Raw genomic sequence first — 144,179 nt, 5'->3', positions numbered from 1 at the left:
TTTTTGATCATTGCAAGTATGAGTAGGCATACAAGTGTTCCTAATACAGTGTTCAGTGAGTGTATACAATTCATTCAGTGGAATTTGTCGATGGCAGACACACTCTACACCAGTGGTGTTTAGTGCTCCCTGTGTAGTCAGTGGATCCATCATAAAATGCAGTGAGAAAAGTGTGATAGTTATAATTTCATTTAATGTTTTATATTCAGTATCATTATACAATAATGACTAATCTGTGCTGCCAGCATGAGGATATTTCTTCCTCACATTAGCTGCAGAGCGTTGGAGAGCCCCTGCTCTGCTGAGACTGATTTATTTTTATGAATAAACAGAATATTTTTCCTTTGTGCATTTTGGACAAACGCTTTGTGTTTAGCCCATGTGATTATATAAACTTACGATATTAGGGTGTGTGCTGCCATCTTCTGGAGACATGAAGCCAATTACAAAATACATTTTTTAAGCAAAATACATTGTGTGTGGGCATGCAGTTTAAACCTGAGCTGATAGGATTTGTGATGAGATTCTTTGAGTCATTTCTCTGTGTTTGTGCAGGTTCTTTTGCCCTCCTCCATGTGTGTATCTGATGGGCTGCGGCTGGAAGAAAAAGAGGGAACAGATGGAGAGAGATGGCTGCTCTGAGCAGGAGTCTCAGCCATGCGCCTTCATCGGCATCGGAAACAGTGACCACGAGATGCAGCAACTCAACCTGGAGGGGAAGGTACAATACAGATACACACACAAATGAAGCAGCTGAGTATTATCCAGGAAGTGCTAAAGTCAGGGCCCGACTTGACAATGACAGAGACGTACTGTAAAAATTGGCCCGTTGCTGTAAAGAGTTTGGAATAAACCGAATGACGGATGAATGTACAGCAAGAAATAAACACAGAAATACTGAAATTTGTACAGACCTGTGCCCCTTTTGGCAATCCATTCCGAAGAAGAATTCATGACAGATTTCTACAGAAATACACATAAACATTTATTGACTTCCTCAATGCCTGACGTTTGACTGAGTGAAGTTCGAATCCCTGGGTTTTCTATTATTTTCTTGACCCAGATAACCCTGTCAAAGTTACTGTGTGTGGTAATCATACATACTCTACAGATTGGTAGAGATGCAGTGGAGTGGTTTCACACTGATGACAGTCTCTCAGCCAAAACATTTCTAATGGCCTGGGCAAGCAAGGATATTTTTTGGATGTTTAAATGAAAAACTGTATAGCTTAAGTGCTGTCACTAAGCAGATTTAATAGCAGACATTACATCTCCAGAGGTTTACTTGTCACAGAAGACTAAATGCAGCTTCATTGCAGTTGTAATATGACATTTTATCACACATCCTTAATGTGTTATATTTATTTCTATAATATATATTTAATGTTTAATATATCTCTAAGTCTGTGCATTCTCCCTTTCCCCATCTGCAGAATTACTGCACAGCCAAAACATTGTACATCTCGGACTCAGACAAGCGCAAGCACTTCATGTTGTCGGTGCGCATGCTGTACGGCAACAGCGCCAACATCGGCGTCTTCCTCAGCAAGCGCATCAAGGTCATCTCTAAGCCTTCCAAAAAGAAGCAGTCGCTCAAGAACGCTGACTGTGAGTGTAATAAAACAGCTACGTACACACACTGCTTGATCCTTGCTTTTTTAGTGCTAAGTGTGTCAGGATTTGAGGTGTGCTTTTGAAGTGTTTCATTCCTGTTTGTCTTTTGACACAAAGACAGAGAGAAAATGAAATCGCATGAAAAATAAAGCAGAGGGATACGGTGGAGCTTTGAGTAGCATTGCCACTTTACAGTCCCAGGACCCTGGGTTAGATCCTGAGCTCGGAGTACTGTTAATGTTCTCCCTGTGTCTGAGTGGGTTTCCACTGGGTTCCCACCAAAAACTTACCAGTAGTTGAATTAGCTACTCTAAATTGCCTCTAGGTGTGAATGTGCGGAAATGGTGCCCTGAGATGGACTGGCGTTCCATCTAGGGTGTCTGTCCGCCTCTCACCTAGTGTTCCCATGACCCACTGCAATTCTTTAAGATAAAGTGTTTTTTGAAGATGAATGAAAGAGAACTTCAAGCAGTGGTGGAAAAAAAATGCACAACTTCAACCTGTAGTTTGCTAGAGAGCTGTAGACTTGTTTAGACTAAAGATTAAGTCATCCTTCTCCACTAGGGGGAGCCAGAGCCAACATTTTTGCCCTACTCCTTCATAGATTAGAATGGCTGTGTGCTTAACATGATCCTAACATCAAACCCTGAGCAGTGTGTTGTTTGCTGTGGTGCTCCTTCCTCTACCAAATAGAACTCCATTTTATAGTTGGCTCTCTGGCTCTTAAACTCTGTAAATATTTGATGAAGTCTAAAAATGCCAAGCTAACCTTTTTATGACTTCCTTGCTTCTCTCTCTCTCTCATTTACTCTTTCTCTCTCTCTGTTTGTGTGTATAGTGTGTATAGCGTCTGGAACGAAAGTGGCACTGTTTAACAGACTGCGTTCTCAGACAGTCAGTACACGCTACCTCCATGTGGAGGGCGGGAACTTTCATGCCAGCTCACAACAGTGGGGAGCCTTCTATATTCACCTCTGTAAGTCTCTCTCTCACACACACACACACACACACACACACACACACACAGACATGCACACAATGTAATATGATCAGATTACTTTTCAACTACTTCTGACTGGTGTGTTTGGCGTCATATTCCTCTGTGTAGGATACGCTTACAGTGTTTTAATAAACGTACAGAGGACTAAATGTTGCATGACTTCTTTTATTATCAGAAAGGCAAACAAAATATACTTCATTATATACATTAGAATAAAAGAGCACATTTTGATATGTTGTCAGTTTAGAGTATTACATTAAAATTATTATTAGTATTACGTTGTCAAACAGACAAGCATACGCCGATTAAGCTGCTTGTCAGAACATTAGAAAAAGCAAACTCGTGTAGTTATGCATAGCTCCCTTTAAAGAAATGTTACACAGCTGATTGTCTTCTAAGTTAAGCGTCCTAAACCCAGCAATCTGGAGTAAGGTAATAATGCGATCTCGATTATAGTGATGAGTTCACACTGCTTAAGAGGCTTTAATTAAGAATAATTATGCACATTTTCACACTTCTCACTCTGATTACAAGTACTTGATTACATAATTTTGATTACATGTAGGCCATTACTATCCAGCACTGGACAAAATATGGCTGTTCTTTTGAGCAGCACTTTATGCCTTTAATTGCCAAGAGCAAAACACACATACATTTTTATTTATATGTATATATATATACACATATATACATTCATATATAAAAGATCAAGCAAAGGCATGGGCTCTTTATGCAGCCTTTTTCCAACGCATAAACAGAACTTCATCATACAGACAGACGCAGTCACACATGCATACAAATCTGCACAATCATAAACATCTTCATCATACAGCTGGCATGGTCAAAGAAACAAAAAAGAAGCAAACTGCTAAAGAATGCACAAACTGATTCCTTGCTCTGTCTGTGTGTGTGTGTGTGTGTGTGTGTGTGTGTGTGTGTGTGTGTGTGTGCAGTGGATGATGAGGAATCTGAGGGAGAGGAATTCACCGTGCGTGATGGTTACATTCACTACGGCCAAACTGTCAAACTTGTCTGCTCCGTCACAGGAATGGCCCTGCCACGACTGGTAATGTCTGTCTGTCTGTCTGTCTGTCAGAGTGTGTGTGTGTCTGTCTGTCTGTTTGTAATTTGTAATAATGGAAAACTTCTCTCTCGGCTGATAATGCAGAGATGCCAACACTTAAGGTTTAGTTGTAGTATTTAAGTTTTTTATTTATGAGAAAGCTACGCTTTTCTGCCTTTTCGGTTAAAACAGTGGCCAGACTGAACGTTAATAAAATTCACAGGGTGGAAATGACAGTTCACCGAAGGGGAAAGGACACAGGATGCAAAAAAAGCACATTTAGTTTCTGCCAGCAGTTACTTTCATTTCATGCCAACTTCAGCCAGGTGAGATTTTGAGCTCTGAATTCACAAGCCTCTGTCTTGTGAGCCAGTAGAAACCAAGAAGGCGTGACTATGGTGTCTTTGGTTGATAAACAAAATGGTGGAGCTGCATCTTATTAAATAGCAATCACACCAGACTTTTTTCTTGCTATTTTCTTATTGTTGCTTGACACACATCTGGGGAAAAAAATAGCCATCCAGTCCACCAAGATACATTACATTTTTTTTTTGTGCTAAAATTCTGTTTTTTTTTCCCCTCTAAAACTTACTAGGATTTTCTGATTAGCAATGTTGGCACTTTTGAATAATGGACATTCTGTTCTCAAGAAAGTTTGTACTATTCCAGAAATTTTAAACCATTTTCTGCTTGTCTGTCTTTCCAATAAGCCATTAAACCGCTCTCTGTCTTAATGAATACTCCAGTGTTTTTAAGCCTTTCACTTTCTAATACATCAGTAGTAGCACAAGCAATTTTGAGGTGTTTCTCTGTACCAAGCAAAAGAACATAAAAGCTTGTTTACTCAAAACCCACTCGTTAATGGACATTTAAGTTGTAGAGTGCTTTAATGAATCGTTCGAAGGTATTTGTGCATTAGGCTCCCTTTAGAGATGTGTCTGCTTTTTCAGAGGAGTGTATGTGGTGATGCTTTACTCAATATAATTAACATAGTTCAACGTAAACATGAACGTATGTACAACATATGTATGCGTGTTTTGGTGATGTGGCGTGCAGGTGCATCGTGGGCAATTTGAGAGTCGGTATCTGATTACAAACTGAATTAGTTACGCTTACTGTATGTACATTTCACTGTGGGGCAGAGCTGTCAAACAGCCTGATATTCACTGTGTGAGAAAGTCATACTTATTGAGGTGTTAGACATCTTAATGCAGACTAACCGCTGTGCAATGCAATAATAATTTCCAAAAAAATATTGTTATGGTGTCTTAAACTAGATGTGTGAAAATATATTATTATCAGACTCAGTTAAGCTAAATTTTTTTTGGACGTTGTGCAGAATTCAGTCACTGTAACATCCGACTAGATTTCCTGTTACGCATATTACTTTCACTCTGAGTGCACATTGATAATCCACAATCAATAGGGAAAGCTCAAGTAATCAGAACTAGTTGTAGTTCTAGGTTGTTTTTTTTTTTTTTTTGTAAATAAACGTTCTCTAGTGTGGAAACTCAGTCATTGCCTAATATAGTGCAGTGAGGTGGGTAGAGACGTAGTTAAAGAAACCCTGGATTATTCCTACTCCTACTTTTTCTAGTATTAATATCATTAATTATACTAGGAATAATAGGAGTGCAACAGTTTTGTGTGTGTGTGTATCATTTGTGAATGTATTTTCGCGCAGATCATCCGTAAGGTGGACAAGCAGACGGCCTTGTTGGACGCAGACGACCCCGTATCTCAGCTGCATAAGTGTGCCTTCTACCTAAAGGATACAGAGAGGATGTACCTGTGCCTTTCCCAAGAGAGGATCATCCAGTTTCAAGTAAGAGCAAATGTTATGTAGCAAATACAGTCAAATAAAATAAAAATTCCTGAGTCCTGATTAGTGGATAAAGAAATTTATTTTTGAAACTGAAAATGTTATAAAAAATGTACTTTTTTTTTGTTAGGATTGATTTTATTATATTTATACTTTATATTGTATTAAAAATGTATGCGATTTTTGGGTTGGGTTAGTTTAACTGTTAAAATTAACTGCTGATACTGATACTCAAGATTTCAGCATTGGTATTGGAGAAGAAAGTGGTATCGTGCCATGTCTTGTAATTATACACATCATTATTCAGTTGTGTGTAGCATAATGGCATTGTAATACTTAGTAGTGCACTATATATCCATATATATATATCCAACAGAACACCCATTAAGATTTAGCCACAGAAAAAAAATCAAAAGTCCGTCTGTCCACACGCACACATGCGTGCATCCAGTGAATTTTGCAGTTTGCATTATTCCGATGTAATGTGATGTTTTTCAGCTCATAATTTATTTTTTTTAAATTGGCTATCCTAGGTTGTCTTGTCTCTAAGCACAAGCCTATCTCATATACATAATTGTTTTATTAATAATGTATGGCACCCATTTGCTGCATTCTTTAGTGTGTGTGTGTGTGTGTGTGTGTGTGTGTGTGTGTGTGTGTGTGTTTCTCAGGCCACTCCATGCCCAAAAGAACCAAATAAAGAGATGATCAACGACGGTGCCTCTTGGACAATCATCAGCACAGATAAAGCAGAATACACCTTCTACGAGGGAATGGGTCCAGTCCACTCATCTGTCACCCCTGTGCCTGTGGTTGAAAGCTTACAGGTACACACACACACACACACACACACTTAAACATACACACCTTTGTCATCATCATTAAATCAATAGAAACATTGCTTAGTCGTTATTTATACTCACTGAGCCTTTTATTAGGAACACCTGTACACCTACTCATACTTGCAATTATCTAATCGGTGTAATGCATAAGATCATGCAGATATGGGCCAGAAGCTTCGGGTAATGTTCACATCAACCATCAGAAAGGCAAAATTGTGATCTCAGTGATTTTGACCGTGGCATGACTGTTGGTGCCAGATGGGCTGGTTTGAGTATTTCAGAAACTGCTGATCTCCTGGAATTTTCACACACAACAGTCTCTAGAGTTTACTCAGAATGGTGCAGTAAAGAAAAAACATTTAGTGAACTCCAGTTCTGTGGACGGAAACGCCTTGGTGATGAGAGAGGTCAATGGAGAATTGACCAGACTGGTTTGAGCTGACAGAAAAGCAACAGTAACTCAGATAACCACTCTGTACAATTGTGGTGAGCAGAAAAGCATCTCAGAATGCACAACACGTCAGACCTTGAGGTAGATGGCCTACAACAGCAGAACACCACGTTGGGTTCCACTTTTGTCAGCCATGAACAGAAAGCTGAGACTGCAGTGGACACAGGCTCAAGAAACTGGACAACTGAAGACAGGAAAAATATAGCATGTATAGAATGTAGCCTGGTCTGATGAATTTTGATTTCTGCTGAGGCACACAGATGGTAGGCACCAACAGCATGAATTTGGCACCAACAGCATGAATCCATTTACCCAACCTGCCTTGTGTCAACAGTCCAGGCTGGTGGAGGTGGTGTAATGGTGTGGGGAATGTTTCCTTGGCACACTTTTGGCACGTTAATACCAATCAATCATGGCTTGAATGCCACAGCCTGTTTGAGTATTGTTGCTGACCATGTGCATCCCTTCATGGCCACAAGTTACCCATCTTCTAATGACTTCTTCCGGCATGATAATGCACCATGTCACAAAGCAAAAGTTGTCTCAAACAGGTTTCATGAACATGACAATGAGTTCAGTGTTTTTCAGTGGCCTTCCTAGTCACTGGATCTGAATCCAATAGAACACCTTTGGGATGTGGTAGAATTGTAGATTCGTAGCATGAAAGTGCACCTGAAAAATCTGCAGGAATTGTGCGATGCAATCATGTCAAAATGGACCAGAATCTCAAAGGAATGTTTCCAACATCTTGTGGAATCCATGCCATAAATAATTGATACTGTTTTGAGAGCAAAGTGAAGCCCTACCCAGTATTAGTATAGTGTTCCTAATGAAGTGCTTGATGAGTGTATAATGTATTGAAAATCAAGAGCTCCATTGTATTATATTTAGAAGAGAATTTGGGGAAAAAAAACTTCTCTAAAGACAGATGCACTAATTTGTATTAAATTAAAATTTAGCTGAATTTATCCCGCCACACAGTGTACCAGATTTCACTTCTCCACAACCGCCATTAACTGTGCAGATCTGACAGAGCTCTCCGCTGAAATGAATTGGCTGCGGCAAGGAGCAATTGCAAGAAGCCACGCATCATTGGACACACATTCTTTTACATAAACTAATGGATTGTCTGCATGTGTGTCTGTGTGTGTCTGTGTGTGTGTGTGTGTGTGCGCGCGCGTGTGTGCACGTGCATTCAGCTGAACGGTGGAGGAGATGTAGCGATGCTGGAGCTAACAGGGCAGAACTTTGCTCCAAACCTGCGCGTGTGGTTCGGGGACGTGGAAGCCGAGACTATGTACAGGTAGGATTTTTATTGGTGGTGGTGAAAAGTTCATATATACAGTGTACATACACACACGCGCACACACAGACACACACTTATCTTAAATGCTGTCTTGACTGCTTAGAGAAGATGAAGCTTTTAAAATTTGTTTTGTGCAGGTGAGACTGAAATATCATGACAGGAAATATCATGCTGGTTACGTAAAGTGTTTTGACTTAACAAATGATGATGAGCCACCATGGTGTTTCACCTACATGATATATACACTCTCAAATGAGCGTGTGTACATTCAGCTCTGGAATTATTGGCACTGTCTGTAAAGATGAGTTTAAAAAAAGGTTATGAAAGGGCCCCTGCCTGCAACATTTCAAAACATTTCAGCAATTCAAGTCATCTGTGGCTGGGATCCACGAGAGCAAATTTGGAGGGATGGCGCACTCCGTATCTCATCGACACTAGCCAGTCGTGGGCGTCTCTTTTGTATTCGTATATTAAACTATTGTCACACATATATATATATTATACTAACCCATGAAGTCAAACCAAATGCTGTTCCACTCAGCGTGCAGCGTGTAATATATTAATCACGGTAAATCCTGTTTGTGTCGCAGGTGTGGAGAAAGCATGCTGTGTGTTGTACCGGACATTTCAGCGTTCCGTGAGGGTTGGCGGTGGGTGAGACAGCCTGTACAGGTTCCTGTAACACTGGTGAGGAACGACGGCATCATCTACTCCACCACTCTGACGTTCACATATACGCCGGAGCCGGGCCCGAGGCCTCACTGCAGCGCAGCCGGAGCCATCCTGCGCTCCGCTAATAACACCCCCAACACTGACACACCAAATTCAGTCACGGCAAACTCTTCCAACGCCACGGCCACTGTGGTCTCGTAACACACGTGGTAGCACTCAAGAACTTAGTGTATGGGTGAAAAAAAAAAAAAAACTACAGGTACATTTCAACAAAGTGCTGCATATAGATTTCAAAACTGAACAATTTATTTGGGCAATGTAAACACAAAATCGAGGAATACGGAGAGTAAAAATGAACAGAGGGGAAAGCAAAGTGGTATGGAGGCGATGAGCTATTTGGAGCTTGGTGATGGACATGGCTGACACGGCTGAGAACACCTGCACCTGTCGAGATACAGAAGACGAGAACATCTGACCATAGCAATGATGCATTTAATCAAGAGGTCTCTACTCCACCTTTTATTTGAATTCCCTCTTTTCCCCCACACTTTCCTGATTTGTGTTTGTGTGAAGGAGTAAAAAGGCTTATCACCTGTGGCTTGGTCTGGACTTACGAGACGAGGGTCACGTTAAATTTGTAAATGAAACGTAGTTTTTATGGACCAAGGTTATTGTATAAGCTTTAGTAAAGGTACATTTTCCTCCATACGTTTTTTTTTTTTTTTTTTTGTATCTAAACATATAGTACGCTTTTGTTACCAAATAGATTCTGTTCTTACTCTGAGTTTTTACACAGTTTTGGTTATCTTTTTTTTTTTTTTTCTTTTTTTTTTCATTAGGGATGTGGGCATAGCAGGGTGCGGTTGCCCTCTCTTGGCTTTTGTGTATAGCTTTTTTCATCTGTATACGTATAGATATCTGTATACGTATATCCTTTTCACATTTGCTCGGACTTCATTTTGATATTTCTCAATTTTTGATATGGAACTTGTATTTTCTTTCTTTTTTATTTGAAGTTGTTTTGCTTTGGGAAGAATCTCAGAGGGTCTATTTTTATTATTGATTTTTACAAATTCTCTGAAAAGAACAAAAAAGCTTTAAGCAACGCCTCTGCCTTGTCTGCAATATGACGTGTATATGCTTCCTTTAAGGATTTTATAATAGTGTGTGTTTAGGTGTCGCAGGAGGAGCAGCGACTTCTCTCTTCCTCCTGTTCAAAACAGTGAAACCAGAACGCACCAGTCGCAATACAGAGGCGTGGAATGAGTGTGTCCACGAAACCGTAGCCATTCAGTACTGATCGTTTCCAACGCACACAAAGCGCATGATCTGAAGCAGCGCTGTTGTGTTTGGATGCTGTTACCATCAGAGTGTCATAAGTCTGGACTGGACAGATTTTTTTTCGGTTTGTGCTCTGAAATCATGCTGTCTCCTAAAACGTTTTTGAAATTCCTTTGTCTTCCTAATTTTTAATTTTGCTAATATTATGTTGAAATTTTTTTGTTACAAAGTGACTGGATTATTTGAATAAGTAATAATCTTCCATTAGATGTGGCCTTACTGTAACAACACATTTAGTTCAAGTGCAGTTCACACCTTAAGACCGTGGCCTGTGACTGTAAACTCTTGAGCTCAGCCTTGTGTTGTTGTTGTTGTTGTTTTTTTTTCTAAATCTTTCTTTTTCTTGATTGTCATTAACAAGGCTGTTTCAAGTTCAGACTTGACACCCTTAACTTCTGCATGTCGTCAAAACTTTTAGATGCTCTCACATTAACATACCCAAAGATGTTGTGGCACGTAGTTGTTTCTGTGTGGAATTTTTGAAGAGTGTGTTGGCAGCCGTGGCCTCTCGTACACCAAAAGTAGAGCTTTACTTACGTCACTTATCGATTTGTTCCTCGTGGCCTTGCTAACACACTAATGTATATGAAAATTATTAATGCCAGCTAGGAGAAACTAACAAATCAGCCTGCTGTAGTAGTTTTGTACAGTAGATTAACTTATGAGGAGCATCACTATGCTTCCTTTTGCTAAAACTATTTGTATTTCATTGCGCCTGCGTCTACGGCTCATAGCCTAGCAACTGTGGTATCTGTTTTCTGAGCAATTTGGTGTGTGGTGACAAGAGACTAGAGAAGTGTCCAATAGAAGTTTAATGCCCTTTAGATGTATGTTTGTTGTTCAAAGATATATACATACAGCAATATTGTATAGGTTCTCTGTCTCTGTCTGTGGGAATACCCACTGATTTTCACCAGCCTGATCCACTGTTAGTGGTTATGATCAACAGCACACTCATCTTGAGTTCACTTTGCCCATTGCTTTACTTTAGACTAATATGCCGTCTGATTTAAGAACAATAAAACAACTTCCCTGCTCAGTTAGCGAAAGCTGAAGGACGGTCTTGAGCCGATGCATATCTAAAACCAATAGAAACATTTTCAGGACTACGTGTTTAGAACTACGAGTTTACTAGCAAAGAAAATGCTAGTCAGCTGTGCTGTTTGTCCATTCCTGACTGGAACTTTACGTTAAAAAAGTTTGCTAAAGGACAGCGTTCTTCCCTTTTTTCCGTTTCCTTTTTTACTAATATGAAAAGTAGCTTTAAAGTCTAATATTGTATTTTTTAAATTATTAATGAAATCGCCTTCTTGTTTAGTGTGGCGTCACCAATGAAGTGCTTTAAGGCCAGCTTGCTTCCAAGTGGAAAAAAAAATCCCCTTAATATTTGAATATACTTAAGAAATGAGAAATGGCCGTCGATCCTGTTTGTTTTCAGCTGTTTGAGGACGTTCTAAACAGTTCATTCTGTATAAAATGTTCTTCAGTAGCTCCATGTCTCAATTCACAGTGGTCACCTGAAGCAGTGGCATCAAGTTTCATTTGTATTGCTCTCCAAACAGGCATATATGACAATCCTAGCTGTTTTTTGCTGTTTACATTGACTTTGTTGTCTATTTTGTGTTTTGCTGTGGAGCTTTAGAATGAAGGAATTTTCTAGAAAAGATTAAAACTGAACTGGGTGTGCTTTACATTACTTACCAAGTTGAAGAATGAATAGTCTGACAAAGCATCTTTTACTCATATCCATTAAGTAACGTATCTCGGAGAGTTCAGACGTATAGCGATACACGCATACACGCTTTTAACAACGTTGTGTATCGTCGTCACAGCAGTGAAATGTTACAACCCATTTCATCCCACCTCAAGTTACATTTACACAGTACGAGCTGTGACCATGCTCAGAATAACCACCTATTTTATTATTTCTGTCTATTTGACAGCTTTTGTAGTCCACTGGTAACATTTTTCACATCATCTCACTTCATTTTCCATGTTTTACTTGGCTCTTCCAAATGCAGCTGTTTTTTATGAGCTCTGATGGATGTGTGTGCGTATGTCCTCTAATATGCCAAATGACTTTTTTTAAACTTTGATTTCATGCACTGCCCAAGAAAAATAGCACCAGAGGCAGCTTTGGGAAAGAAAGAAAAAAAAAAAACTTTCATTGTATTAGAAGATGTGTTGTAAAAGCAAGTTGAGCTTCTTTGTGGCACAAAGCGTTACAATTTTAAAATGCTAAACAACATGCAAGATATCTCTCTCTCTCTCTCTCTCTCTCTCTCTCTCTCTCGCTACTTTCAGTCAGAATAGACAGACTGCACTCCTCTTTTTCCTTCTTCATCTCTTTGTGGGTTTGCTCTGTGATACTTTTGCACTTATTCATTGTACCTACAAAGAATCTCATTTCTCTTATTCCTTCTTGCTGACTGTTGTGTGCCCAATTCTACAGTTGTGTCTGTGTGCGCGCGAAAGCATAGCTTATGTCTGCATAATATTCACCTTCTTACATGAGTACAAGCCCCATCTCTCTGACTGTATTGTTCTAGTGATAATAAGCCGAGGTGTTGGTATGGTAGTGGTATCAGTCCTGCCAGTAGGATCCTGTGCCGTCTGTGATATTTTAGCAATAACATGAATCATTGGGGCAGTTTTTTTATATGTAGAACATTAGTTTCAGTTGTCTGTTTGTTTGTTTGTTTGTTTTTTTTGTGTGCATATTGCACCTGCTCAGTTTCATATGTCATTAAAGGAATAAAACAACTTGCAATATTGGCATAAAAATCAAGAAATAAAAAAACTGAGAAATATTAATATTGTATTTTCTTTGCTTCATGAAAATGAGTCCATTTGTACCAGATTTGTACACTTCTGGGGGAAAAAAAAAAGTGTTCTTCTTCAACCAGATGGTACATCTGATAAATTTCCCACAGTGGCACACGGTGCAGCTTAATCCACATCTGTTTAGATAGTTTTCAGCTTGCTAGTCACTCAGGATACTAAGCACAAAAAAGCTATTATCCTCACCGGTGCACTGACTCATGGGTAATGTCACTGGTGCCTTGTCAGAGTGCCATCCTAATCCTTTACTCTTTACCTCCTCTCCACTAAGGCTGTTAAAAGCCATATTTTGCTCCTTTTGATTACTGTAGTGCAAAGGAAAGTATTCCACACGAGCGCGAGCAGCACTAAGCGTTCCACAGACACCCAGAGACGTTTCCATTTAACTGCCCAAACATTTTATTGGGTTGCTGTGTGTGTGTGTGTGTGTGTGTGTGAGCGTGTGCGTGCATGCATGTGTGTGTATACACGAGAGCATCCAATTCATAGCGCTTAAAAGCTTTATTTAATCCTTTGCCCTTCAGAAGGTAGCCATTTAACTTTCCAGCATCTACTGTTGATAGATAGGAGGAAAAATCAGACTGACAAATCGCAGGTTATACAGTCCCTTCCGAAAGTATTGGAACGGCAAGGGCAATTCTATTGATTTTTGCTATACACTGAAGACAGTTGGGTTTGAGATCAAAAGACGAATATGAGACGATAGATCAGAATTTCTGCTTTCATTTACTGATGTGTTAAACAACTTAGAACATGGGACCACCCAATTTTTAGGTGATCAAAAGTATTGGTACAGATATTCAAAGTAAATAATACTTGCACTCTTCTGTTGTGGTGTTTTTCCAGGATTGTACTGCAGCTTCATTCAGTTGTTGTTTGTTTTGGGGGAGTTTCTCCCTTCAGTCTCCTCTTCAGCAGGTGAAATGCATGCTCACTTGGGTTAAGGTCTGGTGACTTGGCCAGTCTAAAACCTTCCAATTTTTTTCCCCTGATGAAGTCTTTTATTGTGATGGCAATCGTTCTGCTGCTATCATCAATAAAGATTAGTGATCCCATTCCAGAAGCAGCCATGCAAGCCCAAGCCATGACACTACCACCACCATGCTTGACTCATCAACTCGTATGTTTTGGATCACGAGCAGATCCTTTCTTTCTCCACACTTTGGCCGCTTCCTTGGCCGACCTGTTCAATGTTCTGGTTGATAGTACACCAGCGGTTTCCTTATTTTTCAGGACATTCCAAATGGTTTGTTTTTCTCCCACAGATAGCTCTCGGGCCTTCATGTTGGTTTATCCTTTTTAATAACAAATGCAGTCTTCACAGGCAAAACCCAGGGCTCAAACCAAGAGTAAACATTCAGAGCTGTTAATTGTTTAAACAATCAGTCTAACAGGGCACATCTGGGCAACAAGAAACACCTGTCAGTCACATATTCCAGTATTCCTGATCACTTGAAAAATGGGTGTGTTCAAACAAAATGTGCCATGTTCTAAATTGTTTAACATAGCTAGATATAAATATCAGGAAATGAAAGCTGAAATTCTGATCTATCATCTCATCTTCATCTTTTGATCTCAAACCCAAATGTCTTCAGTTTATAGCAAAAACAAAAAAAATGGTCAGGCTGTGAATACTGTCCTAAATATAGATATTTTCTCTCACTGATTGTAAAGAAGTTCTGAATTTCCCAAAAGAAAATGTACAGTTGACCATTACACTACAATCAGGCTACTTTTAAAGGTGTGCACATGATAAAACTGTCCAGAGTCACACAGTCCGCCAATCTGCTATGTCTTTTTAGCTGAAATAAAAATAAGCAAATCTTTAGAAGTGCTTTAAAGTGCAGTGTTTGAGTTAGAACACTTGGGCTGGGTTAACATATCAGAGACAGGCTATATGTGTAATCAAGCTTTTATTATGTTCAGTGTTTAGTCACCACCAAGAAGCATACATGAGCAATTACACTGTCTTGTATGCATGAAGTAATGCAGTATATTTCAAACAGTCTACATACAGTTAGTGAACAATGAAAACAGAAATAAAACGTATTTAATCGAGAAAGGTAATTCATACAAAATGCTACATTTTCCTTCGGGAGGAAAAGGCCCAGGTGTGAGTGACAGGCCTTGGCTTGATGCTTTCCGTGTTGCTCACAGGTGAGAAAAGTCTCATGGGAAGATAAGAAAGGGCGGCAGATCAAATAAAAGGTACAATCTGTACAGGTTCAAAGAACACTCAGTATTTGGATAAAGAATCTACTGTGTACCTTTGGGAGGAAAAAAAAGGTTGATGCGGTGCTTGTGCTGATATACCCCATGAACATAGACGCTGTACAAAGAGCGTCAGCAATGAAATTTACCAACGCTGTATTTACACGTTTCTGCATATTTGTGTGGCAATGACAATAGATTGTAGCTACGGAGGTATGCAGGCTTGCCAGGATGTTTCATTATATTTACATATAACAGTGTTTGCATCTGTTTATATTTGTGTGGGTTTTTTTTTCAATCTGAAAAATGGCCCAAAGGAGTAAATTATATGTGGCTAATAGTATGTACACAGAACTTCAAACTGACTTCTGGGTATGTTTGTTTGGCATCATTCTGAAGGACTGCATGCGGTTCGGCTATGCTGGAGGTCTGTACAGTCTCTGAAAGCGTTAGCTGTGTGTTTTCTCAGAGCATCTGGACAACCTCAGTCCCTTTCAGCCAGTGTGCGCCACAAAACATAAAAACACAGCAAGTGGCGGAAAGTTTAATGGTGCAATACATATTCTTTACACCAAAGTCAGATGAAATCATCAGTATTGTTTTTTTCTCTGTGTAGTTTGAAAATGACTGAATGCAAATTATCCAATGAAGGGAAAGAAACAGCTAGTGTGGTATATAAAAAAGAACCGATTGGAGTTACTTTATCACTGAGTGTTAACTGTATTATTCATCCACTGGAACTAAGGAAAGTATTATGATTTTCCCCTCATAAGTCCAGCAAGATATAATGTTTTTCCATATCTTTTCATATTTGCTAGATGAGTGGTTCTAGACCTATCATACTACACAGAGGATAAAACTGTATTGATGAACAGATAAATTTTCAGCCCCTTAACGAACCTCCTCTCCTCTCTCTCTGTGCATGATTATAGATGGGCCAGGATCAATCCATCAATTCTTGTGTTTCATAAAAGGCTCATGCATGAGTCAGTGCCCTAATGCAGACTAGAGCGACTCTCAAGCCGTGCACAGTCATGCTCCATTTGATGTATCTGTTTACTCACCAGTGACATGAATTCAAATTTAAACACTGGACTCTAACATCAGTCTCTCAATGTTCTTGCTCACTAGTGCATACAGACTTAATGCCTCGTATATCAGTGAGCAGTTCAGTTCTCAGCTAATGCTCTGGTTTTTCAGGTCATAGGAAAAGTCCAAACTTTTCAGAAAACTGCCATTGAGCTGCCTGGATTGAAAGGAATACAAAGAAAAAGGCTCCTCTTCAGAAACAGATTAAAAATAAGTAGGCAACTGTTTTTCCTCACGTACCAATCTTTGAAATCTTTGAAGGAAACATCCCAGAGCAGATGATCATTAAAGGAATCCAGTGAGTTCTCAGATTAACTCTCTTTTTACTCTGTTATGCTTGTGCTGACCCGCGGATGCTGCTGTATGTCAGCCTGGTGAGAGTCCCGCTGGACTGTGTGTTCTCCTTCCCTCCCCCTCCAGCACATCCCAGAGTTCCAAGCGCTCCTCCTCCTCCTCCTCCTCCTCCTCCGGCACTGAGGCGCCCGCTGCCCCGGCCCTCTCTGTCTGCGTGCCCTGTGCAGCAGGTGAAGGTAGCTAGCATGCCTTGACGAAAGCGCTTGTTCATGAAGCAGTAGATGATGGGGTTGACGCATGCTGAGGTGTACGAGAGCAGGTGGATGAAGGAGATGGGAGCTCCGGAGAGCAGGCGGTCAGCCGAGCGCTTGTCAAATGCTCGCCAGGCATTCGCCGCAAACACGGGCGTCCAGCAGAGGAAGAAGAGCACCACGATGACCAACAGCATGCGGATCACGCGCTTCTTGGCCATCAGGTTGGCTGTGGGGCTGTTGCTGCACACACGGTTCAGCTTGGGTTTGCTGCTGGAAGCCAGAAGTGCCGATTGCTGATTGGCGGACGCATCTGAGCGCTTCTTCTTGGAGGGCTGAAGATAGCAGCCGTCACACTCGCTGGGCTTCAGGCTTCCTGTGCTGCTCTGCCTCTCTGAGAAACATATAGGAGATGTACAAAAAATGCTAATGTTGAACATTATACATAAACCTACACCTTTGGAAGCTGAAAAAGTAAAATGAAATAATTTGAAAAAGACTGGTTTTAGCTGATACTAGAAAAGAGATCAAAATCCCTGTTGTCCTTTTCTGGAAAATACGATAATCTTATTTATAGATATCTAAAATTAGAAACCCTGAGGTTTACACGTAAAGCAGTGTTTCTCAACCAGGGGTCCGTGGGTCCCTTGTGGTCTGTGGCATAATCACAGAGGGGTCCATGGGATTGGTTCTAAAAATATTTCAAACATCTATAAATGGAATTTTGGTTAAATATCTCAAAATATTCCTTAAATACAATTTTACAACATTTACATTGTGTCTCACACTGATGGATTAAATAAGCAAATGATAATTCATAATAATAATTAAGTCAAGTGTAATGTTAGCAAGAAAACGTGTGAACAATTTAAATGTTCACCCCCAGCTGCAAAAAACTTCAATTTCAAGTTTCACATTGTTAATGAAAAGAAAAGTCCCTGTTAAAGTTAAAGCAATGTGAATAGCACGCAGTATTTCAAATCTAATTAAGAATTGATTAAATTTGACACTTGCAGGTTTATGAAAATGTGTAATATAGATTACTTATATACAGGCTATTATATAATATATATTATATAATCATATAGACTACTATGTACAAGACTATTACACATTGCACTGTATACATTATAATGATATGTTAATATATGTATATAATGGGGTAATGCAGAAAATTCATATTCCATGAGAATCAGTCAGAACATGCTAGGGGTCCACGTCTGAAAACAGGTTGAGAACCACTACCTTAAAGAACCCTGCAACAGATTAGCATTTACATCTACAGCGTTTAACAGAAGCCCTTATCTCAAGCTACTTACACAAACGATGTTAAAAGCCTCGTTCTGTAAAACTCTTAAAATACTCAGGCTAGTGCAAATTGGTATTAAAAGTGCTATAATTTTTTATTAGTAGTTAGAAGTTAGAAAGACTTCCAAGTAGGACACTATCAGGAAACTAAAAACTCTTAATATTTAAAGACAGATTCCTTTTTTTAAAATCTGTTCAAACTGGCTTCAGTCAAAGTTCATTAAACATACCCTCTGTGAGTGTTATAAATCTACTCATGTGTTTTCATCAATACCTCCAGATTGTTTTAATTAATTGTGGAATATTTTATTAATGTTGTTATTTATGAATTGTTGTTCTAACATCTTTTAACCATTTATCTTTACCATGACTCCTCGGTTTGCCTTTATGTATGTGTGTATGTATTTATTTATTTACTGTCTAATCTTTTATCTGTAAACATATTGTTTATAGTTTAATTTTTAATCTGGTATGTAAAGCGTTAAGAATTTTAACTATAAGAAGTGTGAAAAAGGTTGTATAATAAATGCTTGTATAATAAGTGTGTATTAATTTACTATTAATTTACTATTAATTAGTTTACCTTGGCTTGCCTTTCTGTTAGCCATTTCAAACTTGATTCCTCTGTACAGCTCGACAGAGATTAGCCCATATGCTGTCATCATCACAATTCCTGGCACCAGGATGAGGATCAATAACAGGAAAACATACCTGAGAAAAAGGAAAGTTGCACAGCTCGGCGAATCAATACTTTCCAATACGCTTTCACTTTCTACAGTATAATGTTCCTTAATGTTATGTCTGAAACACTAACAGTATGCAAGCAGGACAGTCCCTCCATCAAGACTGCAGCTTCTGTAAATTCATATCATGAACAACCCACAAAAACCTGCTCTATCAGGGCTGAGGGTGTCAAGAAATGTTACCATGACTGCTGGATGATGTCGCTGGGCCAGATGTGGCGGCACATGTTGCCCGTGCTGTTGTTGTTGCGGCGGTAGGGCACGAGCGTGCTGGAGATTGGGTACGGCACCATGAGCAGGAAGGATAGCAGCCATGTGGCGCTGATCACCTTTGCGGCGTGGGATTTGGTCTGCCATGTGCGTGATGTTAGTGGATTGCAGATGGCACTGTAGCGCTCCAGAGAGATGGCCACCAGGTTGAAGGTGGACACGCTTACCGAGATACCTGAGTGTGTTACAAATTTACGAAATGGCACTGTCAGTGAGTGAGCATAGGAATACTGAGGCATATTAACCAGCATAGTTATCTCACTGCTAAATATATCACACAAATACAGAAAATGATATGCAGTGTAATGGCTGATATGCTGCTGGTGCACTCGGTGAACTTTACCACCGAGAGGAAGGGCAAGAATACAATCTGAGAGGCTGTTATACTGCTAGAGCTGGCTACTCTATACAAAACATTTATAAATCCAACAACATTGATCTGACTTTACAGTGGACATGTATAGACCAGAGCATTTTACTGCAGGTTCTAATAACTGTATGAGCTAATGTTAAAAGCATGCTGTACTCGGTATGTTAAGAGCCGCTGACGTCTGACGTTACTTATTTCAGGACTGGTCTAGCAGGACTTCAGGACTCTGATCTAACATACTGTTCTAATGAATGACCAACAAAACGATCTGTGAACTCTCAGCCATGACAGACTCACACTGTTATAATAACGCGGCTGGTAAAACCAGGCTGCTTTATCGGGAACTAGTGTCATATTTTAGAGAATTATAAACACGTAAAACATGAGGACAGCTGTTACGTGTACCTATAGGACGGCTGTAGAGCTCCAAAGAAGTGCGTTCTGGCAAAACTGGAACTGCGTTGCATTTACAGTTCACCAATATTCTCATGCTCTTAAATCAAATTCTTTATCAATAGCTTCAAATGAATGGAAGTGACCTCACAGGTCTCGCAAGTGCTGACTAAGAACACAATGCACTAAAGGACACTTAAGTATTTTGTTAATACTTAAGTATGTCCCCTGAGAATTACCTCTAACTCTGCTTGCTAAGCCAGCACACATAATGACAGAGATATTTCATCATCTGTGCAAAACCCTTCTCAAGAAACTTGTGTACAGCAGATTTCCCCCTTCCCCAAACTCTTCACGTACTGCAGATATTCCTTCGATTTATACATCCTGTCAAGCTACACTATTCCCAGAGCAACAGCTGTAATTCTACACTGCAGTTACTCCCAGAATACAGAATATTTGATTAGACCTGTGTGCAATATGTCTATAAGCGCTACTCACCCATGAAGTAGGTGGCCACTTTACAGATGCCGCTGCCGAAGACGAAGTTCTTCATCAGGTTGGGAATGAGGGTGAAAGGCATACAGAACACGCACAGCATCAGGTCGCTGACTGCCAGAGAGAGCAGGAAGAGGTTGGTGACGGTTCGCATGCGCCGGTTCCTCACCAGCACTGCGATGATCAGGCTGTTCCCCAGAACACTCAGCAGGAAGATCACACAGTAGAGAATGATCCGCACCGTCTGGTTTATATCTGCCATTCCAAACAGGGGACAGGACAAATATCAACTGTTGAAGAAATACATGTTTTCTCTATCTTTCTACAGTTTTAGGTGTTTATTATGATGCAGACGAAGATATGGTTTTCTTAACGTCATTCCTCCATGATTAAATATATTAAATATATACACACTTATTTATATACATATATATACATGCCTGTATGTGAAAAAAATTAAAAAGGTTAAATGAAGACTTGTAAAATCAGGTGGCCATATGCTAATGATACAATTGCCCATCACATATGTTTTGTTTTAAGGGATTATTATTTAAACATATTTTATCTGCACACCAAGAACAATATTTGCTCAAAGGTACTTTTTTTTTTATTTTAATTTTTTAATTTTTTTTTTTTTTTTTGCTTGCTAGAAGGGTTTTACTTGGAACCCTCTCTACCACTTGTACAATCTGCTGGCCATATGCTAATGACCAAATTACTCATCAAATGTGCTTTCTTTTAAGGGATTATTATTCAAACGCACAGTTTATCAGTTTTTTCTGCACACCAAGAAACAAATTTCCTGAAGGGTTCTTTCTCTAGGGTTCTTAGCTTATTAAAAGGGTTCTACTTGGACTGAGAAACCTTCAGAGAATCTGTAGAGAACTGTAAGACTTCCAGCAAGGAAGCAAACCACAGAATGCTTAAGGGTTCTACAATTCCTTGGTTAAGAGCGCAGGGTATTTATTAAATAAACAATGAATTCCATGCGTAGTATAAACACATAAATCATATTCAGATTTATGGCTTTTTGGAACAAATGTTAGATTTTTATTCAGCTATTCATTTTATGAATGGATTTATTTTTAATGCTTCTGTAGTATTGCGCCATCTGATTGACTTGTGCTTATATTTCTATAGTTTTATAGATAAATGTGTATTTTTTTTAAAGAAATGGCAGAAATGAGGAGGTTCTGAAGCTCAGCAGTGACCTGAGACTGTGCGCAATGGAGATTAGTGCGTAATTTTGGTGATCCGGCACATGGATGCGTAATTCTTATCCACAGCTGGGAATTAAGAAGATTACTTCCCAAACAAGATGAAATGAAGTGATAGCATGAGACTGGCTCGTGCACAGGAAAGAATGAGCTTTGTTTGTACCTTTAGGCTCCAGCGCTGGTGGTTGTGTGCCCAGGTCGCTGGGGTTCTCGCACTCGGACATGTTCCTGAAGGCGAACTCACACAGTATTTTATAAATGTCCGTGCTGTTAATGAGCATGTCATGTATAGTGAATGTCTCCATGTTGGCTTGGGTTCTTGTCTGTCCAGATCTCAAGGGGGGAAAAAAAAGACAGATTCCTTCTTCATCGACTGGAAAATGGAAAACAGGCTAGCAGCGACTGGTGACGTGCCATCATGTCTACATCTCCTCTGGGGCAGGTCATGATTTATTTCTTAGAAAAAGAATAAGACAAAAAATTCCTTACGACCAAAATAAAAAAAAGTGTTTTTTTTTAAATCAAGGATTAGCAAAGAAGGAATAAAGTGTGCACAGGAGAGAAATGTGCATGTGCTGAAAGGTGTAGGAGAAATGAAGTGAAAGTGGCACGCAGCGCACGCAGGACACCACAGACCCCGCCTTGCTGGAGAAATCCTCCCAGTCCTCTGGGCATGAAGCTCATCTACCTCTCCTTTCACTGCTTCCTGTACAGATACCAATGAATGTAAGGCTATAACCAAAACAGCCTTGGGCAAAAAAAAAAAAAAGAAAAAAGAAAAAAAAAGAAAAACAAAACAGCTTGACTTGAGCAGCTGCCAAACCCCAGAACTGGTTAAACTGATAGTCCTTCTTTACCAAGTGGCACATGCTGGTAGAAAGGAAACAGGTTCTGAATGAACATTACCAGCGTTACACAAATAACAGTAAGGCATTTAGGAAATCTCAAACATTTACTGTTCAATGTAGTTAAGTAATAAGGAAAGTGGAAAATAAGTGATTAAAGCTGATGGTCCACCAGCTTGAGCAGTTCACTCTGTGTTTCAGCAGCTGGTAGTGGATCTGACTAAGCTGGATTTCACAGCAGGGATACTAAATACACTCCAAAAAAAAAAAAGGTTAAATCTAAAACTTTGCAGTTTTTTTTTTTTTTTGGCTTGTCCATCTTTACTACAGTATTTCAACACACCCGCAGCAGCCACTTTATCAGACTGGCCTACACGTACTTTACATTTGTACGTCCAAACTTTGGGCATTTATCAGGTAAGCCTGCCATTTACTATTCAGAACAAAACCCCAAACAAGTCAAGGCTTATTTAGATAGTTTGAGTTCTCAGCTTAATACAAGAGGTTATAGGAAATAGCTCCATTACATGCTTCTGCATAATCTGCTTACCTTTTTCCTAAGAGTGTAAAGGCATAGGTAGGTTCATACTATGATAACTGACTAGTCTGCTTGCTGTCATGCACAAGTCAGACATCAGCCTCCCTCTATCTTGTTCCACGCAATATATTATTTGGGTTCTCAGCACAATATGACATGACGGTATGACTGCTGTTGGGGATTTTAAGCACTGTCATTGTCTTAAGAACGGTCCACCATTACCTCCAATGGTGGTACTATGGTGGTCTTTTTCCACTGAGGGATGGGGTAGAGCGAGGCTGACAACCTGTGCATAGAAACAGGGGCAGAAGCTGTATACTTACTTATATACAGTAAGTGTGTAACAGGTAAAATGACAGATGGGTGTAGATACAAGGTATGTGCCCTGCTTGCTCATCAGAGACGTCACACACACACACTTCACTTTACTTTTGTTTGTGTAAAGCTGCTTTGAGACAATGACCTTTGTAAAAAAGCGCTATACAAATAAAAATGAATTGAATTGAATTGAATAATAAACCTGCAACAGGGTGAAATTATCATCTATTCTGATATACACCACTTCCTGAAAAAAAAAGGTTTCTTAAGGGTTATTTAGGTGGTTTTACTTTTCTAAGAGGGTCCTATGTGGAACTTTTACTGAATGGGAAACCATTTTGTATGGGTGTTGTGTCATAACCCTTAAAGGTTCTCTCAGGCACTAGATGAAGCTACTTTTCTAAGAATGTATTTAATATGGCTGTAGATTAGATAGTTTTGGACATAGCCTTTTATTCTTTCCCAGCATACATCACATCATCACAAATGTGCCTCTCTAAAAGCCTGGAGTTTCCTCTATCCATTTCCTAGCTAGGTGGTAATGATTTGGGAAATCAGCCAGGTCAATTTTTTAATGCATGAGAATGAGTTGAAAATTAAATTTCATCCTGTGTTGCAAAATACTTAATCATAACAACTGTATACAGCCTTTAAGCTTGCAGTAATATTAGTAAGCAGCCGTTATGAGAGCCTAGGCAAAGGCAGCAGAATGAGAAGCAGATAATTGACAGGTGGAAAATGGAACGAAAATGCTTCCAGCTTGTAAGTGCAAAGCCAACATACATTACACAAATTATTCCGGGAAGAGCATTCTTAAAGAAGAAGACAATTAACATGACATATGAAAGTACAGATTTGTCCTTTACTCTTGACTCAATTACAGTATAACCTAATTATTGTGGTTAAATCATGTACCTTAATTATAAATATTTAGATTATACTTTTATCAGTTGTCAAGACTCTGCATACGAAGAATAAAAAATTATCATATAATTACATACTGTGTGTTTTCACACAATTTTGATTTTACGCAATAAACACATTTGTTAGTTCATTTTATGGCAACTATGTCAAAATTGTTATAAACCATAACACACTCAGATTAAAAGGCTGATCATTTTTTAAAAAAAATGCATGTAGTCTGTTACCCATTTCCTAACAGGCGGCTCTATTTATTTGAAATGAAATTGTGTGAAGTGGTTTGAAAATGAGCTTGAAATCCAGTTGGAGCCCTTGAGTGACAAATCATTTAATCAGACAGTTTCCACCCTTCACGCTTCCAGTAACATTGATAATTAGCTCATAGATAGCCTGTTAAACATGATCATTATAATGTGGCACTGAAAAATAATCAATAATCACTGTTTTTTTTTTTTTTTGGTATCAACTAAGAATATGACATTTATTATTATTATTTTCATAATGGCTTTTATCATGAATACTTAAATAAAAAAGCTTTTTCATTTTTTTAGGCTACAATAACCTGAATTCTGAATAATCACTTTAAAAAGACTAAAACAGAGGATCAGAATGTTTTTCCATCAATCTTGTTCGAGGATTTATAGGAGGCAGTTAGATAAGGTTCTGACAATGATTCAGACATCTGATATTAATTCAACTCACTACAATAAATAATATATACAAAAGAAGTTTGAAAAGATTAAGTCTAATATAGGTTAGTGTAAACAGCTTGAGACTGAACAGGTTGATCTGACTGAATAGAAACACAATTAGTGTCATAACTGAACTAAAGCAGAGACAGTGTTATTTTGGCATGCAAACAGATCTCATTATTCTGTTATATATACTAATAGTAATGAACTAGTGTCAGTGACAGAGAACGTCTTTAAAAACACAGGTCATTCATCTGATTCCAGCTAATAAGTGTCATGGTTTTCTTTCTGCCATCTAGCTCCTGCCTCAGCTCCACTGCACCCAGATCACTGTTAGCACCTGTGTCAATTTTCACACCTCTTTCTTGTTAGTCAGTGTTTTTTGTCATTTCTGAAGTCTTTGCATGTGCTATAGGCTACTGGATAGAGTTAGGGACTGTAGCTGATCTTTTACACATTCGTGTTAATTGTTCTCTAGTCTTTCATTAGATATTTTTGTGGACTGCTTCTCAACTCCTAAGTGACATGAGTATTTAAAAGTTCAGTATTACTGCTATATACTTCTTTAAATGATTCCTCATTTGTGGTTCCAGTTAGCCAGTTGTAACTCTTAAAAATTAAACTTTATTTTTTTTAAAATCATTTTTCAACACTGAATCTAAAAAAATATGTGAATATATGTTAATCCATCTCAGGCAACAATAATATTTTACAAGGTTTCTTTGCTGATTTGCTGCATTTTAGAAGAGATTTTTTTTTTTTTTGCATAGAATTACACATAACACACAAAATGTGTTTAGTTAAAAATCCATACTAATGGCATGAGGACAGTAAGGATATTCTAGTGATTCAGTTAAAAATATTTAATGTATAATTTAATTTAATCTATTATTTGGGTAACAGGGTTGTACTTTCAAAGTGACCCTATAAGTCAATATCATAATATCATTGAAAATAAAGAAAAAAGAACGAGAGACCAATTTTCTTCTTCCCATGATCTTCAGAGTTATTTTGTTGAGTTATTTTTCATAACCTATATCTATATATATATATATATATATATATATACCTATACCTGACTAATGGAAAAAAATGTTTCAATCATGAGATGTTAAATGGATTCACACACTAATACAAAAATAAAAAAAAACTTTTGAAATATTTTAATAATTTTTATACTATAGCCTATTTCAAGGTAAAGTGAAGTTACAGCAGGCTGGATCAGTCAAAAATATTGTTTTCTAAGGGTTTTTAGTTTTTTTTTATTAATGTTTATTAAAGTTATTTATCTGAAACATTTACACAGGTTGCTGTCTTTTACCTTTACTTTATATACTGTACATATTTGTAAATGCAATATTAGTGGAATCATGGAATCACCCTAGTACATTCACATCAGTGCCATACACTACAATATCACTAATATGTCAGTGCTAAGAATGATACAATAATATGTCAGTGCTGAGAATAATATTACATACACTCAAATAATATCTGCTCAGTGGTAATCAGATTGTGGTTATAAATCTGGTACAGGAGGGCGTAAGAACAGATGGGCTGCACTCTGTAATCGTAAAGTGTTATAAGAAAGTGATAAGAAAGACTTATCTGTAAAATGGCCAATGCGTGCAGCTACAAGGTGGATATAGTTAATAAAGTGCCCACAGAGTGTACATCCAGAAGAGGACGGGTTCCCTTCTGAGTCTATTTCCTGTCCAGGGTTCCTCCTCATGTTGCCTCAGGGAGTTTTTCCATGCCACTATCACCTCTGGCTTACTCATTACAGGTCCAAGTCTAAATCTACTTCCATCTTTCCGTAAAACTACTTCATGACAATGTCTATTGTTAAAAGTGCTATATAAATTAAACTGAATTGAATTATATTACTCTATATCATTTACAAACAATGGCATTGCGGCGTAAATCGTACAGCTGAAGTGGCACAGTATAACAGTAGAAAAGTGGAGAGGTGTGTGAAGTACAGGACAGAGGTAGAAATCATGACCTATGATCACAAACGTTATTATATTTATTACTGAGTTATAATAGTTGTTTTGATGGTCACTTGAATTGAATGGGTTTAATCCAAACCTCAGTAACTCAAAAACAAGTAGGCCTGTAAACATTGCCACCGTGTACCTGAAGTGCTCTGGTGGGGAAAGTTCAGGAATAGAAATCTCTCTGGCTCCAATAAACAGACTAAAAACATTATTACACACATTTAAATAACGTTCATAAAATAAACCTGTACTGACAGGGCTATTGCACAGGTTTGAGAACGCTGCTTAAGCTAATACAAACAAGCCTACAAAGTAATATTGATAATATTTCTAACAAACTGACAAATTAAAATTATTTATCATTTTTAAATTATATCACAGAAATGATGTATCAGAATGAACAGGCTTATTATTATCATTATGGTAATTAAAAGTGGTACATTCTGAAAAATATGAGTGTGTTTATGAAAAGCGCTGGTGGTAGGAACCGTGTTTCGGAGTCCTTGTTTCCTCTCGCGTGCGCTCGTCAGTTGCTAAGATACGGTGCTTCACATCCTTAGATGCTGCGCTACTAAATGACGCTACAGTAATCACTGAGGTTTCTGAAGAGTAACATTTATTAAGATGGATGAAGGAACAGAGATATCTGTAACCATCGCTCAGGTTGTCCAGCGGCTGAGGGGAACTCATTTACACTCCCAGCTGGAGAAACAAGCCAAAGTGAGTAGGCTAGCCTAGCCTGAGTGCAGTGTGCGCATCCTGCTCATACTAACATCACTCCACTTCCTGTCGTCAGTTAGCTGTCAGCAGTCGTACAGTAGACATAACTATTCCCTGCTGTGTGGCTACTTGTTTGTTTGTTTTTTATTACAGGAATGCTTACACAGGCCGGAGATAAAGCTCGAATCTTTAAAAGAAGACGTCCGGAATTTCCTAAGAGCGTCAGGTACGCAGGGTGTGCACCGGTTTCATCATCCGGGTGCTGCAGAGACAGTCTCTACTATAATGTTACAATAATGATGGAGAGACGCTGAGATTTCTCTTCTCCACTGCCTAGAGAATTACTGTAGGAAGCTAATCATTTTTTCACTCTCTGTGTTAGGTTGGGAGAGGAAGTTGCAAAATGCAGTGTACAGAGAATTGCACATGTAAGGTGACATCTATCTATCTATCTAACTAACTATATATATATACATATATATATATATATATATATATATATATATATACTGTCCTCATTTTCAGTCTATTTATCCTTATTATTTGCACCACACACACTGTCAGACTAAAGGAACCAAACTATATTTGTTGCTAGGGTGGAACCATCAAGGGTATATCTTTGATCATAGTATGTATCTTGTATCTAGGGAAGATGCATGTGGTGTATCTTTAATTAGCTTTTAGAGAAAGGTTTTAAATTATTTTTTAAAGTTAGACTGTATTCATGTTTCCAGGTGAAAGATACACATTTAAGGTACAAATGATGTACACTTGATGGTACCACCCCAGTGTCAAGGAAAACCCTGGTCCTGGTGCACTCCTTGTCCTGAACATTTTACTGTTTTCTTACACACACTTTAATGCGGGAAGAGCTGATTAGTTGACTGAGATACACTATATGGCCAAACGTTTGTGGACACCTGATCATCACACCTATATGTGGGCCTTCCTTAAACTGTTACCACAAATTTGGAAGCACACAGTTGTCTAGAATAACTTTGTATGCTGTAACATTAAGATTTTCCTTCACTGGAACTAAAGGGCTCAAACATGTTCCAGTATGACAATGGCCTAGTGCACAAAGCGGGGTCCATGAAGACATGGTTTGTCAAAGTTGGAGTAAAAGGAACTCGAGTGGCCTGCACAGAGCCCTGACCTCAACCCCCCGGGGTCTTTTTCAGCCGAAAAAATATACTGTAGCAGAGTGACAGTAGTTTTCTAAACATCAACCTTTTCAGCATCTGTAGCAGATCATCTGTTGCTGCTTAATCAATCAGATGCATTTATGTAAATGATTTAACTGAAGGCAGCTCATTGGACCAGAGACTAACTACAGGGCAAGAGGCATTCATTCAGAAAGGGAAGACTTTACAGACTTTAGAGTTTTCATTTTATTTAGTGTCTCTGGTCTGATTAGCAAACTGAATTGAAACTGAAACTGAACTGGTTTGATGATAAAAAATGAGAATGTTAAAAGACACTTGAGAAATATGCATATATTCTCTGCTTCAGTTTCAAAACTGATATGTCTAATCAGATGTCTTCTGTGCTGCTTCTCCGAGGTGGTAACCTAAAAACCACTCTGAATTGATATCTTATTTTTAGTGATAAAATAATCACTAATGCTAAACATTAAAAGGTGACTGCTGTCACCACTCAGTCATGTTAGTTGATAAGTAGACCTTTACAAATTTGAACTGTATACCCTTGAGCTGGAAGATCATCAACACACAGTGGAAAAATATTAACTAAAACCTTTAACTGTACACCTAAAAGATGTCCCAATAATAATAAGAAGCCTTTATTTGTCACATATACATTACAACAGAGTGAAATTCTTTTCTTTGCATATCTCAACTTTTTAGGAAGTTAGGGTCCGTAAGTAAGTCAGTCTAAAAGAGTAGCCACTAAACATACACAGTGTTTAACGTAAAACACAGCAACACTGGTCTGCTAGGGGATAGATACAGACTTTTGCACCTGATGGCAAGGGGGTTCCTAGCTGCAGTCCTGCATTTTCTCACCTTCTCTGATTCAGGAAATTGCCTTATTATCTCTTCATGAGCAGGATCAGGAGTAATTAAAAAGTAAGAAAACTTGTGCAGGGTAGTGACTTTCTGGAACTGGAGCCAAGATCCCCTACAACAGTTCATTTCCTCATGTCATTAACAGCCAGAGCCATGTCTTATCTAGCCGAAGTGTGTAGTGTTCATGATTTTATAAGATAGGACAGTTGTTCTTGGAAAAGTTGGATTATAACTAGAAACACACACAGTATAAAAATGTTGAGTGTTCTCTTTCTGTAGCTAATGTATGGCTGTTTATACTCCTGCGCTGTCAGTGAGTGTTTAAGAATGACGAGATGACAAGTGTTTTCTTTGGAACACACAGCAAAGGAGGTTTTTTTCTTTTTTTTTTTCTTTTTTCTTTTTTTTTTTTAACTGGGACACACATTTAACATATTTTTTCATCCATCTATAAAATACCTAAAACACAGTATCATTATTAAACTAAATGTAATTAGAGTTCCATTTAATTACATTACATTGCACTAGATGCTAACTAACAGAATAGGGATGATTATTAGAGGGCTGAGTTTTGAGTTTTTGATGGCGATCTTATGTTTGTACATGAAGAGCAGTGAGTACACTATATGGCCAAAAGTATGTGGACACCTGACCATCACACCCACATATAGTTCTTCCCCAAACTGTTACCACAAAGTTTGAAGCACATAATTGTCTAGAATGTCTTTGTATGCTGTAGCATTACAACTTCCCTTCACTGGAACTAAGGGGCCTAAACCTATTCCAGCAGGACAATGCCCCTGTGCACAAAGCGATCTCAGTGAAGACATGGATTGCCAGGGCTGGTGTGGAAGATCTCAAGCGTCCGGCACAGACCTCGCTAACACTCTTGTGGCTGGATGGGCAAATCCCCACAGCCATGTTCCAAAATCTAAGAAAGAGAGAAGAGTGGAGGTTATTATAACAGCAAAGGGGACAAAATCTGGACTGGGATGTTCAGTAAGCACATATGGCTATGATGGACAGGTGCTCACATATTTTTGGCCATATAGAGTGATTGGGCTAGTTCTGGATGTTATCTAGTCCAAACTGAACATTATTTCCTACTAGAATAATGTTTCATTGCTGTGGAATAAAACCTGCAAGCACTCTGGCTCTTTTTGAATAACATTGCCTCCCCGTTATAGAGTGATTTTTTCCCCCCATTATTATGGCACATGCTCTAGTCAATTTGTTCTGGTGCCATCCGTGGCCCACAGCCCAGTCCAAACCAGATGCAAATATTGTCAACAGTATGCATGATGGTATGAAGTCGAATCTTCAGTGGGTGGCAGTGAGCAGCGTGGCACTGTAAGTGGTGAGTAAGAAAAGCACACTTACGTATGTTTTTTACTATTGTGTACGTAAGTCGTACGAGGGTAGCTCTGAATCAGATTAACTGAGATGTAAAAGAAGCGGTGAGTGGTGATATCCTGCTTTGAGTCAGTGAGTCATTTGCGTGTCATCTTTAAGATGACGTGTTTATACAAACTCCAGTGTTTTACAGTGGTAATGGAGCTCGCAGGAGAAATGAAAATGGTCCTGGAGCTGCTGCTGTTCAGTCACTAAGTGAGATGGATGGAGGTAAAGTAACTGTGTCATGTTTCCTGCACATGTGAAGAAGTCTCAGGATAGTTTATAGTTCAGGTATCTCTGCTGAGGTTTGTGCAGTTGTTACATTTTATGTTACAGATTTTTTTTATAGCTAGTGATCTTATCTGATCTGGTTTGGGAGAATATAGTTAAAGGTTCACTAAAGAGTCTTAAAGCAGTTGGTTACTAGAAAGAATAAATTAAATTGTGTAACAAGTGGATGATTACTGTGATTATATTAATTTTCTTTTAAATTCCCCAACCTACTGTTATGGTCTATGCCTGGAATCATTAAATGGCAAGGTTTTCTCTGGCCCCAACCCTTCTTCAAAGCACTATTCATTCATTCATTCGTTATTTCGTTCATTCTTCATTCATCAGTAAGCGCTTTTTCCTGGTGTATCTGGAGCCAGGACAGAAATACACTCATTCACTCCTGGGAGCATTTTAGAATTTCATGAATCCCTACTGAAATGTTTAACTCCATATAGCTGATACTCACTATGAAGAAGATTTTCATCCAATACGAAAAGCAATCACACCAGTGGAATAACATGAAACCCAAATGGTATTGCTTTTCGTTTATGTCATGTGGACAACATGCCACACTGAAAAGCATTGATCTTAAAAATCTGAATTTAAAAATCTGAATTTGTGTCAGAGGTGAATGTAATTCCCCTTTGTATTGCATTTCACTTTCAGTGTTTTGTAGTAATGACACACTGGAATGCAGTCACTGTCCAATCACAGCCATAAGCTGTACTCAAGGGCATGCTGCCACTTATATAAAGGAATGCTCTTTATGATTTCTTATACCATGGTGCTATTGAATTCTCGAATCTGATTGTTAGGTAGGTGTTGATTAATTTTCTATAGCAGCACGGCTCTGACAGCGGTGTTGGCTGTAAGGCAAATCACTTTTATATTAATGTACTCATTCATTTACACTATATGGCCAAAAGTAGCTAGACACCTAGCCATCACACCCATATGTCACCTTCCCCAAACTGTTGTTACAAAGATAGGAGCATACAATTGTACAGAATGTCTTTGTACACTGTAGCATTACAGTATCCCTTCACTGGAACTTAGAGGCCCAAACCTGTTCCAGCATGACAATGCCCCGTGCACAATGCGAGGTCCATGAAGACGTGGTTTGGAAGGTGTCTCTTGTGTCGGTGCACAGATGTTGTTGAAAATTGGCCAGGATTACATTCATTCATTCATCTTCACCACAATCCCAGGGTTGTGGTGGATTCAGAGTGTATTCCAGGAACATGGGCACAAGTGGGAATATGCACGCCATGAACGCACGCAATTTCTTGTGGCTCTACAATGTTTGTCTCCACTATTTACTCCAGTGAAGCATGACAAGCTGAGAATCTGGCAGCCAGTTTGTTTATTCCTGACAGGTGGTAGTAGATTAGGCTAAATAAATCTAATAGGGTGACCACCCACAAGTCCCCCAAAATCACTGATTTATTTATTCTTTTTTCCCTACCACTCATCTGGAAATAAACAAACAGGCTTACAGATTTCAAGTATAGATAACAGGAGAAAATGGATGGGTCCTGTTTAACCCTGGTTCTACTAATGTGTGGAGGAACTTCATGGTGGTTTCCTTAGGACCTAGTGAAATGTTCTCCTTAGCTTGTTTTCTTGTTGAGTAGTAACAGCAGTCATCACCCCAAGACAGTGACCTCAGGTGGGTAGCCTATAAAAGGTTCCCACTATGTCAGATTTTAGAATTATACTCTGTATTGCAATCACCAAGCTTCTCCTCAAGAATCAACTCGATTTAAATATTTTATATAGTCATATGAATGTTTATATACACTGTATCAAGGTATGCATAGTCTGTCCATAAACAGTAGCACATGTTGAATACTGCAGTAGCAACATGTATTACAAAGTACAAAATCAATATTCAAGAGTTAGATAACATGAAAATGTTCAGTTTGATGTGTGTGTGTGTGTGTTGTGCAGTTTGCCTCCACCTGCTCACCCTGCAGCTACCCCTGAGCACACAAAGGAGCCGCTGGAATACATGCGCAAAGCCCAGGTACAATCTTTCTCCCTCAGTCTCCACATTCACTTCTCTTTTCTTCTCCAGATCCCTCTGTGCTCACCTCACATCTGCACCACTCTCTCTCTCTCTCTGTGTGTGTGTGTGTGTGTGTGTGTGTGTGGTTTGTCACAGGCAGGCTGGGAGAAGAGGATCCTGAAGAGTTTGAACAGCATGTGTACTGAGTTGGGAGTTCCACTGGCCCGCAAGGTACGGTCCACTCAAAAATACTCAGACCTCATGCTAGTCACATGCTAGAACCTCAGCTCCTACTCCTCATAGAACCATGTTTAACTTCTTATAGAACCTCAGCTCTAACTCCTCATAGAACCATGTTTAACTTCTTATAGAACTAAAGCTCTAACTTGTCATAGGACCAACACTTTAACTTTTCATGGAACCAAACCACTACCTTCCCATAGAGCCATGTTTAAGCTCTTATAGAACCAAAGCTTTAACTTTTCCTAGAGCCATGTTCAACTTCTCACAGACCCAAAGCTCTAGCTTCACATAGACCAATATGTTTCATTTCTCATGTGATAAAGTTCTAATTTCTCATCAAACCAAAGTTCTAATTTTTCATAAAATCAAAGTTCTAACTTGTCATAGAATTATATGTTTAACTTGTCATAGAACCAAAGCTTTAACTGCTTATAGAAACAAAGTTTTAACTAGGACTGAAAATGTAATTAATTATATAATCTTTAACTGCTCCTACAATCATTATATGTTTCTGCATAGAACCTGTAAGGGTTTCTAATAGGATAAACCAAAGAAAATGCTTAATGGAACATTTTTTGAAGAGTGTAACTGTTCATAATTCTTCTCTTGTGTGTTTATTAAATATGCCATTTATTCCACAGAGGCCTGTTGCAGAACAGAGACATTTAACAAACAAATGGAACGAGATGGGCACAGATGAACCAGGTAACACATGCGTATGATCTCATTTTAACTTGCCTTTATCAATGCACATCAATGCAATGCTTCAACAATCTTAAGCCCTACTGGAAACACGTGACAGCTCTATATTACTCGTTTTTTTTTTTTTTTTAATTGCTGTGATATTCAGAAGCGTCATCAAATACAAGACACAGGTGACAAAACCTATGGACACCAATCATACAGTCAACTTTCAACATTTTTCCGTGAATGACTCGAATGTCGTGTTCTGTTTCTTGTGTTTCACTGCAGGGTTCAGAAGTTTATAAAAGGTCTATAAAAGCCACATAGTGAAGTTCAAAGTGAACCAATGGTCAAAACATTTTTGAGATTCCCACCCCCTGTTATGCAAAAGTTTCGATTTTTCATATGATTTTTAAATCTTACAGTGTTATGTAATGTATTCTACCACTGTACATTGTGGCATGAGATTTGTGTTCTATCTTTTTGGTGGTGTGTGGAGAGTGGAGTGAGTCTTCCAGGCTCCGGTTGTAAAAGAGTTTGGAAACTTCATAGGGCTAATGCCTGAATAAATAAAGCATGAGCACAATTTTAGAGACAGAGCCTGCAGACATCCACACATATTCTCTGTCTTCCCTTGTAAAAAAAAAAAAAAAAAAAAAACTGTCTCTGAAGCTTCTTGTTTAGGGGACTTACAGTACTGTTTGCACTATTATCTGTTAATTTGCAGCTGCTATTTGATAATACTGTAAATAAATGAGCACACATGCTGGAAGTGTTTGCATATAAAGCAAAGCTTTTTCCTAAATCCATGCCATCTATATTTACAGATGTGGTCAGGGGTGGACAAAGTACTGAGAAATTATACTTAAGTATAGATAATGTGTCAAAAATGTACTCAAACGAAAGTCTAAAAATTGCTTTTAAATGTTCTCTAGTATTAAAAAGGAAAAGGTAAATGTTTTTAACTGATGAAATTAAGTAATGTCATGTTTTCATGTGTAAACTAGCTATCATAACTAAAACTGCTATAAGCAACTATGGCATTTTGCCTGAAAACATTATTCCATGTCTGTAAGTTTGCTGGTTATGTGCATAACTAATGCTCCACAGTTTGCTAATGAATTAATCAGAAGTAAAACATCCTGTAAATAACCAAGATTTGCCATTAGCTCGAATTTGAATTGCTGCCTAGCTACTGAACCCGATACTAGTCTAACCTGGCATGAGCAAAGAAACCAGGGCTTAGTTAAATATAGTCAGTTAATGTTAGTAAATTAGCTAAAATGACCTCATCATGCTTTTCCAAATTAGATGGAGTTCATGTCTGCTAGAGAGGTAAGGGTGACACCTGATTTTCTATGAGTTTTTGCTTACATCAGCGTATTGAAACATTTACTGAGGTAGGGCCAGGGCGCTCATCCTCAGGTCCCACACTGCAGTCCGATGGCTTATCCATATTCAGATGCACGCGTATAGCTACAGCGCTAACTACATTGTGTAGCATGAGGTCACCACATACGACTATGAATAGTCACTTGATAGTTTTTTCTACACAGAGGAACTTGATTGAATGCTTTAAACTGAAATGTAAATAAAATGTTGATGTGTAGCATATAGGCATTTGCTGTTTGAGAGAAGATGAGACCTTCAAGATTTGTAATGAGTACTCTGAAGGAGTAAGGAGTAAAAAATATATGTTTTTTCTTCTTGAAAATGTATTTAAGAGTACAAGTATTCAATTTCAACAATACTCAAGTAAAGTATAAACTCGCCAAAATAATACTTAAGTATAGCAACGAAGTACAATCACGCAATTCCACTTCTCGATGTGATTAACAGTCCGACAATATTAAGTGTTTGAGACAAATCGGATTTGATTCAAGCCTGATATAAGCTACTTAATGAATACCTTTGGAATCGTTTATCTTTGGAAAAGTTGCCTAAAATTGGTTTAAAAAAATGCTGAAAATTAATTTAAAGCCTAATTTAAAGCTAATTGTGTTGTCCATGTGTCTGTCAGTCCACAATGCAGACTTCAGTGCTACTGAAATAATAAAAGTTCAAATATATGAGCTGAGGACAGAGAGGACTTGACTCCAAAGATGTGAATGTTTTTCAAGAGCCCAGTATGTTTTAGGAGGTTTATGTTCACTACTTAGCAACAAATGTTCTGCTAAACCAGGTCAGGTTTTTTCATTTTATGGCAATGTGATTCTAGTATTCGGTTTATTAGACAGTGTTTAGAGAGTTACCCCCTCACAGGCATGTGGATCCTCTTGATGGTAGTGTGTGTGTCCACGGTGTGTGAGTGCAAATGAAAAATGATGGGATGTGACAGGAATTAAAACCCCTTTCTATTTCATATTGAGAAAAAGTGTTGCTTTTAGGTCATGATGATCTGAACATAATCTCTGACAAAAATGTAACTATGTAGTGAGTGTAGTGAGAGAGTGCATTCTGAAATTTTCAAGTAATGTAAGATAATTTTATGTTGGAAGAATTATTTTTATCTGTACTACACGTGTACACCAGAGGCAGTGTGTGTTCTTTGCTCTGGCACTGTGCTAAGTGTGCAGTAGTAGCATCAGACAGTCATTCTCTGCACACCCAGACACCCTGACAATCCTTTCACACATCAGCATTGCTACCTCCCCATGTGTGTATGACTGTATCCCCCTGTGTTTATTTTTCGCCCTTTGCTTGTTTACAGTTCTCTTGTGGAATATAACAGTTCCATAACAGTGTTATCACTACGCTGCGTGTACGATAACATTTGCAGCTGTCTGCTGGACCCTGGCATAAACAGCTTAGCTTGTGAAACCGGAGCATGTCCAGACTGTTGGAATGAGTCCCGATAAGCAGGGCCCAAAACCACTGCCTCTCTCTCTCTCTCTCTCTCTGTTCTTCTTTCATCTCGTCTTCAATATAAAATGTAGAACAAGACCACTAGAGAATAGATTCCTTAACTGAGTTAGGGTTATCATTACCATATCAATTATTTAATATTTATTGTATTAAGGTAGCATAAAATGCTAAATATATTGCTTAAACAACCTATTCTTATATAAACCTTTTTTTTTTTTTTTTTTAGAATGCATAAATTACTACTGTCTAAACATTACAGTTTTTTATTTGCAGATCTAAGCAGGTTCAGGCCTGTATACGCACCCAAAGATTTCCTAGAGGTGAGTTTCTTTTGATTGAGAACATCTGCTAGCGTTAAAGAGATTGGAGGGCTTGGGGTTGAAATAGCTGATTGGATTCCAGGGGGAAATGTTTCTCTAAATAACTCAGAAATGGCCTGAGAGATGCTGTCTGTGATTGACAGGCACAGATACATGCTTCCTGATGACAGGATGTTTTCTTCAAGCACACCCAGTTTCCTTATGATTACCTGTGATAAATGTGGCACATCTGCATACACACTGTTTCTATGGTCATAGCATAACGTTGATGTTGTGTAGGTAGGAATGAAGGAATGCTTTAATTTATGTGAGTGTAAACTAATAAACACCATAAATCATACGATTATATTACTGCGCATGCTAAATGTAATATGTGTAGCATCTTGTGAAATAAATTAACCTAGCTAGGTAATGGATAATGTATGACCATTCGGCTTCTTTGGAAGGTGTTGATTAGTCTGAAGAACCCCAATCATGACTGTAGCGAGGGACTCACAGCCAGAAGCCACTGGGGACTTATACAGATCTCCCTCAACATCCATGATATCCCACAGATGGTGAAGTTTTTATCTCCTCCTTTTTCTTTTTAATTGCCAACTTCCACATTTTACACACAGTGATCAGAGTAAATCTTCTTTAACAGTGATCAGAGTAAATCTTCTTTTTGTTCACATTTGCTAGTGTTGAAGGAGCACAAGCACAAAGCAGCAAACTCATGTCCTGCATCTCTTTTCAGAGAGAGGCTTATAAAGAACTGAGCCTGAATTGTGGCCAACTTGGAATAGACGATCACGCACACGTCCCCCCAGGTATTCCATTATTCTGTCCATCCATCTGTGAATGGCATGTCATCTAACAACTTCTGACCTGAATCCATCCAACTCTTTATCTCATACAGTGTAGTCATTTCAAGCAGATCCTTGAGAACACAGCACGCATTATTTTTAGTTTCTGTTTTTAAAAATTTTCCTCACAATAAAAACATGACTTGAATAATGTTGGTAAATGCGGTTCTCCATAGTTCTAGCCGTTCACTGAATCAGGAATAATAATTGAGAAATAATAATTGAGTAAAACATTCAAAAATGAACATAAACAAAACAAACATAATACAATTCTAGTGATTGCTCTTTATTTTTTTATGTCCCATGTTTCTTATAGGACACCTAAAGATATATTGAGTACTGCACTGGACTGTAGTTACTGCAGGACTTTAAATATTGATATTATGTAGACCAAAGATTGAACCTTAGTAAAAGGTCAGAGAATAAAAATTTCATGGAATTCTAGCTGGCTATGGACAATAGTAAAAATTTTATACTGATTCCTCATTTAGGTTTATCCAAGAATTTTAAGCACTGGACATGATCAAAAAGATCACATATATATATAGCAGTAGTTAGATGATAGTGTCTACAGTATTTCTAATCAGTCACATGCACTGCTTACTATCTTCTTTTTTTCTCGTCTTCACACAGATTTGTTTGAAAGTGAACACCTTCGTATTGGAAAGAAAGGTAAAAAATAACAAAGCACAAGGATTACATAAATCTTTTTGTGCAGTTCCCAAGTGGCTCTTTGTTTAATAGCTGTTGGATGTCACTATTTTGCTGAGAGTATTTGTGTAATGGCTGTCATGTCAGTTTTAACCGTACATGACACAGATGCTTACCTGCTATTTCGAAAAGAGAGCAAATGGATGTGCTTTTTTACAATCCTCTTTAGACATACAAATGTACATCACACTCATACACAACTGTCTCTGTCCCTCAATCTCTCTCTCTCTCTCTCTCTCTCTTCTCCATTATACTCATTCATTCATTTAAAGACAAAAGAAAAACATACACAAACCTTCAGATCTCTCATGCAGACATCTTATTAAACAGTACAGAGAAGGGAAAGGAACTTTAGTTCGTTTATGTTGGTTCATCCTGTTGTTCATATAGCCCATATGAAAGTGTTCATATGAAAGTGAAGTGTATAGATTAACTTTATAGCTCTCATGTACCTTTTTGAGAGTGTATACAGTGAGTGTCTTTCTGTGTGTTAGTGTTGAGTGAGCAGGACAGTGCAGCTGCTCAGCAGTACAGCAGACGGGGATGTCCCACTGGCCTCCGAGCTCAGTTATGGGCTCTGATCCTCAATGCCACTAATGAACCAGAGGTAACACACATTTCTTGCTACAGGTTTCCCTTTGCAGTTAAACTTATTGTTAATAATCTAAGCAAATGTAACAATTGACAAAAATACAGAGAGTGCATTTGATACAGGTATTATTGAAATATACAGGTACATACACTGCTATATATATCGTATCATTGTTGTTTAAATAACCTCATTTTAAATACTCTAAAATTTAAAAAAAGTCTAACCAAGGAATAGCTATAAGTCAATCAAGAAATGTTTATTACTAATTGTTTAGTGAAGAGAAATTTTAGAAATGGCTTTATATTATAGGAACAATCTTGAATCTAATATAATCAGAAAAGGGCAAAAATCCTTATCAATTTTTTTATGTTTTACTGTTAATTCTAGCACTATCTGAGTCTTTTATCTATAAGTTTATTGGGTTTACCAAGTGTACCTGCTTTTAATAAAGCACTCATTTAGAGTCGCATAAGGATTTGAGAACAACCAGTTAATTTCATATGGATTTAAGTCTAATTTAATTCCGTATTCCATATCATTTTATTTGGTCAGTGATAATAATTGTGGACAAAACTATAAGGAAAACGAAAGAAATTCCAGCAAACATGTGGAAAATGTTCTCTGATCTTTTGAGACCAAAACTGAACTTTTCCTAGGTTTAGCACAAAACACTATGTTTGGTGGAAGCTAGATACCAATACTGAAACCTTGAGTATCAACTGTTACTGAAAGCCCATCCGGTTTTCTTTAAAAACTACTAAGCTTTAAAAAGTCTTTTTTTTTTTTTAACTGAAGCAATTCACATAAAAAGCACTTACACTGTAAATATAATAAATAATATATAATAAAGTTTAAAGTATAAATATAATAAAATCAATCCTAACAAAAGAAAAAATATTTGAGTCTCTTTATAAGTGAACATTTCCTGTTCCAAAACTACATGTATTTTATAAATTCAATTCCAATCTTTGGATTCCAAAATGCCATTTGTTACAGATATCCGATATGTTTTCTCTGGTATCCAATCCACCATTTTTTGCTGGTATTGGCCCAATACTGTTACTGGGTATCAGATCGTTGCCATCTCTAGTGGAAACCCAACAATGCTCCTGACCTTGAGAACGCCATCCCCACAGTGAAGCATGGTGGTGGAAGCATCGTGTTGTGTGGATGGTTTTCATCAGCATGGATTAAGAAACTGGTCAGGGTTGAGGGTGAGATGGATGGAGCCAAATACAGGGTAATCCTAGAAGAAAATCTTTTCCAGTCAGCAGGAGACTTGAGAATGGGGCAGAGGTTCACCTTTCAACAGGTACACCGGAGTGGTACCTCAGTCCGACCTCAGACTTGAAATTTGCAGTTCACCGATGGTCTTCAGCTTGGTCAATTTGCCAAGAACAATGGAGAAAAAGATCAGGATCCAGATGTGCAAAGCTGATAGAGAAAAATCCCAGAAGGCTTGCCATTGTGATTGAAGGCATAGGTGGTTCTATCAAGTTTTAACCCGGGGGGGTGAATACTTATGCAGCTCTCAAAAGTGGAAACAGTGGCTTCTGTGTTAATTACTAAATGATTTATAAATCCATAAATGGAGTACTCTTAACTTACTTTTAAATGTACATCAAATTGAATTAACTGTAAGCTGAAGAAAAAGCTTTTCTAATATCTTATGATCTTTGAGTTTCACAGTCTAAATCCAGACCTATCTATTCTTATATTCAAGTGTGCAGTGATCTGACACATTTCCTATTAATTATAGGAATGTTTAGCCTTGTTTGACATGCTCTGGCTGGTTTCCTCATACGCTGTTTCATATCAGGTGACAAGACTTGTATTTGAGAAAAAAACCATTAACTGCTTTCATGCTGAGATTTTTGTTCTTAGGTGAATTGCAGTTGTGCTGTTCTGACATAAACCAGACACTTGACAGCTGTAGTTTATAGTTCTGGATATGAGTGAATTGTCCTGACAGTTTTCTGCATCTTTGCTTTTTCATCTTCATCCTTCATTTGCTGCCAAAGAAGAACAGGAAATGTTCTTTGTTACTTCCTGCTCCATGCTGGTCTTTATGCTTTGGCCAAGATAATAGATTACCTGTAATTCTCCTGAAGTTGCAAGACTACTTAGTGTGCTATTATCTGCAATTATATGAATAACATTAATTTTCTAAGAAGTCAATGATAAAGTTATCCTCCACCTCTATTATTGAGTCCTTTACATATATGCGGTTGGAAAGGTTGGCAAAGTATGTATAGGTGATTCTACAGTGTACTCTTGTTGTTTATTCTATTTGTTTTTAATTGCTTTTGACAAAAAAAGGGGCCAACTTTAAGAGGTGGTAAAGTTTGTCAGGGAATTGTGGGTAATGCTTTCAGCCACTTTGGATTATGACCTCACAGTTCTTTCTAAAAAAAAAAAAAAAGTCAAACTGCAGCATCTTCAAGTTTAGCTTTATGTTATTCCATCATTCAGGTTAGATTTAATTACCTGCCTTTTCTTTCTTTTTGCTAGGACATCATGCATTATGAGCAACTGAAGGCTGCAGTCATACACCATGATCTGCTCGTGGATAATCTAATATATAAGGTACACACGCAGGCACTCGTACACATTTGAGAAGGTTTAAAAGGTGCAGTTTATTCAATAAAAATAGATTTTGTGGCCGCTTGATTTATACGATGTTTTAGGCAAATTGTAAATTTTCATTGCTTAAAGTAGGCCTTTTAAATTTTCTTCATTAGGTTTAGAGTTCAACCAAAGTCTGGAGTCATGAGTGGTTCCAAGGTCACGTTTTCTTGAAATGGTACCTTTCACGTATGAACGCAGATTAGATCTGGACAAAGGAAATATAATAGGAACTATTAGCGAACTAACTAGAATTAAAACCACTTTTTTGACTTGAATATTAGCATGCTTCTCTGTGGTTGGTAGTCAGATTTGATCTCGATTAGATTTGTTAGGCAATTGTCATATCATGACTGGTAATTAGCCTGATAATTGAGTGAGTATAGAATACAGTTGTCATATCATGACTGGTAATTAGCCTGATAATTGAGTGAGTATAGAATACAGTTGTGTTTCTTTTCTGCTGACCTTAGGATGTGAAACTGACTGCAAGTAATGATGACTATTACTTTGTGTTTGAAGACTTTCTATATCAGGTGAGTGTTTGCCGAACTCAGAGCATATGTCTCTTCCCAACATGTTTTCTTGGACCCCTTTTAGTATGATATGACTTTTTTTTTTTTTTTTTTACTTGAGACTTTGTCTCACCAACATTGTGAAGACCTTCATTACATCAGTAATTAATAATTACTGACGTAATTATTAATGCAACTATATAATGCTATTCCTAACTTTAACCTCAGTAACCAAATGGAAACCTTTTGCTTCTTTTAGTTTTTTAAATACAACCTGCAGTTTTTGAAAAAAAAAAAAAAAAAAACTGGCTGGGGACCAGCCAAATGTCCTGACAAGGTCAAAACTGTCAGATATTCCTATCCCACCCCCCTACCAAACAAACACACATTATACACACCCAAATTATATGAAAAAAAAAAAAATAGTAATATGATCACATTACTTTTAGTCTCTTTCTGAGTAGACTTCTTTACTTTTAGTTTACTTCTGAGTATACTTTGTAGTCTACTTCTGAGTATACTTTGTAGTCTACTTCTGAGTATACTTTGTAGTCTACTTCTCAGTATACTTTTTAGTCTACTTCTGAGTATACTTTTTAGTCTACTTCTGAGTAGACTTCTCTGTATTTGTCTTCATATATCATTGTATACGATAATTTTACATTGTTTTAATAAAACAGTTTATGAAATTCATGCACATGTACTCTGTACCTCCATTTTTTACATTTCTTTCCATAACTCTCCTTTTGTCATAGAGAGATTATCAGAAATGTGTATTTCTTTTTGCACACAGCATTATAAACTAAACTTCTAAAGGACATCATCCGTTCCAGCCCACATTTCTTACCTCATGATAATACGCAGAATATGCTGGCCTGCACAATGCCAAAAAGTGGATGAGCCTAAAAATACCCCCAGATCTATTCAGTCATAGATAAAGACTCAGACATTAGGATTTTCATGGATTGTTTCACTTACAGTTAAACTAATTTTTTTTTTTTTTTGGCGGCTTAAATATGTCTGACCCAAATTCAGCTTTGTGTAATTAATTCTGGCAGCACTGATGGCAGCTGTAGTTAACATCCTGATTACATTTACAGTTAAAGAACCAGCTCGAAAGATCAATCTGGTAGTTAAATGTACTAATGTGTGCTGAAACGTTAGCACTGAACAGAAATGGTGAAATGTTGCAAGAGCAAATTCTCTATCCCAGGCCACAGGTGTGAAATGATTAACAGCAGCAGGCTGAGCATAAATATTGGCTTTTCTACGAAGTTTCCGAGTAGATAAATCTATGTTGTCTTTTGATATGTTGTGAAATGGCAATACTGTTTACAGCCAGTATTTCAACAGTTGTGGAAAGGATAGAAGTTAGAAGTACACATGTGTCCCTGCTATATAATTTGTTATAGATTTTTTTTTTACAAATTTTTCCAATAATATGAGGTTTTCTGTGCTTGAAGCATTTGATTAGTAAAAGCATTGAAATGACCGGCAATGCACCAACTTTTGTTCCTATTATTTCTCTTCCTATTTGTCCCTGATTCTTGGGAAGTGATGAATGACATCTGCTACTGGAGGCTGTGCATGTGATCTTAAGTACACCAATCAAATTGTACCTGAGCACTTTGCCATAAATGTAAAAGAAATCATTGAAAATAGAATGAAAATAGAATCTCTCTCTCTTTCTCTCTCTCTGTGTGTGTGTGTGTGTGTGTGTGTGTGCATGTGCCTGGGTAGGTTTGTGAGGACAAAATGTACCCGTAATTATAGTAATTCATGCCAATTTGTGTGTTCTTTAACAGGTTCTCCTGTGTTTTTCTCGAGACATTGCAGTTTTGGAGCATTTTAGCTACAATAGTGCCACTCCTCCCAAATCCTACATCCAGGGTAATGTCCTTATAAGTGCATGTCTCTCAATTTGAGTGTGTGTCTGAATGTGCATTAGAGAGTGCACTACTGTGTATTGTTGTGTGTTTTGCCTCTATTAGAGTAATGCAGTGTGTTACCCAGTTATATTATTATGTTAAATTATTGTGTTAGTGTATTACAACAAAGAGTGTGTGAAGGAAGTAATAAAACATTACTGAGCATATTGTTATAGGAAAATAATCAACAGCTGGGTGGTGTGATGTGGCACAATGCGACATGGAGTTACTGTTACCACCCCAAAGTTATTATTTGAGTATTATTTTTACTATAACAGCACATCTGAACATGTTTTACTCCTCTTATACCACAGCAGTTCGTCAACAGTTATGATTTTTAAATTTACTAATGAATGAGACATACAATTCAACAGTTCTTACATTTTTATTTATTAAAAAAAAATGATAGTAGTTAAAAAAGTTAATGTTGTGTAACATCCAAGAAACAAGTTACTTACTGTTATAGCTTACATTATAGAAGCTATAACCAGTCCTCTCCTCACTTTTGCTTGAAGTTAATAAGACAAATAAGAAAAATGCAGCTTGTCACGTTACAGAGAAACCGCAAAGTGCAACGTCCTCTGTCCTGATGACTTTCCTGTGGTGGAAGACTTATAGGAACAGCCTCAGCTCTGTCTGTTACAGAGACTTATTTCATGTAGATCATCGACAGTACAAGTTCCTGTAAATTAGCTGTCACTATAGAATCAGTGCATTAATAAAAACCTGTGATTTGCAGCCAGCACTGGTGTCTGAGTCAAGCTCTTATGGAAATTTCTGACCAATCAGATCTGAGAATTCAACAGCCCTGTGCTTTGTGTTGTGTGTCTTTGTTTTTGTGTCATGTATCCTTCTAATCAATAAAACATGTTGTTTTCCTCAGGCAAGACTGGTGCAGAGGAGTTTGCTGTGGTGTATCCTCCAAATGGTACTTTCAAGTAACCTATGTCCTGCTTTAAATATCTGTTTCACCTGCAGCAGGGCTCTGTATAGCCATAATACATAACACTGCGCAGTGCTGTTTTAATTACAGTGTAGCAGCTATCCTACAGGAACAACTCTCTCGATATATCACATGGCTCTTTTTTTGTCTTTTAGGTGTTATCCCTTTCCATGGCTTCTCAATGTATGGTGAGTTTGACATACATTTAGTTCTGTGCATTAAACTTGTGTCATTGGCCACTTTAATAGGAACACCAGTACCCTTACTCATTTGTACAATTCTGCAATCAGGGAATCATGTGCTCACTGATACTGGACAGTTGAAGATTGGAAAAAGACCAAGTGACATTTTTACAATCTTCATCTGCCCAGTTTCGGTGATGCTGTACCAGCTGTAACCTTAGATTCCTGTTCTTGGCTGACAGAAGTGGAACCTGACGTGGTCTTCTGCTGTTGTAGCCCATCCGCTTCAAGGTTCGACATGTTGTGCATTCTGAGATGCTTTTCTGCTCACCATGGTTGTAAAGAGTGGTTATTTGAGTTGCTATAGCCTTTCTGTCAGCTCAAACCAGTCTGGCCATTCTTCTCTGATCTCTCTCATCAACAAGGCGTTTCCTGCCACAGAACTGCTGAGCACTTTTTTGTGTAAACTCTAGAGACTTTTGTGCATGAAAATTCCAGGAGATTTTCTGAAATTTTCAAACAAACCTGTCTGTATCAACAATCATGTAATGGTCAAAGTCACTGAGATCACATTTTTTCCCCATTCTGATGTTTGATGTGAACTGAAGCTCTTTTATCTGCATGATTTTATTCATTGCTGCCACATAATTGGTTGACTGGCTGACTGCATGAATGAGCAGAGATACAGGTGTTATTAAAGTGATTATTGAGTATACACTGTGTATGCGTGTGTGTGTGTATGTCATGCAGTGGCTCCCCTGTGTTTCTTGTACAACGAGCCATCCATGCTGTACAGCGTATTCAGGGAGATGTACGTGCGCTACTTCTTCAGACTGCACTCCATATCCTCCTCCCCCTCAGTAAGCACGTTACAGAATGTCTCACTATGTGGCTGGTAGGTGTGTTTTTCAAGGTCTGTAAATGTTCATGTGTGTGTGTGTGTGTGTGTGTGTGTGTGTGTGCGTGTGCGCGTTGCACAGGGTATAGTTTCTCTCTGTCTGCAGTTTGAGAGGTTACTCCAAACCCATCTACCCCAGGTCTTCTATCATTTACAAGCGATCGGGGCCCAACCGTAAGTCTGAAGCACAGTATATCCTCCTTATTTGATGTGTAGTATTATGTGCGTCATTGAATATATTATACACATTTATATGCATTAAGATAAGTCAGACTCCGATGAGTAATTCTGGGTCAATGCACTGATAGTCAGTTTAGCTTTACATTTGCATTAGAGACCATTAGTAGAAACCTTTTGTGAGTAATAGTGTTGTCCTATGTTTATATATGGTTATGTTTGTTATTATGTGACATGCAAAGATTGATATTTAATATTTCATCATACTCAGACTAGTCAGATACAATCAGTCCCAGAAGACAAATACCATCTTCTTGGATTCACTATTCAAATGGCGCCATCTAATGTTTATGATATGCACATGCAAGACTCTCCTCCACATAAAAAACACATATCGGAAATTCTTATATAACGTTTTGGGGATTTTTACCAAATTTACCCCTATTTTTTGTCACATAGGCAAGTTATGCATTTTTTTCCCCTATCATACAGCGTTTCCAGTCCTGGGACCAACATGGGAAAACACATAAATAACTCACAATCTTTGGACAATACGATGAACACTTTTACCATCAAGCCACTTGGGATTAGACTTTTGAAAAAGATACATTTTTTAATATCTAAGCTTTCATACTGGTGATAAATGAATTTTTCCACCTCAGATTGCGTATCGCCTTTAAGTGGATGGTTCGAGCTTTCTCGGGATACCTATCCACTGACCAGCTCTTGTTGCTATGGGACCGTATCCTTGGCTATGAGTCGTTAGAGATAGTAGCAGGTGGGTCAGTCCTTTGACTTACAATCAGAAACTTGTATACTGAACACATTTAACACCTTTTTCTTGACAGACTCTGAATAAATAAATGCATTCATAATATTTTTGTTATATAGTTTTCAGTTTTTTTAAAAACCTGAACCTCAATCTGCTGCACCTTTTAGAAATGGTACAGAAACAAAGCCTGTCATTTGAACATGAACATTTGATTGGCTGTGCTTTTCATTTCCTCTCTAGTTCTGGCGGCTGCTGTCTTCACGTTCCGGGCTGAAAATCTGATGGAGGTGACATCATTGGCCTCGGCTGAGGTGAGTGTGTGTGCATGAGAGAAGGCAAAAGGTACTGAAATAGCGTGCTGACTTACAGCCAGCACCAGTAACCCAGTCTCCCTAAGGCACGCCTTAGAATCGCTGGCCTGGACATTTTTAAATTCAGACCACCCTCCCTCCCTCCTGGCCCCTAAATGTCCAGAACCAAATGCATTACGGGTTGCTGAAAAGCAATTTTGTGTGTTTTTCTATAGAGAGTAAGCTTCTTTAACACATTACTTCTGAGGATTGTGATTTTATAAGGATTATACTTAGTTTGCTGCTAATGAATTATCCACCTGTGTGTGGATTGTTTTTTTTTCCCACTGACTGTAAAATAGACTCCTACAATGTCTTTTAATTAGTAATGTTTTAATATAGTGGAGTGTCACATGAATAGCTAGCATTTTAAGAGCAGCATCATTTGTTGCTGTCTCAGGCGACAGTTGGATTGACAGCTGTAGTAAAATTTCATCTGAGCCGTTGGCGGTGGCCCCTGGCCGTAACACACTGACGCACGGCCTTGAGGCGAGGAAGGGAAGATGCTGCTGCGCTCTATCTGCTTGCTCATGTAGCACCTGGCCCTGCTGAAGAACATATCATAACATACAATATTTTTAGCACCTAGGGCCTGGGGTCTGAAACTGTAGAAGCCTGCAAACATGATAGGAGCCTCTAAATTTACTTGCCACCAAGCCTAAAAGGCCAGAGCTTGAGAATGCGAATGTAGAATGCACAACCCATTCTCAAGCTCTGGCCATTTAGGCTTTATGGTAAGTAAATTAATTGATTGATTGACTTCCACACCTTCTCCACTTGTTCACCATCAGGGTCGCAGAGCCTGGCTCTAGTGTAGTGCCTACTCGTTTTGCCCTCTTAGGGTGTCTATTGGATACCATTTTCTGAGGGAGAAACAGAACGCCATGGTTTTGAGGTGAATAAGTAAGGAATAAAACACGAAGAGGTGTGCTGTTTTAGGAAAACAATCAAGGACGGGGTGGTGCAACACTGTTACCCCCAGAAATTGATTATTTTCCAATAACACCATGTCCCAACGTGTTTAATTACTCTTACACCACAGAAATCTGCCAATTTTTATTCATTAACGAACAATAAGATACTCTGTGCTGAAGACTCCCCCGTGTTTGGAAACTTACTGATTGTTACAAAGCACTGATACTGGAGACTCCTTCCAACAATGGAAAATGTATCATATCCATATCAACAATTAAACACTTTTCTTTCACAACAACATTTAAAAACATTTAAAAAAAACCCACAACATTTAAAAAAAAATACATTTATTATCATTCTTAGATTATGTGGCGCGTCTGTCATACAAGTCGCTGCATATGAGCTGTTACTATAGAAACGATAACGTATTCGAACTTGCGCATTAATATAAACCTATCATTTTTGTTACAGCCAGAACTCTTGTCAGAGCCGTGCTGTTCTAGAGAATGAATCAACATCATCTGATTCAAGAATTCAACAGCGCAGTGGTATAGCAGTATTTAATAGACATAAAGTTCTCTTGGCTTGTGTCACACCCACAGCATTAGAAATAAGTCAATAATAATAGCTTAAGCTCATACATTGAATTGAACAATGAATTGGCTCAATTCAATTCCTAACACATCCCATTTGAAGATTCTCATTATAAAGAATAAAATGGCTTTCGTTGTTTTCCCTGTGTGCTTAGAGTCGTGTGCCTACAAGTCGCCCTGACCCCAGTGTGACATACATCAGTGTTTTGTTCATAAATGTTGCATCGAAATGGGTGTTTAACATCTCCTTATTGTGTCCTTTTTGTCGCAGGCTGTCCTTGCTGACCTCTCAACTCTTAAGGTCATGCCCCTCCTGCAGATATTCCTATTTGCTACAGCTATCTGAGGAGCATGTTGTGTGGATGTGTGTCGTCTCGAAGGGGTCAGCTGTGCCCATGACAACCAGGTCAATTGTCGAGACTGATAATATAGAAATAAGTGAAAAAATAATGAGGAGAGACAATTCTCTGTGCCATGAAATCAGAATTGGCTTTTAATCAGTCTGTATATTCCAGCAGGTCTATAGTGAATACACTGCTGTACAGGATTTAATACTGACATTCTTCAGACACTGGATGGTGTCAGATTACATCCTAATAGTATTTGTAACAAGTATTGTAATAACAGCTGCCTTCATCAGTGAAAGATGTATTACTGACCTGCAATGTGCTTCAGAATTATTTCTTGAAAATGAGCTTAATTAATATATGAAGAAGAAGAAGACCTTGCAATAAGTGATATGGGGATACTATATAGTTTTCTTGTGTAGTGCATTTTTTTTTTTCAGTAAAACAAAATGCTATTTCAAAATTATGGCACATTTGCAGTTTAAATCTGGTGAAGCCACATAATTTAGAGAGTATTACAGCACTGAGGTTAATTCCTGGTGATGGATGACAAAGGAGTTTTATACTTTATATCTGAGGTAAACAGAACATGATCAAAGGCAGCAGCAGCAGCGTTCCTGGGAGCTGAAAGGCATCCTATCCATGGTGTATCTCCGCCTCACGCGCAGTGTTCCCGGGACAGGCTCCAGCACGACATTGACAAGGACAAACGGTTACTGAATATGAAGGAAGGAATGAATGAATTTCTTTTCTTCAAGAATAACAGGTTTATGAAGTTTATTACCACATGTTTAGGAGAGAAAATACTATCATTTAAAAAGTAGTTCCTATGGGAATGTTTTTCATCAGATAAATAATTTGAGTGGAATTTTTGTGTGTTGTCTCTATTTTATATTGTTAATTTTCCTCATTTCTGTGAAGGGTACACTATAAATAACAATAAGCATATAATAGACCTATGATAATTGGCTTAAGTAATGTATTACAAACATTTATGAAGTTTAAAAAAAAAAGAAAATCCATGCTGTAATAGAGAAGACTGGTAAATAAGCTCATTGATTGGGGAGTGAAGCTGTAATAATTAATTAGCGCCATAAACTGATGAGATGCATGCCTCAGACGAAACAAGCTTTCTACTAAATGTCAGTATATAAATAGTTACAGTTTTCTGTGCAATAATTTTGTTTTTATTGTGTTCACTGCTTCTTTATTACGTATCCATGCTTATTGTGACTTAAGATTCATAATGCATATTATGTAAGCAAACACGCCATATGCATATGCTTGAAAAACAGTCAGATTATTATATGAATTATGAAAAACAAGCATGTTATTATGTAACAGATGAATCAGCCTGAAGCATATGATGCAGATTTGGCTTGTAATGGGTCATTACATACAGCAGATCCCCCATCATATATCCTCAGAACAGGAATGATCCAGCTGTCTTCTATTTTTTGTATGATATTTTGTACTATGTTGTATTGCTGCACAATGTTCAACATGCCAATAATTACATTTCTGAAGTTTTATTGAAACTACTTGGTTTATTATGCAGTGTTTGTTTTGCAGGCTTCAACAAATGTCTTCAACAAAATCTTTTTATGACTTTGTGATTTATATGATTTTTAAACAGAATTCTTATTAGGTTGTGGAGTATTACCAAATGACACGTATGAAAGCCGTTATACAGATCCATACACACTTACTAATTTACAATAGACAGTTTGGTGTCTTCTTTGTTGTCTCAAAGAAGCTTAAATTATATGTAAGGAATAAAACATGATGTCATGTGCTGTTATAGGAAAATAATCCGCACTGAGGTGGTGTCATGTGGCGTTACTGTTACCACCCCAAAGTTTATTATATTCAGATAAAAGCATGTCCGGTAGGGTTTTATTCCTCTTATACCACAGCCAAAATTAACTATTTCTTATGTATTTAGCAATGATGATCTATGCATTTATCTGTTTATAGTTACATTTAATGTTGTGGAATATCTGCTAAACAAGTTGGGTCCTGTTTTCACTTCATTTAGCAGCTATAAACAGCTTTTTTGTTCCCTTTTTTGTTTTATCTCTTGAAGTTAACAAGGCTTTAATAATAAAAAAAATAATAATAATAAAAAAACACAAAGCCCTGTAAAAAAAAAAAAAAAGTTAAAAACACTGGATGCTCATTCCAAAAATGCTAAATAAATGTCTGCTCACAGAAAACTTTACCATATCAACAATTACATATTTTTTATTTGTTTATGTGTCCACCAAACAAATCCCTATGAATTATCTGTTACTATAGAAACGATAACGTATTAAAATGAGCGCATTAATATAAAGGTCTGATTGACCTTGGAGCTGGAACTATTGTCAGAGTCCCTGTTATAGAAAATTAATCAACATCCTCTGACCAATCAGAATCGACAATTCATATATAAGTGATATAATTCAAACTATAGCACATAGCTTGTTTATATTTATCATTATCATTTATCATATCATATATTCATCAATGTTCATGCTCATTATGATTTCAAAATAATTGTCCCATTTAACCACCTCTGGCTATGTCCAAAATCAGTCATACTATTCTAATTCATATAAGAAAATAGTGTGTAACCTTAGACTAACCCTAGCTATGACCAAAAACATATTACTGTGTGTGCTACCATGAATTATACTTTGTCAGCCATTCGCTACATACCTATGTTGACATTTTTGACAAAATATTTAGTTCATTTATTTGTGGGTTTAGACTTAGCTAATGTTAGCATCATTAACTTAGCAGGGAGGCACTCTAGTTTACAGTAAAGCACTCTCTTAACTTCTTTGCCATGTGCTTAGCCTGTCTATATCCCCCTGCTAGTTGCTTGGCTGTCTGCCTCCTTCTCTCCCGCCTGTGTGCTCATATCAAATTATGCCTCTCTTCAATTTTTCTGAGCTGCTTCTCTCTCCCTGTGCCTCTCACACACACACACACTGGCTCTGCAAGGTGGCCTTTCTGGGCCCATCTGCCACCTGTTTGCTCAGCTTCCCATGCCATGACCTGCTTATCACTTATGAATCCCTGCTCGCTTTAAAGCTCTGTTATTCTTGTATTGAACTTCACTTAACATTGCCTAGAGGGTTTAGTAGTTTTCAGCCCGACAATCAAAATCCCCCCAAAGACAAAAAAATTGACTCACACCTGGTATCCAAACCAGTTAAAATTCAGCAGTTAACTCTAACAGACCAAAATGAGATCAGAGTCATTTACGGAAATTAAGCTTTTTATACTGTTAAAGGTTAGAAGCAGCACTTTCACTTAAACTAAACATGGAAGTGGATGTTGAAAAACAGTTCTGGTGGGTGTGATACGCTCTTTCACCAGAAGTGAATAAAATGTCAAAGATTTGATCTAATACGCCTGTTAGGTGCAGAAAGGCGTCAGCTGGGCTCTGTTATTGAAGATAAATAGTTAAGCAGTACAATGTTCTTTTTAAACGCACTGGATTGTGGGTAAAACAAGTCAAATTTAGTACATTCCAGTGACTGTATATATGAGTGGACAATGTGGTGATTTATTGTGTAGCCACTTATTCCCATTGTGCAGTTTTAAAGCCGAATTGAATGTCACCATCTTGTCTGAGTTTGCACAGTAGATATGGCTGGTCAGACAGTGCGTCTGCTTCTCGGCCGCCCATACTAGTCGTGGACACACTCCTGCTTCATGCCAGTAGTGCACACTTTGAGAACTATTATCTGAAGTGCAACTTAAGATGGCACATTGAATGCTATCTCGATTTTAGAGCTACCATTTGCTAGCTAGGTGACACTGGCTAAGGCATCATGTTAATCAAAGTAATGTAAGTATAAGTAGCTAATGTAAAGTACCAACTGAAAATACACTGGAAAACAGCAGTCAACATTTACACTCAACATAACCTAAATACTTAAAATTTAAGTTATGCTTGTCTTCCATCCACTAACATGGGAATGGGAGGGGTTAAAGATTGTGCTACAGTGCCTCAGAGACATTCTGGCTTCATTTTTAAACCCCACTCTTATATATAGTCATTGGTCCACTCATCCATGCACCTTGTTTTCCAGCAGAACGAATGGGGGAAAGCAGCCAATCTGGCAACATGATTCACCCAATAATATAGCATGCCTCTAGTGGTGAGAAGAAGATGTGTGCAGCAAGATGTTGTGCCACCAGCCACTGGGACATTACTCCTAGGTGAAGGATTTTATACAGCTGCCACTATCATATTTATTTGTTTTGCCTAATGGCACTTTTACATACTGTACATGTAACATATGAGTTGCAGTTCAGTTTATGAATTTGAGTATGATTATGGGTACGAGTGTATTGAGTAGTGTCTGGATTTTTAGAAGTTCGGTGGCAAAAAGTTTAAGGTGCACTAGAAGTGACATATAATTATGTTTAGGACAAGGTTACAGTTGAAGAATATGTGGTGCAAAATGAATATCTGGATTCATGGTGTAAAATTTATGGTCATATAATCATGTTACTGTATTGGCTTCATAGTTGCATAGAAGTGACAAACCTCTGAGATGTGATTTGTGGTCAGATTTGGGGTGGCAATTAAGGTGGAAAGGCTTGCAAGGGTTGCAGCTGCCGTCGTGTGCTACCATGCTCAGTGTTGCCATCTGTAGTGCCTTAATAATAATAAAAAAGCCTAGTGGCAAATCTAGCAACTTTCTGGGCAGATGTTAGTGACTGTCCTGCACTCAGTATGGCTCTCCATCTCACATCACAGCTGCTGCTTATACAAGTTGAGAGCAGGTTCAGTCGACTTACCACCAGTGCATAAAGCCTGAATGAATTGTACTTGCACAAGCCTATGTTCCCAGTGACCAGGTATCACCATTGTTCCCAATGACCAATCAGTGATTACTATTATTCCCAAAGACCAATGACTGTTCACCATTGTTCTCAATGACCAATCACTGATCACTATTGTTCTCAATGACCAATCACTGATCACTATTGTTCTCAATGACCAATCACCGATCACTATTGTTCTCAATGACCAATCACCGATCACCATGATTCCTAACATCCAATCACTGATTACTATTGTTCACAACAACCAATTACCTATCACCATTGTTCCAACTGACCAATCACTGATTCCTATTGTTCCCAACGACCAATCGCTGATCACCATTGCCCCATTGACCAATCACTGGAAAGCATCGTTTGTCCCACCTATTCAATTATTTATTGTTTTTTTTTTAAATTATTTTCTTTGCAATGTTTACAAGTAATAAAAACTGAAGTATTCCATGTGTAAACGTTAGCTTCATTTCTATTTCCCAGTTACTTACTGCCACTGCTTCTTTTTTCTGTTTTTTCCATGTCTGCACTTCAGAGAGAAACTAACTCTTACATTATATATATTAGCCAATTAATCTATGGGGTTATCTGGCGATTTCTAGCGACTGTTTGAGCATGCGTTAGCTACTTTCCCCTGAAAAGTTCAGACCACGCCCCCGTCCCGACATTTTAGTTTTTCAGTACGCTGTCAGTGTTGAAGCCAGAGATGGCTCAGTTGAAATAAGGTCCAACGCGACAGTACTGTATCAGCGCAATGGCTCGTTGGTCTAGGGGTATGATTCTCGCTTTGGGTGCGAGAGGTCCCGGGTTCAAATCCCGGACGAGCCCTTGGTTTTTAAGGCTCTGGGTTAGTGATCAGAAGGTCGAGGGTTCAAGCCCCAGCACCACCCAGCTGCCACCGCTGGGCTCCCAGCTCCCCCTGCCCCAGGGGGGCCGCATCATGGCCGACCTCCAGCCTCCTAACGAGCTGAGATATACAATGTATATGTGGCAAATAAATAACTAAAGGCTTCAATACGCCCTGTAAAAAAAAATAAATAATCATCATCGTACTAGCATTAAAACTGGATTGCTTTGACGTGAATATTCCCGCGTTCTGCATTTCGAACACGCTCGTGCGTCTCCCAGCAGCAGCCAATCAGATCCTGCCATGTTGGGAAAGTCTGACCAATCACAGCTCACCCCACGGAGAAAAACTTGTGTGTTTTGTGTGGCTAAGCGGCATTGTGTTGATGCTGGGCAAGCTGGGACTGAGCTGTCACCGTTTGTTGGGGCGAAAACGTCGCGTTTGGTCCTAACATGACTGAAATGAGCGTGCTGAGTGACGCGAGCTGACTCTTCAGCCATGTAACATGCAGCATGTTTGCCGGCGAGAGCAGTGCAGGAGGAAGTGCTGGACAATAGATCAGCGAGGTGTGTTTCCGTGTTTGCGCGTCAGTGTGCCAGGAGGAGGAGGAGGAGGAGGATTCCCACTAACAACTTCTGGCGCGTGCTCTCTTTCACATTCCTCCACTGTCATACTTCACCTCATCCAGATATCACTCTGATAAATACACGCTACTGTTCACTGCGGGGAGGGGGTGCTGTATTAATTATGATGAACTGGGAAAAACTCAGAGCCTAAGCAGGAGCTCAGTACCAGTGTAGACTCTGTCGTGTTGATTGCAGCGCCTCATGTTGTGAAGCGATTTGCATAAGGACTTCCGCCCCTGCCTGCCTTTGACTTGTGCACCGAGCGCCAAGCCGCTGAAGCGATGCCGCACGCTGACACCCTCCGAGCCGGCACAACACCCTGCTGATCCGTGCCAGATGTGTCCTGGAAGGCCGTAATGATTTGGCTGTGTTCAGAGTGGATTTGCATGCACTGGAAGGACGGGATGTGACAGTGTAACTCGTGGAGGCGGATCTTCTTGACACCGTGTATTCAGTTGACTATCCTGAAGGGACTACACACGATGTTCGCCTCCTCTCTGTGGAACTATAGAGATTATTTGGTTTGAGGCCGGACTCTTTAAACCGCACTGGATGCATAGTAACCTGCTTTTTGGGGCTGTTTTTGTGCACCTGGCTGGAAGAGATGTTCCTGAAATGGCAATTCTTCCTCAGTACTTCACACTTTTGTCTTTGGGACTTGACTTAGGAAGTAACTGAGGTGTTAGTTAAGATAATAGAGCGGCTTAAAAAAAAAATAATAATAATTTTTATCAGACTAGCACACAAATCTGTAAACAGGCTAGTCATTAATGCAATGATGTTTTTTTTTTTTTTTTGAAGAGTCAGTCTGGCGCAGTATGAGCCATTTTGGACCGAGTTTGGCTTCTTAAACAGGCTTTTAATGTTAAATACAGACTTCTCTGAGACCCAGAGAGACTCTGCAGGACATTTTTAATTAAAGTAGTTGTGTATGTGTTGTTTTTCGAGCTAATACACAGCGTTAGCGTCTATGCGCTGGTGTTGTGACTGTGGTGTCTGGCCTCGCTTTGTGGGGAATTAAGGCGACACTTTCCCCGACACTTTGGACAGCAACGCTGGCTTGATTCTTCCAGAAAATTCACTAAGCCCTGTTTTTTTTTGTGTGTGTGTGTGTGTGTCTGTGGGAGGAACAGAAAGCTTTTGGTCTTTCCATCATGTCTCACTTGTCTGGGTTAGCACTCGCTTTGCTACGTGGACTGCTCATCTGTGCGCTTGTGGGATTAGAGCTGAGCTTCTCAGGAGCTCTGGCTTCTCCAGACACCAGCATCGTGTCACCTCCAGGTGAGTTCAAGCCTCCAAAAGGCTGCTTTCTAAAGGTATTAAACACATCCTTGCTGATCAGAAGGCTAATCCTGTCCTGAACACAGTCCTGAAAATGCCTTGATGTGCACTGGTTAAAGATTGCCTGTGTGTGTGTGTGTGTGTGTGTGAGAAAGGAGATTCCCATCAGCAGCTAATTACAGCTTACAGCAGACCCCCATTTTATTGGTTTTTAAAATTTTTTTTATCATCACTGTTTCATTGCTTCGTGAAGGGGAATAACTCTTCCAGGCAGGAGTGATAAGGTAAACCCCGTCCTTCCCTCAGGATTTCCACCACAGTGCAGGGGATTCCTCCCTCCCTCTCTCTCTCTCTCTCGCTCTCTCTCTCGCTCTCGTATACACACACAGCCTACTGTCTGATATATTGTTTCTATCCATATTATCGGATCTTTGCAATACCGATACAGAATGCTGCAATATGCAATGAACTGAATGCTTCTTGCTGCAAGCATCTGCTCCCGAGCCATTCAGCCATCTTCAGTCAGCCACTTTGTCCTGATCAAGGTCATGCTGGATCCGGATCTGTCCTGGGAACACTGGGCACGATGGGGCAATCCATTATGGTTGGGATGCCAGTCTGTCACAGGGCATCGTGCACAGCACATACACATGCTCACTCACAGCTAGGGGCATGCTACTGAGAGCTGAGAGGAAACTGGAGAACCTGGAGGAAATACTCTTCATTGAAAACTGTAGTCTGTATATAGGAGTTCAGCTTTGTGTCATATCATATTGTCTGTGTTTACATGCGCACTAATAGTAATAATATGATCATTATTGGATTTTGACAGTCACCAGTATTGCATACTGCAATTGCATACTGCAGTGTCAAATATCAGATTGAGCATTCAGCAAAGACTCCTGAATTAGATTTTTTTTTCTCACAGAGCAGAGTCTCAAATAAATAGTTGCCAGTTAAGTGACTACATGTAAAAAAAAAAAACAACAACAAAATAAAACTAAGTAGTAAATTAAAAAACTATAAAAGTAGATTCCTCATGTATTTAACATTAAATCCTATAATTGATTTAGTCATGTAGAACTGAATATAATCACAATAATAAAATGCATGTAATCAGTGCTGGATTAATTTTGTCCATGCAGACATATTAATTGTGTCCACTGTGGACTTCACAGGTTCTTTTCCAGCTTTCATGAGTTACATAGTAATACCCAAATCCAGTAAAACCCCAGGACAAGCAGCCTGCTCTCATACCATATGGCAAAATTAACTTTAACACACAGCATTTGACATATACCTTGCCACATCTCTGTGGTTTTAATTTTCTACAAGCAAAAGCTTGACTTTTATCTGAAATGTGTGTGTTTCTTAAAATACAGACCTGGTTACTCTGTGGTTGTGGAACATGACCAGATGAAACAAGGCTTAGAGAGGGTTCCAGGTTTGAAACTTGTTTAGGTCAGGGATATAGACTTTGGCATGAAATGCCTGCAATTTCTGATGTTCCTGCTCTGAACTCCGCTGTAACGCATAGCACTAAAACACTTAAGCCCAAGTTTGTCTTGAGGCGCTGCAACATGACACTGCTGTCACTGAACTCCAGGAGCCTGTAAGTGAGAATATGTACTCGGTACACATTCCCGAAATAAAAGCTAAAAGAAACCAATCATAAAGCCAGCTCATTTTAATTGCAGCGATGATGGAGCCCCTACTGCTTTCTACATTACTGAAGGAAAGCATATGTAGGTATAATTTGAAGAGGAACAGGATCTACAGAATGATCCTTTGCTGATCCTTTGGATCCTTTGGCCTGTGTAGTGAGGGTATGCCATGCTGGAAGTGCGTGAATGGGCCATAGGATAGTGAGGTTCATGGCTAACATGGCTGAATGTATGTGGCACAGATTCAGCTGGGCAGTCTTGGCTAGATCTGTCACACACAGCTGTTTTCTCAATCCCGGGCCAGGATTTAATGACAGTGTATCGTTTCAACCGTCTGGCCTGGATCAGGCTGACCTGACAGATTGCTGTCTCTCCAGCTGGAACCCCCTCTAGCCTGCCAAGTACACACTCTAGATAGGTGGTTATATCTAAATCCTGACTATGAAAACTGTTAGATTTCAATTTGCATGGTAATGGATCTCCAGCACAGGATAGTTCATCATTGTCTATACGCCTGCCACAGACTGCATCTACAGCAAAAAACTGCTTTGATAGCACTAAAATGAGTAATAATGATAAATGTGGCTTATGTAATGACTTGTTCTGACTTTATATATGACCCCCGTAATGCTCGGCTAATCCCTGTTTGACATTAAAGTCCTGTATCTACGCTAAAAGTATTTAGTATGATGGATCTAGTGGGACTGTGGCGTGCAAGTCAGAACCTAAGTCAGGTTAATGCACCTGGATTGTGAGATGTCTAGCAGCACCTCTTAAATCAGGGATACTCAGCCTCACCAGAAACTCGAACGAATGCGGAAAATCATGTGGGATACATGGACTGGGACAGGAAATTTCCAACGAGTGTGTGCCACAGGTATCTGTGATGATATAAATCTGGTTCTGGTCTCTGTGAAGTGGCCTGGGTAAACCGGTCGGATGTTGTTGTGGCTGAATTCTGGAGAACAGCCAAAAGAGACAAAAAAGAGATGTAATCAGATAACGACTATTCTACTCCCGCACTGCAGTGGCAATTATCTCACGTTTCACTTTTGGGGATAAAGAGAATTTATAATGCTAGATACATGCAAAGGAGTTCAGAAAATGCTGTAGTTTTCTAATGTATTTGCAGTAGAAAATGTTTAATAAAAGGTTTTGCAGGCCACTACAATGCCTTTATTAACCCCTTAAACTCCCAGGAGCTGCTGGTGCATCCAAACTTACATTCTTCACTCACGTCACTACACACAGCATACGTTTCCTGTTAGATTCACTGTAGTTACTGAATAATATGCTTTCAGATTAATAATGGAAACATAATTACTAATTACTTTGCTACTGTACTTAAGTCTGTTTTTAAGTATATGTATTTCACTTGTCTTTTTCTTTCATGTACTACTTTTAATTATCATATATTTACTTTATATTATTATATATAAAGCTAAATTAGCTTTTAGATATCTCTATCTATCTATCTATACAGTACTGTGCAAAAGTCTTAGGCACATGCAAAGAAATGCTGTAGAGCAATGAAGCCTTCAAAAATAATGAAACTAAATGTTTCTACAATTAAGAAAAAATACTATAAAGAGCAGTAAACAGTAATAAATTTAACAAAGTCAATATTTGTTGTGACGATCCTTCACTTTAAGAAAAATAATAGTCTCAGGTACATTGTGTGCAGTTTTATAAGGAAATGAGCTGTAAGTGTTACTGAGCATGTTGCAGAAGCAGCCACAGTTCTTCTGGAGACTTTGACTGTCACACTCGCTTCTTATTTTTGCAGCAAAACCCAGCAGCCTTCATTATGTTTTTTTGTCTGAAAAGTGTCTCTTATGTAATATGCTGCTTTCTTTACTGACATACAAACATGTTTCTGTAACATTTAATTTTGTTCTGGAAAACTAATGTTAGGAAATCTAAAATGTTTTTGTACTGAATCAATAATGTAGAAGTCATAAAATAAAAATCTGTAACAAAGTTTGTTCTTAAAAACACAGGGTGCCTAAGACTTTTGCATAGTACTGTATCTATCTATCTATCTATCTATCTATCTATATAGTGTGTATATATGTAAAGTGATAAGGTGACATTTGTGTGATTTGAGGTCGACTTTTACTTTCACACTGTAGCGTTGCTGTAGCGTTGCACCTTTGCAGGAGCTTATTTGCGTACCCCTGAGCCCCTGTGGCTGCCATTAATGTGGTAGTTAATTCCTTTGTTTGTTAGACTTCGTGTTTGCTGTTGCAAAAGAAGTGTGTTCACGGGATATCTGTGCTGGCTGTGTTACTCCAGCATGTTATTTGGTGTTTGTTTATACTTACCATTCTTTGGGAGTCTTGGGGGTTTTGTTACCCCCAATTGTTTCTCCCTAGCTTAGCAGTTCTGTGGCTAATCACCAAGCCCGTGTTGTGCTGTAGGGGTTCATTTACCAATAAAAGAGCAAGTGCGTTGTTTTTACTTCCTGGTCAACCTACTTCCTTTCTTCTTCCCCAAAGACGCAACAATATGTTAAGTAAATGTAGGATTTTCTAATTTAACTTGAGTAAAGAATTTGAAGCTACACTTCAGCTATTATCAGATTATCTATTAAGATTTATTTAAATAAAATGGGTTCTCTTTTACACAAGTAAATAATTTTTTTTTTTTGCCACATCTGCTGATTTAATACTCATTGTGGCTGCTACCACAATTAACCATACATGTGTCAGTCCATTCTGGCATCTTCTGTTGGATGTCCCGATCTGTTTTCTGGCTTTTTGGCATGAAAAAAGACATGTTGAACTTTTGTTCATGCTCATGCATGCAGAAAGATGTCGTGCATGGTTGGAGTAAAAAGGTGAAGTCTGATTACCGAGTGATTTCTCATGAAGTTGTCTTGTATGCGAGTAAATATTTATTGAGCTTGGATTGTTCTCTTTTGTTTTTTTTTTTTTTTAAAAAAAAGACCAAACAAGTAGTGAGGTGTGAAGGCATTCAGGCTGGCCTTGTTGTTACGTGTGACATAATTGTAAGCCTCTTTTTGTCCAAAAAAAAGATTAGCATCTCCTTTTAAAGATCATAGGGAATTCCTGAGGCGTCACAGCATTATGTCTGAGAGCAGAGCTGCCTGTGAGGTTTAGGCCAGAATGTAAATGGCTGTAAATGGCTGGGAGAAGTGTTGCATAATCCTGTGGTTTTATTCCCATACTTTTATCAGGCTTCATTACTTGATGTATTTACTTAGTTATTTTACACTCAGTGTGTGTTTACAGCTCCTGCATGAGCTCAGTGCATCAGCCAGGGAACGTTTGGTCAATTTTAGTACTAATGCTCGTTAGTATGAATGCTGTGCTGAGCTGTGTGTGTGTGTGTGAGACGATTGTCAGAGACAATTCCCTGTGGGCTCTGTGGCTTTTTTTTTCTTTTTCTTTTTCTTTTTCTTTTTCTTTTTTCTTTTTTCTTTTTTTTTTTTTTTGAAAGGTCTACTGGGACTCACCAAATGACCCATTTCCCATCCGACACTTTGCAAGGGTCATCTGCCGCTATGCAGAGTGCCACTGTGTGCGTGCGTCTGTGTGCGTGTGTGCACATGTGTGCCTGTGTGTGTGTGTTTCCGTGCATGGGAATGGCAGTGTAAGAGAAAACAATTATGCAAACTACTGACAGTGTTTGGTAATGCCTAAAAAAAACCTCATGTTTAGATTATATGAGAACTGGACAAAACAAAGTGCATGTATGCGTGTGCGTGTGTTTGGGTGGGTGGATGTGCGTGCGTTCGGATGTATGTGTGTGTGTGTGTGCGCGGGTGTGCTTGTGGGTGTGTGTACAGGTGGGTGTGTGCGTTCAGGTGTGCCTGCGGGCGTTCGGGTATGTGTGGGCGTGTGAGTGGGCGTGTGAGTGTGCGTGTGATTTTGTGTGTGTGTGTGTGTGTGTGTGTGTGTGTGTGTGTGTGGTGATTGAGAGAGCGAGTGAGAGTAAGTGTTTGTATATATGTAAATAAGGGACCTTACACAAATACACACTGCCAGTTTTTAAACATCTGCAGTTTTTATGTTGTATTACAGTTTAATCACTAGTTTTGCCACAGACCAAAAAAACAATGCAAAATATTCATAAAATAATGAATTTATTAACTGCTGGCTCTCAGGTCTGTGTGAGAGTTATTAAAGGCAGGCGCACTTGGAGGGTAAGTGTCTATATTAAAAAAAAAGTCTATATTAAAAAAAAATTCATAGACTGCTAGTATTAGTCAAACATAAATACACCTCATTAGAGTGTTAAAGAGTTTGGCCTTTTCTCAATTCACAAAACTTTTCTAGAGTCACTCAAACTGTTCAGCAGCAGTATCTTAGAGTATTTAAAAAGAGGTCATTTAAACAAAACTGGTAAAAATACAGGGTTAAAAAATGAACACACTGGGCTAGTACTCTAAAATCCTTTAAATTTTAAGGACTTAAAATATTTATCATGGTAATGTATGGGAATATTAATGATCATTTTATTGTGACATTAGCAGCAGCACTACATTAGCAGCAGCACTACACTGTATCACATAAAGGCAAAGAGAACCATCAGGCAAGATCATATTTTTATCATAAATATTTTTAGTCAAAAATAAATAAATAAATAAATAACACCACCACCCTGCTGCTCAGAGTGCTTGTAGTCCTTTACAGTTTCTTCTACCTTTTCTCATCCAGGACAACTGTGTCGCTCTCATGTGCAAGGCAAGTTCATAATATATTTCTGGTGTATTGAGCTTCACATCTCCAGTTCTCTGATTTCCTTCCTATCACTGTCATTCTCTTTTGCCATATTATCACATGACCTGTTATAACTTGTTGCATGTTTTATCTACTTTGTATATTTAGCCTCTCTGGCGTTTGAGCAACCTTATCCCTTTCAGAGCCGCTCTGCTTTTTCTTGTTAAGCAGCAGTTGTAGTGTAGGTGCAGCAGAAGCCAGTTATTATCTTATTGTTAAGTCAGACTGATTCAGACAGATGCAAAACAAGCACTTTCTGGTTTCACTGGCTTGTCTGTGTGGTCTGACGTATGAAGCTCATTTGTCCTAGCCGAGAAAAAAAAAAGAATTTTATTATCCTGACACCTTACCCTAACCTTAACTCTAACCCTATCTTGATCCTATATTAAATTATTATCCTGACACTTTAATTGCCTGTAATCTTATACTAAAAGAAGTTTACGCAATATTAAAGCATGCTACTGAGGTGAGTCTGTATCTTCCATCTTTTATAACATTTGCATTACGTTACATTTATTCACTTAGCAAACGCTTTTATCCCAAGCGACCAGTGCTAACATATACGATTTTTAATTGAGTGCTAGAGGAGCAAAGTGCACAGAGTAGAGGTGTTAGAGCAGGTATAAGTGCAGATTTTTCTTTTTTTTTTTGAGTGGCGACATATTAGGGGTTAGTTAAGTGTTCACAGAAGAGGTAGGTCTTTAGCCGTTTTTTTTTTTTTTTTGAACATAGTGACACTTCAACACTTACATGGATTAACACTTATAATGTGACCCCACTTCATACACTCACGTTTACTCCTCTTATATCAGGTCTTAAATGATTCAGCATGTGGTAGGAGATTGTTTGGTTTAGCAAATTAACACAAAATTTATATGCTTTTTTTTCTCCCCAGACAATGAAACATTCTCATGTCAGCCCATGAACATTTCAGATTCATGGAGAGATTGTTTAATAATTAACCACTCGTTTTAGATGAATTCAACAGGTTCATAATTAATGAATCGAACAAGGCCTTTATTTTTAACTGCTGAACCTACGTTCTGGGCAGAGTACTCGTAAATTATCTCGGTATTAATTTTACAATGGTAAGTTTAAAAAAACATTGTCAGGAGATGGATCCTAAGGCAGTGTAGAGCTGTGAGTGTGTAACCCCCCACTCTGCAGCCCAGGATGAAAAACATAATTCAGCAGCTCCTTTTTATCCAAAGGCAAGGAATAATACGATGCAGGCATACAGATGAGCACTACAGGCTTTGCTCAAGGGTCCAGCAGTGACTTTCTGTCAGTTTTGCGAGATTTGCACTCACAGCTGTGTTTTCCTTAGTTAAAGATCTTCCTCTAATTCTAAAAACGCATAAAGATCTTAAACCACAGGACGCTCAGTGATGCAGGGACTCAATGCATTATGCTGTTTAGAATTGTTATTACAATACGTGATATTTATTATTTACCTGCAAACACAAGATGTGTGTTTACGTGTCAAAGGAGCCTTTACAGTAACAAGAGAGGCTATTTGAACAGGAAAGTCAACATTTGGTGCAGCCACGGTGTTTGTTGACTCTTCTGTAAAGTGCGAGGAGAGGACTGGAGTGCATGTTTGCATGCTGCATGTTTCGTTGCTTTGGCCTGGAGACACTATCATATGCTTAACACTGGTGTAGTGTTTGACAAACACGATGACTCAAAATGGTTTCATAAAACCGGACCATAAAATGTTATGCTCTTGTGCTTTTAAAATCAGCTTGTTTAGCATTACTTTTATTGTATGCTTTGTATGGTAGAATTTGATTTTGAGAAATGTATAAGCCATATCTGAGACACAAAAACAAATTATTTACTTAGTTAGCTTGTTTAGTTGTGCAGTTCCAAAGTTGAAAATTCCCAGATGGAACCTTTTTTTTTTTTTTTTATGTAGAAACAAAAAGTTCATAAACAAGTAACAGGAGACCAGAAACCAAAGACAACATTTGAATTCTACACAAAACTCTTCAGGTTTTGTCCTAAGAGCACCACCTCCAAAATTCTGAATTAACTTTAACAATTAAGTAAACACAAATGTCCCTATTTTTACTATTATTTACCACTCGCTTCTTTATTACTATTTATTGTTATTATATACCATCAAGGACCAAGTTATGCTTTTTTTTTTAAACCACATTATGTTTTCATATTTCCTGTTTTCTCATTTTCGTGTATTAGTTCATTTTAGAAATACAACATTCTCCCTGTAGCATTCGCAGCACAGCTGGGACCTGAACCACAGTTCTATTACATTGTGTTTTTATTCATATAGATAATATAGGACCATTATCTATAAATTATTATAGTGTGTGTAATGACATTTAGGTTTTCTGAGCTACACACTGTAATGTTGTATTAAAAGCCTGGACTTCAAAATTGTAAAAACGAAACAAAAAACACAACAATTTTTGAAAATATTTTACATCTATCATATAAGCGCACGTCGTAGGAATACAACAGGCTGTAGCCTGTATGTGGAAAGAGAGCACAACATGACCACCACAGAGCAGGTATTATGACCAGGTACACTGATATGGCAGTGACGTCTTAGTGTGGTACGAATGTATCAGGTTCTGCAGCAGGAGTGCTGGTTTTTTTTTTTTTTTTTTTTTTTTTTTTTAAACACCGTTAACTTACGGGGTCTAACTAGTTGATGATTCTTGCAGGTGTGCAGTTAAAGACTAAAGCTTGTTTTCCACGCATAGTACTTTCATTGTCCTCCTGTCAGTTTCTGACCATGGGACTGCTGTTAGATTGATAATTGTGATCCCCAGACAGTTCTCAAACCATCAGGAACATCAGGGTTTAAAAACTCCAGCAACACTGCTGTATTTAATACATTTGTATTAACGCAACATAGACTATATGGCCAAAAGTATGTAGCCCCCTGACCGTCACACCCATATGTGGTTCTTCTTCAAGGTTTGAAGCACAGAATTATATGCGATGTCTTTGTACGCTGTAGCATTACAATTTCCCTTCACTGGAACTAAGAGGCTCAAACACGTTCCAGCATGACAGTGTTCCTGTGCACAAAGCGAGGTCCATGAACACATGGTTTGATGTGGAAGAGCTTGAATGGCCTGCATGGAGCCATGACCTCAACCCTACTGAACACCTTTGAGATGAACTGGAACACTGACTGCACCCCAGACCTCCTCATCCAACAGACCTCCTCATCCAACAGTGCCTGATCTCAATAATGATCTTGTAGCTGAATGAGCAAAAAAATCTCCATAGCCACACTCCATAATGTAGTGGAAAGCCTTCCCTGGGCAGTGAAGGTTATTATGACAGTAAAGGAGGACTAAATCTAGAATGGGATGTTCAACAAGCACATATGAGTGTTATGGTCAGGTGTCCACATAGTTTTGGCCATATAGTATAGTCAGTATCACTGCTGTGAGTGTGTGCTGTGAATATGGAAGATAAGCTTTCTATAGCAAGAGGGGCTATGATGTGTAACTGTATGGCTTCAGCGTGCATGTGTTGCTAACAGTTCTATCACCGTCTGCTATTGACAGTTAGTCGGGATGATTAAACCTGCTATGGGAAACTACACACAGCTGACGTTATCTGAGTCACGGTGACAGCTGTCATGCAGCTTATAAGCACATTCAGAAAATGACCTATTAATAGACCATTAATCATTGATATCACAATGTAATCAAGTAATCCATAAAAAGTCACTGTAACCTGATTACAGCTCGTTTAGAATGTGTTCTACGTAGATTACAAGCACCTGATACTTTTAAAATCAAAATACGTAATTCCGATTAAATGCAGTCTGTTGCTACCCAGCCCTGCCCACAAAAGTGTGTCATCAGATTATGTCTTGTATTTCTTTTATTTCCTGTGATGATGCTAGCAAATTGCTTTATGGTCCACCCCTTCTGCCAACCAAGTATCTGTTTTATTCTTTCTTTTTTGTTCACGTTGTTATTTGATTATCCTTTAGCCTTTTGCCGTGTCCTTTTCATGAGACCCTGATACTGAAAAGTGATTCATCTTATAATTTTATAAAGCATTATATCACTTCCCTGCATGACTTCACCTCATTGAATTCTGACACTGCCAGGAAAGTGATGACTTTCCTCTCCACCGTTATGGCCATTTGGAAGCAGTAGGATCTTTGCTACATGTGAGAGTATTTTTACAGACCATGGTCATGTTTTCCAGTAAGATGTGACCCAGGAGAACAGTGTGTGTGTGTGTGTGTGTGTGTGTGGTATTAGGACCAGGGACAGCGGATGACGGCAGTGACATGGTCACTGGCTCCTGAATGTTCTTCATAGCTAAGCAGTTCTGTCAGACTAGACGGCAGCTTGGCCTTAGGAGTAATTATTTTTGCCTCTGAGATCCAAAACAGCCATAAACACACAAACATACAAACACACACACACACACATGCTCTGAGCTGTAGTGAGCCAGACTGACTAGTTATGGATGGAATCTTCAGAGGAACGCCAGTTTTAAGAGAGCCAGTAATTTCTATCTGATAATTAGATTTATTTCGATTGCATTCTCATGAGCGAGGGCTGCCTTTAAGTTTTAGAATTGAAAGTAGTTGCTTATGCTTTAAACATGATTTAATGTAGGGCTGGACAATATGATGATGTAATATTGAGACTGTTTAAAAAAATTTTAAATTAAATTTTTAAACATGCAAAAGTTTAAATTTTTTAAATTGATTTTGTTTTTTATTGTTTATTGTTTTTTCTAAAATAATTAAAAATACATTTATTATACATTTGTTTATTAATGAAAACAAATGTGTGTGTGTATATATATATATATATATATATATATAATATTGTTTATTCTAAATCTAAAATGTTCATATATATATATATATATATATATATATATATATATATATATATATATATATATATATATATATATATATATATATATATATGAACATTTTAGATTTCCTAACATTAGTTTTCCAGCACAAAATTAAATGTTACAGAAACATGTTTGTATGTCAGTAAAGAAAGCAGCATATTGCATAAGAGACACTTTTCAGACACAAAAACATAATGAAGGCTGCTGGGTTTTGCTGCAAAAATAAGAAGCAAGTGTGACAGTCAAATGTCCATACTTATATGTCTCACTCTCGTAACTATACTTTTATTATTAGTTAAATAACAATAAAATAAACAACAAACTGGGAGTGTAAAGGGTTAAATATGATATTTTCAAAAATCACAGTATATCTTGTTCAGATGTAGTATAATGATGTCTATAGTTATTTGAATTAAAGACTTTCTGTTAATGATTTTTGCATCTTTTTGAGTCTAATCTGAAGAGAAATTTAATTTGGCTACTTTTTCCCAGCCATTGTAGGTTATCTGTTTGCTAAATACAGCAGCGAATATATGTTTAAGCCAGACTGGCTGTATGCTTGTAGTGAACTTCTGCAGTGTCCACTGACATGAATACCAAATATTGATTCTCACTTCCATGTCTCTCTAATCCCCTTCACCTTCCTCTATGAGAGCGTGTCTGAAAGGGAACTAGAGCGTAATCCCTGTGTCTCAGAATCACCTCACATTGTCCAACTGGTTACTCGAGTCACAGTGAAAATCACTCACCATGGAAATATAGTGATTTCCAACTTCCTGTTGTGCGTTTGACCTATTAATGGAAAGGAAACACTTGTTTGTGTTCTGATACACGTCAGGTGTTTATCTTGTTTTAGCTTTTTTTTTGTTGTTTTTTGCTGCACTTGCATTAAGAAAGCCATTAATATTTATTACGGGATCGATTGAAGCTTTTTAGAGCACCACCAAATGAAAAATAAGAGAAACTGATCAGTACAGGTCAGTACATCAGTTGTCTGTAAAAGTACAGTCAGAATGTAGAAGTAATTCCTGGTGCCGAATTACCTCAGCACTGCAGATGAACACTGTAATTTGTATACTGTATACATGTGTGTTTGTTGATTAATGCTGTGGTTAGAGTAGAGGATGTAGTGTAGTGTGATTTTGACTTCCGGTGGTGGCTAGGGCAGAGCTAAAAGAGGAAGGGCATTTAAAGTGTTAAGACCCACTAAAGAGGAATGCACACTGTGTATTTATTCAGCTGTGGACCGAAGCTTTCATGCCCTTCAGCAGGACACACACATACAGCATACCGCTGGATTTTTCTAGCCTTTTATCTGTCTAACCTATTTTTAATAAATGTGGTGTGGATACAGGGTACATATGAGTCAACTTTATATTAAAGTTAAGTTCCAGCTTATTCATTGATTATTCATGTCAGAGTATATTATTCAGTAGCTACTGTGAAAATAAATCTAAAAAAAAAATTGTAAAAGTGAGGACTGTTGATGCTTCAGGCGTCAGAAAGACGTTTCACTTGTTGCCTCTTCCTGTTTACTTCTGCTTCTGTGTTTCTGAGAATTCTCAGCAGTCTTTTTATTAGTGAAGTTCAAGCTATGCTAGTTCAAGCTGGTGTTCTCTTGAGACACGTTAAAATCCATTCATAAACTCATCTGCTTTGTCTGATTCGCTCTCCAGCTAGCTTTTAGAGTTATTCTGTTTGGCACTCAAGGGGAACACTTAAAGGTCCAAACAGGACCCATTTAAGAAGCTTGAACAGAACATCTATCCAAAGAACACTCGAACAGCTTGGTTTTAAGAGTGTAGTGCTCTTAGACAGGTAATGAAACCCAGTTTTATACACCGAGGTAAGATGAGGTAAGTACAGCAGTTAATACGAGAACACAATGTCTGGGGAGAGAGATCTTGTCTCCATGTCTGCTAAAATAAAACCTAAAGTGGCTTTCTCACGTGAGAGGGCGAGCGAGAGATGGAGGGCTGGTTTGGATGTAAGGAATAGCTGCAACATTTTATTTCTCAATGAGGGGAAAGTCCCAGACAGAGAGAGGGAGAGCTGACTGGTTTGAGTTTCTCCTTCTTGCCCAGTGCTTCTCACATTGCAAGGCATTGCACACTGCTTTTAGGGGCCATGCATAACTAAAGAGAGAGAGTCTGGCTAATCACTGCAAAACCCACTGAAACAGTCAGAGAGGAAAATATACGGTATATTATGCTGAGGTAAGGCTGATGTGGGATTCTCAGTCTGTTATACAGAAGCACACTGAGTCAGAAAGCTTTTCCCTCTGCAGCACATGCCTGCTGTAATTGTGTGACTCATCCTTTTCGCTTTTCCTCTAGTGCCTCTTTCAGCTGCAGGGAAAGCGATAGAGACAGGAGCACCACAGCAATGAATGCAAAATGCAAAAGCACTTTTCTCGACCAGAGGTTACAGCAATTTTTGCATAACCAAGTTCACGTTCAGGGTCCACTGTCAGGCCTGTTTTAGATAGAAAAGAGCCTGAATGTGGACAGATTCCCAGAAGTTACATAAACTGCAGTTCATGGAGAATGTAGCTCTGTTTAGATGGGATTAGTTTCACGGGCAGATGAGGTGATTGCATATTTTACAGGTGCTACTCTGTCATTTTATTTCTGTCCGTATGTCCACAATGTCAATGTATTTTCTGACCAAATTACTGGTTTTAGATGCAGTTTTTGTGGAGCAGGACATGGTTCGAAACAGTCATCTGAAGGTGAGCGTGTCCTGCAGACAGATACAGGTGTCTCATGAGTGTGTCAGTATTTAGACTACTGTCTCAGACATTTTTAATATGAGAACTAAAATAAATCTGCAAGTAGAAACATGGATAAATAAAAAGCTACTGTTTTTTTTTTTCTACCCATGATTATATTAAAGGCAGACTCCATGACTCAGCATATTCAGCTTTCAAAAAACACAACTCGTCCATTTGTAGTTAAATGTACAGAAAAAAAAAACGTAAAGTCCTGGCATGTAGGAAGCTAGCTTTTTCACAAGCCAGACTTCAGGAAGCCAGGAAAACCTTTAAATATTAGTTAAAACCACCACAGTGAGAGAAATTGAATAGCTGGAATTAACAGGCTAGCTAGATATAAATAATCCTTTTCTATTTAGATCATACAAGCTAGAACATTAGGTAATGTGCTGATTTTCCTTGTTGCCATTTTAAAAGATTTGTCAAATAATACTACTTAAAGCATAGCTTATGAAGGGAACATTGAGGACCAGTTGGAGGGACGCTGCAGCACCACTCTTTCCCTCTGGCTGTGCAGGTTATAGACTGAACTTGCTTTTGCATTGAGACGACAAGCATAATTTTAACCCAGTATAGATAGACGTCTCTGATTTTGTAAGTAATGTTGCTTCTTGTGTTGTAAAAAGAAAGTGCTGTTACTTACCATATTGCAGATTAAGAGAAAAATTCTTAGCAGTCACAAAATAATGGCTGTTAATGGCTTAAAAGAAGAGAATATAATTGCTCTTGATTGTATTTGTAGTATTTGTAATATTTGTAATTGTACTTTGTCTCAGTACTAACTTAGAAAGAACAAACTAACCACTCAATACTGCTGGTTGAATAATTTGTCCATTATATTGGTCAATATCTGCTACAGCTGATATAAAGCCTTAATTTATAATTCACATTTGCCACAATGTTGTGATTGTAATATTCAATAAAGAACTTCATGACCCTGTAAAATGTGATTACATCATCATGTTTGTAGGAAAAAATCTTCACACACATATGGTGAAGCTCTGCAATTTATCGTCCCAGGTGTGTTTTAAATAGCAAAGAGCTTTATGAATTATAACTTGGTAATCCTAGAGTCCTAATTTCAATACCAATAGGTTGAAAATCCATTATTTTCTAGTGCTCCATTATTTTTGTTAACGGCAGGAAATCCGTATGTCCATTAACTGAAACTCGGGAGCATACTTTTGCTTTGAGTAAATGAAACACATTAAGGTCATTTGTAATAGTAGCATATCTTGGTGAAGTGGGCGTCTCTATTCTACACAATAAATCATGGCTAGGCTGCTAACTTTACTGTAGAGAGACAGGTGTGTTCTGAAAGGACTTAACAGTAGCCTTTGTCTGAGTTCCACTCGTGTACCTATGAAAAGATGACCTCCGTGTGCTCCCTCGGGTCTGGTACTCTCAAATTCAGTCTATCAGCGAAGACCAGAAGACAAGGACAGTGAGACCACATGCATGTACACAAACTGAATTATTAATTACATAAACAGCAAACTTCTGAGGTGATCAAATGCTGACCTGAGGCTCAGTGGAAAAGTCATTTATTCACAACAATAATAATAATCCGATAAAGATAAGGCGAATGTAGACGGCCTTCTTACAATGATGCACACTTATATGTTTCCTAAATAATAGATGGCCATGTGGCACACCACACAGGAAGTGTTTCCTGACTGCAAGGAAGTCAGAGCTTGTACACAGGAAGTTCAGTTCCGGCAGAGGTGTGGAGAAACTTATTTATGAGACAGCAATAGATGTTGTTTGAACATGTTTAAGAGACTGTCTGGCTGTGGTAAAATGTTCAATAGCTTTCTACATTGCAGTTATTGTCACGGAGTACGTTCCATACAGGTTTGAAGCAGTCGTCTGAAGTTGTGCTTGTCGTGTAGACAGACACAGGCGTCTCATGAGTGTGTTAGTATTTAGACTGCTGTTCTCACGGTTCTAAATGGTTGGGCACACAGCTTGTGCTAATGAGGGCTGCTTCATGGGACCTGGCAGTGTGAGGCAAGAGTGTAATGCTCCAGCTGTCAGCAGTTCTTCTGCACTATGTGATGTTTTTTTGGACTGTCCTGTTCCCCTACACACACAACAACAGAGCTGCAAACATCCCATTCACCATTCTATAAACCAGCCTAGGTGCTTGAATTAACATCACCCATTTGGTGCACTTTTTGCTAGGTTCATGTTTTAGGCTGTTTTTGTTTTTTTTTTTTAAAAAAAAGGGTAATGACCTCCTTCATTTTTTCAAGAATTTAAACAAACTTTGTCGAAGAATGCTTGTACACTGCTTGTCGAAAGGCTGGGGATGGTGAGCTGTCAGAATGAGAACATTACATGAACAGTTTTTTAGTTTGTAATAGCAATATCACACCAGTAATTATTTGAGATAATAACTACATACACATTTACCCATAGTGGTGAAAGGTTTAAAATATTTTTCAGAGATATATGGTAGTAATGAGACAGCTCTTCTCGACACAGGCCAGTCCATTAGAGACAGAACCGCCTTATTTCCTGTCCAAATCTCTCTCGTACATCTTTGAAATATTTTTGTGGTTGTTAAAAATGTAAACATTATCTTCATAATTTTCTGATTCAAGCAATTTAACCCCTTTGGATGAGTTACTATTACTGACAGCAGTTGACCGTCCTGCTGGAGTTAAACAGGTGGTACAGTGTGGGTCGGCAGTTACAGGGAAGTCAGTTTACACAGAAATGTTTGTTCTCTCAACCTTATGGGACAAACTATAGCACAACCTTACACAATAAGTGCCATGTCATTTAGTGTAGGAATGATATGATTTCTACAGAACTGTAGGAAACGGTTTGAGAAGTGAAAGCATGCATGCGGTTCCCAACACAGAAATGTTGCGTTATTTGTTTGCGGTCATTCTGATGACATACTTCCAGAGTGATTTATGTCATAACCAGAATGGCCTTGTTTACTTAGACCAAGCAGAGACATCCTATTTCCTGTCACGCTGGAGCCACTTGAGGAAACTCGAGGCCTGGACAATAACATCATTAAAAAGACTTTCTGTGGAGATATTACAGTAAACATTAATAGTATTATTGGATCTCAGTTACAGTGTATTGTATTTAAGTGTAATATCCGTATGTTCCCTTAATAGTGATGCACCAACAATCTGTACTTGTTTGTAAGATTAGTTAATTATTCATTAACATTACAATATTAATTGAATTGTCATGGGCTGTAATCAGTAAATACGGTAGTCATTTTGTTAAAGGAACTTTTCATTTGATTGTTCATACCAGCAGATGTTATGGAAAGATGAAACAGACCTCTGAACTCACGAGTGCACTGACGGCAGAGCTTATTCATTTAGAAATACTGATTAATGTACACTACCAAACAAAAGTGCAAACACTAGATTGAGTATGTATTTACACTCACCGGCCACTTTAATAGGAACAACTGTACACCTGCTCATTCATGCAGTTATCTAACCAGCCAATCATGTGGCAGCTGCACAATGCATACAGTCATGCAGATACAGTCAAGAGCTTCAGTTAATGTTCATATCAAACATCAGAATGATCTCTGTGACTTTAACCATGACATGGTTGTCGGTGCCACATAGGCTGGTTTGAGTATTTCAGGAACTGCTGATCTCCTGGGATTTTCACACACAAGTCTCCAGATTTTGCAAAGAATAGTGTGAAATACAGGATATATAAATGGTGAAATTCATGCCCATGTATAAAATTATATGTGAATCAAAATTTATTATTAAAATCTAACATAAAGGTATATAAAGGTTTAGTTTTTTAAAATGTCTATCTATCTATCTATACAATATATATATATATATATATATATATATATATATATATATATATATATATATATATATATATATATATATATATATATATAGTGTGTGTGTGTGTGTGTGTGTCTGTGTTAATGTCTTCATTATTATTCTAAAATTGGAGAAAATGAAGGAATCCCTACTATGAGCAGGTGTGTCCAAACTTTTGACTAGTAGTATATTTTATTTCTATGATGATGAGTCAAATGAAAATCTTAAAAGTGCAACATAAATCAGCAACCTGAAGAATTTTTTTCTAGAAGCACCCAGATACTCATTAAGCGCTGGAACATTTTGCACAGAACAAAATGGAGATTATATGGAGAAAGGAAACACCTTTGACACCTGTTAGCAATAAACAATGCAAAATAAAAATGTAAGGTTCTCATTTGTCTCACCCTCATTAATTTAAATAAACACAACTGAACTTTGAAAACTTTGGTACGTTAGATTTTGGTGTTCAAAATGAACAAGTATGTTAAATTGCCAATGTAATTTCATGCCAACACATTCTTTACAAAGACAAGTTTGTTAACTTTGAAAGCGTGACTGCATAAAAACATGCCAGCTGTGCCAAAAACACTTTTGAACGGAATACTTTACACACACACACACACACACACTAACACACACACACACACACACACACACACACACACACACATTGTCGCATATATTTATATGGTTTTTGGTTTGAACATGACTTTAATCTTCTCAGTTGACCACTGGCTCCAATTCCTACGTTATTGCAGCAATAGCTCACTCTTCTCTGTAGGAAAGTCGCTGAAAGAGAGTGAAATAGCTGCCAAATGAGATTTCCAGTGGTGTTTCCTTTTGTTTTCTCCTGCCTCATTGACACACCTTTGGCACTGGTATGTACCAGTGTTTCTTTGCTTCATTTGCGTAAACCTCAGCATCCTTCACTAAGCCTGTTATAGTCTAATAGGTATGTAGTTAAATAATTATGCACTATCTTCCCTATTGCTTAATATATTGATATAACTGTAGAGAGTAATTAAATAAATCAGAAGCTCCAGCCTTATTGAAGTTGTGCTTTAATAAAATGTAAGCTTGTGAGAAGCTGTTATGCCTTCACACATGAGGAAATAATAATTTGATCATTTGCAAAATATAGACCCCGATTTAAATGATCATGAGGATATTAATTACTGACTCAAATGCATTCTGCTTTGGCATCTTCCCAGTCCTTCTGAGACTACTTCTGCACTGTCATGGGCTATCATCTGACTAGTTTAAATGTTTTTTTTTTTCTGTAGTGCTGAATGCCATCAGTGCATAAGGAAGAGAAATCTGAAGAAACACTAGTCAGTGTTGTCATTTCTTTTAAAATTGCAAGGTCAGATTACTCACTGTTTTTTCCCCACTAATTAATTGTGTAAATGAATATTTCTTAGGATTCTTTTCTCTAAAAATCAAATCATTGCAAAGAGTATAGAGAGTATGGTTTTAGGATAATACTAGAGGTGTGTGTGTGTTTGTGTGTGCGTGTTTGTGTGTGTGTGCGTTTGTGTGTGCGTGTGTGTGTGTACGCGCGCGCTGTTAAACTCCTTATCAACTGTACTAAACTGTCCGTATCAACTGATTTCTTGTATAGTAGAATATATTCAGCATGTCCACATTTCAGTATTGAGGCACAATTAACATTAATTAAGCCACTGTTTTTCTTTCGATCTTTATTCCGTCTCTCTTTCTGCTCTTTTTGGCATTCAGCTGTGGTCAGCTCATGTTCATCTCTGATCCGCACATTCCTGCTGTACAAAGTTTAGCTGTTTCTCCTTTTCTGGAAGTCTGGGCTTCTGGCTGACGGAATCTGTCAGGATTTAAAGTCAGTTTTGGTCATTTCTTACATTTGGTTATGCTGGATCCCAAGAAGAGGATTAGTGGCATCCTGCTGATGTTGTCCAGCAGTGCACCTTTTTTGGAGGCAGAGAGAAAAAAAGGTGAACAGGACAGATATTATGCAAGGAGTATTTTGGTGGATTTTTTTTCCTTTGCATAGCTTTGAGCTTTGCAATGTGAAATCTGCCTTCTGAAAGCTGAAACATATTTGTAACACGTAATTGTTTCTCATTCAGCTTTCGTGCACTGATTCAGCAGCCTATTATAAAATTTAAGCAGTAAATCCACTTTATCTAATAGCGCAGTGTGTCTGAGTGTGTCATCTTACAAGCCTGCTTTTTGCCAGACGCTGAATTAAACAGTAAATGCCTAGGCAGTCCTTACATTGCGCTTAATTTAGATTAAATGAGTTGATGGTGAAGCATCTCTGGAGGCCTGCGGCTGAACTTGATGAGGGAGAGAAGAGGATGAAACCTGAGCTCTGTTAGTATTGTAAGGCTGGCATTCTACATATGCATCATGCCTCTCTGACATGTCGCAATGCACCTCGCAGTGTAAGGCACTGACTGAGTGTCGGTGTGGAGTTTTGCTTTAATTGTTGCTGACCGATGACCGATTGTGTGAAACAGAACGATAAACTTGACTGCCTTGGGAATGTTGTACAAGCATAAACTGTCTCAAATAACCACAGGCAACACTTAGTAATCATTAGGGTGAACTTTTGTAAATAACAATCCCCCTCTGACCTTATAATGTGCTGAGTTAAGAGAGTCCGGTGTCTTGTTTTTAAACACTTGACTCTCTGCTGAGGTTCAGGTGATCTATGCTGATGCTGTCCTAGCAGTCAGAAGTGTCAGTAGTTAATATTAGTAGGTTGGTATTGAGTAGTACAAAGCACCTCTTTGTGTTTGAGACCCTGTATATATGCCTAAGGTAGAATATGTTTTGGCCATCTTGAGTAATGTTGTCTCAATCGCTTTACAACCTAAACTCAGTCTACGTCATCTGCATGTTTCCCTGCACGGGCACTCACTCATAACGGAACTCTAGTGTTACTCAGTCGAACATTTCTCATGCAGAGGTGTTTATAAATTAACCCTTAAATGCATACCTCAGGACACTTGACCTATGACCCCATTTCCTCCCTCTGCATCATCCATTTTTTTCAGTTAGACACCTGCCTTCTTAGGATTTCTCAATTTACCAATACAGAAATGCCAAAATATCAAAATCGTAAAAAAATACAAATCAAAACAAAAAAACTAAATTGTTCATAATTTAGTTTGTCAAGTATGTGAAAAAATTTGTGTTACATACGTGAACGGTTCTCTAATTGTTTTCTAAATGTTGAGAAACAGGTGTATTTAAGGGGTGAAGCTTTAAATCTTTATGACATACTTTTTCAAAAGGAAGAATTTATAGTTCAATTACCAACATAGTCATCATGGAACAGAGTAAATATGGAATACATTCAGTTTCTGTCTGATTTTACATTGACACAAAACCTCAAAAATAGTGTAACCAGAATGATTTATTACTGTATTCTTCCGGTATAGACAACTGACTGTCTCATCCTAAGACCTTGAGATTGTTAGAGTTTTGCATTTTGTATATTTATTTTCAGACTTAAATAACTGGTCTTAAGCTTCCACTATAAATGAGTGAGAAGAATGATTGCAGTTGTCAGTAGTAGTTGTACATGTGCTACAGCGAAAAGCACTGGAATATTCCAGGGTTGCTGATAAACAAAGTCATCCTAACCTAATTTATTATAAGTAAGCTGATCTCTTGGATCTATACATTCTGGGTACAGATACAAATTTCTGTCTGCTTATCACAGGTTCTCATTCTCTCTCTCTCTCTTTCTCTCTCTCTCTCTCTCTCTCTCTCTCTCTCAGAGTTATCTGTGACAGAGGTATATTTTTAAACCAATGCCTCTCGAACACAAAGCAGGTTTTTCCAAAGAAAAACCTTGGTGTTTCTTGGCAGGATAATTAGAAGGTACATATCTGTTACCAGGCAGTAATTATCATTCAAAGTATTGGCTTCAGCCCTCTAATAACGCAACTTGACTTCTTTCTTCTCAATGTGATTCCTGGCATTCTCTGGTCATTTTGGGGTGAATGTTTGTAATGTAGGACTGGGGTTATTCTAGGACAAGGTGAATAGTGGTGGCTCAGTGGTTAAACCCACATGACTGAGTTCAGAACTTTTTGGCCTTTGAACAAAACTCTTAACCCTTAACAGCCCAGTTACACTTCCAGTCAAAAGTTCGGATAGGACACAGTAGATTAAGTTAGACTAGGTTAATTAATGTACTTCTATAGATTTATTTCTGAATCAAAAAGGTTTTTTTTTAGAATTTAAGAGCAGCCAATGAGTGTTTGGCCTATTTGGGAACTTTATTGGTGGTCCCAAATAAAAGTTAATAAATAAAGAGTTAACATTTTCGTGATCACTGCATAATTCTGTGCTTATTTTTAATGTGTCAAATCTGATTTTATTATGTCAACGTTTTCATTATTACTGTAAAATCTTACAAATGTGTAAAAAAATTTAAAAAACCCTTTCATGAGCAGAGGTGTCTAAACTTTGGCAGTAAACTGTATGTCTGCATTGTACTGTGCCTCAGTTCAAGTGACTTTGGTTAAAAGTAAATGTAGAGCATTTAGCTGGGTCTGAAGGCCCGTATAACCACACACGTCTGAAGGCCCGTATAACCACACACGTCTGAAGGCTCGTATAACCACACACACGTCTGAAGACCCGTATAACCACACACGTCTGAAGGCTCGTATAACCACACACACGTCTGAAGACCCGTATAACCACACACGTCTGAAGGCCCGTATAAGCGCACACACGTCTGAAGGCCCGTATAACCACACACACGTCTGAAGACCCGTATAACAACACACACGTCTGAAGGCCCATATAACCACACACACGTCTGAAGACCCGTATAACAACACACACGTCTGAAGGCCCGTATAACCACACACGTCTGTAGGCCCGTATAACCACACACGTCTGAAGGCTCGTATAACCACACACACGTCTGAAGACCCGTATAAGAACACACGTCTGAAGGCTCGTATAACCACACACACGTCTGAAGGCCCGTATAACCACACACGTCTGAAGGCCCGTATAACCACACACACGTCTGTAGGCCCGTATAACCACACACACGTCTGAAGGCCCGTATAACCACACACACGTCTGAAGGCCCGTATAACCACACACATGTCTGAAGGCCCGTATAACCACACACACGTCTGAAGACCCGTATAACAACACACGCGTCTGAAGACCCATATAACCACACACGTCTGAAGGCCCGTATAACCACACACGTCTGAAGGCTCGTATAACCACACACACGTCTGAAGGCCCGTATAACCACACACGTCTGAAGGCTCGTATAACCACACACACGTCTGAAGGCCCGTATAACCACACACGTCTGAAGGCCCGTATAACCACACACACGTCTGAAGGCCCGTATAAGCGCACACACGTCTGAAGAACACTTCAAGAAATGTTGTGTATGAATCAGCCTTTAGAAAGAAATGTTTTCATGAAGAGTTGGGTAATACCATGCTAATAACCTTATACATATTTTAATTACTCTTGAAATGATGGTATATTTTTCCCCCTGGCTGTGAGAACAGCCGCACTGTTTGTCTGCTTGCTCAGCATTTATGCAACCCGCATTGTGACAACCAGATATTGTCATATATTCCCATTTCTATTCATAGTACTCTATGTTCTAATTTTAGCACTCTTCTTTTTCCCCCTTCTGTTTTTCGTACATGGTGTTGCTTAACATCTGTTCCCATGCGTGTCATTTCCTGTTGCGTGGGTCTCTCCGCTGTGTACTTACTCAGATAGCACACACTGGACAAAGCAGAAACCTCTTTGCTTCTGCATGACTGAAAATAGATTCACTGTCAGTATTCAGTTAATGGAAAGCATCTGTCAGTGAAAGGATCTGTTAAGACTGTTCATTAAGACTGTATAATACTCAGTATCACACTTGTAAATCTTTTTATGGGCTATATAAACACTGTATAACAATTTCTGATTAATGCACATTAAGACTGTGTATATACAGTAACTCATTTAATGGGTATACATAAACAGTTTATAACTTACAATGCCAGATTTATGTATCAGTTAAGGATATACTTCTAAGTGTGTACACACTGTATGGTCAAAAGTTTGTGGACACCTGGCCATAAGACTCATATTCAGCGCTCAACAGTTGAGATGACCTTTGCTTTGTGACAAGGTTGTGGCTTTCAAACAATGTTTGATTGGTATTAAGGGTCTCAGTTTGTGCCAAGAAAACATTCTCCGCACCATTACACCACCACCTCCCTGAACTGTTGACACAAGGCAGGTCGGGTCAATGGATTCATGCCACTGATGCCAAATTCTGACCCTACCATCAGCATTTCACAACAGAAATTGAGATTCATCAGTCCAGACCAGTTTTTCCAATCTCCAATTGTCCAGTTTTGATGAGCCTGTGTCTACTTCTCAGATTCCTGTTCTTTGCTGACAGGAGTGGAACCCTGTGTGGACTTCTGCTGCTGTAGCACATTTGCCTCCACGTTTAATGTGCTGCGCATTCTGTGATGCTTTTCTGCTCACCAGGGTTGTAACGAGTGATTATTTGAGTTACACTAGCCTTCTCCATTGACCTCTTTCATCAACAAGGCATTTCCACCTGCAGAACTACCACTAGTTGGATGTTTTTTGTTTTTTTGCACCGTCCTGTGTAAACTCTAGAGACCAGGAGATCAGCAGTTTCTGAACACCAAAGCCTGTCCTGCGCCAACAACCATGCCATGGTCAAAATCACTGATCTCACATGTAAACATGTAATTTTCTGATTTATACACTTGACAGTGTACAATTACAAATGACTGTGTACAATTAAGACATAACATTTAGCAAATGAAAATTTATAGTAGTGTATACACACATTATAACTTTAAAATTCACATTATACTGTGTTCAAAATATCTTTCAGCCCAGGTGGGTGATTGTTATGTAAATAGTATCCCATGCAAATGAGTCTGGTGAGGGACTTCTGCTATGCAAATGGTGTTATTATGTAAGCAGAGGGAAACACATGCAAGGCACCATGCAAAACAGAGGAGTTGTTTATGCAGGCGAAATTCGCCTGCTCTCTTCACAGGCCTCGTCAGCCTTCTCCGTTTGATCCGAAACTTCTTCATTTCTCTTTAGTGTTCTGCACAGGCTTGTAGTGTGATTGATTCTTTAAGTGCATTTCAAAAAGCTTTCATTCCCACATAGAGTATTACTTCTGGTTTCTTGGTACTTCGTGAGCACTTATTGTTAAGTTTTAATCTAGTTGAGGTAACTTCTTCACAACCTCCCTTCTTAAATAAGACCAGGTCATCACCCAATCAAATCACAGCACCACTCGCCATATCAACAGGGTGTAACACAAGGAGTGTGTCAAGACCTGTGAAAGCTCATTGCTGTAAACAGATCCTACATCAAACACACACACGCACACATAGAGTACATTCAGCGTTCTTTGAAAAATTCATGCTGTGATAATCATGCAGCCCTGTATTACAGTTCATACTTTTAAGTAGGGCACATTAAAAGTCACTTAGAACTTATTTGGTTAGAGTAGGGATTCCCAAAGTAGGGTCATGAAGCATAGCCAGGGGGTTCGTGATTTTTTTTTTATTTTGTTAGTGTGGTGGAAATGACAACCCAACATTATCAAAGTGTATATTATTATTATTGACTTTAATACTTAATAATAATAATAATAATAATAATAATATATGCATTTACTCAGTTTATTTTGAGTTATTATCTTGTTTGGCTGGTCACCTAAAGATTTAATTAAAACCTTAATAAATTAAAATAGGGCTATAAATAATGCTAGTTTGGACCTAATGTGTTCTGTCACCAGAAAGTTCAGGAATAAAAAAAAAAAATCTGTGGCTTCAATAAATAGTCAGATTATTATTGTACACATATTAATAATCAGCTTAAAATCTGAACAGTTGGATTATGTTCATAAACAAGTATGCATGAATGGGGTTCATGGAGTTTATTCTACATTTAAAAGGGTCCCTGGCTACAAAAAGTTGAGAAACCCTGTGTTAGAGAAACTCATAGAACAATTTAAAATATGGACTTAATAAGAGGATTGCTTTCACGCATCAGTGCATGCATGTGTCACAAAACAAATACAGAAATACATTTTTGTTTCTTTTTTACCTGCTATGATTATTGTTTTAAAAAATTATAGTACCATTTGAAGTGCTGCAGCTTGAAATTTTTTTTTTGTTTTGTGCATTAACTGTACCTATTCAGATTTCTTTATCATATTGTTCTAATAATAGATTGTCATATGTCTACTTTAAAAATAGGCAGTGAAACAAAGGCCAGTAAACCTACAGTTTTCTGTTGTTGTGATGCGTCCTGTCTGTTTTCTTTTTTTTTTTGCAGATCCGTGTCTGACTGTGATCCCACCCTGCATGAACGAAGCTGATCGTTTCAGCCTTGAGGCACTGCGGCACATCCACAAGCAGCTGGATGATGACAACGATGGCGGCATCGAAGTCAATGAGAGCGTGGAGGTCAGGCGGCTCTGTTATGCATGTCCTGCTAACAGTCATGAGTTCAGTTTTGTCACACACCTAATCTTTTGTGAGGTGTGATAGTTTCTCTTTAAAACTTTCCTCATGATGGTTGTCATGATCTGCAGCCATTCAAAAGTATTGTCTAATCTGGAAGATCCAAAACAGCCACTTTGTAGGTCTGAAGGCTGCATGAAAGGATTTTACAATTCAAACACGACCGTTATGGCAAATAAGTTAGTGTAAAAACTAGAATTAGTTAAAAACTAGAATTATACATAAGTATGTAATTTGAGACACAGTTGTAGTTTGTGGAGGACGCTGCCTCCCATTGTGCTATACTGCCCCTGCTATTTAGGTTGGTGTTGCACTGCACTGCACACATTTCTCATAATCTTACATACATATAGTTAAACGCTAAAAGGTTAAAAGTCTAATCTAAACCTGAACTTAAATGTGCGAGTGTTTTGTCAATCATCCACTTCAGGTCATTAATGACCTAGTCCTTACATCACCCTTTTTAAGTATAACATTAACTAAAATCATATGAACACAGGTTGATTTATCTAACTAATTTGACAATTCTGTCGCCTGTTATTTGTTCACAGCGAAAAAAAAAAAAAGGTTATGCCATATAAGAATTTGGGAACTTTGCACTTTCTGAATGTATGTTTTAAGTTTAAAGCAGGGATGCTGATTCCACTGCTGTTATGTCCATTGGGATTCGATCAGAAAGATGTTCTTTCACAGTATTTCAATATATAAATATATATATAAATTTTATCAAAGCTAATAAAATGATTTCTTAATTCTTAATGAAAGATATTCAAACAGTTTGAAGGTAGTCTGTATATTAAATGGTTCAGGTTAAAATAATTCTCAAAATTAGCTCTCATAAAAGTGTTAGGAAATAACAACAACAAAATAATAATAATAATAATAAGAAGAAATAACAATACAGTCCTTGCCTTGTAAACATTGTATTTAACAGTGTAGATGAAGAAACTAAGGTCACAGGTCGACCAAAGTTATGCACTTAAGGGTTAAAGGGCAAAGGTCCCATCCTTCAATCTCTACTCCTCAGCTTAGCTCAGCCTTCACGTCATTGCTTACAGCTCCAATCTGGAAGTGCCTAAACAGTGCCAGGAACCTCCTGGCACTAATTCAGAGTTTATTATCAAAAACAAATACATTTACATTTATTTATTTAGGAAATGCTTTTAATCAATTAGAAGTATAGAGCTGTTAAATGAGATGATACAGAACACACACACACACACCAGATGCAAGTGCAAACTGTATATAGGAATAACAGAAAAACACAACCTTATCATGATCTAAATACAAGAGTTTGAGAGAGTGTAATTACTGAGGAATGCTACACAAAAACACACACTCTCTCACACACAAGCAGACATGGTGAGCTCCAGAACTAAACACTAATATCAGAGTCAGTTTTAGCACTCAAGAATACAAACCCTCACAGCAAAGCCCATGTACCGTAGTCTGTTACAACAGATTTGTTGTTATTCAGAAACTGGTGTTATTGGGGTCTACACGCTGTTCTACAGGTTGCCATGACGTCGTCAGGTCACTAAAAAATGACAGACACTCAACAAAAGCTCTGTGGTTTTGTGTTGTAGGATTTTTCTCTCTGGCAAGGTCTTACTGCTGCTCCACCCAATACTTTGGTATTAGTTTGACTGTGTATGTCGTGCAATAATGTGTGTGTGTGTGTGTGTGTGTGTGTAATTAGTTTTTCTTCAGTGTTACTATGGATGGTTGCTGGGCATGGCAGGTGCAAGACTTTCTATCACCTATACCCGTGTGTTTGTGTGTGTGTGTGTGTGTGTGTGTGTGTGTGTGTGTGTGTGTGTGAGAGAGAGAGAGAGAGAGAGAATGCATGATGAAAATTCCTTTGGTGATATGCCTCAGAAATACTAAGCTTGAAGCCTGTGAAGTGCCTTGTGTGTGTGTGTGTGTGTGTGTTCCATATATATATATAGAAGGTTCTAGTGGTGATCGTCTCCACTGGAATCGACTTTAAGAAGTGGCCTCGTGGGAGATTGAAGCATTTCCCTCTTCTGCAGCCAGTGGGACACGGTGTCATCTTTCATACCACAGCAAATTCCAGAGTGTGCATGTGTATGTGTGTGTCAGCGTTCCAAGGAAACCTGAATACCTTTAAAAGCACTCTCCTTTTATTAGAAAATCAACATTAAAACACTAACAACAGTTCATCTGAACACAAAATTCTGCTCTGTGGTAGGTCCCAGCTGTCTGGGTGGAAAAATAAAATGCAGATATTCTTATTGTTAACTGAAAAGAGAATATAACGCAGTTGACAGAGCTATTTAAGATTAGGTTATTAATATCAGTTGTTAAAACAACTATATAATAATCAGCTTAAAATTGTGTCTTTTTAATAGCCGCTTAGTGGACACAGGTTAGTAATATAACCAAATACAAATCTATTATTCTTATTAACATAATGTTTTCTAAACAAAGACAGAAACACTTTTTTTTTTTTTTTTTTTTTTTTTGAAGCTTACCAGAAAGCTTCATGTTGAGACTAGGTGAGTGCATGAGGACTGGGACCCCACAGGATGAAACAGCGTGAGCATGACTTTTTACTTTCATGCAAAGCCTGAATACAAAGCAAAAATTGCAAAAATTCAGCTAAATTCCCACTCCAACTACATCTTGAAAACCTAGACTTGATAATAGCCCAAAAAGGTCAGGCACTGGACAAAGAAGATGCATTTTTTCCCCTTCTTTTTGCTCGGGGGGAAACAAGTTAATGGTGGAGTGTACACATTTCTGATTTATTTGTAGAGCTCCACACGGACCACGCCGACATTGTGCTGTGCACAGAGCAGCAAATTTCTGCTCTCCAAAAATATCGATGCAATTACTTTAAAAATATTAACTAGTAGATTTATCGCACACGTTTCTCGTCTTAAAGAAAATCTTCCCAGAAAATCATACGAGCATTACAATGAAATGCCGCTTAAAGAAAGCCAATTTTATTCACAGCAGTGCTGCGTTCCAACTTTATAGTAAATTGTGATAGCAACTTTTCTAAACTTTCTGGACTGATACAAACCTAAAAACTAAGGAATATCTGATGAAATATTATTAGGTGGCTATAGTTGTCAACTGTAAACAACAGTTTCCTGATTTGGGAAAGATGTTTTTGTTTTGAAACGTACACTCACCGGTCACTTTATTAGGAACACCTGCACATTCATGCAGTTATCTGATCAGACAGAACGGTCGCTCAGACAGTGTTTTTTGTTTTTCACACTATTCTGTGTAAAATCTAGAGACTGTTGTGTGTGAAAATGCCAGGACATCAGCAGTTTCTGAAATACTCAAACCAGCCCATCTGGTACCAACAACCATGTCACGATTAAAGTCAGAAATCACACTTTTTCTTCATTCCGATGTTCAAATCTGCATGATTTTCTGCAGTTATTGAGCTGCTGCCACATGATTGGCTGATTAGATAACCGCATGAATGTGCAGGTGTTCCTAATAAAGTGGACGGTGTAGTTAGCTCACATACTCGGTCACATTAGAGGCAGAAAGTTCCTCAGGGTGTCTAGTTCAGGACTTGAGTAAAGTTGTATTCTGCTAATTGCTATATGTTGTTATAATTTGTGAATGAAAAATCAGTTTTTTTTTCAGCAGCTCTGTGTTTTTTTTTCAGTGTTTTCCAGGCATATCAGTGTAGTCTGCATTATTAAAGAGTCCAGTCTAGACTGTGACGACTTTGAATCCAAAACCAGATAAAGAAATGAATACACTTGGCAAATACAGAAGCAGATAGTGGCAATGTTACATTCCTAACACAGGCTTTTGTCTTCAGGTCATTAATGTCTGAAATGATTGCCATATCTTATCACTTAAACTAGACATGACAAACAGAAAGCGAAAGGGAAAATGATATTTGCTAAATACAAGAGGCAGGTCAGCTGATACAGACAGACAACTGATTAACTGGTAGCTCAGCTGGTTATTGTGTGTGGTTTGCACACACACACACACACACAGAGGAGCTGTTCCCAGTATATGTCCATTACTGTGACAGAAAGAAAGAGCCTTTGACAATCTGCAACTCATCTGGAATCTACGCAGGACAAACACCTCTTTGTGTGTGGTGTGTGTACGTGTGTGTTTCTGAAAGCTTGTGAAAGGTTATGATCATTATTGATATCCCTGGGAAGTCAGGTCATTTGTGCATGTAAGTACTTGTGTACAGAAGGCATGGGATTTAAGATAAATAAATGCAGCTCCATCTATAGTTTATGATGCCACTTTACGTCCCTTCACTAACCGTCAGTCGTTTATGACAGCTGGCTGCCGACTTATCAGACCTGATTAAACAATTTTATGGTTTTATATTGGGCTTGGACTGAAATGATGGTTGTGTTAATGAGTTCTGGATCTGATGTAATGTGATGTGGATAAAGAAGAATTAAATATTACATACTATATCTGTTCAAAATATGATCAAATTCAATAATGGTGAAGGTATACATTCTGTGCCTCTAAGAAAGTAATTTTAAATGAATAGATAAGGTTTTAAATTTGCAAAATAAAATAAAAGCATTTTAACAACTACTCACAAATAGCCACTAAAGAACTACTAGAAAAACCTGCAAGAATAACCAGTCAGCCACTCTGAAAACTGTAACACAGTGTGTGAATGTGGAAAATGCTGGGTAACTGATAATAGTGGTGGTGATTTATTATTATTTTTTTTTTTTTTGGTGCGTGAACAGCAAATCTGATACTCTTCCCCTACTATGACAACACTTTAATGGATTTGGTAATGGAATGTGGTAATTTATTAATTTATTTATTTTTACCTGCTTTCTGAATCAGAAAACTCTGAGTGCAGACATAATGATAAAGTACTGTTTGGATGGAATAAGATTTCCAGACGATGTATATAACGATTATGTCTGATTTGTCGTCTGTGTTTTGTTGTTTGCCATTTGAAACTTGCCCAGTACCTAGTTTCAGTTTGGTTTCCGCGGAAGAGTGCTTCCTGGAGTGTCTTCTTATTTTAAAAAATTCTTTCCATACAGGATATGACAGAATATTTGCCAACTAGTCAGTTAGGAGATATATATATATATATATATATATATATATATATATATATATATATATATATATTTATTATGTGATTATTTCTGCTGTTCATTTTATAGAAGGTAAAATATCTTTCCAGATGAGTGCATGAACAGTCTATGAAAATGACTGACATCATAGATTCAGATGGCACTAAAGTCTTCAGAGATACTGCAATAATAATTCTATCACCCAACCTCCCCATGTAAAACTAGTCCAATCTGAATAGGGCTTAAGACCTAAAAGGTGTGACTGTGTAAACTAAAACCAGCTAATGATTAGGCTTAGTGACGGCACTCTGTGGTGTATCACAGTCTTCCAGAAGGCTTGGAGATTTGACTAAATGGAAAATCCAGCTATTCAGAATCGAACTTTGATTATTTAATTTTTCTGTCACTTTCTAATAAAGTTAGTGCATATTGAATTGTGTAAAGTCTCTGGACTCCTAGATGAGCTTCCTGAGGTTCTGCTTTGTTTTGTAGACTTTCCACAGTGTGTTGTGGTATGCACACAGGGCACATATTTTTGAAGTTGTTAGGATTTATTAGAGTTGTTAGAAGTCTGTATGCATTGAATATTATCCGGGAAGCAATCATGTGAACGTTTGTGTGATTAAGGTGTGTCTTGTGCTTTTTTCAGTTCATCATCGAGGACATGAAGCAGCAGCAAACGAACAAACACAGCAACCTGCACAGAGAGGACCAGCACATTACTGTAGAGGAGCTGTGGAAAGGATGGAAGACGTCTGAAGGTGAGACAGAGACAGTTAAGATGCAGATGTCTATACCAAATAAATTTTTATTCAAAATAGATATTAAGACAGATGGAAAACATATAGAACTATAATGTTGCGAAGGATGTTTCATGGTCAGTGCCTGGCCATCAGATGTTTAATTAATACGCTACATGCACTAACACGGTCTGAAGAGAGCCTCAGTCCATCATAAACAGCTGAAAACAGTGTAGGCAACCTACACAACTGTGAATCACATGAAATGACATTTTCCTGAATTGTAGCCTGCATTGTGTTATGCAACCTGACAGATACTGGGTCATCCCACTGTCTCTGAGTAAGAGAAGAAACAAGGAATTGTTTGTGTGTGTGTTTGTGTGTTTGTGTGTGTGTGTGTGTGTGTGTGTGTGTGTGTGATATAATGGCATGATGGAGTAAAGACGGTGATAAAGTATTAGTTATACCATTAGTATTGCATTATGCTGTTGTAGACGAAGACATTCCATAATAAAGAGTTGCATGAAATAGGTCACATGATTTTAAACACAGGACAACATTAAAGCTGCAGGATTTGTACATTAATGATACATTAAACATACAGATTTTGGAATTTAGCAGTTTGGGTCACAGCTCAAGTATTTGCGATTTGCGATTGCTCGATATTACGAAAGCGTTACGAGTATAACATAACTTTATTGTGCACATCAGTGTGCAGAGGGCTCACATTACTCACTCTCATCCAAAATAACTGAGACTGACATACAAACATCTCCCCAAATCAACAACACCTCCTGTTAGTCACTAGTTCTCTAGCTAAACACCTTCAACTGGGTTATAATTAAAACTCCACAACAAGAATTAGCAGACTATCATCTATCATTTCCTCCTTTTGTTCCTTTTTTTTCCTCCCCTGATTGGCTGTCACAGTGGAGTCGGACTTCTTTCATGACAGTGTTTGATGTACCTGAACAGGTGGATGATGTATGTGTACAAGTCTCCCGCAAGTTTCATTCAGAAACCCTTGACACAGTACTGACTGTGAATTGTTTTTACAGGACCGTCAGGGCTTAATAAACCCCTGACACAATAATCATGGTTTATTTGTTGTGTAATTTTTAACAACAACAAAAAAATCATACACAGCGTAGCTTTAACCATGTGAGCCAACAAACCACAAATAAGAAATCAAAGGAAGTAAGATAAGATAAACAGTTAGTAACAGTTTATTTGGGCAGTGATCTATAGACTGTCATTGTGCAGTTTATCAGCTGATTCTCAACATCACATTATGTTTGGATTTGAAACTGTGATAGGACTAGGGAACTATTTATAGTCTACAAACTTGGGCCATTCAAATAAAGTGACAAAAAAGGGACACACTGATAGTCAGAGTTTATAGATTTTCTGTTAAACTTACACAACTATAAACAGTTGACATTATTTAGTATTAGTTGCTAGGCTATTTGTTAACAGTCTATAGATCATTTATTGACTGTTTATAGAGTGTCTAAAGTGGACTATCTAAATAAAGTGTTACAAAATTATCTATCAGTTTCTCTATGTAAATAATTAAATACAGTGTATTTGCAGTATTTATTATAAATTATAGGTTATAGGATTTTTTTTAGTATTATATTCATCTTCTTCCAGCCCTAGTGTGCAGGTAATTGAAATATTGCAAATAGAAAGACCTAAGTGAGTTGTGCTATGCAGTTTTATATATAGTGCTTTTTGAATTTGATTACTGCATTCCAGACTTGGATTGGACTATATACTGTATATGCAAAAATCTAATCGTTGCTTTAATCATTTGCTTTAAGCACAGTCATTACTTTAGGCATGGAGGTCCACATTAAAGCATATTGCTATGCATGAGTGAGGTTCCTGTTGTATGAAAATATATTAATCTAGACACACACACAATAATTTGAAAATATTAGAACAGATTTGAATGTTTCAGACTAATTCCCTGTCTATGTTTCTCTCAGTTCATAACTGGACGATGGACGATGCAGTCCAGTGGCTGAAAGAATCGGTAGAGCTTCCACAGTACGAAACAAACTTCAGAGAGTTCAGAGTTAATGGCAATACGCTACCTCGGTAAACACACACACACACACACACACACACACAGTCACACACACAGTCACATGTCTCTTGAGCATAGCTTCCGAATGAACTAGGGAAAATATATTTTAAGCATCCCAATCATAATTTGTATTCCAATAAAAGTCACCAACAACTGAAACAGTGATGATAGGAGGAATGTTGGTGATATTAGTGTGGCACTGCCCCCTTCTGGTAGCTGTGTGCGGGTGCAGGGAAAGGGGGATTGAGGAATGGAGGTGAAGCAGGATTTAAAGATTGGGTTTCATCCCTCTAGCAGCACTTGCTGACTCATGAAATGATGTCACAACTCCAGATCCCCTCTCTCTCTGCTGTGCTGTAGGCTGTGCACATATGGTCTTTCAGCCATTTTGTACGTTCTATTTAAATAGGCACGTAGATATTCACCCTCTCTTACTCATATGTTCCTGTTATAATGACTGTGAATTTATTTTAAGGTGTCTTACTGTATGGTTCGAATAGCTGAGTCCATTACCAGAACAGACTGAATATATGAGTATTTTGTCCTGGTGACACGTATGCACCTAACACACTAACTGATGTCTCTTAATGAATAACACTGATTGAGTATTTTAAGTCAAACTAATCAAAAACAGCTTTTTGAGTTCTATTAGAGAATAGAATATTGTTTGAGAAATAATTCAATTCCACAGAAGTGTATTAGTTTTACATACTGCACTCTGTATCTCTACTATCTCTCTATCTTTCTCTCACTATCTCTCTCTTTTATCTGCAGAATAGCGGCTAACGAACCTTCGTTTATGTCATCACAACTAAAGATATTAGATCAACGACATAAACAGAAATTAAATTTGAAGGCGCTGGATGCTGTGCTGTTTGGACCACCATTACGTAAGTGGCTAGTTATGAGTGTGTGAGTGCCACATTAGACAATTCATTAAGTAAACCTGTGTGATAAGTACAGTTGTTACAGAGTCTTAGTTAGTCATGGAGTATGACTAACTAGTAGTAGTTGGGCAGTTAACTCAACCAAAATACTGAATAAAATACATTTTCATTTATTCCAGTCTACCTACCTGTTTTTTTTTTTTCATACCCAATCAAGTACCTTTGTGCCTGGCTGTGACTTACCAAAACTTTCCTAACCTTTTTGTTTCCTTCTGTTTTTTTTTTTGTTGTTGTTATATATACAAGGATGTGCAAAGAGTCTTTCATGCAGACATTTCGTAATAAAATTTTCCTTTAATTTTCACCACTGGTTTGTGTGTGTTTAAGTGGTGGATTAATATGGTGATACCGTGATATTAGTAGCCCAGGTTATCATACTGCAAACATTTCAATCCGTAACCCCCCTAATGACAAGACACACAAACGCTATTTGTTTGCACTCATCCCTCCTTCAGGGCCACAGCATAACTGGTTGAAAGACTTTGTCCTCATGGTGTCCATCATCATCGGGGTAGGAGGCTGCTGGTTCGCCTATGTGCAGAACAAGTCCTCCAAAATCCACATCTCGCGCATGATGAAGGACCTGGAGAGCCTGCAGAGCGCTGAACAGAGCCTGATGGAGCTGCAGAGCAGGTATTCAGAGAAATCCTATGCAGTCAGGTCTGAAAAGCTATCTGTCTGTCTGTCTATCTATCTATCTATCCATCTATCTATCAAACACTATTTAACAACTAAGGAAATCCATTTTATTTGGTGTTATTTTGTTGATAAATTACACCTAACTTTGTTCCACTTGTGTTTGTGGTGTTATATAATCTTAGTAATCTTAGTATAATTTTGGGTAAAATTTGATGAGTTTTTCATGACTTAAGAAAGTTTCTAATTTCTAGACTGAACTTGAACATGACCTAGTGTAATCTAAAGAGAAGGTGGTGTGGCTTTAAAATGCAAGAAGAAATGCCTTACAAAATGCACAGAAATTGGCATATTAAGTATGATGCTCTGTAGTCGCTTTTAGCTCTGATGTGTGTGTGGCTGTTGCAGACTGGAGAAGGCACAAGAGGAGAATCGCACGGTGGCAGTGGAGAAGCAGAACCTGGAGCAGAAGATGCGAGATGAGATCAATGGTGCAAAGAGGGAAGCTCACCGACTGCGAGAGCTCCGCGAGGGAGCCGAGTGCGAACTCAGCCGACTCAAATACGCCGAGGAGGAACTGGTGCAGGTAGGAGTGAGAGCTGAGGACTTGCATACTAAAGTTTTCCCTACAGTCACTTTCAGTATCTGTCCAACATTTGACATATATTCTACGTTTCAACATTTAACCCCATAACTACTCTGAGAGGTTTTATTCTTTCATCTGGCAGTAAATGTGACACATTTATGTGCACAATAAAGTATTTATTGTCATATTGCGTCTGCTCTAGTAACCCTTACTCGCAGTGCACTGGCATTCCATTACGAAATCTGACATTTTCAATAAACATTTTCAAAGTATAAACAAATGAATTATTTTATCACCGCAAGTCTGATATAAGATTAGTCACGGCACTGTTGGGTTTCTGTGTGTAAAGTATCGTGACTCTGTGTTTAGCTGCTTGTGAGCAGGGCAATGGGAAAGGGCGAACAATTCCCACCTCTCCACAATAACACTGGTACAGAGATAAAATGGACAGCACAACTAAAGCGTTTTTGATAGTAAAACACTGTGTACAACTGCCACAATAAAATTGTAAACATTTGAACCTACTAAGCTAGGTAAAAAAAGGAAACACTTATGAAACACTGCAAATTCTTAAAGCCCTGAGTGTCTACTTTAATATAAGCCATTAACATCACAAATAAATTCAATGCTGAACATGGGCGCCCCCAAAACAGGTGGAAATTCCATTTTTTTGATGCAGAAAAAGAGTGGACACAAATAATAAGCTCTTCAGAATCACACTAGACACTAGAGCTGCATTACAAACTGCATACTACTGTGTTAAATAATTTCTCAGTACACCGTTTAAGCATACTGCTAAGTGTGCATTATACAGTTTGGGATGCAGCCTTGAATTCTCTTGGTACTGGCTTGACACGAAACGGTTCAGCAAAACATTTACTTTTATATTTACAGCTTTTAGCAGACGTCCTTTTGCAGAGCAGCTTCCAAAAGTGCTTTTTAGTCTCTATGAAAAAATAACCTCCAGCTAGTTTAGTAGGTCGGAGAATAAGAATAACATCTATCTAAAAAAGCTTTTTTTTTCTTAAAAAAAAAAAAAAAAAAAAGAACAACCCTACAATTCTGCAGTTTTGTCATGCATACAACATGCATTACCATTTTTCGACCAGAGAGGGTGAAATTCCACAATCTTACATCCAGCAGCTCTTTCTTTTCCTTGGCATTCAATTCAGCTGAATCAGAAAACAGATTTCTGTCTACCATAATGTCTGTGAGCCAGTCAGAAGATTAAATATAAATACTGCCTCTTGTGCGCCAGTGGTATAAATGGGCCTTGTGTGTGTGTCTCTGTGTGTGTGTGTGTCTGTGTGTGTCTGTGTGTGTGTGTGTGTGTTTGTGTATATATGCATATATATATATATTTTTTTTTTGTACAAACTTTGTTATACATTTTTATTTTATGACTTCTACATTACTGAGTCAGTACAAAAACATTTTAGATTTCCAAACAGTAGTTTTCCAGAACAAAATTAAATGTTACAAAAAAACATAATGAAGGCTGCTGGGTTTTGCTGCAAAAATAAGAAGCAAGTGTGACAGGCAAAGTCTCCAGAAGAACTGTGGCTGCTTCTGCAAGATGCTCAGTAACACTTACAGCTCATTTCCTTATAAAACTGCACAAACTGTACCTGACCCTACAACTTTTTTTAAGCAAAGGGTCGTCACACCAAATATTGACTTTGTTGCATTTATTACTGTTTCCTGCTCTTTATAGTGCAGTAAACAGTTTATAGTATTCTTTGCATGCGCCTAAGACTTCTGCACGGTACCATATATATGTATGTATGTATGTATGTATGTGTATATATATATATATATATATATTTATATATATATATATATATATATATATATATATATACATACATACACATACAGTCATGTGATAGAATTAGGACACCCCATGAAAGCCTGTGTTTTTTTTTTTAACAGAGTTAAAAATATGGACATTTGATCTTCATTTTAACAATATTGGGAGAGTCAAGTAATATAACTAAACAAATAAAATCAAAGAAAAGTCTTTTTAAAATGATTAAAAAATGATTTTAAAATGTAATTAAAAAAAAAAATCCAATTTCTTGTGAGTTAAAAGTAAGGACACCCCCACATTTATTTGTATTTAAAATGGCTAAAATTACCTACAGGTGTATCACATCAGGTGCAAATGATTAGATCATCGTTACAGAGCATTTTGAAGGAGTCTTGCCTTATTTAAACCTCAGACATTTAGTTTGGTTTGCTCTTAATTGATGAAGTGAGAGGTATCACCATGGTGAGATCCAAAGAGCTCTCTGAGGCCTTCAGAAAGAAGATTGTTGATGCTTATGAGTCTGGTAAGAGATATAAAAAGATCTCAAAAGAATTTGTAATCAGCCATTCCACTGTCTGTAAAATCATTTACAAGTGGAGAACATTTAAAACAACTGCCAACATGGCCAGGTCAGGCCATCCAAGCAAATTCACCCCAAGAGCATACCACAAGATGCTTAAAAAACCCTAAAATATCATCACGGGACCTACAGCAAGCTCTTGCTACACTTGAAGTCAAAGTGCATGAATCTACAATCAGAAAGAGACTGCACAACTTTAATTATCATGGGAGGTGTGCAAGGAGGAAACCTTTGCTGTCTAACAAAAACATGAGGGCAAGACTGAAGTTTGCCAAAGAACACATAGACAAAGGCCAAGACTTCTGGAATAATGTGCTTTGGACAGATGAGTCTAAAACTGAATTATTTGGACACCATAACAGAGGGCATGTTTGGTGTAAACCAAATCCAGCATTTCAGCAAAAGAACCTCATACCCACTGTGAAACATGGAGGTGGAAGTGTTATGGTTTGGGGATGCTTTGCTGCAGCTCACCATCATAGAATCCACTATGAATTCAACATTGTATCAGAAGGTGCTTGAGGAACATGTGAGACCATCTGTCAAAAATTTGAAGCTGAAGCGGAACTGGACCTTGCAACATGACAGTGATCCAAAACATACCAGTAAATCCACCAAGGACTGGCTGTAAAGTAAAAAAATGGAGAGTTCTGGAATGGCCAAGTCAAAGCCCAGATCTAAATCCTATTGAGATCCTGTTGATTTCTTTTGTTTAATAAGTGAAAACAAAGTGATTTTTTTTGTTGTTTACATGCAATTACATCAGTTTCATCTACAGGTACAAATTAAAACAAGATCAGAAATTGACATGTTGACATTTCTTAGTAAAGAACTGAATATTTAATGGGGTGTCCTAATTTTTTTCCACATGACTGTATATATAGATAAACAGATAAATAGATAGAGAGAGAGAGAAGAGCCATCCAGTAGCTTGTGTTAAAGTATTTTATTGTATTGCTATTCAGATAGATTTGTTCTATATATTAATCATTTTAGCAGTAAAAATTTGATTTTTTTTTTTTAATTTCTATTTTTTAAATCTCTTATATTGAGTATTTGTGTTAAGTATCTGTAACAGATGAGGGAAATGTTTTCTGATGCAAGACAGATGGTGTCATTTGATCACAAGTAACAGTGAAAGATTTAGAATTGGCCACTTTTAGGCTTGGCCGTTAGTGTTAATGTAGAGGTGTTTCAGACTGTATTCCTGTTCTCTGTGAGTGTTCCATATGAGCTTTAACCCTCTGGCCAGATTGAGACAAAGCTTGTAGTTTAAGATTGAGGGTTTGTGGAATATTAGCTAGGACACTGATGTGCTTTTGTATGAGGCTGTAATTGTGCTCATGCATATGTGTGTGTATGTAGGTGCGTGTGGCATTAAAGCGAGCAGAGAAGGAGTTACAGTCAGAGCGGTCAGTTCCCGAAGCCTTACAGATGTGGCTGCAGCTCACACACGAGGTGGAGGTCCAATACTACAACATCAAAAAACAGAATGCTGAGCTCCAGCTCACTGTTGCCAAGGAAGAGGTGAGTGTGTATGTTTGTGTGATATGATGACATATCACATGATAGTATTGCAGCAAAATCTCATAGAAGTTTACTTTTCAAAGGCCTTTTAATTTCTTTTCAACAGTTTTTTTTAATGAGAGTTTTACAAAAGCACAATAATCTTTGTAATTATAAAGATAAATTATAATGTGTATTATAACAGTGTTTTATGAACATTACTCAGAAATGTAAACACTTACAACTGATGTCTAGCTTTTGGGCTTAAAGTCCAAGATTTCAAGCATTTAATAAAAAACACCTAGCACACCAAACCACAAATATGCACTTTAATTATTTTTCTGTAATTAATGTATTCTTTCATGTTTTTAAATAGTACCAAGAAAATATTTCTAAGGTTCATAGAGCGCTCTCATAGGTACCTAACCGGGTCAAATCCAATCACATTGTTAATTAATGCATTGAACACTGTTTTTAAAAATTTTTTTTATTTCAGCCCATTTCATTATTTGTCTAGAAATATATAGATCCAACACATGCACCAACACCAACCAAATGAAGCAGATTTTTTTCCACATACTAATTTGGCTATTTAATGATGTGGGTAAATTACTTTTTAATTAGATAGTTTGTTTTTGCCTTTTGTCATTTACATTTGGAATGAGTCACTAAGCAATTAGACAAAGCAATTAGCACACACTGCTGTGAGCCTCAGACTCTGAAAATGAATACTTTAGCAATTTCTGTATTAAAAAAACTTCTTTTTTGTTATTCATTATTGTCTATTTTCCACATATTAGTATTCTTAATGGATTATATTTACTATTAATACACTTTTATTACTCTTATTTGATAATGTTTTGAATAGTGTATGAAATTTGAGTTTGATATAATTGGAGAGTTTAATGCAGACACAGAAGTCATGTGTGTGTGTGTGTGTATTTTTTTTATTTCAGGCAGAGAAGATAAAAAAGAAGAGAGGTTCTGTGTTTGGTACTCTGCATGTAGCTCACAGTTCGTCACTGGATGAGGTTGACCACAAAATACTTGAAGCCAAGTAGGTGTACATACACACACAATTAACCTACACTGTGTCTCTCTATATATCTGTATTGTGTTTGGCTGTGTGTGTGTCTCTGATCTCTCTGTATTGTTTGGCTGTGTGTGTGTGTGTGTGTGTGTGTGTCTCTGATCTCTCTGTATTGTTTGGCTGTGTGTGTGTCTCTCTGATCTCTCTGTATTGTTTGGCTGTGTGTGTGTCTCTCTGATCTCTCTGTATTGTTTGGCTGTGTGTGTGTCTCTCTGATCTCTCTGTATTGTTTGGCTGTGTGTGTGTCTCTCTGATCTCTGTGTATTGTGTTTGGCTGTGTGTCTCTCTGATCTCTGTGTATTGTGTTTGGCTGTGTGTGTGTCTCTGATCTCTCTGTATTGTGTTTGGCTGTTTGTTTGTGTATCTCTGATCTCTGTGTGTTGCATTTGGCTGGGTGTGTGTGTCTCTCTCTGATCTCTCTGTATTGTGTTTGGCTGTTTGTTTGTGTGTCTCTGATCTCTGTGTATTGTGTTTGGCTGTGTGTGTATCTCTGATCTCTGTGTGTTGTGTTTGGCTGTGTGTGGTATAGGAAAGCCCTGTCTGAGGTGACAGCATGTCTGCGTGAGCGTCTTCATCGCTGGCAGCAGATTGAAAGATTGTGTGGGTTCCCTGTGGTGCAGAACTCAGGTCTGCCAAGCTTGAGTGCATCACTCTACTCCGAGCACAGCTGGGTGGTGATGCCACGTGTCTCACTGCCCCCGTACCCCATTGCAGGGGGAGTGGACGACGTGGACGAGGACACGCCCCCCATCGTCCCACAGTTTAACTGTGAGAACTTCTGACAGTCCTTACTGCTTTTGGAAAATTCATTTGAAATATAAAAATTGTAATACAAGGATTAAAAGAAAAAGTGAAAACATTTAATTAATTAAAAAAGCACAGTGAAAATACAAGTAATTAATAAAAAACAATATAACTAAAGGAAAAATACAAAATGTTTTCCTAATTTTCTGAATCTACATAAAGGTATTTTGTAATCTTCCTTTAGTTAGGCATCTTATCTATCTATCTATCTATCTATCTATCTATCTATCTATCTATCTATCTATCATATTGTGTGTGTTTATGTGTGTGTAATTTTTTATAAGATAAAAATATATATATGCCTTTGTCTTCTACCTCGTCTGTAGCTCCACTGGCTCGTCCTCCTCTGCTGCGTAACAGCAGTTTGTGTCGCTCTCGGCGGAGTCTCCTTTCCCATCAAGCTTCTCTTGTCTCGCCCGATCCTGACCTGCTGTCTATGGCCTCAGCACCAGGCGTCTACAGACCAGAGCCAGATGACGAACACATTTTTTTCAGCATTGACACAAAAAGGTATAGCCTTGCCCCTTTCTTTTGTTTTTAGTTTGTCATGTCAGATTAAAATTCATAAGTCTTTCATAAGTTTTACAGTTACAGATCCGTTCTTAAAACGAATAGGAAATATATATGCATACACGCACAGTCTCCTTCAAAAGTATTGGAACGGCAAGGCCAATTCTTTTGTTTTAGCTATATACTGAAGGCATTTGGGTTTGAGATCAAAAGATGAATATGAGACAGTAGATCAGAATTTCAGCTTTCGTTTCCTGACATTTACATCTAGATGTGTTAAACAACTTAGAACATGGCAGCTTTTGTTTGATCCCATTCATGTTTCAAGTGATCAAAAATATTGGACTGACAGGTGTTTCTTGTTGCCTAGGTGTTCCCTGTTAGATTGATTGTATTAACAGTTAATAACTTTGAATCTCTACTCTTGGTTTGAGCCCTGGGTTTCACCTGTGAAGACTGCATTTATTGTTAATAAGGATAAACCAACATGAAGACCAGAGAGCTGTCTATGGAAGAAAAGCAAGCAATTTTGAAGCTGAGAAAAGGGGAAAATTGATCAGAGCCACTGTAAAACCATTGGGCATAGCCAATGCAACAATTTAGAATGCCCTGAAAAAGAAACAAACCACTGGTGTACTAACAACCAGACATTGAAAAGGTTGGCCAAGGAAAAGAACAGTAACAGTCAGTGACATCATACGCAACTTCTACAGGGCGGGGGTGAAGGTATCACAATCCACCATTTGAAGAAGACTTTGAGAGCAGAATTATAGAGGCCATACCACAAAGAAATACAGAGAAAGAAATACAGAGATGAGCCACAAAGTTCTGGAGGCAAGATTAACCTCTATCAAAGTGATGGAAAGGCCAAAATGCGGAGAATGTAGGGATCTGCTTATGAGCACAGTCAAGCACATTGGAGGTAGTGTCGTGGCTTGGGCTTGCATGGCTGCTTCTGGAACGGGCTCACTGATCTTTACTGATGATTATAACTCATGATGGTAGCAGCAGAATGAATTCAGAAGTTTACAGAAACATTCTGTTTGCCAATTTACAGAGAAATGCATCCAATCTAATTGGGAGGAACTTCATCATGCAGCAAGACAATGACCCAAAACACACTGCCAACACAAAAAAGAACTTCATCAGGGGAAAAAAGTGGAAGGTTTTAAACTGGCCAAGTCAATCACCAGACCTTAACAAAATTGAGCAGCATTTCACCTGCTGAAGAGGAGACTGAAGGGAGAAACCCCCAAAACAAACAATACCTGAAAGAAGCTGAGGTACAAGCCAGTGGGTCAGTGGTTAGTTATAGCAAGCAAGGGATATGCAACCAAATATTAAGTGTTATTTACTTTAAGACTGTTCCAGTCTGCCACCAACTTTGGTCTGCCACCAAAGGTGCCATGTTTTAAGTTGTTTAACACATCTAGATGTAAATTTACATCCTGAATTAATATATTTCTGTAAAGCTGATTTGTGACAATGTCCATTGTTAAAAGTGCTATACAAATAAAACTGAATTGAATTGAAATATCAGGAAATAAAAGCTGAAATTATGATCTGTCGTCTTATGTTCATCTTTTGATCTCAAACCCAAATGTCTTCAGTGTATTGCAAAAATAAAAGAATTGGCCTTGCCGTTCCAATACTTTTGGAGGGGACTGTACAAGGAACAGACGAGGGAACCATATGTAAAATTTACTGACTTGAAACCTGGGTATGGTTTATTTTGTCTGGCCTACAGAGACTCTCAGGACACATGTTCAGATTCAGACTCTCTAAGTTCCTCCCTGGGAAGGAAGCAGTTTTCCAGCTCCTGCACTCAAGGAGCAGAAACGCCGCAGCGCAAGATCTCCCGCGATGAGCTCCTCTTGTTGGCTCAGGAAGCACAAGCCACTGCCTTGGAAGCCACCATCTCGTCACCACCTCCAGCTTCATCGACCGCTGACCCCACCTCAATCCACAAGGGCTCACCTGACCTCACCCGTTCTGCTATCCCAGAATCACAGAGTTTGACCTTTCACCCTGCCACTAAGGTGGCAGCTTATAACGGCATGCTGGAGAAGTCATACAGCTTGGGCCAGTTGTCTGCTGGCGGGACGCCCCCAGAGGGACGTTACACTTCCCTAAGCTCTCTAGACATGGATGGAAAGACAAGCAAAGAGGCCAAACAGCTCCTGTCTTCCTCCAGTCCCCCAGACTCCTGCGACAACCCTGAGAAAAAGCGCTCAAAAATCAAGAGCTTATTCAAGAAGAGCAAAAAGCAATGAAGGAAAAGAGAGGAAAATTAGACGAAGACATGAAAAAGCCTTAAAACAAATGAAAAATGTAATGGACTGTCAACCAGATGCCAAAATGTTTAGTTCTATTTTTCTTTCTTTTTTATATTTTATTTTTATTAAAACAGAATGTAGCTCCGTCTAGGTGCTATCCTGGGTTGGAAGCGTTTATAGTCCACTTGGACTGGCATGTTGTCATTCAAACATCACAAATGGTCAAAAATCAAGGGTCATTTTTGTCATTTTAAAATTGTTCACTTCTTTCTACATTGTGGTTTTAGGGTTGACTGTGAGAGGTGGATTATCATAAAGCACCAAACAAATATTATACTAACATAAGATGTAATACAAATCCAAGTTATTCAAAGAATAACATACCTTATCAAAAAATGTCATCTCTACTGTAACTTACATTATAGGCCATGTGAGTGGACAGCTGTTCCTTTGAGAAGCTTGTTTGTGTAAGTAATAAACCAATAAAAAGTCCTACATTACAAATTTAGTCAAATTTCGAAATGCTAATGATATAATTGAAAATGCTGTATATAATATACAGGGCATTGCATAAATATTTGCCTGTCTTTTCCACATTTTGTAGTGTTACAACTTGGAACTGACATGGACGTAATTAGGATTACACCGATCAGCCATTACATTAAAACCACCTGCCTAATAGTGTGTAGGTCCCCAGTGTGCCACCAAAACAGCTCTGACTGCTTCCCCCATCTGGGCTGTTGATCTCGCCAACGCTATCAGAGTTACCCTTGGCCTCTTGGGTGATTCTTTGACTATTGCCCTTCTTAACCACTTGCTGACATTTGGTGGATGACTTTCTTTAGGCAGAATCGCAGTTGTGCTCTATTGTATCCATTTTTTAAATAATGGACTTAATGCTGCTTTGCAGGATGCTCAAAGTTTGAGATAACTAATTTCACAGCAACAGGATGAATACTTACGCAAACTTTTACATTATTTATTTGTAAATAATTTTGAAGACTATATTGATTTTTGGGCCCACTTCAATATTATGGGATATTTTGTATGGATTCATGACATATAATCCCAATTAAGCCCATTTGAATACCAGGTTGTAACACTACTAACTGTGGAAAAGTTCGGGAGGGTGAATACTTAGGAAAAGCACTCTATGTGCATCTGTCATTGTCACTGTCTAATCCTGGTGCCTTTTGCCTATCCACCTCAACAATGTCAACTGTTTCCTTAGTTTGTGGATTAATAATGATAAACATGATGAAACATTACTGAATTTGTTTTTGTTTGTTGGTTGGTTTTTGATCATAGAAGTGATCAGTTTGGCTCTAGTGTTCTGGAGGTAAAACCAAAAAGAACCCATAATTGTGAAGATGTAGGGTTGAATGTGGGCTTTCAGCTCTATGTCATTTCCTGTTTACTGATGCCTCAGAGCCCCTGTACTTGACTAATTACCTTTAAGGTAAGAAAAAAAAAAGGTAAGACAGAGGTAGCACTTAGTCTTAAGCAGACAGACAGTCATAATGCCTGAATAATACAGTCATGAGCATGACGAGCAGAGGCTATACAAGTAAGATTTCAGCAAGTACAAATGATGGTCTTTTTGATTTTTCACCAAATCTTATGACTTGTATAACAAAACCTATAAGTTGTAAAATTGACTATGTTATAAGGGCATAATGACTGGTGCAGATAAAGTGCTACCAAAATCCTGCTAAAGGTTGTTGCACTACTGCTTTCCTGATTTGGAAAGGGCTGCTTTTTCGCAGAGTAACAGTAAGTTTAGATACATAAGAGAGACGCGCTAAAGAAGTAATAAATTGATGGAGTCAAAATGATTTGATGCATTTAGAACGCTTCTTAGCTTATTTATTCTTCAGTGCATTCTTTATTTTTTTTTTTCCCATGACAACGATGTTCAGATAGATTTTTTTTAAAAACTGTCGAACATGCATTTGTAATGTGTGGAAGGACTCTGTATTTTATATATGCATATGCAAATTTTAACAACTCATTAATAACGCCTATTCCTTGGACTGAATGCTCTGTTTCAAGGGCCTAACCATCACTGTGATCACAATCCTCATCCTAACGCACTGTAATACATAGCCTGGCCCTAAACGTATGTTATTTTGACAAACATTGTCACAGGCTTTTATTTTACTGTTATTTATAAAGTGTCTCATGTATGAGAATTTGAGTCATCCTGAAGCCATCACTTAAGGAAGGATATTGTACAATCGTGCTGAAAAACGAAAAATGATAAATATGTGTAAAACAATACACCTATTTAACATAAAAGTGCAACAGACTATGGGCATCGATGTGGGAAATGTCTATGGTGTGTATGCCCTTACATTAGTTAAACTGTTTTATGTGTAAGAGGAAACCAGGGCTAAGTAGGTATGATCATAGTGAAATATTTCTTATGATTTCAGATGAATAAAAATTTGTATAAGCCACTTTGTTTGACAAGCTATGAATGTTTACGCTTACGATGAAGTACAGGATTTGTGGTTGTAGCTTTTCTTACAACATTCGTGTGAGATCCAACAAAATCCTCACACGTCCGCACAATTCTTATCAATTTTGAATTTGAGAATGTGTTCATTCAGCTACTGCCTTAAGCTTCAACACTCTACATGCGCGCACACACAAACACTGCTATCATTAAAAAGTCTAAAACCATCTACACATTTAGACAGGAAGAGAGGGAAATCCAGAGTAAGTCCACTCCATTTCAGTTAGGTCAAAGCTTTGGAGCGATGTTTCTCCATCTTGTTCTTGCAGTACCCAGCCACTTCACATTTTAATGTTTTCTGAGCTCTAATGCACCCATTTAGACTTCAAGAGTGCTTTTATAAGGCTTTTATATTCCAGATTATAAGATGAATCAGGTGTGTTGAGAGCAGGGAAAACACTAAATTGTGCTCTGCAGAGATACTAGAGGACCAGGATTGGTATTCCATTGCATCACCATTGCAACAGCAACCCTATAGAGATCTTCCTGCAGAGTCGCCTTCTGAAACATTGAGTAGTTCTACCAGGTTTGTCATATTAAGGTTGGAAATAAAGATTTGAATGAAGATCATTGATATTGCATCAGTACACCACCAAGATAGTCTTTCACTGCTGTTTAGTCTGCGTCTTCTGTACTTGCATAATGCAATTTCCTATCTTACTTATATTTATTATAATACTTAAAAAAATTGGTCCACCTCCTCTGGTACAATGACTAATTCAGAGTTCTGAAAAGTTCAGAGGTTCCCAAATGTTTACAACTTGCATCCCACAAGACAGGACAGAACCGACCTGACTATTAAAAATGCAATTACAGACAACTGTAACACAATCAACATTGGTGAATAGAGAAAATATACGCAGCCTGCAATGCAGCATCAGGTCGTATTGAATAGGGAATGATCTGCCCAATCAGCTTTTCATAAAACATTGGAAATTTGCACTGTAAACATATGAATGTCAAACTCAGTCGTACTAAAATGGAGTAACATTAAATTAAACGATTTCAGATATTTTCAAAAATGCATTCTCTCATTAGGCTGTGTCAAAACAGTGTGCTGCCTTTAGTAATAAAATGTAGTGTGTACTGTCTGTGGCAGCCATTAGACAGACCATGACTAGGGCTTTGGCTGGTTTTTAGCAATTAGGACACGTGCTACTGCTATTTATCGCAGTCTTATTCTGTTAATACAGTGAAGAAGAAAGCAATCCTATATTACTTACCGTACACAGAAATTTCATAGTCCTGTAAAGTGGCACACACAACCCCTTTATTTCATACCGTAAGAGTGCACTTATATCGGTTCCCCATTTGGGATTGAGCACAGGACTAAATATGCGTGGAAATGGTGCTGTTTCCAAAATACACCCAGCAGCAGGCTTTAGGCTAATTGGATAATGGCTCTTACTGAAATAAACAGAACAAGTAATGGACTTTAATTTTCCTCTTCCACGAGGAGCGCAAATATTGCTGAAATTAAATAATAAAGCAATGTTTACGCAAGACCTAAGTGTTATTTAAATGAAATTTCATAGGTTTGTAGTTTCTTAGCATTTAGGCAATACGGTTGACCATTGAATGATAAATTGGAATTCCAATGTTTCTGTACCAAATATTTTTGGTTGACTGATAATAGATTGAACTCCCAGTTTCAGTGCTCACATATATCGATGAATGATATTGATATAAATGTCATCCCCCCCACCCCCAATTTGCTGTGTGAATATTTGTATACTGTACAAAGACTTAATAAAAAATGTGGTTTAACACTCATCAATAAAGAGCTAAGCTATTAGACTATTTTTCTTTCACTTGTTCTTCTTTTTTTTTTTTTATTGTGGGAACTCTTGTTTTGGTTGAAATATAAATTTTAGAGACAGGATATAGACATTTTCTAAAATCAGTCTTTAATGTGATCACTAATAATTAGGAAAAAATACATGATCTTGCATATTAAAGAGTCATGAGTTTCATACTAAAATGCACATATGATGATTCTTAATGAAAGCCAGATGTTTAAGAAACAGATGCTATATGGGTGAGAGATTATACATGCCTTTTGGGAAGTCAGAAGAGAAGCATTTGTTAAAAGCAGTGCCGCCTTCAGCAGTAGATGGCAGTGATGTTCTGCTGAAGTGTACACACAAACTGAACACTTCTCATGTAGGTAAATGTGAAGTTTGCAATATTAAACCAATGGCAATTGATTATTTAGCACCTTACTTATTGATAATCATTGATTTCAGATGATTAGGATTATTGATATTTCTTAGATACAATTTTAATTTTAAGATTTTGTTAACTGATTCAGCTCATCTCTGAATGACCAAATCTACTACTGGTTGAATCAGGAGTGTTGGAGTAAATAGAGTGGTTCCACAGGAATGACATTCAGAAGCACTGATGATGAGCGCATAGTGTTGCAAAGAGGAAGAAAAATTGAGAGGCGAATGTCGAAAACAGAAGCAGTAAGAGAGAGTGAGATTCTGCTGACATGCACTAAGGTTAATAGCTGGTGACTAGCTCCTGACAGGCTGCACGGCTGACGAGAATAATGAGAGCGTTTTTCCTTCTTACCTCCATATTTCATAAACACACGTTTTGATGCACTCTCAGGAAGATGGGCGCTAAAGCTCAGCTCTTGCATAAACCCTTTAGATGAGCCTTCAGAAGCAGAAAAGGTGAGAGGATGGAAAGTTGTCACAGTTTCAGTGTCTTTCCACTGAGGGTGAGAACGCTTGAATGAAAACACACATGAAGAATGCTCACAAATGTTTAATGGTAATGTGTTCTAGATCTTTGGAGCATTAAAAAAAGGGTTGTTTCACTACACGTTTTAGCTGCCTTACTTGGAATATGGAGAAGGCTATCACTAGATGATCTTAAGGCATGATTTGGAACATAGATTCTCAGGCAGTCAGAGATGTATGAAAGTGTTTTACCATTAAGAGATTTAAAAACTAGTAATAAAATTTTACAGTCAATACTAAAGGAAACAGGCAGCTAGTGGGGTGATAATAAAACTGGTCTAATATGATCTTGCATTCTAGTTTGTGTAAATGTTCTCACGTCTCCATTAGTCATGTTAGTAATGCATTACAGTAGCCAAGAGAGAAAACAAAAGCATGGATCAATAACTTGGCATCTTGTAACCAGAGACAGGGTCTCATCCATGCTATATTCCTTCGAGGACAGAATGAAGTTTTAGTAACATTAATAATGTGCAGTTTAAAAGATAAATTAAAGTCCAGAATTACTCCAAGATTTGTAACTTCAGTTTTTGTCTGTAGAGCCAGATTTCCAAGTCTGTTTTATACATTCAATGAGCACTTTATTAGGAACACCTGTACGCCTACTCATTCATGCAATTATCTAACCAGCCAATCGTGTGGCAGCAGTACAATGCATAAATTCATTCAGATACGGGCCGGAAGCTTTGGGTAATGTTCACATCAATCATCAGAAAGGGGAAAAAATGTGATCTCAGTGATTTTGACTGTGGCATGATTGTTGGGGTCAGACGGGCTGCTTTGAGTATTACTATGCTGATCTCCTGGGATTTTCAAGCACAATGGTCTGTAGACTTATGGTACAATAAAGAAAAAAACATCCAGTGAGCTGCAGTTCTGTGGACGGAAACGCCTTGTTGATGAGAGAGGTCAATGGAGAATGACCAGACTGGTTCAAGCTGACAGAAAGGCTACAGTAACTCAGATATCCACTCTGTACAATTGTGGTGAGCAGAAAAGCATCTCAGAATGCACAACATGTCAGACCTTGAAGCGGATGGGCTACAACAGCAGAATACCATGTCAGGTTCCACTTCAGAAAGCTGAGGCTGCAGTGGGCACAGGCTCACCAAAACTTGGACAGTAGAAGACTGGCAAAACTTACAAGTTACCCATCTTCTAATGGCTTCTTCCAGCATGATAATGCACCATGTCAAAATCAAAAGTCGTCTCAAACTGGTTTCACAAACATGACAGTGAGTTCTTCAGTGGCCTTCCCAGTCACTGGATCTGAATCCAACAATGTCATCATGGACCAGAATCTCAAAGGAATGTTTCCACCATCTTATGGAATCCTTGACATGAAGAATTGAGGCTGATTTGAGAGCAAAGGAAGGCCCTACCAAGTTTTAGTATAGTGTTCCTAATAAAGTGTTCACAGTGAGTGTATTTTTTTATTCTCCTTGCTTCACTACCAGACAGGCTTACACCATATGCCCAAAGGTTAATCAACACCTGATGTTTTTCTTCCCTAAACTGTTGCCACAAAGTTGGAAGCACACATTTGTATAGGATGTCTTTGTATGCTGTGGCAATGCAATTTCCCTTCACTAGAACTAAGATGGTCAAAAAGCACATATGAGTGTGATGGTCAGGTGTCCACATACTTTTGGCCAAATAGTGCATTTCTATCTTGTCTTCATTTAGTTTTAAACAATGCTATTTATCCTGTCAACACTGTTGGTCAGACAGTTAGTTACATAATCTGGTGCTACAGATATGTACAACTATGTATAATTAGCATAACTATGGAAATTGACCCCATGACCCAATGGCTACATATACAAAGAAAATAAAAGTGGGCCAAGTACAGGGCCCTGTGGTACACCACACAGATCATGCTTATTTGAAACATGTTCATCTAGACCAGGGGTGTCCAATCTTATCCACAAAGGGCCGGTGTGGGTGCAGGTTTTCATACCAACTAAGCAGAAGCCACACCTGAGTCTACTGAAAGCCAAGATCAACTGATTAAACAGGTGGAATCAGGTGTGACTCCTGCTTGAGTGGAAAGAAAACGTGCACCCACACTGGCCCTTTGTGGATAAGATTGGACACCCCTGATCTAGACTAACAAAAATATTGTCTTCCAGTTAAATAGGTAGAAAACCAGTTTAACACAGAAAGACCAAACATGTTCTCAAGCTGTTTAAAAAGTATTCTTTAATCTAAACTTTCAAAAACAGCAGTTAAATCCAAAAGTATCACCTGCATCAGCATTCAATCTCAGATCATTTACTACTTTCACTAATGCTGTTTAGTGCTGTGAGCCGATCTGAAGCCAACCTGGAATTTTTCATGAATATACTTCTTCTTCTTCTTCTTCTTCTTCTTCTTGTCATTTTAAGAAGACTACTTTTTCAAGTATTTTACTCAGAAATAGAAGATTACAGATTGGTCTGTATTTGCTAAAGAGTGAAGAATAAAGGGTTTTTTTTCAGTAAGGGTCTCATAACTGCTATTTTCAGTGTGTCTGGCAAGTGGCTATTTCTAGGTAACAGTTTACAGTGTCTAATACACGAAGGCTGTCAAGTATTTCTTTTAAAAATGTTGTTGGAATAGGATCTAAAATACAGGTGGCTGAATTTAGCTTCAAAAATCTACCTCTAATCTTTTAAAAAATTATTCATAGTGTTTTACCATTGAATAAAAGAACACTCCAGGTTTTTCGATAATTGCAAAATATGCCTGAACATTTGTGATTTTTTTGTTTAAAAATTCACAGTTATTACATTTTGCTGGTGAAGTCTCAGTGAGAATCTTTTAGGATTTAACAAACAATGAATAATGAAAACGTAGAGCATTAGTGAAAGCACTAAACTGTTACTCAGTCTTTCATGTCAACAGAAGCGGACATACTAAAAACATGCAAAAGTGATCTGAGTTGGCAACATCCAAAATTTCATTTACATTGATAGCTAAACCCTCTGAGATGACTAAATCTAGGGTGTGACCATGATTATGTGACAGACTAGTTATGTGCTGAATAAAATCAAATGTGCTTCAAAGCTGGCATGGATTCAGTGGCCTTTTTGTCAGAGGCTTTGTCAGCATGAAAATTGAACTCACCAGTCAGAAGAATCCTGCCATGATTAATTATACATATGGATAATATTTCAGACAGTTCTTATAAAAAAGTGGGTGAGTATTTGGGTAGATGATGAATAACCATTATCAGCACTGGTTCTTGACCTTCAAATAAAACTGTAAAATATTCAAAAGAAGAAACCGCTTTAAATGAAATGGCTTTGCAATTTAAAATATTAGAAATAAATAAAAGGTCAACCATGCCCCTTCTTACCCTCCTGTACAGAACGGATAAAATCATAATAATCTGGAACAGTTTCAATCAAGGAAGCTGCTCCATCTGAAATATAGCCAGGTTTCAGTCAGTATCATAAAATCTAGTTTTTGTTCATGAATAAGATCATTTACAATGCTCCTTTTGTTAGTGCTCTAACATTGAATAGGGCCTTCCTAAGATTTCTGTTTTGCTTTATTAGGGTGAGTGGGGTTAAAAACCATTTTCAACTGTTTATTTCTTGTGTTGTGTTTATTTAGTTTCTTATTAGTTTCTTGTGTTAGGTAATGAGCTCTTCTGGTTGGTTATTATAGATTTGAGTGTGAACCGTTTAGGTCAGGTGTGTTGCTATACATTTTATTTACCTCTCTATTTTCACATCGCCTTTGGCTAATTGTCTTCTCATAGTTTGCCAGTAATATCACTCTCTGTTAGGTCTTTCCCACAGATTGTCCCAGTTATCAGTATAGTCCAAATCCATGTCCTCTGTCCACTTATATTACATCCTCTACTTTAATAATTTAATAATATATAGGTAGCACACATCACACATATGCTGCTTAAAACTCCAGTATGAGGTTAGAATTGTTTCATATTTCCAAAAAAATAGATTACAATCCACAAATAAATGTAGAGTGATTCACAAAAATGAATTAAATTCACAAATAAATAAAATGAGATTTGCAAAAAAAAATTACAAATATGTTTTTATGTCACAAACACCTGCCTAGCATTAATTTGTGGATTGCCGCATGCATTTGCGGATTTTGAAATATTTCTAGCGTCAAGACATGCACACAGATCCACAAATAGGTGGACTCCACCCACCGTCTACTCAAGCCAATCGGATAATGCCCACATTACACTCCAACCAATATGAAACTCCTAACAGATATTTGTGGATTTCATTCTATTTATTTGTGAATTTGTTTAATTTTTGTGAATCTCTCTACATTTATTTGTGGATCGTAATCTATTCATTTGGAAATATGGACAATTCTAACCCCACACTCCAGCATTTTCATTGTAAAAAGACTTCTCATGTCTCTAGTCACATGATTACAAAGCAGTGGTGCCAACATCTACAGTTTAGCTGTAGCATTTACTACTTTTATTCCCTTGTGATATGGAACAGACCTGAAAACTATGCTTTTCTGCCTTTACAAATAAAGCACTCACTGAATGGGAAAGGCTGTGCAATGTGAAAGACGTACATTTGCTGCTCATAGCGGTGATTTTCACCTCGCACAAACAGGTGATCTCTGAATTTATGAGCTTTGGTCTTGTGAGCCAAGTACTGTGGCATTCTTGGTTGGTAAAAAAAATGGAGTTGCTGCTTATTATTAAGTCGCAGTCATACTGACTCTGTTTTCTTACTGTTGCTTGGCACACATCTGAAAAAAAAAAAAAAACCCAGCTATCTCTTCCACTGACATACAACAGGATTTTTGTGGTAAAATTCTTTTTTTTTCTCTTTCTGCCTGGAGTTTCTTATTAGCAATGCGGAGAGCCCTGAAAAAGTAATCAAAAAGTTTGCAGTGGTTCAGACATTCATTTAACCACTCCATTCCATAACTCTGACCCTGTAAGTGTCTTACACACTTTTCACACTACTACCTATACAGAGATGACGGCTGTCCTGGATGTCTGACATTTGTTTGGAATGTTCCTGTCAATCAGGGCATAAACATGTATCATCAGTCTTTTTAAAGACTCTTACGCTCACGAAAATTTACTATTTACTATCTTTTATGGTAAATATGGTTATAAACATGGTAACTCTGTTTATTACTTATCTAACTGTGATACAGTTTTAGTCAAGTAATGCTTGTTATGCTCTTGCCCATGATATTACTATTGTTTTACTGTGGCACTTATATTACCTGTACTATTACTATCACATGGTTAAAAAACATACTTTGATACTGGGTTGATATTTAATATGGAAGAAGGAACCCTTGTGTAGTTTTTCCTCAAGTTACCCTGACCAAGTATACTGTGTTGTTCAATTAAAAACTATTCCTAAAACTATGCCCTAACTATGTAACTTTATTTATTTATTATGCAATGTTACTATATTCTAGGATTCGAATACAAAAATAGTTTTACGAAAGGACATTTAGTGTAGCATAGGCAACTTTAATATTTAATGGAGTAAAAAGTACTGTAACCATTATACATCGTAACATCATTTTGTAAAATATATAACACAATATTTTACAAAATCTTACCAAATATTTCTGGAGCTCCAATAATATTTCCATCAAAGTCAGCGTAACAAACTTGGGAGCAACCCACTCGAAAAACACATCAGACCCAGCGTAAGCACTGAACTGTAATAAACATTAATAAAAGGAAACAAAATAGAGGCTTTCTCTGCACTTGCACAGCTCTGCTCTATCATATCTGCACTACTAGAGCGAGAGGGAGAAAGGAACAAAAACACAAAAATACATACCAGGAAATACAGATCAGGTGTGCCAGATCAGTCATTACGCCCCTGACTTATCCCTGAACCCCTACCCCATTATGTAGACCCACGCCTCCACCTGCTACAGTCAGTTTTAGCTGTTTACTAGAGATATGACAAAGTGACCACAATACAAGTACAACTATAAGAGACATACCATGACAAGCCATGATTTTATTTTGTGCCAAAAACTTTTTATAATGGCAGTAGTCAAATGGATGGATAAAGATACAAGGCATAAGACGTAATGTGTGAAAGGGTTTGACGTCCTAGGAAAAAGCGAGGAGAAAAAGGAAGTGAGTCAAAATGAACAATATAGATACAGACAGTGTCTGTTATTTTTTTATACCTTCATTATTCCTCCTGCACCCCATGTATCACAGCCTCACTCCCACTTCCTCTCTTTCTGTCTCTCATGCTCTTGTTTCTCGGTTCCTATTGCCACGAACTTTTCCTTTTTCCTTCATCTCCTTTCTCCTCTATGAGAGAAATTCAAGCAGTTCCATGTGTCAAAGAGCTAGACCTGTCAAACAACAAGAGTTTCTATTGGACTTTTTGCGAGCTCAGCGGATGAGTGTCTATGAATAATACATGTGGTGATCCTTTAACTTCCCCATCCTTATTAAAAGAATCCATTTCTATCCCTCCTTTCCCCATTCTCCAGGCTCTGACTCCACTTTCTGCCCACTGTAACGGACTCTGGGGAATGAGGAGCCCTTGCCATAGGCCTGTGGAAGAGGACTGGGATTGAGGGAGAGAGCTATATATCATATTTCTTTCGGTAAAGTGAACGTTAATGTGGTCGGAAAGGAAATCCTTTTTTTGGGGACTAAATAAATGGTTGTGGGTGTTTTGCTGCAGCTTAGTTCAGAGATCCATTACATGACCTACACCATAGTCTGCCACTCAAGTCATACCAGCAAGGGTGCTCAATTTCACAATATGTGTGTCTGCATAGTATCTCTGCTTTTGTCTTGACTTTGAAGTTGGTGTAGCTGGTATACCATGTGAGATCAGAGTCCTCATCCTGTGCAGGCACCTCATTATCAACACAAATCTCTGTGTGTGTGTGTGTGTGTGTGTGTGTGAATGTGGGAAGGATTGGGGGGGAATCAAAGTGGAGTGGATGTGCACTGACTTGTAACATCCTGTTTCTCAGTAGATGGCACACTTGTTCCATAAAGAGCACCAACAAAAAAAAAGAGGGAGCAGGGGGTAAAAAGGAGACATTAAGATTGAAAGAATGAACAAATAAATAAATAATTCAAAATTCCCTAACAACTTCCCGAACTGTCAATATAAATGGCCCTGGCAATGCATGAGAACTAATTTCAAATAATATTTAATTTAAAGGAGGCAGTCTTTGTTTGCCATTTCTAAAATACAGAGACCACAGAGTAAATCACTCACTCTATTCTACTGTGTCTTAGCTGTCCAATCTTACAACATAACACAACACTGACAGAAAAAAAAGCTTTCTCATGGGCTTGCAAAAAAAAAAAAAAAAAAAAGCAGCGAGGTAGGTTTTGAAAGAAAACCTTTGTAGTGTCTAAACTTTCAAAAGGTGATAAGGCATCTGTCAAGAAACCCTCACAGATATACGAGAAAACATAGCATTTTTTGACTATGTGTGAAATAAGAAGAAAGCATATCAATACTATTATCAAGCAGCATTTGAAGCACACACACATACACACAAACACACCTGTAGTACTATATTAGTAAGGCAATTCAATTGACTTGTGTATTACTGTAGGTATATAATGCATAGATATGTTTTGGCTCTTTTTGTTTATCAAAAAATTCTGCAAGAAAAACAGTTAATGCAAATCTATTATAATGAGGAAATCTGGTTAATAATATTAAATACACTACGATAAAATGATACTAAAGCAATGCATGACAAATGACTAAAGCACTGACACTGCATTACATAAAGTACTAAAGCACTGACGCTGCATTACATAAAGTTCTAAAGCACTGACGCTGCATTACATAAAGTACTAAAGCACTGACGCTGCATTACATAAAGTACTAAAGCACTGACGCTGCATTACATGAAGTAGTAAAGCACTGACGCTGCATTACGTAAAGTACTAAAGCACTGACGCTGCATTACATAAAGTATTAAAGGACTGACGCTGAATTACATGAAGTACTAAAGCACTGACGCTGCGTTACATAAAGTACTACAGCACTGACGCTGAATTACATGAAGTACTAAAGCACTGACGCTGCATTACATAAAGTTCTAAAGCACTGACACTGAATTACATGAAGTCCTAAAGCACTGACGCTGCGTTACATAAAGTACTAAAGCACTGAGGCTGAATTACATGAAGTACTAAAGCACTGACGCTGCGTTACATAAAGTACTAAAGCACTGACGCTGAATTACATGAAGTACTACAGTACTGACGCTGCATTACATAAAGTATTAAAGCACTGGCTGCATTACATAAAGTACTAAAGCACTGACGCTGCATTACATAAAGTTCTAAAGCACTGACGCTGCATTACATAAAGTACTAAAGCACTGACGCTGCATTACATGAAGTACTAAAGCACTGACGCTGCATTACATGAAGTAGTAAAGCACTGACGCTGCATTACATAAAGTACTAAAGCACTGACGCTGAATTACATGAAGTACTAAAGCACTGACGCTGCATTACATAAAGTACTAAAGCACTGATGCTGCATTACATAAAGTACTACAGCACTGACGCTGCATTACATAAAGTACTAAAGCACTGACGCTGCATTACATGAAGTACTACAGCACTGACGCTGCATTACATAAAGTACTAAAGCACTGACGCTGCATTACATAAAGTATTAAAGCACTGGCTGCATTACATAAAGTACTAAAGCACTGACGCTGCATTACATAAAGTACTAAAGCACTGACGCCGCATTACATAAAGTACTAAAGCACTGACGCTGCATTACATAAAGTATTAAAGCACTGGCTGCATTACATAAAGTACTAAAGCACTGACGCTGCATTACATAAAGTACTAAAGCACTGACGCCGCATTACATAAAGTACTAAAGCACTGACGCCGCATTACATAAAGTACTAAAGCACTGACGCTGAATTACATAAAGTACTAAAGCACTGACGCCGCATTACATAAAGTATTAAAGCACTGACGCCGCATTACATAAAGTACTAAAGCACTGACGCTGAATTACATAAAGTACTAAAGCACTGACGCTGCATTACATAAAGTTCTAAAGCACTGACGCTGCATTACATAAAGTATTAAAGCACTGACGCTGCATTACATAAAGTTCTAAAGCACTGACGCTGCATTACATAAAGTACTAAAGCACTGACGCTGCACTACATAAAGTTCTAAAGCACTGACACTGAATTACATAAAGTACTAAAGCACTGACGCTGCATTACATAAAGTATTAAAGCACTGGCTGCATTACATAAAATACTAAAGCACTGACGCTGCATTACATAAAGTACTAAAGCACTGACGCCGCATTACATAAAGTACTAAAGCACTGACGCCGCATTACATAAAGTACTAAAGCACTGACGCCGAATTACATAAAGTACTAAAGCACTGATGCTGCATTACATAAAGTATTAAAGCACTGACGCTGCATTACATAAAGTTCTAAAGCACTGACGCTGCATTACATAAAGTACTAAAGCACTGACGCTGCATTACATAAAGTTCTAAAGCACTCACTGACGTTCAATTACATAAAGTACTAAAGCACTGACGCGGCATTACATAAAGTTCTAAAGCACTGACACTGAATTACATAAAGTTCTAAAGCACTGATGCTGCATTACATAAAGTTCTAAAGCACTGACACTGAATTACATAAAGTTCTAAAGGACTGACGCTGCATTACATAAAGTACTAAAGCACTGACACTGAATTACATAAAGTACTAAAGCACTGACGCTGCATTACATAAAGTTCTAAAGCACTGACACTGAATTACATAAAGTACTAAAGCACTGACGCTGCATTACATAAAGTTCTAAAGCACTGACGCTGAATTACATAAAGTTCTAAAGCACTGACTCTGCATTACATAAAGTTCTAAAGCACTGACACTGAATTACATAAAGTACTAAAGCACTGACGCTGCATTACATAAAGTTCTAAAGCACTGATGCTGCATTACATAAAGTTCTAAAGCACTGACGCTGCATTACATAAAGTTCTAAAGCACTGACACTGAATTACATAAAGTACTAAAGCACTGACGCTGAATTACATAAAGTTCTAAAGCACTGACGCCGCATTACATAAAGTTCTAAAGCACTGACACTGAATTACATAAAGTACTAAAGCACTGACGCTGCATTACATAAAGTACTAAAGCACTGACGCTGCATTACATAAAGTTCTAAAGCACTGACACTGAATTACATAAAGTACTAAAGCACTGGCTGCATTACATAAAGTACTAAAGCACTGACGCTGCATTACATAAAGTACTAAAGCACTGACGCCGAATTACATAAAGTACTAAAGCACTGACGCCGCATTACATAAAGTATTAAAGCACTGACGCCGAATTACATAAAGTACTAAAGCACTGACGCCGCATTACATAAAGTATTAAAGCACTGACGCTGTATTACATAAAGTACTAAAGCACTGACGCTGCATTACATAAAGTTCTAAAGCACTGACGCTGCATTACATAAAGTACTAAAGCACTGACGGTGCATTACATAAAGTTCTAAAGCACTGACACTGAATTACATAAAGTTCTAAAGCACTGACGCTGCATTACATAAAGTTCTAAAGCACTGACGCTGCATTACATAAAGTACTAAAGCACTGATGCTGCATTACATAAAGTTCTAAAGCACTGACACTGAATTACATAAAGTTCTAAAGCACTGACGCTGCATTACATAAAGTACTAAAGCACTGACACTGAATTACATAAAGTACTAAAGCACTGACGCTGCATTACATAAAGTTCTAAAGCACTGACACTGAATTACATAAAGTACTAAAAAACTGACGCTGCATTACATAAAGTTCTAAAGCACTGACGCTGAATTACATAAAGTTCTAAAGCACTGACTCTGCATTACATAAAGTTCTAAAGCACTGACACTGAATTACATAAAGTACTAAAGCACTGACGCTGCATTACATAAAGTTCTAAAGCACTGACGCTGCATTACATAAAGTTCTAAAGCACTGACGCTGCATTACATAAAGTTCTAAAGCACTGACACTGAATTACATAAAGTACTAAAGCACTGACGCTGAATTACATAAAGTTCTAAAGCACTGACTCTGCATTACATAAAGTTCTAAAGCACTGACACTGAATTACATAAAGTACTAAAGCACTGACACCGCATTACATAAAGTATTAAAGCACTGACGCTGCATTACATAAAGTACTAAAGCACTGACGCTGCATTACATAAAGTTCTAAAGCACTGACGCTGCATTACATAAAGTACTAAAGCACTGACGCTGCATTACATAAAGTTCTAAAGCACTGACACTGAATTACATAAAGTTCTAAAGCACTGACGCTGCATTACATAAAGTTCTAAAGCACTGACGCTGCATTACATAAAGTACTAAAGCACTGACACTGAATTACATAAAGTACTAAAGCACTGACGCTGCATTACATAAAGTTCTAAAGCACTGACGCTGAATTACATAAAGTACTAAACCACTGACGCTGCATTACATAAAGTTCTAAAGCACTGACGCTGAATTACATAAAGTTCTAAAGCACTGACGCCGCATTACATAAAGTATTAAAGCACTGACGCTGCATTACATAAAGTTCTAAAGCACTGACGCTGCATTACATAAAGTACTAAAGCACTGACGCTGCACTACATAAAGTTCTAAAGCACTGACACTGAATTACATAAAGTACTAAAGCACTGACGCTGCATTACATAAAGTATTAAAGCACTGGCTGCATTACATAAAATACTAAAGCACTGACGCTGCATTACATAAAGTACTAAAGCACTGACGCCGCATTACATAAAGTACTAAAGCACTGACGCCGCATTACATAAAGTACTAAAGCACTGACGCCGAATTACATAAAGTACTAAAGCACTGACGCTGCATTACATAAAGTATTAAAGCACTGACGCTGCATTACATAAAGTTCTAAAGCACTGACGCTGCATTACATAAAGTACTAAAGCACTGACGCTGCATTACATAAAGTTCTAAAGCACTCACTGACGTTCAATTACATAAAGTACTAAAGCACTGACGCGGCATTACATAAAGTTCTAAAGCACTGACACTGAATTACATAAAGTTCTAAAGCACTGATGCTGCATTACATAAAGTTCTAAAGCACTGACACTGAATTACATAAAGTTCTAAAGGACTGACGCTGCATTACATAAAGTACTAAAGCACTGACACTGAATTACATAAAGTACTAAAGCACTGACGCTGCATTACATAAAGTTCTAAAGCACTGACACTGAATTACATAAAGTACTAAAGCACTGACGCTGCATTACATAAAGTTCTAAAGCACTGACGCTGAATTACATAAAGTTCTAAAGCACTGACTCTGCATTACATAAAGTTCTAAAGCACTGACACTGAATTACATAAAGTACTAAAGCACTGACGCTGCATTACATAAAGTTCTAAAGCACTGACGCTGCATTACATAAAGTTCTAAAGCACTGACGCTGCATTACATAAAGTTCTAAAGCACTGACACTGAATTACATAAAGTACTAAAGCACTGACGCTGAATTACATAAAGTTCTAAAGCACTGACGCCGCATTACATAAAGTTCTAAAGCACTGACACTGAATTACATAAAGTACTAAAGCACTGACGCTGCATTACATAAAGTACTAAAGCACTGACGCTGCATTACATAAAGTTCTAAAGCACTGACACTGAATTACATAAAGTACTAAAGCACTGGCTGCATTACATAAAGTACTAAAGCACTGACGCTGCATTACATAAAGTACTAAAGCACTGACGCCGAATTACATAAAGTACTAAAGCACTGACGCCGCATTACATAAAGTATTAAAGCACTGACGCCGAATTACATAAAGTACTAAAGCACTGACGCCGCATTACATAAAGTATTAAAGCACTGACGCTGTATTACATAAAGTACTAAAGCACTGACGCTGCATTACATAAAGTTCTAAAGCACTGACGCTGCATTACATAAAGTACTAAAGCACTGACGGTGCATTACATAAAGTTCTAAAGCACTGACACTGAATTACATAAAGTTCTAAAGCACTGACGCTGCATTACATAAAGTTCTAAAGCACTGACGCTGCATTACATAAAGTACTAAAGCACTGATGCTGCATTACATAAAGTTCTAAAGCACTGACACTGAATTACATAAAGTTCTAAAGCACTGACACTGAATTACATAAAGTTCTAAAGCACTGACGCTGCATTACATAAAGTACTAAAGCACTGACACTGAATTACATAAAGTACTAAAGCACTGACGCTGCATTACATAAAGTTCTAAAGCACTGACACTGAATTACATAAAGTACTAAAAAACTGACGCTGCATTACATAAAGTTCTAAAGCACTGACGCTGAATTACATAAAGTTCTAAAGCACTGACTCTGCATTACATAAAGTTCTAAAGCACTGACACTGAATTACATAAAGTACTAAAGCACTGACGCTGCATTACATAAAGTTCTAAAGCACTGACGCTGCATTACATAAAGTTCTAAAGCACTGACGCTGCATTACATAAAGTTCTAAAGCACTGACACTGAATTACATAAAGTACTAAAGCACTGACGCTGAATTACATAAAGTTCTAAAGCACTGACTCTGCATTACATAAAGTTCTAAAGCACTGACACTGAATTACATAAAGTACTAAAGCACTGACACCGCATTACATAAAGTATTAAAGCACTGACGCTGCATTACATAAAGTACTAAAGCACTGACGCTGCATTACATAAAGTTCTAAAGCACTGACGCTGCATTACATAAAGTACTAAAGCACTGACGCTGCATTACATAAAGTTCTAAAGCACTGACACTGAATTACATAAAGTTCTAAAGCACTGACGCTGCATTACATAAAGTTCTAAAGCACTGACGCTGCATTACATAAAGTACTAAAGCACTGATGCTGCATTACATAAAGTTCTAAAGCACTGACACTGAATTACATAAAGTTCTAAAGCACTGACACTGAATTACATAAAGTTCTAAAGCACTGACGCTGCATTACATAAAGTACTAAAGCACTGACACTGAATTACATAAAGTACTAAAGCACTGACGCTGCATTACATAAAGTTCTAAAGCACTGACGCTGAATTACATAAAGTACTAAACCACTGACGCTGCATTACATAAAGTTCTAAAGCACTCACTGACGTTCAATTACATAAAGTACTAAAGCACTGACGCGGCATTACATAAAGTTCTAAAGCACTGACACTGAATTACATAAAGTTCTAAAGCACTGATGCTGCATTACATAAAGTTCTAAAGCACTGACACTGAATTACATAAAGTTCTAAAGGACTGACGCTGCATTACATAAAGTACTAAAGCACTGACACTGAATTACATAAAGTACTAAAGCACTGACGCTGCATTACATAAAGTTCTAAAGCACTGACACTGAATTACATAAAGTACTAAAGCACTGACGCTGCATTACATAAAGTTCTAAAGCACTGACGCTGAATTACATAAAGTTCTAAAGCACTGACTCTGCATTACATAAAGTTCTAAAGCACTGACACTGAATTACATAAAGTTCTAAAGCACTGATGCTGCATTACATAAAGTTCTAAAGCACTGACACTGAATTACATAAAGTTCTAAAGGACTGACGCTGCATTACATAAAGTACTAAAGCACTGACACTGAATTACATAAAGTACTAAAGCACTGACGCTGCATTACATAAAGTTCTAAAGCACTGACACTGAATTACATAAAGTACTAAAGCACTGACGCTGCATTACATAAAGTTCTAAAGCACTGACGCTGAATTACATAAAGTTCTAAAGCACTGACTCTGCATTACATAAAGTTCTAAAGCACTGACACTGAATTACATAAAGTACTAAAGCACTGACGCTGAATTACATAAAGTTCTAAAGCACTGACGCCGCATTACATAAAGTTCTAAAGCACTGACACTGAATTACATAAAGTACTAAAGCACTGACGCTGCATTACATAAAGTACTAAAGCACTGACGCTGCATTACATAAAGTTCTAAAGCACTGACACTGAATTACATAAAGTACTAAAGCACTGGCTGCATTACATAAAGTACTAAAGCACTGACGCTGCATTACATAAAGTACTAAAGCACTGACGCCGAATTACATAAAGTACTAAAGCACTGACGCCGCATTACATAAAGTATTAAAGCACTGACGCCGAATTACATAAAGTACTAAAGCACTGACGCCGCATTACATAAAGTATTAAAGCACTGACGCTGTATTACATAAAGTACTAAAGCACTGACGCTGCATTACATAAAGTTCTAAAGCACTGACGCTGCATTACATAAAGTACTAAAGCACTGACGGTGCATTACATAAAGTTCTAAAGCACTGACACTGAATTACATAAAGTTCTAAAGCACTGACGCTGCATTACATAAAGTTCTAAAGCACTGACGCTGCATTACATAAAGTACTAAAGCACTGATGCTGCATTACATAAAGTTCTAAAGCACTGACACTGAATTACATAAAGTTCTAAAGCACTGACGCTGCATTACATAAAGTACTAAAGCACTGACACTGAATTACATAAAGTACTAAAGCACTGACGCTGCATTACATAAAGTTCTAAAGCACTGACACTGAATTACATAAAGTACTAAAAAACTGACGCTGCATTACATAAAGTTCTAAAGCACTGACGCTGAATTACATAAAGTTCTAAAGCACTGACTCTGCATTACATAAAGTTCTAAAGCACTGACACTGAATTACATAAAGTACTAAAGCACTGACGCTGCATTACATAAAGTTCTAAAGCACTGACGCTGCATTACATAAAGTTCTAAAGCACTGACGCTGCATTACATAAAGTTCTAAAGCACTGACACTGAATTACATAAAGTACTAAAGCACTGACGCTGAATTACATAAAGTTCTAAAGCACTGACTCTGCATTACATAAAGTTCTAAAGCACTGACACTGAATTACATAAAGTACTAAAGCACTGACACCGCATTACATAAAGTATTAAAGCACTGACGCTGCATTACATAAAGTACTAAAGCACTGACGCTGCATTACATAAAGTTCTAAAGCACTGACGCTGCATTACATAAAGTACTAAAGCACTGACGCTGCATTACATAAAGTTCTAAAGCACTGACACTGAATTACATAAAGTTCTAAAGCACTGACGCTGCATTACATAAAGTTCTAAAGCACTGACGCTGCATTACATAAAGTACTAAAGCACTGACACTGAATTACATAAAGTACTAAAGCACTGACGCTGCATTACATAAAGTTCTAAAGCACTGACGCTGAATTACATAAAGTACTAAACCACTGACGCTGCATTACATAAAGTTCTAAAGCACTGACGCTGAATTACATAAAGTTCTAAAGCACTGACGCCGCATTACATAAAGTATTAAAGCACTGACGCTGCATTACATAAAGTTCTAAAGCACTGACGCTGCATTACATAAAGTACTAAAGCACTGACGCTGCACTACATAAAGTTCTAAAGCACTGACACTGAATTACATAAAGTACTAAAGCACTGACGCTGCATTACATAAAGTATTAAAGCACTGGCTGCATTACATAAAATACTAAAGCACTGACGCTGCATTACATAAAGTACTAAAGCACTGACGCCGCATTACATAAAGTACTAAAGCACTGACGCCGCATTACATAAAGTACTAAAGCACTGACGCCGAATTACATAAAGTACTAAAGCACTGACGCTGCATTACATAAAGTATTAAAGCACTGACGCTGCATTACATAAAGTTCTAAAGCACTGACGCTGCATTACATAAAGTACTAAAGCACTGACGCTGCATTACATAAAGTTCTAAAGCACTCACTGACGTTCAATTACATAAAGTACTAAAGCACTGACGCGGCATTACATAAAGTTCTAAAGCACTGACACTGAATTACATAAAGTTCTAAAGCACTGATGCTGCATTACATAAAGTTCTAAAGCACTGACACTGAATTACATAAAGTTCTAAAGGACTGACGCTGCATTACATAAAGTACTAAAGCACTGACACTGAATTACATAAAGTACTAAAGCACTGACGCTGCATTACATAAAGTTCTAAAGCACTGACACTGAATTACATAAAGTACTAAAGCACTGACGCTGCATTACATAAAGTTCTAAAGCACTGACGCTGAATTACATAAAGTTCTAAAGCACTGACTCTGCATTACATAAAGTTCTAAAGCACTGACACTGAATTACATAAAGTACTAAAGCACTGACGCTGCATTACATAAAGTTCTAAAGCACTGACGCTGCATTACATAAAGTTCTAAAGCACTGACGCTGCATTACATAAAGTTCTAAAGCACTGACACTGAATTACATAAAGTACTAAAGCACTGACGCTGAATTACATAAAGTTCTAAAGCACTGACGCCGCATTACATAAAGTTCTAAAGCACTGACACTGAATTACATAAAGTACTAAAGCACTGACGCTGCATTACATAAAGTACTAAAGCACTGACGCTGCATTACATAAAGTTCTAAAGCACTGACACTGAATTACATAAAGTACTAAAGCACTGGCTGCATTACATAAAGTACTAAAGCACTGACGCTGCATTACATAAAGTACTAAAGCACTGACGCCGAATTACATAAAGTACTAAAGCACTGACGCCGCATTACATAAAGTATTAAAGCACTGACGCCGAATTACATAAAGTACTAAAGCACTGACGCCGCATTACATAAAGTATTAAAGCACTGACGCTGTATTACATAAAGTACTAAAGCACTGACGCTGCATTACATAAAGTTCTAAAGCACTGACGCTGCATTACATAAAGTACTAAAGCACTGACGGTGCATTACATAAAGTTCTAAAGCACTGACACTGAATTACATAAAGTTCTAAAGCACTGACGCTGCATTACATAAAGTACTAAAGCACTGATGCTGCATTACATAAAGTTCTAAAGCACTGACACTGAATTACATAAAGTTCTAAAGCACTGACACTGAATTACATAAAGTTCTAAAGCACTGACGCTGCATTACATAAAGTACTAAAGCACTGACACTGAATTACATAAAGTACTAAAGCACTGACGCTGCATTACATAAAGTTCTAAAGCACTGACACTGAATTACATAAAGTACTAAAAAACTGACGCTGCATTACATAAAGTTCTAAAGCACTGACGCTGAATTACATAAAGTTCTAAAGCACTGACTCTGCATTACATAAAGTTCTAAAGCACTGACACTGAATTACATAAAGTACTAAAGCACTGACGCTGCATTACATAAAGTTCTAAAGCACTGACGCTGCATTACATAAAGTTCTAAAGCACTGACGCTGCATTACATAAAGTTCTAAAGCACTGACACTGAATTACATAAAGTACTAAAGCACTGACGCTGAATTACATAAAGTTCTAAAGCACTGACTCTGCATTACATAAAGTTCTAAAGCACTGACACTGAATTACATAAAGTACTAAAGCACTGACACCGCATTACATAAAGTATTAAAGCACTGACGCTGCATTACATAAAGTACTAAAGCACTGACGCTGCATTACATAAAGTTCTAAAGCACTGACGCTGCATTACATAAAGTACTAAAGCACTGACGCTGCATTACATAAAGTTCTAAAGCACTGACACTGAATTACATAAAGTTCTAAAGCACTGACGCTGCATTACATAAAGTTCTAAAGCACTGACGCTGCATTACATAAAGTACTAAAGCACTGATGCTGCATTACATAAAGTTCTAAAGCACTGACACTGAATTACATAAAGTTCTAAAGCACTGACACTGAATTACATAAAGTTCTAAAGCACTGACGCTGCATTACATAAAGTACTAAAGCACTGACACTGAATTACATAAAGTACTAAAGCACTGACGCTGCATTACATAAAGTTCTAAAGCACTGACGCTGAATTACATAAAGTACTAAACCACTGACGCTGCATTACATAAAGTTCTAAAGCACTGACGCTGAATTACATAAAGTTCTAAAGCACTGACGCCGCATTACATAAAGTTCTAAAGCACTGACACTGAATTACATAAAGTACTAAAGCACTGACGCGGCATTACATAAAGTTCTAAAGCACTGACGCTGCATTACATAAAGTTCTAAAGCACTGACGCTGCATTACATAAAGTTCTAAAGCACTGACACTGAATTACATAAAGTACTAAAGCACTGACGCTGAATTACATAAAGTTCTAAAGCACTGACTCTGCATTACATAAAGTTCTAAAGCACTGACACTGAATTACATAAAGTACTAAAGCACTGACGCTGCATTACATAAAGTACTAAAGCACTGACACTGAATTACATAAAGTTCTAAAGCACTGACGCTGCATTACATAAAGTACTAAAGCACTGACACTGAATTATATAAAGTACTAAAGCACTGACACTGCATTACATAAAGTTCTAAAGCACTGACACTGAATTACATAAAGTACTAAAGCACTGACGCTGAATTACATAAAGTACTAAAGCACTGACGCTGAATTACATAAAGTTCTAAAGCACTGACGCTGCATTACATAAAGTACTAAAGCACTGACACTGAATTACATAAAGTACTAAAGCACTGACACTGCATTACATAAAGTTCTAAAGCACTGACGCTGCATTACAAAAAATATGTGGACACCTGAACATCACGTGCATATGTCAGTTCATCCCCAAACTGTTGCCACAAAGCACTGGAATGGACTGGAATGCTCACTGTGCTGCAGGCCTCCTCGCTTGACGTCAGTGCCCAACCTCACTAATGCTCTAATGCTAATGCTAATGCCACAAGCTGAACAAGCACAAATCCCACAGCCATGCTGCAAAATCTGTTGGAAAACTAAAGGACACTCTCTCCATATTAATGGCCAAGGTTTTGGAACAGGATGTACCAGAATCCAAAACTCACAAAAAAAAAAAAAAAAAAAAATCACCTATGAAAAAAATCAAATTTTACTGAATAAATGAGGAAAACACTCTGAAAGAAATGTTTTTGTTCATTTTTTTCCAACAGTATATATGCTACTCATAAGCATTAGAAATAAAAACAAGGAACTCTAGTGAATTATTTACAAATAAAACAGAGGACTGAATTTTTTTATGGATAAAATTATTAAGTGAGCTGTGCTTAGTCAGTTTATCCTTCAGAGCTCTGCACGTGTTTTTTTTCATTGTTAAAAAAATAATTAACACACTGAATTAACATAAAAAAATTTTTCCTACTTAAATTCATAATAAAATAGCAATATACTGCGAATATACTAGAATCGCATTAGATGATTATTTCAGGGTTAGCCATGTCTTCAATAATGTCAGCGTATTAGTATTTTTTCATTTTCAAATTATCTCTTGCTTTTATGTTACATCATATTACATGACAGCAAAGAAGAAAAAAACCTACGATTTCCTTCTTCAGTCCACATTTTATGATTTTTATAGGCTTAAAGGCAAGTGCCTGTGTTTAAAGGCAGCGATCTAGATGCTACTTAAAAAGCATTCTTGGACACTTCTATTCAAGAGGCATGGACTACATACAGGTAATTTGCATAATCTGAATAGCACACAGAAAATCACTTAATTATGTGCGTAACCCACAAATTAATGTACAGAACACTAAAGTTACATTAAAAATAATTGGGCCCCATTGTTTCTCAAAAGTTCATAAATTATGAATCTTATTAAAAGAAAGTCCATCAGGCATCTCACAACATTCTTTCTAAACATGCTCATCATCCATTGGAAGTAATATTATTTCATAAAGGAAAAAACTTAGTATTTTGCTCAGAAATAATAGCAATGACTGTCACATTTCACAGTAAAATATGTGTTTTTGGTGTGTGCTTCTAAAATATGACACAGTAAAATAACCAACCTTCCACAAGCCATAGGACTGTATGCAGTTTTGGGTTCAAAATGGTCCAACAATGGCACAACAGTTATACAGCAAATATTAAAAAAACACCAAACAAGCAAACAAAACACTGAACAACACCATGTGATTAGGTTATTGTGTGAAATATGAAGCATATGAAACACTGTGGAATATCTTTACTACTATGCAATATTATTTACATTTTCTCTTGTCATGACTATAGGCCATATGAGTTGGCAGATAAGGTCAACAACTTCTAAAGTCAATATTTACACTGAAAAAGTCTCTCTGTGTTAACACAATGAAAGTTACTCATTAACACATTCACAGAAAATTTTCACATAAATCATGACCTGATTCATTATTTCCCCATTAGCTTGCTATCAGGTTTAATCATAAGTATTTCAGCTTACTTCAGTTCACTTCACTTATTGATGTTCCTGCTTGAGAAGGATGCGGCAAGATCTAAGTGTCTCACATGGGGATTAGACCAGACCTGAAGTCATGCTGTGCATACAGTAATATGCAAATTATATACACAATGCACGTTCAGATAATAATGAACTGAAGATCTGTATTTCTGTGCAGAGCGTAGCAACTCACATCATGAAACTGTAAAAAAAAGAAGTCCCAAATGACAAAGATAATGTTCTGTTCTTTATCAGGCTTTATCAAAAGATGAAAATAATAGAGGAAGAATATTGAAGCTTAATGTATCTTAAAGTATATTTATTTACCAATTCATTTCAGATAGACCAAAATTTACATTATTGTTTCACTATGCAAACAAGCAGCACTGATTTCCTGGAGATTGGGGTGTTTAACATTTTGCGTACTTGTTTAAGCTGGATTTCTTCATGAACCACTATATCAATCAACTGATTATTCAAAATATAAAGCTAATTTGTGGTTGCATATTTGAATGACATAAAAGGGCAATATACACCTTTCTTTTCATTTTAATACTAGTGCCATAAGTTGATCTTATTAAAGACATTTTAAACACTGAGTTTTGAGTTTGAGACAAACTGGCAAAGAAGAGAAAGTTGGGTGGCAAATTGCAGGCGTGCCAGTCAAAGAAAAAGAAAAAAAGTGTCAAGAGAGACAGTGTCCAAAATTATGACAGCATATTTCAAAAAAGGAAAAGCAGCCTTGGGTGGGAAGAAGAGCTGAAATCTGAATCTCGCTGACAGGCCTGTATGTGAATACTGAAACAACTGCCTAAAAAACAGCACAGGGCTGAAGTAAAACCATCCCCCACTCAGTTTCAACCAAAACTGCACATCATTAGTTTCCCAACGGTAAGATTTATGATAGGGCTGCCATTTGGAAACCACTGCAAGCAGCGCTATGTGGAACCTGCTGTAATCAGCGCAAAACTTCAATCTCAGAGCAGTAGAAGGAGGGAATGCGCTACGATGAGACATACTCTGTTATTTTTTATCACATGCAAATAGATTTTCTTTCAGAAAGACTTCCACCCACATCACCTGTTTCCAACTGTTCAATTGAATGGAGGGTCTGTTATCTTACTAATATCAACAAGAAGACAAAAGACATAGCAGCTTGTTATAACTGATGTATGTATACATTGTTTGGAGCTTCCTTTATTTTATCCGTGCCCTGGATTTTATGTGAATCTCTTTTTAATTTTATTTCATCTGCAGTGCTCAGTGTAGAAGTAACATTGAAATTATGGGTGCGAGTTGACGTACAAAAAGATATTCATGGAATGAAAGTAATTTATTAATAGGCTTCCCAATTTGGGTCTCAGTCAAGCAGCAAAAGAATAGCCTGTGTGAAGACTTAGAAGACTTGGTTCACAGTAGTCATATTTCCACTCGCAGTGCTGCACACACACACACACACACACACACACACACACACACACACACACACACACACACCCTAATAACCGATAGCCAAAGTAGGAAAGAGTAGAGTACAAACATATTGTGTTTGCTGGTACAAATGCAAGTGTGACTCTTACAACATAGCACCATCTAAGCAAATTATTAATGCATTGCTAACAGAACTTTACTTTTTAAACCTAACAGTGCATACGTGTCCTGTTTCTTTTTAAGACCTTTTAGTGATGAACTCAGTATTTGTAAAAAACTGTAAAACCCTATCTGTAAATTAATGGAATTTCTAGAATTTTGAGAAATGTGTAGAAAACATAGCCAGAAACTGAAAACCAATGTCAATGAAAACCAATGAAACACTGTTGAATATCTCTGGCAATTGGTTTTACTGTGATTTTTCTCTTTTAAGACCTGTTTACTTTTTCCCTTGCCATGGACCATATTCAGAGTTGGCCACTTAAGTTGTGACCTTAATTTCTAAAGCTGTTCTATGTCAATATTTGCACTGGGAGAGTTACTCATAGTCAGAGTTGGATTACGCAGATACCTAAGTTGATTTTCTGGGCTCCCCATTCAGATCATTAAAATAACCTGCATGTAGTTCACATCCTCAAGATTGCCAGATTTTTATTAAGCAGAAATGTCTGAGAAGGGTTTTTTCAATAGACCACCACCATTAAACACAAGCACTTGCCTTTAAACCTGAAAGAAATCCAGACTGAAAAATGCGAAGTGTGAAAAAAGTGAACTGAATGTTTTTTTTTCATAGCTGTCAAATGTAATATGATATAACATAAAAGCAAGAGAAAAAAAAAACAAAAAAAAGAAAAATGAAAAAAAAAAAAAGTCTAAAACAATGATATATGAAAAAGAAGATGGCAAGCAATGAAATAAACTTCTAATAGGAGTCTAGTATATTGCTATATGAATAGTCCTCATTGTAACTATCTGTCAGGGGTTCTCAGAGGCGATGGATGCAGGTGCAGACTTTTATTGTGCAGGGTGTAAAAATAACAAATAAAAGAGAGAGTAAGACAAAACAACAAGACATACAGACTATGGGCAAGACCATAGCAGGCAAAGCAACAAACAGACACGACATCAACAGAAGCATGACAATTAGGTACACTGAAACCAGAACCTAAATAGTGGTGCAAATCAGAGTGAAACGGGAAACAGGAGTGTGTGATTAGTGCCATGTGACATGCTGGGGCTGATGGGAAGTGTAGTTTAGTTTCCTTTTAGCGCTAACCTGACACCATCACATTAATCACTGCAAAATTTGTTTCCAATATGGTTTCCACTCTCATTAATCATGTCTAAAATAGCACTTGATCCAGCTCATACTATTATTTTGCATTTTCTAAAATATATTGTGCATGGACAGTTGTGCACAAAACTTAATGAAGACATGATATATTAAATAGTGATCATGAAATTGTAATATGTATGCAGGAGCTAATTAATAATGTAATGCCAAAGTTCTGGTTAATTTCATGCACCCTCTTGTAAAACCAATAAAAGGTCTTACGACAACAATCGTCCCCTTCTGAATGAATGAGTGCTTTCACTAATGTGCTATAAATGCCTAATACTGCCGAAGTCTGAGTGAGTAGGAAAGTGATTGCATATTATATATGCACCCTAAGGCTGCTGACTCATAACTGTGCAGACATGTTTCTCTATCATTGTGATTGTTTTCATAAGCTGTGTTTCAAATAGAATATGACCATATGCCTAAAACTATTCAGTGTATACCAGGAGTCTTCAACTGGTGGACTGCAGTCTGGATTGAATCAAGCACTCGAAACAGACTGTAGGAGAACGACCACTGTATGAAAAAAAAAAAAAAAAAAACCTGGCTGTAATTCAGCGATTCCAGTTTTTTTTTAGACATGAACCATCACTGCCTGTGTAGCAGATGCTCTGTTGTAGCTTATTAAATCACATGCATTTACGTCAACTATTTAACTGAAGGCAGCTCATCGAGAAAGAAAACACAGGTTTTCACAGGCTTTCCTCAATCCTTTTATTAATTTACCATCTCTGGTCTCATTAGTGAAGTGACGGTATGTCTTGTTAAAAAAAAAAAGTTCAAAACGAATGTCTCATCTGTTCAGAGTCTGAGGTGCTAGTGCTAGTCAAAAGTAGTGATGTGAAGTGCTACTTTTGAAACAACCACTTCAAATCCATGTTTCTTATTTAAAGTGATGAAGTGATCACTAATGGCCATACATTAAAAGGTATTTGTTGTTGCCATTCAGTCATGTATTTTGCTTATCATGACCTCGGTAAGCAAGGGATATTATGGAGCTGGACCTTCTTAAATTTTACCCGTAGTATACACTAATATTGAAGATCCCACCAATTAGTATCTAGAACATATGTTTGTTTAGTTCACATACTTGCTGTGAAACTAGAGTGAAGAAAGTTTTCTGGTTACTTAAATATAAGAATATATTTCATCATTCAGATGAATGGATCAGAATTTGATACAAATAACATCCTTGGGTTTGGAGAAGGATACAGTACAGTACATCCTGATCATCATCCCGATCATCTAAATTAATCCTATTTGTTGCATGTTATTATCATTAAGATGGACATTTTTTAACATGATTATGTACATTGTCACATGGCATATTTTGTCAACTGATGCTTCCAGGAACATGATGGCGAGTGATTACAGCATCATTGGGCGGACATTAAACATACAGAGAATCTTTGGGATGAGATAAGAAGGGCTTTTCAGCCATCCAGTTTGAGTCAACTGTGTAATACACTAATTTTCTCATGGTATGCTTCCAGTGCTTCCAGCATCTTGAAATATCCTTGCCCTGGAGAATGTACACAATTGTGAGGGCCAAAGGAGTCATGACTATGCTACTAGAGCTAATGAACTAAGCTATTATTAACTAAGCTTAGTGTATCAACAGTGTACAAACAGGCAACTCAGTGTGTAATCAGTGCACATAGGGGCAACTGCTTGATTTAAAATAAAAGAATATTTTAGTTAAATATTTGGATATACTTGCTGTTAACTGTCACTTCACTTGACAGTGGCAAACCTTGACTTTTGAAATAGCATCCCAGAGCATGTGGATCAAAACAGTGGAGCTCATGGGGATCAGGACAGAAGCCTGCTGTCTGGATGGGCAGAAAGGTAAGAAAATGTAATCTTTCATTCCTACATTCTTTTTTTCATGCAAGTTGTATTTTTATCAAGAAAGTTATTTTTATACACGTAAATATTTTTGGGTTATTTTGTGGATATACACTATATGGCCAAAAGTATGTGGACACCTGACCATCACAACCATTTGTGGGTCTTCCCTAAAAGAAAGTTGGAAGCACACAATTGTATAGAGTGTCTCTGTATGCTGTAGAATTAAAATTTCCCTTCATTGTAAGTAAGAAGCCCAAACACATTCCAGCATGACAACGCTACTGTACCAAGTGACCTCAACTCCACTAAACACCTTTGGGATAAACTGTAAAGCCGACTACACCCCAGGCCTCCTCACCCGACATCAGCGTCTGACCTCACTAATGCTCTTGTCGCTGAATGGATAAATCCCCCAGACACACCACAGAATCTAGTAGAAAGCCTTCCAAGAAGAGTGGAGGTTATTATAACACCAAAGGGGGACTAAATCTGGAATGGGATGTTCACTGTCCAGAGGCTCACAAAAACTGGACAGTTGAAAATTAGAAAAAAAAAATCACCTGGTCTTTTTCCAGTCTTCAACTATCCAGTTTGGGTGAATCTGTGCCCATGATAGCCTCAGATTCTTGCTCTTGGCTGACACAAGTGGAACTTGATGTGGTCTTCTGCTGTTGTAGCACATCCAATTCAAGGTTTGATCTGCATGCTGAAATGCTTTTCTGCTCACTACAGTTGTAGAGAGTGATTATATGAGTTACTATATCCTTCCTGGCAGCTTGAACCAATCTGGCCATTTTCCTCTGACCTCTCTTGTCATCAAGGCATTTCCAACCACAGAACTGTCGCTCGCTCGATGTTTTTGGTTTTTCGCACCATTCTGTGTAAACACTAGAGACTCTTGTGTGTGAAAATCCCAGGAGATCAGCAGTTTATGAAATATTCAAACTATTCCACCTGGCACCAACAATCATGCCATGGTCAAAATCACTGAGATCACATTTCTTCCCCATTCTGATGTTTGATATGAACATTAACTGAAGCTCTTGGCCTTTATCTGCATGATTTTATGCATTGTGCTGTGTCACATCACATGATTGGCTGCTTAGATAACTGCATGAATGAGCAGAGCATTTTTTTTTTGGGCAGCACTCTTGGATGTTGTGCCCTTCTTTCATGTACACTTAATAGTGGCATAAAAATGATGATTATTTTTACTGTTGTACTGTTGTGACTATGACTATACCAACTGTCACGTTGGAGAAAAATGAACTACAACTACATCCTCAAGGCTCCCCTTTGGGTCTGTTCAGTTTTTGAATATGTTGTAGAAACATACCAAGACAGCTTTATATTTAACTTAACTATTATATTTCATTTTATACTTTTTTTTGTTAATGGGCTGGCTCTAGGATTGACAACAAAATGTATAAAGTGTGTCTATGTAAAAACCTGAAGCAGGGAAGGACATTACTGTATCTAATGTGGTACAGAGCTGTTGATGGTGTGCTGGGAGTACTGACCTCAGAGAAATGCCTGATTTTGGACTATGGCTAATGCCCACTCAGTGACCACTAGCTATTGACAAGGGCCTGTCTAACACCACTGACACTTTAGGATTTCTGTCAAAAAAAATTCTGGCATGTGAAAAAAAATCAACCCATCTCACTAGTTGGAGCTGCTATTCCCTGACCACGTTTCATCCTCACACACTACAAGATAGAAGACGTGACAATGATGTGAAGGTTTTTACTGCAACTCTGATAGCTTGTTTGAGACAGCACAGACAGACTCTAGTGGATTCCTGCCTGCAGGGTACTTTGTAACATATTAATCCCAAACCTGATGCCAAAGGATCCATGTCCATCCCAGCCTAGAAGAAACTGTAGCAATGGCAGTCAGATATAAGCAAAAGCAGTGCTGTTATTACTACATCACCTAGCTAAAGTGTCACAGGGGCAAATGTTTGTGCTGTGGCCTAATGCAAGCATAAAGGCATGTAAAGTGGTGCCAGTTCAGCATGGAAAGAGAAATTGAAGGGATCTCTATTAAGAATTTCAAGGCTTTATGTGGGTTCAAAGGATAGGTGTGAGCATGTGCAGGGGTTTGTGTGGCAGATATCTGTTTGCATATGCATTTCAGCGAATACCTCTGTGAAAAATGCAATTTTGTGTGTAACATTTTTTACCATAATTTGCCCATCTGCAAAGCTCATCTGCAGTTCAAATTTGCTGCTTCCCATCGTGTCCTTTCACGTCGCGCATTCATGTTTGGCACTTCTTACAATTCATTTCACACCACCCAGGCTGCATAAATTTTCAATGCCTTTTTTTTCTTAGCCTTTCTCCTCACCTTATTTTAAAATCTGGAGGTCAAAATAATGGAGGCACCAAAGAGAGCAGGAACAAAGGAACTGAGAGAGAGAGAGAGGAAGTATCTTCTTGCATTTTTCTATTTTATGGCAAAATTAGATTGGGCTGACCTGGTCCTGACCGATAGGAAGTCTGTGGAAAAGAAAAAATAAATAGATAAGTGTGTTTTTAAATTAAAACAATCAGTCAAAGAAGGGAAAAGGATGCAGAAATGGACAAAGAGGAGAAAAATGAAAAACACTGCTGGCAGGGTTGTTATTTCCAGTAAAAATGGTAGAATAGTGTTTGTGTTTGTATGTGTGCTTAGCTTTCTCACACAAAATAACATTTTTTTTCTGCTGAATATGGCTGAATGGATAACTGCATGATAATGTTGTTGGGGTCTGATACACTCCATAAGTGGTCATGAACAATGAAAATACTGAACCATGACTGTTTACTAGCTCTAGTTTGACACTGCTCACATTTACAGTGGGAAAATTTTACTGTTATTTATCAAAGTACACTTCCCTCCACCATGCCAATGATACATGGTGTTATGGACCTGTCAAATAAGTAGGTAGGCTTTTTCAGGTGAAAAACAACTTTCTCCAAACTGTCTAGTTTACGTCATTGCCATTCTGAGAAATGTTCATGCCAGTGTGCTAAGGAACCACAGAATGAATTTGTATATGGCCAAAAAAAAAAAAAACCTAAACAACAACAAAAAACATGCAGACATTTTGTGCCTCCAGTTTTCTTGTGTGCCACCAAACATCCCATGCACTGAAGACATGCTTCATTAGAGACAGAGACAGAAAGAGCCTGTGGCAGTTTCCATACTCACTAGTCAGAGCACACACAAACAACCCATACTCATTTAATCTCTTTCCTCACCATCTCTTTATTTCACACCCCAGGAATGGGATACTTCTGAAACTCCAATATTTATCCTGTTTTTTCCCCACCAGATATCTAACTATGCATGTATAACGTATACCATGTGTTCACAGTGCGCCTGGTTGATTCGGACTTGCTGTTTTCTGCTCTGTCAAAACATGATTTGTTGCCATATCATTGCAATTTTCGAAGCCATTTTCTCAGAGGCACGGAAACACTAACTATCAGTCACGAGGGAGGCTGTGATATTGAGATTAATGAGTGTTTTAGCCAGGTGACCATTAGCTTGTAAAAGAGAGAGGCTTTCATATGCAGAAAGGAAACCAACGAGGGTCTCAAATAACCATAATTTTGACACAGTTAAAAGAAGAGATGTGTGTGTGTGTGTGTGTGTGTGTGCATGTACTACAAGTGCTCCTCATTCTAAAAACCTTTAGCACTTAGTGTGGAAGAGCTGAATTATAGCAACATTTTAACAATAATGCTGAAAGGGAAGATGGTGAGAGAAAAATGGAGTGAAGGACATTTGGGGGAGAAGAAGAGGGAAGAGTTGACGACAAAGACCTGGAGCTCACAGTGAACATGCTGACAGAGCGACAGTGTGAAATGCAGAAATGAAGAAATGACAGGCCGATGTTTTTCCCTGCTCACTGGCCCGAGGCATATTTGATGTGTGCACGGCATAAATTCTCATTTGTTTTTCAATATCCTGTAACTTGAACTTTGTGTGTGTAACTTCTTGGACTTGTGGCTGCCTCATTGGGTTTGTTTTAGTTTAGCTACAGTTTTTAGACATTGGACTTTTTTTTTTTTTATTGGCAACATGGATGTATCATGAATTTTATGGATAAAGCCAAGGATGCTGTAGCCTGCTATAATTATGAAAAAGGAGCTGCCTTTTGTCCTCTTTCCTTTTAATTTGGCAATCTATAAAGAAATGGTTATCAGTGGCAAGGTATATTCCTCAGCATTTGATGAGGGTAGGTTGTCCCTGTCTCGCACACACAGAGTGGTACTAAAGCCGAGTTTTAGCCCTAGGGGGTTAGGGGTAATGCTGTTGTGTAGTCAATAGGGAAGCTCATTGCTGAGACTGTTAAATGAAAATTTTCTCTAGGTGTGTAAAAAATGCATGAGCATCAGAAGTGTTTCATAGTTTGAAGAAGGTGGGCCAGAGATGCACTCATTCACTCGCTCCCTCAGCTGCTGGCTGTTCCAGTCATTTGCAGGTCTGAATGCATAGGTGCACATGGAGTGTGCACGGAGATCACTCTGTCCCATGCTGTTTTATAGCTTTCTTCAGAGATGTGAGGTAAAGGTGAAGCAACATTCAGTGACATAAAGATTCCAATTTAAAGGCTTTATTAAGTCTTTCACATTTACATTATTTAGAACAGTCTAATCTGTACCTGTGTTGCTTTGGCTTTTAACAGGAAAAGATACTGACAAAATCTGTAGAAGCTAACTTTGAGAAAAAAATTTTTAATATACAATACAACTCTACTACAGATTGTGACTTTAAGTGCATTATTCTTGCATAATAGTTTGACCTTCTATGTTTTAGTATTAAAACAAAGCAATAAACAACACATTTATGTTCCTAATAAGGGTCAACATTCAATGCATTTAAGATATTAGCAATATTGGCAATATTCTTACATTAAACGTGCAAAAACCGACAGAATTAGAAAAAAGAAAAAAAAAAGAGCTTATAGCAGGGGAAACTGCATGAAAGAGCAAATCCATCGAGAATAGCTGAAATTTGTCTGTCTGATCTCTCTCTTTCTCAATCTTTTTCTTGATCCCTTCTTTCCTCCTGAGGCTGGTTAAATAAATGGTGGCCCTTTGCTTTGTAATAGTTTACACATGATCGAAGGTGATGTCAACAGTCAAGGGCTAAGAGAGAGTTTGACCAGAATATTGTGTGGAGTCTGTCACCTCCTCCCCTCCTCTCTCCTGTTTTATAGCTGTGCTGAAAAAAACACCCTATTTTTTGGCCACAAATTATCCCCCTGCTATGCACCCACCTAAGCCTTCCTGAATTTATGACACTCACATAGCACCTGACACAATGAATTTAATGTCCAGAGAGAGAGAGAGACATGAGGAGGCTCTCCATCCAGCATGCATAACAGGAAAGTACATAAACTCTTCATATATTACATGCAAACATCTGAATGCTTCAAGCACACAGTCTGCAAAATGATGTTTTTAATTGAAGCCCGATCATAGAGCACACTAGTAACTGAACTATACTGTATATGTAATGTTTTACCCTACAGACTTACACACACACACACACACACACACACAATCATTTACACAATCCTTAAAAGTAGCAAATACTGGCATATTAAAATGTCACCCTATTTTCAATGCCTACAAGTTGTATATCCCGAAATAACTTTTTTCTTTACTAGAAACCATGACTGAGTAAATCTTCCAATAAGTGAATCTTGCAACAGGTGGTCATTATCTGAAAAGCGGCTTTATTGTACTGAATTATATTTCACTGGGGAAATCAAACACATGTTCATGGGGTCATGACAGCTATAAAACGTAAATGCTAGCGTGGCTGTTTAAATAGCTGGAAATTTATTCCAAGGCTGAATCTCAAATGGCCTCCTAAAGTACACTACATAGGTTGTGGAAGCCAGTATTCACACTATATGTAGTGCACTTACTGTATGTAGGGAGTAGGGAGCCATTTTTGGTTTAGTTAATTTAGCTGCTGTAGTATTAATCTTGTGCACACTGCACCCTGTAACATATTTATAGAAACAGCTCACTCGTAAAATTTTGAAGTGTTTGACACGATGTCTTCTCTGACAAGATGAATGGTTTCTATTGATCTAATCTCTTGTAGAGAAGCAGTTGACACAAACACTCAGGCTAGCAGGGTTTGGTGTGTTGTAAACTACAACAGTTTAACCATGATGTTGTAGTTATGACCTAAATTAATCTGATAAAACTAACAACTACTATGAATACTTACAATTTGAATATAGATTCAAATACAGAGAAGAAAAAATTATGTGGATAATAAGGATAAGACAGGCTAACAGCTACCTAACACTATGATAACACTAAATCTAGTTAAGAAAAATGCACAATATATTGAACAATAATACACTGCCTGGCCAAAAAAAAAGCCGCACAATCTAATATTTTGTTGCACTGCATTTAGCTTTGATTACGGCATGCAGTCGTCCTGGCATTGTGTCAACCACCTTATGCAACTTCACAACATCTATTTCCATCCAGAGTTGCATTAATTTTTGGCTGAGATCTTGCATTGAGGACAGGAGAGTCTAACCACTCCGTAAGGTCTTCTCCAGCACATCCCAAAGACTTCGAATGGGGTTAAGGTCAGGACTCTGTGGTGGCCAATTCATGTGTGAAAATGATTCCTCATGCTCCCTGAACGACTCTTTCACAAGTTAAGCCTGATGAATCTTAGCATTTTCATCCTGGAATATGCCTGTGTCGTCAGGGAAGAAAAAGTCCATTGACGGGATAACCTGGTCATTCAGTACATTCAGGTGCTCAGCTGACTTCATTTTATTGCCACACAATGAGGCTGAGCCTCGACCTGACCAGCTGATGCAACCCCAGATCATAACACTGCCTCCAGAGGCTTGTACAGTAGGCACTACGCATGACGGGTGAATCACTTCATGCATTTCCCTTCTTACCCTGACACGCCCATTGCGCTGGAATAGGGTAAATCTGATTTTATCAGACCACATGACCTTTTTCCATTGCTCCACAGTCCAGACTTTATGCTCCAGAGCAAATTGAAGTCATTTTTTCCGATTAGCCTCACTAACAAATGGCTTTCTTGTGGCCACACAGCTGTTTAGTCCAAATCCTGTAAGTTCTCAGCACATTGTGCATGTGGAAATGCTCTTACTTTCACTATTAAACATAGCCGTGAGTTCTCCTGTAGATTTTTTTTACAATGTGACATCACCAAGCGTTTTAAAGATCTCCGATCACGATCATTCACGATTTTTTTCCGATTACATTTCTGCTGTAAAGTTGACAGTTCACCATTATCCTTCCAGGCTTTAATAATGCACTGGACATTTCATAACCCAGGTCCAGTGATTTCAGCAATCTCCTTAGTTGTTTTTTTTTGGCCAGGCAGTGTATAAACTGCCTTTATATACAAATAAGGAGATAAAATGTGGGTAAAGAAAAAGGGGGTTGCAGTGTTATCATCACAAATGGTTCATAATGAGCAGCAAAACATGGAAGTGTGTGTTTATATTTGCTGCTCAGCACAGTTTATAACTCAGAGCCATACAGCTGCTTCTGCTTTTGAGGGCATTAACAGCCGAAAGGTTCGCCGTCCACTGATGCGTAATAAAGCTTCCTTTAGAGCTCCTTTTCTACTACAGAGTCCCCAGGTTAGACACTTTGTATATTCAATCAAAAATTTTCAGAGAGGTTATAAATTTATTTATTTTTAAGATATGGTGAAACCTCTGTTCGTAGCAATTCTGGATTTATTTAGTTTTAAGCAGACATAAATGCACATTGTTTTGCATTGTTTATGATTCAGAAATAAAAAAGAGACTTTTCAATCATAATTTTTCTCCTTTTAAATTTAGCTTAAAATATCCTGAGAATCAAATCAAATCCAAATCATGAAGCCAGGAATTTCCAAAGAAACAGACAATATGGCATGGACTCCACAAGACCTCTGAAGGCATGCTGTGGTATCTGACACCAAGACTTTAGCAGCAGATCCTTGTCCTGTAAGTTGTGAGGTGGGGCCTCCATGGATTGGACTTGTTTGTCCAGCACATCCCACTGATGCTCAATCGGATTCAGATCTGGGGAATTTGGAGGCCAATTCAACACGTTGAACTCTTTGTCATGTTCCTCAAGCCATTCTTGAACAATTTTTTGCAGTGTGGCAGAGTGCATTATCCTGCTGAAAGAGGTCACTGCCATTAGGGAATACTGTTGCCATGAAGGAATGTACTTGGTCTGCAGCAATGTTTAGGTAGGTGGTACATGTCAAAGTAACATCCACATGAATACCAGAATCCTAGGTTTCCTGGCAGAACACTGCCCAGAGCATCACACTGCCTCCATCAGCTTGCCTTCTTCCCATAGTGCATCCTGCTGCCATCTCTTCCCCAGGTAAGCGACACACACCCAGCTGTCCACATGATGTAAAACAAAACAACTTGGAGTCTTGGCTTCCAAATTCCCCGGATCTTAATCTGATCAAGCATCTGTGGGATGTGCTGGACAAACAAGTCCGCTCCATGAAGGCCCCAACTTGCAACTTACAGGAAAGCTGCTAAAGTCTTGGTGCCAGATACCACAGCACACCTTCAGAGGTTTTGTGGAGTTCATGCCTTGATGGGTTGTTTTGGTGGCACAAGGGGGACCTACACAATATTAGGCAGGTGGTTTTAATGTTATGGTTGATCAATGTATATATATGTACATATATATGTGTGTATGTATATATATATATATATATACAGCCTTTAATATCTGGGATGCTGTTCCATCAAGGTTCAGATATAGCAAAATTTTACATCTGTATTCTGACATGGACCAGCTGTTATGGTACATTGGTTGAAACAAATCTTGTAGTACATCCTGCAGCTCTCCATGGATAAATCTGAGGAGCAGGATTGCAGGATATCCCCATTAGAGACACAGCTATAAAGGAGCCACTTTCTATCGCCTCACTGCCTGTCTAAAGCCCCTCACACTGAAAGCCTCATTACCTTGTTTCACTTAAACCCCAGTAACACATACAGACAGACATACACACACAACCCAACATACAAAAATACTTCAACATATTTCATTTAATACTTAAAATAATTACTGCAAACTTAACTTTACTAGCTGTGTGTTTACTGGTTACTGATACATGCAATTGCAGACAGCAGAAGCAGACAGGCCTTCCGGCTCATCACTATGATTGGTGTGTCTGTCTGGGGGTGTATGTGCTTGTCATTGAGTACCAGCAGGGAATGAGGTTGTTTGAATATAAAGAAGCAGAGAGAGCGACCATGACTGCTTGTTAATACTGACAAAGAGAGGAGGAACTAAAGCACCTCAAAAAGTTCACAGAGAGAGAGAGAGAGAGAGAGAGAGAGAGAGAGAAGGAGAGACTCTGAAGGCTAATACTGGTTTGATAGTCACAGGCTTTTTCGCTTACATGACGCAAGATGGAAATGCTGAATGTACTGTATGAATTTCAGCCAAATGGGGAGAGTAATGTGTGGCTTTTCTTTGTGAACTAAAAATAAAATGGTTGAGGAATACCAGTTAATATAAGATTAAAAAATCCAGGTGTATGTGGTATTTTTGGGATCATTTTAATCTCCTTTCCTCTTCTTCTTCCCTCTTATCTTCTTGCTCTCCCCCTCCTTTTTCTGATGGATGAGGATGGTAATTGCAGGTCGATTTGAAGCTTGTATTGTTTCCGTTTTGGCTGATAGGAAAGGGAAATCATTTTACTGCAACGTGGTAGCTGGGAGAAATTTCAGCTCGAGCTTGTTCTAAAGGTGTGAGTTAATGATGAGAGCCCTCTCTGATTACCCCTTTAATAACGAAGAAGTGTCATAATTAAATTCCCATCAATCCTAGCTCCTCTGCATGCTAACGAATGTTGAAGTCATTATGCAGATTAATAAGTCATATTCACATAATAAATTTCGTTGAGTATTCCTGGATCCTGAGGCACTTGAACTTCATTTCTTTCAATGGTGGACATTTGCATCATTTGTATCGTTGCGTGGGTGTGTATGTTTATGCCTCTAGTGCTTATAAACCAGTTTGAAACCATATTGTTTTTGTTAAAACAAAAATAAAAACTGAAGAAACTAAAGATTTTCACCAGAGGTCATTATTGGCAGTTATTTCTGCTCAAACAAAAAACAAAAGCAAAGCACAGAAATAGTAAAGAGCTTTATGTTTTAAATCTCAGTTACATTTACAGGGAAATTATTCTGGACTTATTATTTATGTATTCATGGATGAACTGTTATTGCATGTTATTACTATGTTCTGTATTATGTATGTTTAGTATAATTGCTTGAATTTAAATTGGTAAAATTTAAAAATTAGGCTAATTTGTCAGCAGCCAAGATTAAACATGTACTGGCATTC

General features: G+C 37.8%; 4 protein-coding genes and 1 non-coding gene across 10 annotated transcripts in view; 4 read left to right on the top strand and 1 right to left on the bottom strand.

The window, feature by feature from the left end:
- rbpjb (recombination signal binding protein for immunoglobulin kappa J region b) overlaps window positions 1-12,925 on the top strand; it is a 45,380-nt gene extending 32,455 nt beyond the window's left edge. For all 4 annotated transcript variants that reach the window (XM_026936418.3, XM_026936417.3, XM_034303817.2 and 1 more), the window contains 8 exons: window positions 556-721; window positions 1,434-1,608; window positions 2,453-2,590; window positions 3,568-3,680; window positions 5,362-5,502; window positions 6,171-6,326; window positions 7,992-8,095; window positions 8,689-12,925. In XM_026936418.3, the coding sequence (XP_026792219.2) occupies window positions 556-721; window positions 1,434-1,608; window positions 2,453-2,590; window positions 3,568-3,680; window positions 5,362-5,502; window positions 6,171-6,326; window positions 7,992-8,095; window positions 8,689-8,971 (1,276 nt within the window). In that variant the 3' untranslated portion in view covers window positions 8,972-12,925. The remainder of the gene's footprint in view (window positions 1-555; window positions 722-1,433; window positions 1,609-2,452; window positions 2,591-3,567; window positions 3,681-5,361; window positions 5,503-6,170; window positions 6,327-7,991; window positions 8,096-8,688) is intronic.
- A 1,923-nt stretch (window positions 12,926-14,848) lies between these two features.
- On the bottom strand, window positions 14,849-22,273 carry cckar (cholecystokinin A receptor). The gene is made up of 5 exons (XM_053233264.1): window positions 21,760-22,273; window positions 20,383-20,634; window positions 19,032-19,293; window positions 18,689-18,816; window positions 14,849-17,191 (listed from the first exon to the last, which is right to left on the bottom strand). Exons 1-5 carry the CDS (start codon window positions 21,899-21,901, stop codon window positions 16,584-16,586), a joined length of 1,392 nt encoding a protein of 463 aa, XP_053089239.1. The 5' UTR covers window positions 21,902-22,273; the 3' UTR covers window positions 14,849-16,583.
- Window positions 22,274-27,384: 5,111 nt separating this feature from the next.
- tbc1d19 (TBC1 domain family, member 19) lies at window positions 27,385-51,967 on the top strand. Its single transcript, XM_026936113.3, has 21 exons — window positions 27,385-27,630; window positions 27,784-27,856; window positions 28,013-28,058; window positions 33,276-33,351; window positions 33,490-33,564; window positions 34,218-34,281; window positions 37,399-37,445; window positions 37,892-38,002; window positions 38,182-38,254; window positions 38,924-38,962; window positions 39,496-39,608; window positions 42,105-42,179; window positions 42,692-42,754; window positions 44,539-44,623; window positions 45,545-45,589; window positions 45,760-45,792; window positions 46,537-46,646; window positions 46,767-46,858; window positions 47,524-47,639; window positions 47,874-47,944; window positions 49,763-51,967. Exons 1-21 carry the CDS (start codon window positions 27,535-27,537, stop codon window positions 49,835-49,837), a joined length of 1,578 nt encoding a protein of 525 aa, XP_026791914.2. The 5' UTR covers window positions 27,385-27,534; the 3' UTR covers window positions 49,838-51,967.
- A 3,460-nt stretch (window positions 51,968-55,427) lies between these two features.
- Window positions 55,428-106,852, top strand: stim2b (stromal interaction molecule 2b). 3 transcript variants are annotated; one of them, XM_026937207.3, is made up of 12 exons: window positions 55,428-57,431; window positions 83,695-83,825; window positions 89,607-89,718; window positions 91,689-91,800; window positions 92,564-92,679; window positions 93,192-93,369; window positions 93,781-93,958; window positions 97,714-97,875; window positions 98,811-98,911; window positions 99,474-99,712; window positions 100,075-100,258; window positions 102,006-106,852. In XM_026937207.3, exons 1-12 carry the CDS (start codon window positions 57,305-57,307, stop codon window positions 102,529-102,531), a joined length of 2,166 nt encoding a protein of 721 aa, XP_026793008.1. In that variant the 5' UTR covers window positions 55,428-57,304; the 3' UTR covers window positions 102,532-106,852. The 3 variants fall into 3 exon arrangements, with proteins under 3 accessions (XP_026793008.1, XP_053089241.1, XP_053089242.1); XM_053233266.1 differs by lacking the exon at window positions 102,006-106,852 and adding an exon at window positions 101,316-101,980; XM_053233267.1 differs by lacking the exon at window positions 102,006-106,852 and adding an exon at window positions 100,629-101,307.
- trnap-ugg (transfer RNA proline (anticodon UGG)) lies at window positions 55,434-55,505 on the top strand. Its single transcript has one exon. It is a non-coding gene; the product is annotated as a tRNA-Pro (tRNA).
- Window positions 106,853-144,179: the final 37,327 nt, after the last annotated feature.

This window comes from Pangasianodon hypophthalmus, chromosome 4 (genome assembly GCF_027358585.1).
Source record: "Pangasianodon hypophthalmus isolate fPanHyp1 chromosome 4, fPanHyp1.pri, whole genome shotgun sequence".
NCBI lineage: Eukaryota > Metazoa > Chordata > Actinopteri > Siluriformes > Pangasiidae > Pangasianodon > Pangasianodon hypophthalmus.
This window is presented reverse-complemented; position numbering and strand designations above follow the sequence as displayed.

Bases quoted from the DNA above. Each gene is read 5' to 3' on its own strand.
- tbc1d19 (XM_026936113.3), top strand. From the start codon at position 27,535: ATGGATGAAGGAACAGAGATATCTGTAACCATCGCTCAGGTTGTCCAG. The intron at 39,609-42,104 runs GTAACACACATT...TCTTTTTGCTAG, and splicing joins ATGCCACTAATGAACCAGAG to GACATCATGCATTATGAGCA. The intron at 45,793-46,536 runs GTGAGTTTGACA...TATGTCATGCAG, and splicing joins CCATGGCTTCTCAATGTATG to TGGCTCCCCTGTGTTTCTTG.
- stim2b (XM_026937207.3), top strand. From the start codon at position 57,305: ATGTCTCACTTGTCTGGGTTAGCACTCGCTTTGCTACGTGGACTGCTC. The intron at 97,876-98,810 runs GTGAGTGTGTAT...TTTTTATTTCAG, and splicing joins TCACTGTTGCCAAGGAAGAG to GCAGAGAAGATAAAAAAGAA. The intron at 100,259-102,005 runs GTATAGCCTTGC...TCTGGCCTACAG, and splicing joins TTCAGCATTGACACAAAAAG to AGACTCTCAGGACACATGTT.
- cckar (XM_053233264.1), bottom strand. From the start codon at position 21,901: ATGGAGACATTCACTATACATGACATGCTCATTAACAGCACGGACATT. The intron at 20,635-21,759 runs GTACAAACAAAG...TTGGAATGGCAG, and splicing joins ACCAGCGCTGGAGCCTAAAG to ATATAAACCAGACGGTGCGG. The intron at 19,294-20,382 runs GTGAGTAGCGCT...TAACACACTCAG, and splicing joins AGTGGCCACCTACTTCATGG to GTATCTCGGTAAGCGTGTCC.